We start from the raw sequence: 130299 nt of genomic DNA on the forward strand, positions 1-130299 counted from the left end.
TGCCAGTTCAGCAACATCTTTGATAGACACTCCAGTATCTTTAACTGCTTATGCCCACTCGTTTTTTTTTTTTACGTCTTAGAAGAAACGAACACTAGACCATAACAATTTAAAGAACTACCGCCCAGTTTCTAATCTCCCATTCATATACGGGGCCCCGAGTGGCCGAGTGGTCTAAAGCGCTCTTCGTTACGGATCACTGCCATCTCACCTCTGTCTGCGTGGGTTCGAGTCTCAGATTCGGCTAATGTGGATATGTGAGAAAGCTTGCCAGTAGCTTCTCGTGGGCCGGTGGTTCTTTCCGGGGTTTTCCTGGGTTCTTCCTCCACCATTAATACTGGCCGCCATGTAAAGCCTATCGCGTGCTGAAAAATGGCGTTAAACCCTACAACAACAACAACAACAACCCATTCATATAAAAAGTCTTAGCAAAGGTTCTATCCCAGCTTGTATTTCATCTAAATTCAAACAGTCTTTTCAGCAGTGTATAATCTGCATATCGCCCTTGCCACAATACTGAAACTATTCTTCTAAAAGTAGTTAATGACATTCTCTCTGCGTTGGATAGCGGACAGATTACAGTCCTCGCCCTCCTTGATTTGTCTGCACCATTTGACACAATAGACCATGATATATTATTTCACCATCTGCAGCATGTATTTGGCATTCATGATACAGCCTTACTGTGGTTCAAGTCCTACTTGGTCAACAGGACAAAAAATTGTATCTGCAAATGGAATACACTCCAGCCCAGTTGATCTATGTTGAGGTGTTCCACAGGGGTCTGTTCTTGGACCTATTCTCTTCATTCTGTACACTCAGTCGCTTTCAACTGTCATAGATCATCATGCAGTGTCTCACCAATTGTACGCTGATGACACCCAAATATACAAATCTAGCCACCCAACTGAAGTTGATGCTACCATCCAAGGTGTAGAGAGGTGCATTTCTGATGTGAAATCATGGATTACATATAACAAGCTGCAGATGAATGATGATAAAACTGAGACCATTCTAATCACAACACAAAGACTTTCTCATTCACATCCTTTACCTCAAACAATAAATATCAGCAACACCAACATTAAATTCACACAGTCAGTATGAAACCTAGGTGTTACTCTGGAAAGTATTCTCACATTGCACCAACATGTCATGAACATATGCAAGGCTGCATATCTTGAGCTGAGACGCATCAGCTCCATTCGCAAATATCTTTCAGCTGATGCCACTAAAACACGTGTGTTCATTAGTACTTTCAAGACTGGACTATTCTAACTCAATTCTGTCTGGGTCATCTCAATATCTCCTCCAAAAACTTCAAAAAGTTCAAAACACAGCTGCTCGGATCATACTTAGAGTACCACAATTAGAACACACCTTCCCGCTGCTCTGTACCCTACACTGGCTATCCATTTGATTCAGAATCAAATACAAAATTTGTTTTCTGTGCTACGTTTCACTGATGGACTCCAGTCCAACAAACCTATCCGACTTCACCCATGTGTACACACCTGCAAGATACTTACGCTCCTCTTTAGACGATCGTATACTCATTATTCCAAGTATGAAAACAAAGTTATATGGACAGCGTTCTTTTGCATAGCAGGGCCCAGCAACGTGGAGTGAATTTCCCACTGAACTTAGACAGAAAGACAGTGATCACATTCAAGAGGGCTCTCAAAACTAACTTATTTCGACTGCAAGAACAAACTTAAAGACTGAATAATGTTTCCTACCTTAAATATTCTCAGCATGTTTTTTAATATTTTCTAATTTCATGGTGTTTGTTTTTGTAATCATAGCATTGTTTTGTTTTTTTTTTTATCTTATAGGTGTTGTCTATTGTTGTAAAGCGCTTAGAGCTTCTAAAGATTAGGTGCTATACAAAGTCATTATTATTATTATTATTATTATTAGACCATTTGCACATATCGCGTTTGTGAAATGTTCTGTAATTCGCTCAGCTACATAATTCAGCATAAAAAATGTCATTGGTTTGAGATCATCAACGCTAGGTTTATTATTCAGCAGATATATTGCATAAATAACTGCAGTCACAGGATACGTTTGTGCATAATACAGCTTGTCAATACCACTCAACATTCCTGGTTTGGAATTTTTATTTAATGTAACAATATTTCCAGCAGGGTTTCCAACGCTATAGTGTTATCGAACAGGGTCACGTTTGTCGCGGATAATCCAAGTATCGTCTAGCTCTGCAATGAATTTTACTGTACAAAGATATCTTTATCAAGATAATAATCGTCGCCACTCGTTGGTCATTCATTGTAGCATCAATAACACCTTCGGTGTTGCGTATGATTCTGAATGTTGACCACAAATGAAATGCCATCACTGCAAAATTCTTTATTGGGATAATGAGTACTTTTAATCAGGTTTCATCGGATCAACCACAGTTCGCCTGCACAAGTCAGGTTCTTCTGTCATAATCGAAGGTTCAGTTGTAGATAATTAAGACAAATATATAAATCGAAGTATAATTATAGATCATAATTAAAACAAATAATAACTATAAATGGTTAATGATCGGTTATTCAGTTCCTTGTGATAGGTCTAGCGTAAGTGAATTTTTGTAGACTTCACATTCAAAGCGTGCGAAGATGGAGTTAAAAACCATAACCATATTTGAAGTGTGATGTTGGGGTTAGAGAAAAACGCATTTGTGTGTGCAATGTGGTGGTAAAAAATACAGAGAGCTGGAACGATATTATGGAAAAAATATCGCTGGCAATGACAGTTTTTATTTTTTTTAAAAACGCTGAAGACGATCTCGCCGGATTTTCAAAATAATTATTTAGACAAATAATATTATATAAAAATGGAACAAAATGAATTTGTGAAACATCCCATCATCAAGAATTATGAAGCATATTGAGATGGTATAATCAGGAACTGTCGACAAAATTTTTTTTTTAATAAAAACAACCACAAAAAAAACGGTAATGTCAATAATGCTGGTTATCTTAGTCAATGCCAGGGGGAATAAACATTATCTTTGTCATAAATTTATCTATGAATGCTTCCATGAACAAAAAGGTTTTGTGATCGATCATATTACTTCAGATCAGAAAGATAATGCCTTGGGTAATTTACGAGCTAGTACACAGTATAAATAGGAAATATTGCCTTTAATGATAATTGCGCCAGAGCAGTTATATCTACAAATGTAATAACAGACGAAGAAATCATATTAAAATCAACAAGCAGCTGGCAAATATTTTGATATATACAGGCATTTAATACACTGTCACAAATAATTTAGCCAAATCAGCAAGGAAATATAAACTAAAAATAACATTTAGGTATTACACACAGCAAGAATTTGAATGGAGATAACTCTGTCAAGCAAATCTCTCTCCGGTAGAGGATTAAATAGTTACCCCGCTTGTTACTGTGTAATATTATGAGACACTTACATCATTATTTATGTTTGTGTCATCATAATTGTTATATTCAGTAATTTAACTACCTCTGTGGCAATTAGCTGTCAGTGGAGTAGGGTAATTTCTAACCGTGCAAATTAACAGAAGGATATTTACACCCTTTGACATCATCCCTGATAAATCATAACAGCATTTAAGTAACGCCCGCTTATTTAATACAGCTGTTATTTTTAGATCTCGAGGTAATATTGTTATATACAGACCTACGTGTATTTTAACTCGGCAGAAATATATGTGCAAATATTTTGTACGGTGTTTTTGGAAATGGAAATAAATCCATGCTGCAGTTTACAACATTTATGATTTAGTCAGTACAATTATCATTTGTAGGAATTTTCCGTAGGTAACTTCATAATAATTTCTGAAAGATATATCTGTAAGGATGAGTTCGTGGTAGCATGGCGGATTCTCATTCTCGGGGCTTAGAATTCCAATCCCGTGACTGACGAATGTCGACGGTGGTGGCTTCAGCCCAAAAGGGATTTCATGTACACCCCCTTATCACGTCAAACAACGTTTGCACTTTTGCACTCTCCCCGGGGTTGATATGGGGTGTGTGCATAATTGAAAGACCTAGAAAAGCCTCTGAATCTCTAAAAATTAGTTTCCTTTAGGGATTCGCTGGGTGGGGGTGTCTATTGAGCGTCCAAGAATAAACTGTAGCGTGATGTGAGCTCTCAATCTCAATGAAGGGTACCCACACAAAAACATTCAGAAAGAATGTGAGCCAAAAAGAAAAATCCTCGTGGGGTGCTTATTGGCTATAAGAAAGGTCTCACAAAAGAACCTATGGAAAGTCAGAAGGCAAATGAATGGACCCCGTGGAATGATAACCGCTCATCATGCTACTGTTTATTATTTTGTTTAGAAATATTTATATTCATCATTTACCCCATCATTTCGTTATTTTGAGTACTTAAATCTGGACGAGAATCAGCACTAAAAAAATTCTGCTTTATAATATATTTCCTCTGATCAGGAATCAGGATTGAAAATCAAGCACGAACGTGAAGATCTACGTAAAGATCTTTGTGATCTTACAGATTTATATTTAGAACTTCATGTCGGTTTGGTCAGTTAGTTTGAAATGTATTATTGATAATAGCAGATTATGACGTCGCGGATAAACCGGTTCTAACACAATAAAAAATCCAGGGGGTGCTTGAGGTGTAAATATATATAAAATTTATCTCTGCAGGGCCTGATCGAATTTTTCAAGATCTACTTGATAGCTGCCATCAGTTGCATCACATGCCAGATTGACTGCTATTGTTGATCTTATATTAACAATTCCTAGTGAAATATGACGACCTCCACCATATGGATCGTTATGTTTGAGAATATTTGATGGCGGGACATTTTTTCCATGTGGAAAACAATTTTAGGAAATTTGTATCGCTGATGTCGATTTTTTAAATTTTTTTTATAGCTCGTCGGAGTTAAATTCTGGTGCTATGCATGTTGGTAATTGTTCTTCTGTAATTACATATGTGTCCAGGAATGATTGTTTAACCGTTTAGACATTGATTACTCCATCAGCACTTTTCATTATAGTCCGATAAATCAACCCCACAAATATGTGTTGATCAATATTATTACGGGTGAAGGGCCGATTTATCGTCTTAGGTTAAATTAAATTTTCAATGATAATTTTATTGACAAACTCAAGGTCGGATATAACCTGGTTTAAATGTATTGTTGCGATCCTCTACTGCTTTGTATCGTCGCTGTAATGTGTGACGTTTGAAAATAAATTTTGCAGTTGATCGAGCACACGTTTGTATTCTGACTTGATGTCGGAAAATTCATTAACATCTTCTTTAACGAATTTGTATTTATTATTATAATTATCGTAATAAAAACCAAGTCTAATTTCAGACGCAATGAAAGTAGATTCTATAGGACGACCTTATTTATAACCCCTGACTTTAAACCAGTAAATCTTAATCATTTATGTGAACTCGGTTATCTGATATTATTCCATCGCTAAGGCCTGATGATATTAACGATGCTAATTTGGAGTATGCTAGCGTCGCTGTATGCAACTTTATTGCATACTCATGCAAGTTTGTATTCGTACATGCATATACAATTTTTTTGCGAAAATATTAAAAACACCAGCAATTTTGTTGCAACTGAAACACAAATTGTTACAACTGCTGGTGATGTCATTGTTATTCTTGATAGCAATACGCCGGTTCCAGCGATAACAATGGACCCTGAATACACAATTATGTCAGTGACAACTACACGTCTGCGATATTTGTTTACTTTTACTGCATACTTATCAACCATATTTTTCAGTTTGGTTTGCCACTCAGATACTTGATTGTATCTGCAATGTTGAACGTTGATTGGGGAGCTCACTCTATTTTAAGTTGGTAGTTTAGCGAACAATGCTAGACACCAATAGTTCAACAAACCTTAACATTTTTTTATTCGGCTTCCACAACAAATGTTTCTTTTTTTCGGGGGGTGGATTCTTTATTCCGTGACCTGTTGCTTTCTTTAGTGCCATCGCAGCAGCAGTTCCAACAGCAGCAACTGTAGCTGCTTTTGCAACAGCTGGGGCTTCAGCGGCTATTAACGCTGGTATATGATCTAACATCACTGACATATATCCAAAGGATCCAGTTAGTGGCTAACACCGTGAAATTATGGTAGATATTGTAAATGTCGCAGTACAGAGTTTTGAGAACCTGTACATACCGGTAACTTCAGCACGATGTTTGATGGATTTATTGAGTGGTATCCATAATACTGATCCAGACACTACTATATATATACTACACTGTCAGTGATCTTTTTTATTTCGGACAGTTTAATACCGATAAATGTTGGCTTTCCAAAGAAATCATCAATGATTCTATTTATTTTGTTGCCAAAATTTATAAACTATTGTACATGATCAGAATATTCAGATCTAAATGTGCCATCACTGATTGTTATTAACGAGTTCATCATCGGAATGTTGCTATCATCGACTTATTTCTTCGCTGCAGCGTCATCGCTTGACTCTGGTTCTCCAAGACCAGCAATTTTATTATTAGTCATATTGAGACAACCAGTCATTGTATCACCTGCAGTTAGTAAACGATCATTGATCTCACTTCTGATCGTGTTGTTGTTGCTGTCTACGTATATATTTGTTGCCACATCATCGCTTGATTTTGGTTCTCTCACATTAATAATTTTAGTTTTTACTCATGTTGAGATCACCATATATAATATCTCCATTTCTTCTGATGCATCCAGTAATCTCTACAATGAGTGTTAAGACTGATTCTTCCGAGTTTTTAATTTTACCGCTTTTAGTTAACACCACAGAGTTATCTTCAGTCGCATCTGGAAACCGCAGAATAATATCTGTCAACGTGATATAGCTCGTTTTTAATCGTTCTTGTTTATCCGGAAAAATCAACGACTTTATTTTGGTCCACATTTGCGAGACTCAAAACAATAGTGAGTTCATCCTTGACCTCGTCAAAGATTCCATATTGAGATACGACGCTTTGAGGTTTACCCTGAGTCTTACTCAGAGTAGATATCTACTATTATAACTTAAGATCTGTTTGAAACGACGGTGGACGGCTATACCGTCTACTTGTATATTCGTGCACGATTTTATGAGGTGGTATTGTTGATGATGGCACAGCGTTGAGTACAGCAATTACTTCACGGCCACGTATTGGCGGATCGGTTGCTGCCTGTAATGGCAATAGTGAATACCAGACGGAAGTGTTTTGAATTCCGCGGACATATTAAAAAAATTCGTTTGGTGGCGCCAACCCATACGACTCAAAATAAACAACCCCACTTGGATTAATCGCGTATGCAATCCAATGAGTACCAGTACCAGAACTTCCATCGATATCAATGATACCGGTTTCAACACGGTTTGGTTGTTTTGGTAATTGGTCATGCATAAAACCACCTATGATTTTATATATATATATTTAATCGCTTAGCAGCATCAATTAAATCAAAACTGGACATAGGAAGTAGACGCTTTGCGTCTAACGAGGTGTCCCGGTTAGTTTTAAACCCTTTCTGTACAACGAATGAGGGTTCCTAGCAGTCTTAGACCCGTTTTTTGTTTTCTTCTCTTTTTTTGGAAGTCTTTATTCCGTGACCTGTTGCTTTCTTTAGTGCCATCCCAGCATCAGTTCCAACAGCACCAATTGCAGCTGCATTTGCATCAGCTTGAGTATTTCTTGTGTTTGTGGTTGATAAGTAGCACCAGCTATTTCACCTGGAAGTTCTCTTAAAATCTTTTTTTTTAGAAAAGTTATTTCTGCTATTTTTCCAGTTGCTTTAGCGGTTTCTTTCAACGAGGGAAGAAGACCCACAGTTGCCTTCATAACCGGTTTAAATAATTGTTCTGCGGCTCCTTTAAATCACCTGAGACTCCTGACGTTCTTGTAGTTGTTGCTTGACCTAATCACGAACAGGGGGATATTTCTTAATTGCCTCTAGTCGCTGTCGAGCTAGTTTAATCTTTTAATTACTCACACAATACAGCAGAAGGGATGGTGACGACCAACAATGAGTGTCCGGGTGGGTAAACGAATACACATACAAATTTGAAAACACGAGCGACAAAGATAAAGTAATAAAAATGAACTAACCCTATTTGAGAAAATCTCGGTCGGTTAGAGGCTTCGGTTTGACATTATTGACCTTGTATTTTTATTTTTCGTAGGAAGCTTTATTTTCAAAAATAGACACTCCTAAAAATAGTCTGTTCACCCTCCCTGCTGCTTGCAAAGATTAAAAAAAAAACATGTTTCTGACACGACACGATTACAATTGATGAACAGTTTCATTTAATATAGCAATTTCTCCATATCACTTGTGATTTCCGTTTAGTTCGATTAGAAAATTCATATGGTCAGGCGCTCTGCTTCGAATAGTTACCCACCTGATGATTGGACAGAACAAGGTTCATTACTTGTGATTCACTAAGTAGTTATTTTTTATTGATGTGTCTTTCCTTACATTATTTGACAATGCAAAATATTGTGGTCCTTGAATTTTGTGAAATGGCCTTGGAGAAGTTTTGGAAAAGTGGTAATATCTTTAAGTCTGCAGGAACCCTGCATGCAATATTATGTTAATTCCAGTAACTTGGAGGAACGTTTGGCTAATGATCATGATGTTATGATCACAAAACAAATTAAATAACTCTTTGCACTGACCCTTTGTGACCACTACATTATTCGGACAGCAAAATGTCATTTTATCAAAAAAGACATTAAACAATCAGCGAAGTCCCATATTGACTGGCATTTAAATGTGTAGGTGGATGATATCACTGGAGGAATATTCATTCATTGTTTGACTTGTGATCATAGGATACTGTTCCAACACATGCAAGGAAATGTGGTTGCCCATCCAAGAACATTGGTATCCAGCAGGTCCTCAGTTCTAACAGATACAAGAAAATATATGTTGCCTGTAGGTCCCCATTCTTACAAATGCACGGTACAAAGGTTTCCGTTCGTATACTGGTTTACTGCAGGTGACACATGCAATGCAGGAAAATGGCATGATGGAGGTCCTCAGTTCTGATGTGCAATGAAGAATAGTGTAGGTCCTTCACCTTCAAGACATCACTGAGCTGCTATCTGAGCCACCAAAAGTATGGTACGCATGATTTTAGAACTTGTTAGTAGATGACAGTAAATAAAAGAATGCACATTTATAATTCTAAGAGATCACAAAAGCTAGAAAGTTACATCAGTTGGTACCCTATTGTACCAAATAAACATTCCTGCCTTATACATATAAATGGCATTGTGGTTAGCATAATGGTCTCTAAATAACTTATTGCACGACATCAATGATCATAGTTTATGGAAATAAAAATATAGTGAGGTATATACGACACAACACTTAAGTTTTGGTTTCATAATTTTAACAGCAAATGTGTCTGGTGTTAGATTTACAAAATACAGTGCATACAATATAATACAATACGTAATACAGAATGTAATTTTAAAAATCCAGTTAGGGAGGCTTGTTTGTGCAATCAAGATATCGTTTCAGCAGCAGGCATAACATAATGTGGTCTGTAAATCTAAATTTTAGTGAAAGGTGAAAGATTAAAGTAATGATTTTCTATCTGTCACAACCTGGTATTAATTTAAACAGTGATCCAGTTCCAATAACTTATCCACACATTACTTAGTATCATTTTACAAAGTTATTGTTGGTACTTATTTCAAGATACATGTATACTTATTTTGTCCTATTTATATAAGATTTACTTTGCAGAATTTACAACGATTTTTTACCAATGCAAGCCTTCGTTATGTGAAATGTAATTTTTGGAAAAACCAGTATGCCCTTTGTGTTATGTTTAAAAAAGTACCCCTTTGTCCAAAAATGCGCCACCTTTGTAATAGATGACTCTATCAAATAACCCCCCTGAAATTGGATTTTCACACAATTTTATTTTTATAAGACCTGTCTGCAGTTCTATAGAAGACAGCTTTTAAGACCACTATTTCCATTGCCCATGTCTCATATTTATATCACTTGAAATGCAAATAGTTATATCAGCAACTGATGTAAGTCTAGTTCTCTTTCTTTCTTTTGACAACTTTTTTCGGAAGGGGGGGGGGGGGGCTTATATTTATCCAAAAGTCAAGAGTACACATTTTTTATGATCACCGAAACACGAATATAAAAAAACACTTACTTCCAATAAACTGCAGATTATATTTCCTCTTATATTCTTTGCACCAGTTAGAATAGTATTATTACCTAATTCAGAGTTGATTCTCATTGCCAAAAAGTATTGTATTTTTGCCTAGTTAGTATAATGTATACCCAAAACATACTTTTAATTTCGATATTTGAATTCACACTACTTTAAAATCTGTCAATTTATACACCTCTATGCTCTGCTAATCACTAGATCACTAGTATTGATGACAGATTTTAAAACTTGGTTTGAACTGCTTTCTAATATCTTGAGTACATACTCATTTACACGATTTATACATTAACAAATTTTGTTACTAGATAGCAGGTTCTGGTTATAGACGCTACAGAGGGAATATAACAAGCAAATTTATTCATGGTTTTCACTTAAATATTTTTTTTGTTGTAATATAGCAATTTCGAACTTATAATCAAACAAAAATAGTAACTTTTATGTGATTAGATAGGTCATAGGCGAATAAAGCCTTACTCTCTTTCTCTCTCTCTCTCTCTCTCTCTCTCTCTCTCTCTCTCACCTGTTGAAACACATTTTTAAAGGAGCATAACTTTATTAGAATATACTAACAATGTCAAGGGAAATGGAAAATGTTACTTTGATATTGTTGTTGAACCTATAGGCAATAATCAACCAAATGTTCTAGTTCCAGAACTGCATATGAAAAAAATTAAATTAATGTACCAGACAAAGGTCCAAACAGTTACGGACACTACATAATTCACGAAATGAATAAACTTATTTTGACATGTTTTCCTTAATCTCTTTCATTCTTTTATTAAACAGAAATTGAAAAAGATAAAGAAATCTTGGAAGATTAGTACATTTGTTATTAACTAGAGCCCACTAACAGTCTTGTCAGACTGAAATTATGAACTTTTCATATCAAATTATAATGACATGCTATTATTATAATGCTCAACTTATGAAATTAACTGTTTAATGAATATACGAACAATGAAACAATTCTTAAAACATTTCCTGTGTAATTATAACTTCATTCAGGTTTACAATATGTCCACCAGCTTCATGGTTTCCGGATAGTTTGGATGATCTTAAATCCATATTGGATACTGTTGGGAAAAAACACCCACATGAGTTAGAAATCTGTGACATTATCAAGCTGAAGTTGTACCTTAACGTAGTGCTTCTGCATTACCAGTTATTAATATCGTTAACCTGTGTCGTGTGTAACCAAGAGGTTATTACTTGCACTTTCATTTGAAAATATTTGTGTCTACTTATTAATATAATACCAACCATGTCAAGCTTTTTAATAGACTTCTCAGGATTTGTAAGAAATAAAACATGCCTTGTATCTTCGCCATCCCTTTCACATGCTCATTGCTGGACCTAGCGGTTCAGGCAAAACCGAATTTGTCAAACGTTTGATCGAACATAAACATCATTTGATCTGTCGTCCACCTCAACGAATCGTGTGGTGTTACAAAGAGTGGCAATCGGCGTACAGTCTCTTGCGAGAACGTCTAGGCGATTCCATTGTGTTTGTGGAAGGTATTCCTAACGAAGACGACGGAATCGTGTCTGACCCCAGTCAACCCCATCTGGTCATTTTCGACGACATGTTAGGAGAAGACGAATAAGAAATTAAACTGTGATTTACGCGCGAAGGGCATCATCGTAATGCCAGTGTCATTTACATCACTCAAAATGTGTTTCAACAAAGTAAAGCCCATCGCACCATCACTCTTAATGCTCATTACGTGGTCTTGTCGTGCGTACGACTATGCCACTCAAACTCCACACGCCTATTTGCTTGTCGATATGAAACCCACTACCCCCGATTATTTGCAATATCGTACCCATTTGTTTCACCACAGGTGTCAAGACGAAGGGCCTGTCCTGTACATGTCTCCGTCGTCGACTTAACCCAAATAATAAATAAAAACTTTGGACAATTTTCGTCTGTCTCACACAGTGTCAAGATGACGTCCCTTCAGTCTCATCTTCCCGTCAAATTGATTCGTGCCTTGTAAGGCATCTGTCGCGAAAAAAACCCACAAATACGTGCTCGTGTCTTAGAAGCCAGTCGCAATGAAGTCTAACGATGGTTTACGGTGATATAACGTCAATTACTGAAAGGCATCGTTCAGATTCCTCATCAAACCAAACGCTTTTTTGACAGAAACAAGGTAGCCTTGACACAACTGGCCGATCCCCGCATCGACACTCAAACCAAAAAGCAAATCATTTTGAAACCTGGAGGGAGCGGTACTCTAGGAGGTGTCATCATTCGCGACCTCTTAAAATGGGATCCTAATGCTCCCAAAGTTCTCCCCAAGAAAAAAGCCACTCCCCAAAATGCCAAACGAAACCGAAAGAAGAAAAAGAGCAACGGTGTCAAGACCAGGTCACAACCCCAGAAAAAGAAAAGTCCCCAGAAAAATAAAAGCCCTCAGAAAACAGCTACTACTCGCAAGAGAGGCACTTCGGCCAGGACGCAACCTTACATTCGCAGACCACAACCTGCAACGACGGTGACCGCGTCTCCGGTAGCCCCAGGTTCATCCACTTCTCCGTTGCTGACGTTGCCTGCCCAACTCCATTTGTCACCCGTTCGTCCTCAGTTGATGACACCATGGAAGCCCGTGTCTCAAAGAAAGTCTCCTCCAGTGGCGACACTCTCATCCTCTTTAGCTGCAGTGGCAGCTGCTCACAAAGTACCTGCTCCCAAAATTAAAGTTCAAGAGAGATCGGGCATGTTACAGAGTATATTGGATTTGTCCAAGCAAGAACTGACTCGATTTAGTCCGTAGCGAACCCCTCCACGACGCGTGATGCCTGTCATCAGGTTGACACGACGTAAAGACAATCAGTGGCGACGCGTTCCAGTACAAAAAAAGGTCTGATACAAAGCATGGGTATCAGTATTTTTGTGCTCCTGAAGACCCAAAGATTTCATCCCCCAGAAAATACCCCTCTTCTAAATCCAAAGGAAAGAAAAGGAAAGGACTGCTTCCTCGTTTAGTCAAACATGGGGAGATGTTGTCTGTCCTGTCCAAAGCTTCTCCAACCATGCGAAAAAAACTCATTCAAACGGTCTCCAAAGATGGCATCGATACCGTGTGTGAATGTTGTTTGAACGTCTAAAAAGGCACGATACCTTTGTCAAAGCACCAGAAACAATGCTTAGGCAAACATCGTCACGTTCTTCGCCAAATGGTTCAAAAGAAAATCCCCATTCGTCAAAAGAAGATGCTGGTCCAACGTGGAGGAATTTAGCCTCTATTGTTTGGACCTTTGCTGAAAGGAGTATTGGGAACCATGTTGGGAGGACTCGTGGGAGCAAGATAAAAAGGACATCTGGAGTCCCAAGATCTCAGACGTGACCCTTGACATCAAATGGAAGGACGAAAACTAGCTTTAGTGGCTAATAAACGATGGATGGAATACCATCATTGGCAAGAACAACTAACTTCGCATTTACCTCCCAATCCCAATTTGACCGAGATGTCCAAGTTACAACACGAATTGCATTCGTTGGTGGATCACCACGATGTGTCCGAAACAGAAAAATCATAAAAGTACGGTCAACTCTTGCAACAACTGCAACTCTTTCACCAGAAAGCTTTAGACGAAACAGCTCTACCCACTCTGAAGGATTTTAGGACCTTGATGAAAAGTCCATTCCCCACACCACCACCACCACCACCATCCCCAGTGGTCATAAAAGACGCCACCCCAAGAAAGCCTGAGGAAGAAGAGATATGAGAAGTTTTTCAAACACCGTCAGCTGCTCCCATTTCTAGTAAGATTCCAGCGTCCTTGTTGACCCCTTCCCCCACATCCCAACTAGAAGAAATGAAAGCTTGGGTTAAAAAGATGATGTCCACTCCTCCTTCGACAGAAGTGAAAAAGAAAGAAGGGAAACCTTAAGTGAAAAAAGAAAAGACGAAAGCCATTTCATTACTACCTCCACCTCTAGCTTCGACTTCTACTCCCGTGGCCCATCGGACAAGTAAATCTGTTTCCAAACCACCCTTTCGCCCCGTCCAAAGTAGCATCAACGAAGAGTGGGTGACTTATTAACAAAAAAATGGAGATAGTGTTAGGCAGCATTTACTACCGCCCATCCCATCGTGCAGGCTATGGAGGAGTTCAGAAATTGTATATCGTGCTCCCAAAACTCGACTGAAAAGTATCCATTTACCTCAAGTACAACGATGGTTACAAGAACAAGCTATCCACACTTTACACAGACCCATTCGACGAAAGTTTTCCAGAAGTGGCACCCAAGTGGAAGGCATTGATCATCAATGGCAAGCCGATTTAGCCGATGTCTCTCATTTGGCCACCTACAATCGCGGTTACAAATATTTGTTTTGTGTCATCGACGTCTTTTCCAAATTTGTCTGGGTCGTGCCATTGCCTTCCAAATCGAGCAGTGAGTTAGCGGTCGTCACCCTCTTCGATGGCAAGCTGACAAAGGCACTCAATTTCCGAATCAAACTTTCCAAAAAGAGTTAAAGAAACGTGACATTCATTTTTTCACCACCGAGAATCCCGAAACCAAAGCCAGCATCGTGGAACGTTTTCAACCCACATTCAAAGAACGTATGTGGAAATATTTTACGCATTACCACACTCTCAAGTACATCGACATTTTTCCGCACCTGGTTCAAGAGTACAACCAATCGTACCATCGAAGCATTGGACGTATGCCCCAAGATGTGACTCCCAACAACGAAGTGCTGGTTTCTGATCGCCTGTTTGGTACATCCCCGACGGTGGCGGTCCCCAAGAAAGGTGATGTGTTGGCTGTAGGAGATTGCGTACGCATTGGCAAAACCAAACGCACTTTCGACAAAGGTTACTTACCCAACTGGACCACCAATTGTTTCGTGTCACTGGACGAGTGCATGGTCGTCATCCTGTTGTCTATAAATTGGAAGACATGAACGGAGAAGTGTTAAAAGGAACGCTTTACTTACCCGAGTTAAAACGTGTCACCAAAAAAGAAGACGACGTGTATGACATCGAAAGCATTCTCGAACGAAGAACCCGTAAAGTGGGAAAAAGACGAGTCATCGAAGTCAAAGTGCGTTGGAAAGGATATCCTCCAAGTTTTTTATTCTTGGATCGACGCTCGCAAGTCATCGACTATAAAAGGAAGTGACCATCATGTCCTTTCACACAGACTCAGCTACTGCTACCACTGCAGTGACCACTCCTTCACCCAGTTCTTCTCTGCAAGATCTACAGAAACAGCCCTTGTGGGTGTGGTGTGGAGAAAGTGTGCCTAAAACGCAAATCGTCTTTTTCTGCCAAATCTTTGTAGTGTATTGTGTCATTGGGGCAGCCATTGCCAATTTGAGTTTGCAACAAGGAGACAAACAATAGTGGACCATTTTATTGAGCAATTTCATCGGTTACCTTCTTCCCAATCCATCCCTGAAATTCTCCTCGAACGGGAACAACGGGAATCTTGTTTCCAGTGTCAGCCACCATTCCAACAACAACAACAACAACAACAACCCCATTTTGGCGGAGACACTCCTCTGACTTCCAGTAACCCCTCGGACAGCGTCATAACTCTGGAACTATGAACCGCTATAATCAATTTTACTTAACCTTACCCAGTGACAATTCCATGGAGGTGTTTCCCAACAACACTTTGTGCTGTTACACGGCCAAATTACCTCAGGCCATCCAATTAAATCAAGAAGCCTATTGGGAAGTGGCTTTGGTGGAAATGATTTACCCGACACAAATCAAAAACATCGCTGAAACTCGAAACACTTTTGAGGTCGAAGTTCTGGACCAAACACTGCAACAAACCTTGACTAACACTAAACATCATAAATTCACTGCAAAGCGTACAGTACCCAACAGTGACCATCCTTTGAACATCTATGAGTTTAAAATTAACTCAGGACATTATTTTAGTGGTCAACATCTGGTGAACGCAATTGCGGACAGATTCAAAGCAGCATTTGACAAAGTCCTGGCCACACTAAAAAAGAAAACGTGTCACCATTGACTACCATACAATTTCGCATCGCCTGATAATACACTTTGAAAGTGAAGAAAAAAGTATAGGTATTAGATTTTGCCCAGAATTGTGTGACATTTTGGGTGGAGATCTCAATATGGCCACATATAAGAACAAAAAGATCACCATACCAAACACTGTCAACAACCTTGATTTTGCGAGACTGAATCGCAGCAGTACTGCTTTCCATTTTGATGGCTAATGCTAACGAGTACAAAACCATCATCCAAGAAGCCAGACTTTACATGCGGAGTGTGGAAGTGTAACCTAAAGTGGGAAACGACATCAGTCACACTTTGAGCAGAATGACCGCCAAGTATCTGATACGCCGTGTGGAAGTGAAAACGTTCACCATTCCCAGAGGACAGAAATCCATGATCGAAGATCTTCTGTTCCAAGGACAGTTACCAAAACGTTTAATCGTTGGTATGGTCAAGAATTCGGCCTTCAACGGAACTTTGGAAAAAAAATCCTTTTAGGTTTCAACACTTTGACGTGTCCAAGATCGAAGTCAGTCGCGATGGCAAGACCTTGTGTACCAGACCCTTCGAACCTAAGTTTGGTGACGAGAAGAATTACTTGAGATCGTACTTGTCCCTGTACGAAGCCACCGGACAGTTAGGAACTAACACCATTCACGGCATTACGTACGAGGATTACGCAGGAGGTTACCCTTTGTGGGCTTTTGATTTCACTCCAGACCAAGCAGCGCCGACGGACATTTCCACCCTATAAAATCCGGCCAAATTCGTGTGGAACTTCAGTTTGCAAATAATCTACCTGAGACAGTGAACGTCATCCTGTATGCAGAATTTGATAATACCATAGAAATCAACAGTTTGAGAGAAGTCATTCTAGACTATTAGAAGCCATATAAGTCTGTGGAAGGAGAATCCCAAGACAAAGACGAAAAGGATAGCGATAAAGTCCAGATGGCCAGAACAAGAACAGCATTTAGTCTCCTGTTTTGCCAAACACTTGGCAGAAAAAATTACGGAATTGATCAAGGACGATTGCTATGGATGTTAAAACGATCATCCCAGTCAAATTCAACACGATAAATGTCTGATGCTGTGTAGAGAAGAAAAATTGGACGAGTATCTGGACAAAGCTTGGGGTCTCATCTCGAAAGAAGCCGTGAACATTCCTGGCCTCCATTAACGCCTCTGGAGATCCGTCGCATCTAAACTCTCTTGGACCAGGGTACGAAGTCGAAGCTAATAACCGTTTACTTGTCAGACATTTTTCAAGAGAAAGTCAGGATCGAATTGATCACTTATCATTACCTGTGAAGAAAAATGAAAAAAAAACAACACAAAAATGGATACCTGGGAAATTTATTACCCTTTGAACCACAGTTCGTACACTGCTTCTTGGAATCATGTCGTGTGCGCTAAAGATGAACTGCCTCATCGCAAACCTCAAGACCATCAAGCTTATGTGATCAACACGGACGACAGCCATCTCCAAGGAACCCACTGGGTAGCCGTCTACTTTCCTCAAGAAGGATGTGTGGAATATTTCGATTCGTATGGATTGCCCCCTTTGGAAGATGATATCATTGACGTTATAAGAAGAAATGCTCAGACAACACGATTCAATAATGTGAAATTACAAGGCACAGATTCATTGGTGTGTGGACAATATTGTGTGTATTTTCTGCATCAACGCAGTCTGGGATATTCTTTAGAACATTTAGTGACTTATTTTGATCGTCATTCTTCTATAAACGATGAGAAAGTAGATCGATGGTTTTGTGACCATTATGGTTATCTTTTGTCTTTAGCTAGAAAACTTAGTGTACATCAATGGCCCAATGACTTCCAACAATGGAAATCTCAATTTAATTCACAACGTTGTCAACCTTGTCCAAAATAGATGGTTATTGAAAAAATGTCTGTTAGTTTATTGAATTGTTAATTTTAAAAATTTGTTTATTGTTAGTTGTGAGTTATTTAAATAAAAATGTTGTGCTTTGAAGAAGAAAAAAAAACGCGACTGTCGTTTGTTTGCCATTGATATCATGAACCATGATCTTTGACTTCTCTCTATCCCTCAAATCAAACTATTTGAGCGTTCCGACTTGAAACCGTCTATAGATGTTTTCGATCGCGTCAGCGCTTTAACCATAAAAGCGGGATAGTCTCCAGTCTGACCATCCATTGTCGACTCATCCTTCTACGAAGATGTGCTCAAGATTAGCCAAACTGAACGAAGCTTACGTGAATTTGCACCGTGTCAGCCAAAGCCTGAAGAGATAGAGAATGTCAGAATGTTACAAGTCACTGAAGACCTGACAGTAGAGTCCTTCAGAGAGGAAATTAACAGGGAGAAAGAAGAATGGACAGAGAAGTACAGACTTTAGAGTGGAAATTAACAGGATAAAGAAGAATGGGCAGAGAAGTACAGACTTCAGAAACAGCAGAGAGAGAGAGAGAGAGAGAGAGAGAGCACAGAGAGAGAGAGAGAGAGAGAGAGAGAGAGAGAGAGAGCATCAACAGCAGGAACCTGACAGAGGTTTTATCGACTGCCGTGTTGACACCAAAGAGTTCTTCTCTTTCCGGAGAAGCAGACCGTATGCTGTGGGAAAGCCTGTCGCCAGACGAGACCGCAATCTTAGATCATAAAATATTGCCAATACTCCTCGTCCACAAAAAACAGCTCTTTTCAAGGCTACCCAATACTCTAGAAAAGAAATATTCATTCAATTGCCGATGGTATGTTTGTTAGTTAGGAAAAAAATTACAAGTGCGTCTATAAGCACATCATTTCTTTATCTTTGTTAGAAAGTGTGACTATAAGCCCTTCGTTTCCGTTTCTTGTCAAAACTTTTAAATGAGTGATTTTCAGTAAAAAGTGAGTGAGTGTTTCTTTTAAGTACGCGTGTCTTTGGTGATAATATGGGAAATGTACGTTTTGGTGTCAGGGGATGTTTTCCTTCACGTCCGTGATTGGGTAATATATACGGAACGTTCGTCAGTCTGGCTACCCATAGTTGATTCGTGAAGAACGAAAAAATGAGCTGTAAACTCGAAAAACTGATCGAACTTCAGATGCACCTGGAATATGCCAGGCGGCTCCTGGACGAGCTGACCCAGAAAGCCTTAGAAGAGAGAGAAAGAATAGAAAGAAAAAAAGAGAAGAAAAAGGAAGTAGAAGAGGAAAAGAAAAGGCCAATCTTGCCTCACCTGATGATGAGGCAGACAGGTCAAATAAAGCCTATGGTGAGGACACCGCCCCAGTGGCAAGCACCACAGTCACTAACAGCACCAAGACTCATGGAATTGGAGAGGCAAAGACAAGAGTGGGAGCCTTAGCGCTTACAACATCCACAGATGAATAATAATGGATAGAAGAACAAATTGTTCACTATCCCTCAAACGGAGAACTGGGATAGTGAAGCCACTCAAGGCCCATCTGCGCTTCCAACCACGATAATAAATTGGGAAAATGACTGGAGTCACCGTTGTGTCTGTGGTGCTCGGCCTGGGAGATGTCATCACTAACAGGTGCAACTGAAGTTTAGAAAAAAATAAAACAGCCCTTCTCAGGGCTAACCAAAGCTCTAGAAAAGAAACTATTCAATTTGCCACTTTGTATGAATGTGGAGTAGTGTGATTATAAACACTGACTCCTTTACTAATGTGATTGTGTGTGTGTGTGTGTGTGTGTGTGCTTGTATGAGCTCACGTACGTTTGTGTGGATAGTAGATATTGGGGTTTGTAAGCGCTCACGTACGTTTGTGTGGATAGTAGATTATTGGGGTTAGTTTTTCTTCTTCGAGTGTGTGGATAGTAAATTTTGGGTTAAATTTTGCTTCTTCGCGTGTGTGGATAGTATATTTTGTGTTTGTTTTGCTTCTTCGCGTGTGTGGTTAATAAATTTATGTTTGTTTTTTGCTTCTTCCCGTGTGTGGATAGTATATTTTGGGTTATGTTATTTGCTTCTTCCCGTGTGTGGATAGTAGATTTTGGGTTAAATTTTGCTTCTTCGCGTGTGTGGATAGTATATTTTGTGTTTGTTGTTTGTTTTTTTTTCCCGTGTGTGGATAGTAGATTTTGGGTTTAATTTTGTTTCTTCGCGTGCGTGGATAGTAGATTTTGTGGGGTTTTTTTCCTCTTTTTTTGCTTCTTCCCGTGTGTGGATAGTATATTTTTGATCGTTTTTGCTTCTCCGCGTGAGTGGATAGTATGTAGTGAGGTTAGTTTATGCTTCTTCGCATGTGTGGATAGTATATTTTTTTTATTGTTTTTGTTTCTCTGCGTGAGTGAATAGTATATTTTGTGTTTGTTTTGCTTCTTCCCGTGTGTGGATAGTAAATTTGTGGTTAGTTTTTTTTTGTCTCCTCACCTTTGTGTGGATAGTAGACAATATGTGAATAGAGAAGTAGGCGATGTTTTCCTTCACGTCTGTGCTTTACAAATAAAACTCAAAGCGTTCGTCATTCGAGCCATTCTACGGAATAAGCAAAGAAGATGAGCATACAGCTGTTCAATGCACTAAAGGACTGTTGGTATTGGATAGTGGATGGGACATACGTGGTGGAAACGCTTGAGAATGAATGGAGGTATCCAGTTACCAAGGATTTTGTGACAAGACAAGTGACCAGTCTCAAAGCAGCCACGGAACTTCTCCATGGTATGATAGAAGAGGATGTAAAAAAATTAAGAAGATTCATTGACCCTCAGTATGTGAGAGTAGGTAGCTTAAAGGAAGCCCTCGATAATGTCACGAGAGTCAGGTGCTTCCTAGAAGATATCTTGGAATGGAGTGAGTGGTCATTTGTGACGTGTAGTTTAGACCAACTCAGGAAAGCAGAGGAACTGATGAGGAAAGTGCTGACAGACGAAGTGAAGAAGATAAAAGAAAGGTGGGCAAAGAAAAGGAAAGAAAAGGAGAACAGAAAGACAAAAGAAAGATTTGAAAGACTGAATAACAACTGGATAAGGATACAGGAGAAATTCAGAGCCATAAGGCCATCCTGACTGGATGCCAGAGACAGAGATAAAGAAGAAGAAAGGAATATTAGGAAAAATTATAAGATGCCTGAAGAACTGGAGAAAATAGAAGAACCCAATGGCCCTTTTGAGGGCCACTCATATGCCTCGAAAAGAAATTGTTTTCTTGCCTCCCAAATTAAAAACAAAAAATGTTGTACAAGTGTTTGTCTCTTGTCTGTGTTATATCTGTACACCCGCTCTTTGCTCAGTACTGTGACGTCACTTCCCCTTGTTGCAACAGTGTTAACAATCTCCCCTTCCGTTACATCAGACGCTATATAGACTCCACTTTCCCTTGTCCCTATACAGGCCCACTATGATTTTGACTGTATTTTTCCTTGTCCCAATACAGGCACAATACTTTTTGTCCCTGTATAGTCCCACCCATGTTAAACATTCTCATGTTCAATTCCCATATGTGCCCTATATCGTCACAAAGGGGTCTGTAATGTATTTTCCCATTGTCCATATAAATCTTGTTTCTATATCGTCCCAGGGGGGTCTGTAATGTATTTTTCCATTGTCCCTATATCGTCCCACTTCACTACTGAGGACACCCACATGAACTCTACTATGTTTATTATTTAGCAGTTGTTTAATGAAGTGGTTGGTTTCCATCAGTTGCTTCTTGTGATAGAGTGGTTTGATTTAATCGAGTTGATGACGCTAAGAGAGTCGCTAATAATAACTGCTTGTCTAGTGTTTGTTAGTTGGATTCATTTTAGAGCTTCAAGAATAGCCCAAAATTCGGTTGTGTAAATGGAGCAAACGTCGGGTAATCTAGCTCCGAATTCTGTGTTGGTTTCAGGGATTAATATTGCCTCATCCAGTGGCGTAGTGGTTAGAGCGTCCGCCTCGGATGGGGAGGTCGTGGATTCGAGCCCCGGCCGAGTCATACCAAAGACTTACAAAAATGGTACTGACAGCTGCCTCGCTTGGCGCTCAGCATTAAAAGGTTAGTGTTAGGACTGGTCGGCCTGGTGTCAGGATAATGTGACTGGGTGGGACATCATGCTTCATGTCTGCGTTATGATGCCCCAGTGCTAGATATCACTATAAACTGATACATTGCAGACATCGTAGCGATATGACTGAAAAAGTGTTAAAGCTACGTTAAAAATACAAATCACATCACATCACACACTATTGCCTCAGTAGTTTTGTACGGATTGTGATTTTTGAGCTATCGGTGTATATTTTGATGTACCCTACGTATTTTTCTTCTAGTTCGGCTAGAAGTTTGGTCCTTATATCATGTACCTGATCTTGTTTCTTGCCATTAAGTAAGGGCTATCGTGTTACAGTTAGAGTTACCTCCCGTCCAAGTTGTTGGGTCGGGGTAACTGCATTGTTCAGCTTGTAGGGGGGTAGGATGAGATCTATTGTTAGTTCATGATTGGTTTTTTTTTGGCACCGGGTGGTTGTGGTTTCCGTTTTCTAATGAAAGGGATATTACTTTGTTGGATAATTTTCCTGGTGGGGTGGCTTGTTTTGTGGATCGAAACTCGTGCGACATATCTTAATATGCTTTCGTTTCTTCTTAGTTGTAGTGGTAGTTATCCCGTTATTATTTTGAGCTCTTCTAGGGAGGTTGAGTTTAGTGCTCCAGTGCAAATAACAGTGCTTTCAAATGCACAGGATCCAGCAAGGGATCATACGTGTCAGGGATTGATTAAAATAAATGGACTAAACTGAGAACAGTGCAAAACTAGTATCTAACTAACCTGAGTGTTTTCTACTCTTAATGAGCCTTTTTCAAAGGCAAATACAAAACATAGACAAGACAAACAAATAGAACTGAAGATCCATTGTGTTCACAAAACTTTACATGACTATTTCTACAGGAATGAAACCTAAAGAAGACTAGAAAAGCAGTCATGTGCAAATAAAATTATCTTTTTGCAGCCGACACATTTTCTTTGAAATAATTATCTAAATTTGATTATTAGTGACCCAATGGCCAATAATTACTACTTTAACAAGGAATTATCCAGGATACAATTTGCATTTACATAAAATAACATGTTATGGCCCATTATTTTATAGGTCATCTGCAACAAGTTGAAATAAACTAGTTGAAATATAATAAATTTAAAGGTTTCATTCCTGTAGAAAGTCATGTAAAGTTTTGCAAACACAATGGTTTTTCTGTTTTATTTGTTTGTCTCTGTTTTATTTGCCTTTGAAAAAGACTCATTAAGAGTCGAAAGAGCTCAGGCCAGTTAGATAATAGTTTTGCACTGTTTTTTGTCAGGTTATTGCATTTATCTTAATCAATCCCTCACATATGTGATCCCTTGCTGGATCCAGTGCACTTGAAAGGACTTATTCGCCATGTGATTTGTATTCTTTATATTATCCACCTCATATGGCATGATCTACAATTGGTGTGATTTAACACCCTTTAAGTTCTGCATTTGATGTTGTGTTAGTGTATACATTCCAATTTTTTCCTTCTTGCATTTACACAATTGCTGAATGTAGTAGAATGGAGACAATGTCTCAACCAATACAGAAAACACTCCAAATTTTATGCAACAAAACCAATTCCTTGCTTCGTATAAAGCATTGTTGCACTCTCTTGCATCATTTCCTTGAAACAAACAGTCACTAAAGGTCTTCAAATTTGTGTCAAGCCTCAAATTATTGGCAAGAGTTCAAACAGATTCAACAAAAGATGCAATAAAATAACCCATAATGCATCCATGAAACTCACAGCCCTACTTAGGGAAATCTTAAATCGCCAATATCTAGTCATATCAGCAACCATCGGAGAATTAAAACAGAAGTTGAATTCAGTTTTCACAGAGGAACAGTTGCAACTGTTTTATTTTAAATTAAATAAGTATCAACAAAGACTCTTTGCAAAACTAAACAAAGTCAGAGAAAGAAAACTTAGAAGCCATGATCTGCAACCAGATCACTGTTATGAAGAAACTTAAATTGACAAAATTTGAAATTAAAGAAAAAAAAATTGCGATAAAAGGAGGACTCATAAGCACTCGACATCAAAACTGTTACTAACACAGTGGTCAGTATCTCAAAGGTAAAACTTGTGGAGGCTGAAATAAAACTTTTATCGAAAGGTTTCAGTTTCTGTCCCCGCTCAAAGACATATGACACATATGACAGGTAAATTGAAAATGGACACAGAAGAGTTCAGCCGAAGACTAAGACTCGAGGCCTATTTTGCTCTGCAGCAAATAAATGAATTGGTGGAAATTATAAGCTGCAACCAACCCATATATATATATATACACACACACACACATACATACAGTAAAACCTGTCCTAATGGTCACCTTTACTCGTCAGCTTGCACTTATTAACGACTGTCATTCTAATTTCTCCTTTTCAGATGTCCTGTCATGGTCACCTGCCTTCTGTGATCAGTTGTTTCCTAACCAAACTGGTTTCTCCATGCCTTAAGTGGTCACTAGAGTACATCTACATTTACCATTCAGTCTGCACAAACTAAATTATTGCTTCTTGAGGTCACTGTTTAAACAAAGGAATATCACAAGAAATGTATAAACATTTCTTATCTCACTTGCAATTGTTAACTAGTCATGTTGACAGTGCATCTCAAAAGCTGTCCATGTGAAATTTGAAAAGTCATTTTTATCATTGATATACATTTTATTTTTATTGCGAGCTTGACCTTTTTCTATCATTGAGGGTAGGGTAGTTGTGACTTACCAGAGTTTTGTCATGTTTGTAAGTTATAAATAAGTTGTTTAATGATATCTAAATTCAGTGCCTAGCCTCATTAAAAACCCTTGAATGTTCTGTAAACTAACATTTGATCCACATCCTGGTTATTGTGTCTTAAGTTCTTACGTAAGGTTGTAGTAAACAAAATTATTTATTCCTCCTTTAAGTTCAGTCTGTTTATTATCCACTGTTATGTCCAGATGTAATTTTAGAGGAACCATTTATTTAAATTGAATTACAAAGTGCTCATTGGCTTTTTGGACTAAATTGCTTTTTTGGGATCATTGTGAATTGATTCAAAGACATTATTACCTGAATGCGATGCATCAGGACTGTTGGTACAGCAACTGATTCAAGACTATTGGTACATCAGCACATTCAGTATTGGAAGTCATTTGAAATACTCTACTTTGGACTTGTGATGGAACATTTAGGATTGTTTGGGATTTAATTCACAATACTGCAAGTTCTTCTTAAATTTGTACTTTGTAGCTTAGAAAAATAAATTTATTTGTTGAGTTTTTTCAAAACTTGTTTGTTTCACTTCTTATTCTTATTTAAGATGACAGTCATAACATTAGGTCAAAGCAGTCTGTTTACTGGATGGTAGGAAAAAAATAGTTGTTATTGCAGCAAAAATAGAAGTCAGCTTTGGTGTTCTTGTGGCAAGTATAGTTAGATATCTCCATCCATTTACCTGTGAATTAAAGCTATGTCTGAATAAAAGCTTGATTAGGGTCAGAGGTCATTCAGTATTCAAAACGTCTGTAAAGGTACAATTTCAGCTCATGGATCACAAATGAATATAGTCTGATTTTATTATGGAGAATTATGAACCATTCATGTTAAAGGGTTCTGTATCACTCTTGGGTTGTACATATATGGCCTCTTGATTTTCTGCTCATTACAGGTTTCTCAATTAGCAGTCTTTTAATCTTGGCATGAGCAACTAAATCAGATATTGTTTTTATAGCATGAACAAATTAAGATTGATGTACATTTTTAAGTCTGTGATGATTTCATTTATATGATGAGGTGAGCAGGATAGAGTGATCATGTGGAACAGAAATTTGGAAATGAACAGTGTGTACCCATGATTACGATTCTGTTGTACAGTACACAAAAAACAATCTTGCTATTATACTAATAATAATGATTATCATATTTGGTGCATGGTATTTGTTTAAAAAATATTTAAAAAATGAACCTGTGTACAACAGCCACTTTCATATACATACAAACACATACATGATCAAGGTGGCAGCTTCATTGCTTATATATTTCAGCTGGAGTCAGAAACATACCTAGGTGAAATACAGAACATATCAACCCAATAACTGACAAGTAGTTCCTAGTCCAAAAATGCCATTTTCAGTCATATAAAACTGTACTGGTGCAAATTAGGATCATAATATATAATAAAATAGTCATTTGAAAAACTAACAAACTTACCAAAAATTTTCAACATGAATTTGTTCTCAAATACTATTGATCATGAAGTTGTTTTATGTGCATGTCAGTGTTCACATCATAATTAAGTCACAATAATTTCTCTATTTTTGCAGCAAATATATTATACTTCTCTCTTTTCACAACAAATCTGTAAAATAAACACCCAAGTACACCAACTATATACAAATAATCCCATACATTCACCCGTCTTTTTCTCCAATGGACACAACCTGTTGATATGCCAGTCCAGCTCTTTTTGTGGCTTTGGCAAAGATTTCTTTTTCTTCCTTTTTTACTGACATTTTTGGCTCAATGTGCAATCGTTTCTTTTCCTTCTCAATGAGAGCCTTTTTCCTTTCAAGCTGGTGCTTGTATTGGCGACATGCAGTGCATATAATCTGACAGAGCTACATCTGTTCTCTCATGCAAGAAATCTTTCTTCTTAAAGTTATTAATTGCACTTTTTTCAGATGCCTTCTGAGCCTAATTTAAAAAAAAAAATGCCAGTCCTCTAGTATTCAGTTTTCTTATAAACTGACCAACTAAAATTTTGTTGACTTTTTGCTCCAGCCATTCAGATTTCCATACATTTTTTAAACCTTCTTGTGTCATGATCTCTTTCAACAACTCGGTTAGTCCTACATTTAAGACCTTGACGCTGATATTTATATTTTGGGCTTCATGGTCTTCCTGCTAACAGCTCTGTTTAGTGTGATCTGATGTCAACTAACATCATAACGAAAGTTACATAAATCTCACAACTGTAAAATAACTTCACTTTTCTATAAAGTAAAGTCATAATGTTTTAGTCAGACTTTACTTACTCTGATGTCTTTTCTCTAATAAATTCAAATTTTCACAAAAGAAATGGACCTGTTATCAAGTTTCATTGGCCTACATTTCAATTAACTGGAAAGCGATGAAAGCCGCGAATGCCGAAATCTGGTTACGTTGAAATGTTATTCTTTAACGAATGAATACAAATATATTATGCCTACTAGAACTGTAAAGCAACATTTTGTTTTGATCAAGAAATATATCTGCCACATTAACTTACTTAAGCATACCTCAACTACTGTCACATTGCAACAAATTCAAATGTATGTCAACAGAACATGAAAATGCATCCATTTGCTAGTGTCACATTTTCATTCTGCCAGGATAAAGACAGCTCAGTAAGTATATTAAATTACACAAAAATTAGTGGAAGATTGTTGATATATGCTGCTAGATGTGTGTGATATTCTTGAAACTTTGACTACTTATTCCGATGTCAACGACATTGGAACATGCTACACAAGACCATTATTTGGATAGTAAGACACAGCAATAAAACAAAACCAACATGTGTTATGTCTTACATTGTACGACTACAACTCGGGATGCCATTTTTTGCAAGCACGCCTCTTCTTTCCATTGCCATCAAATTTCATTACATGAAGATTCATTGGATAAATTTAAACTTTTGACCTATCAGAATACTCTTTACGAGAATCGTGGGCTATTTAATATATGGAACGAATACGTTATAAGGATCATTGCAGAATGGGAGAGAACAGACCGTTTAAAAAAAAAAACTGAATCGGAGATGATAAAAGAAAACTGGACTATATGAAGAAAAATTGGTTTCAAGTTAAGGAGAAAAGCGGAATTCCACTTTAAAACGGAGACAAATCATGTCTGAAATACCTCCCAGGTGTTACATGTACATTGTTGTATAATTGCTACTTGTTTCATCTTTTAGTTTTTGCTTTATGAGAACAGTTATATTGTGTTTTCATATATTCAGAAATGTCTAAATTCCTCTAATACAGGGTGACCTGGTGTTTTAACACGAGTAATTTTTGTGGCTCACATGAACAGTGTCACAAGGTGGGAGCAACCTGCTTTTGGTTCTGTTACCACAAGTTTTCAACATCAAAACAAGCAGTATAACCAACAAGGTAAATTTTTCTTAAAAAAGAATGATAAATTACCCTTAATATAAAAAATGCTGCCATTACCAGACAGTTGTGTGACCTTGTAAAAGGTGTTAATATATTGATTATGCACAACTAAAGTCAAAACTTCTTTTTGGTGTTTTCGATTCCTTTATTAAAACATGTATAAAGACGAGAACTTCTGTTAAATATACAGAGAAAATGAAAATCACTAATCAAACACTCCTGTAATAACATCATGACAAAATGTGTGGAGATCTTGCAAACTAGATTTGCACAGATCTGAATACAAACCATACTCCTCCATCATAAAACATTTCTCCAAATCTTACTCAGAAACTGTCTTGATTGGTCAAATATATATCAAGGTACTTGAGAAATTACCATATATATATATATATGTGTATGTATATGTGTGTGTGTGTGTGTGTGTGTGTGTGTGTGTGTGTGTGTGTAAAAGTCGGAATCAACTGCAAACAGCATGGATAAGGACCGGTCATTGTATGATACATAGATCTGGGTCTATGCAGTTTATTAAAGCTAATCATTAGAACAAACCGCACAAACCTTGATCTGCCAGCACATTATGTGACAGCAGATCAGGGTTTTTGTTATTTGCAGTTGAACCCAATTTACAGGCATATATATATATATCTTATATGAAACAGGATGGACAATATGCTGTCATTTTGCTGACCATACTGACTTTTCACATGCCTGGAGAAGTTTCATTAAATTTACGACTATGTCTACTATATGATCCATGTATGACAACGTACTTACAATTAACAATACATACATTTACTGAATATGTGATGGTGTTGTTGCAGCACATAAACCTCTGACCTTTTAACCAATCCATTTCTCTTTTAAACAAATATGTGCTAAATCTGATAATCAATGCATGGAAACAGAAGATATAGACCCTTCATACAGATGTCAAAATTGATATCACAAAAAGCCTAACCATGATCATCACACACGAGCCCCAAGGATGGTGGATTTGGTTCAATGTGTAATGTCTATCCATATTTTGCCCACCCACCCCCATGACCACTACCACCATGACCTGTTAACCATCAGCAGCTACATGTTATATTCCATGTCATCCAAATATAAAACTGCACCCAAGTTTTGACCTTTGACCTTGGTTTTCAGTCTCCTGGTTTCCCATACAATGCAGTTTTACCTAGTCTGAAATAATACAATGAAACAAAAATGGTGGATATTGACCTTAAATTCTGTTTTCTTGAACAAATTGAACCAACAAATTTTATGCTGGATGGATACAATATTAGGGGCAGACAGATAATATGTCCACCATGTCAGACCTTTGCAGCATTTATAGCAGCTCAATCAAAAATACAACATGAATTCATGAAATGAAGAACTAATGTAAATGAAGTCAAGATAAAATGCTATCTGTTTTAATGCAAAGCTGTACCCATCCAATGTGCAAAGTGCTTTCACTGGGTTATTTACACTATACCAACTGATCAAATAGTTTAAATCTTGGGGCTTCATTCACCACGAGTTTCAGTTCACTTACACTTTGCAAAAAAGATTTAAAAATATTACTGTAAGTGTGCAGCAATTATGCAACAAATCTAGGTTGTAAATCAAAAAAAATTTCCATGAAGCATAAATCTGATGAGAATAAACACCAACTATTGTGATAAATAACATTCATTGTTCATGAACCAGAGATAACCCTGTGTACAAGAAAAAAGTAGTCTAATTTTCTTGTACTGTATCTACTTGCTTAAAAATTGGATCCAACTGACCCAGATCTTCCATTTCATAATGCATCAGCAAATTTGGGTCTGTGCAGTCTGTTGGAAGTAATCAATACAACAAACTAAACAGACTCTGATCTGTTGGTGTATTGTGTGACAGCAGATCAGGGTCTATGTCATTTGTGGCTGGAATCCAACTGACAATCTGAATTATAGCCATTTCAGACCCATATGATGTATATAATGTTAACAATTATACCATGGCATAGACACAACTGTAAAATGACCTTGTGTCTATTTACATACAGTACAAGATAGCTATGTTAATAAATACATGTGACTTGTTAACATCAAGCCAATCCCTCATATGCACCATAAATAAAAACACTGTGACATAAATGTCCATAAAACATGCTCCTGATATCACTCAACCAGTAAACACAACAGTTGACCCTATCACTAAGCAACCCTATGTAGTTTTAAAGAGCACAACCTATGTAAACTATCATCCAAATTAATTTTACTAGATTATTTCCTCTAGGTACTTAAAATTTGAAAGCATTTCAAGAAAAATATGTTGGGGTAAACTGTATCATTGTTTATTGGAAGCTAAATAATTTGTCAGTAAATGTACTTAATTTGTCAGTAAATGTACTTAACATAAAAAAATATTGTAATTTTAATGCACAATATATGTGACGGCATACAAGTGACAAATGTATTAGGTTCTGTACCATGCAGTACTAACAACTGTCAAACAATATTTAACCAAACCACATCTGCTTTCAAATGTGCTCATTTTTTTTAAAATAAAGAATTCTTTGCAGAAAAGTTTATAACCTAAATATTTTTTTTTAAAACAAGAAATAAGCTCTTTTTGGAGTCAAGAAAAATTATGAACAAAACAATTGTTTACAAACTAATGTTTATAATTGTGTAAAGAAATTCTGATCCATAATTACAATACTATATAGAATTTATGTTATTCTGCAATAGTACATCATCTCTAGTGGAGCTAATCAAATGTTCCCACAGTTGCTATCTCTTTGTCCACTCACAATGGTTGAAAATAATAGCGTCTCATCATAGTAATTGGTTTCACAAACTCATTTTTAAGTCAATTACTACTTCGATTGCTACCTGAGTACAGTTATAAATTACAAATTATTTATTTTAATCCATAAAGTGTAGTATTTTGCTAAATTGTATTAATTGTTCTACTGAAATGTATCCAACATTATGGAATATTTTTTTAAACTCTGGTTTGCACTTCTTGAATGAGGGAGAACTCTGTGAAACCCAAAACTCGTGACTCTCAATAGTCAAAATCAGGATTAAATCCCTTCCTTTCTTTTAGTGAAATTTATGCAAGATCAGCTCATTAATATGCATGGATTTTGCTCATTAATTAACTTTTCAGAGAGCTCATGATCTAAACATATACTGCAAGTTTTCCTAAAAATAAAGAAATAAAGCCTTTAATGTGGTAGCAAGTTCAGTCATTGCGATTCATGACCACCATATTTATGTACAAAGATATTGCTAATAGCCATACTCTTCTGAGATCTTGATGATATCAAAATGTATTCAAAGTTTAATTAATGTTGGGAATTTTTTTTTTATTTAAAAAAAAGGCCTCTAAAGCAGTAACAAGAATGTTGACAAACAGATGACCATACAATAAGATCACCTTACAGAGTGAGCAAAAAATGATAATTTGACTTTATTCTGGTAAAGAGGAAGATTAATATCATACAAGGTTGAACAATGAAAACCACTGAAAAAATTGTGCATTTTCACAGGCACAGATTTTAAAACTATCTAGAAAAGCCAACTTTGGACATCAACTGTGTGCATATGTGGAATGAACAAACTCATGGCATAATGTAATTTAGTTATCATTAACTTACCTTTGATTCCCTCCCCCAAATTTCTTTCAAAGACCATCTAAATTACCCCACCCCCTTGTTAACAAGCAATTTATGTTTACTGGATTGTTCTAAATCAATATCACAAGAGGCTTGAATTAAAATTCCTAAGGTTTGACTTTCATATCGATTTGGTCAGTTTTGCATTCTCTTTTTCAACAATCTTGGTCAAGTACTCTTTGTAACTGAAGATGTCGCCCTTCCATTTCTTGATGGTCTGATGTTCACACACCCATATCTCCTTTGCAACCTAGAACATAAAAGGGCAAATTTAAGTAAACTATACCTATTAGAGATGTATGCTGCAATGGGTCTGCTCACGTTACCTTACTTTGTAGGGTCTTAAACATAATAATATATGCTAAACAAGGGTACTGTGCTGTGAATGGCACATTCTATCCTATCCATGTTTTACTCATTAACCCCTGGTGGTTTTTGTCATTTTTGCCTGAAATGTGAGTAGGAAATACATTTTGGGGCCTATTTATGAATACATCATAATACATCAAGTTTATTTATGTTTTGTTAGCTTAACGGACCCATAATTTTCATATCGAAAACACTCTTTATTCCAAATGCCCACCTTATCCTACTTTTTGCAAAGGTTCATCTGTCTGTGTGCAGTTCAGACCGGTCTGCCTTACATCTGAGGCCAAAAAGTCTAAAATCTGGACACAAAATAGGATTCTGACCATAGCCGAATTTTAGGTGGGGGAAAAAAATAGGGTTTTTCCCTCTTTTGTAGAGCAACTAGAACATCCAGATTATTTGGTTTCATTGTAGGCTACCTCTGTCTACCTTTATATAATACCACCCACTTCAGTGTGTCATAGTGTGTGCAATCAATTCATTCAAGGTCTCATCAGTCCAAAACCACATGCCAGATTTGTTTGGATTCAAACATTTCCAGTAAAGTTACTTTGCAGAAACCGAAGCCAGGAGGACAAATAATCAGGGGCTACATCTCTTCTAAACAAGACTAAAATCCATAAAAAGCATGTGTAAGTTTATAAGATAATGTTCAAACCAAACTGTATCAGTATACTTTGAATCATTCCAGTGTTGTGTCAATTACAAGCATCATCCCATGTCAAGAGCTATATCTTGATCCACAATGGAGGCGACAAGACAAAACCAAAATAAATCTAGGTATATCAGATAATATGCACACCAAATTTCATTAGAATATGCTAAATGGTTCCTGAGCTATGCTGATAAAAAGGATCTACTGAAAGTGACTTTTATAGCTGAAAAAGGATAATTCCTGCCAGAAAAGGACCTGAAAAGATCAAATCTGCATGAAATAGTACACCTACCAAATAGTATCCATTTATGTACAAGGGTTGCAGAGCTATGGTGGTTACAAGTGTTAATGGATTGAGGACATTTTGATCACAACACAAAGGCTTTTTCATTCACATCCTTTACCTCATACAATAAATATCAGCAACACCAACATTAAATTCACACAGTCAGTACGAAACCTAGGTGTTACTCTGGACAGTACTCTCACATTGCACCAACATGTTATCAACATATGCAAGTCTGCATATCTTGAGCTGAGACGCATCAGCTCCATTTGCAAATATCATTCAGTTGATGCCACTAAAACACATGTGTGATCATTAGTACATTCAATACTGGAATACCGTAACTCAATTCTGTCTGGTTCATCTCAATATCTACTCCAGAAACTTAAAACACAGCTGTTCAGATCATCCTTAGATTACCACAATCAGAGTAAACCACCCCGCTGCTCTGTAGCCTACACTGGCTATCCATTTTGATCCAGAATCAAAGACAAAATTTGTTCTCTATGCTACGTTTCACTGACATTTCCAGTCCAACATATCCGACCTCACCCATGTGTACACACCAGCAAGATACTTACACTCCTCTTCTGACAATTGTATACTCATTATTCCCACTATGAAAACAGTCATATGGACAGCGTTCTTCTGCATACCAGGGCCCAGCAAAGTGGAACGAATTGATCACTGAACTTAGACACAAAGACACAGTGATCTCATTCAAGAGTGCTCTTAAAACTAACTTATTTCGACTGCAAGAACAAATTTAAAGACTTAATAATGTTTCCTACCTTAAAAATTTTCAGCATGTTTTATATTTTTTAATTTCATGGTGTTTGACTTTTTGTAATCATATCATTGTTTTTTTTTTTGTTATAGGTGTTGTCTAATGTTGTAAAGCACGTAGAGCTTCTAAAGATTAGGTGCTATACTAAGTCTTCATTATTATTATTATTGATTGATGGCCAGACATAAAAAAGAAAGTGATGTGTCACCCTAATAATATCTACTCTTTATGCACATCTCAAACAGGTCAGATCCCCTCCCCCATGAACTCTCATTGGTGTGGGTCTAACTCACAAGTATCAATATATTGTTATAAAGAGAATCAAGTGTTTAATAGTTCCGTGTTGGCACTGGTGGGGCATGGATAACTCTGGTAATTATTAATGAATGGGTCTCAGTGACATAGAGCTTTAGTGAAGGTATGCGGTCTTGAACCAGACTTCTGTGCAGAAATCTTTATAGTCTTAACTGACAACTTACTTTAAAACAAAAGTTATGCTGCAAACCCAATTTTCATTCAGTGACACTGACCCTGCCCTTCAATATTTTGAAAACAAAGTCAGAAGAATGCTGATAAATAAAATAGTCCTGATCAATAGCTGGCTTCATAACAACTTTAGTAGAAGTACAAAAAACAGTAATGGAGTTATTGTGTGAAAAGCTGAAGTGGGTCGTGACACAGTCTGAGGTTACATTACAAGAAATGATGTAGAACAATGACACCTAAACTCTGCAAAAGTCTCATCAATATCAAGGTGCATACCAAATTTGGATGAAATATAATAATAATTGAAGTTACATTTGGGAAATGAAAGTAAAATAGATTTACAGAAGGAAGAATGGAGAAAGAAATTTTACATCTTGTGTTTACTAAATCTGGGGACAACAATTAGAGATATCCAAAAATCAGATATTGTGACCTGAACAAATTTTCCACATTTACACTTTTATCCTTCTCATTCTTTTTTCGGGATGTGCATTCTGTATGTGCATCACTGAAAAACTTGGAAAGGTTTGGTATCAAGCATATATCTACTCCACTGCTTATCTTCCTTTAAATGAATCATGAAGGTAGATACAGTCTTCCACATTCAGCTGATCACACTTTCCTCTGATAGACTGAGAACTGAGAAACATGCATTAACACTGGTGTACGGTGTCCTGGGGCTGTTCCATTAAGACATATATGGGACCCAGGGACAGCACTTTTAAAAACGTGTATGCCAGGGTAGTTTGGTTTCAAAACTGCTTTTGTCTCAGGATGTTTATTCAATAAAATAGCTTCTATAGGTGGTTGCAATAAGTGGTTCAGGAGGTCTTGTCTAAAAGTGCAAGCTAAACGTAATCAAAAACTTCCACTTTAGATATCCAGCCATCAAATTTGCTGGTATTTGGTTAAGAAATCCTGGAGAAATAACTGACAGTCTTAGAGGCAAGTTCTGTTATTTTTTCAGATAGCTAATCAAAAAGTGTCAAAAGACTATTGATATTTTGTTCATTCAATCATTATGAATGTTGTTGTCATAGACAATCATTTTTGTCGGTCAAAAGCCATTATAACAACACAAACTTATCTTTATCCAATTAACTCAAGATGACCGACACGCACAGAACTGGCAAGAGGCAGATTTCACGTTAGTTACCTTATGTTAATTGGTTAAAGGGACAGAAACAAATGCTTGTGTGTAATGGAGTCTCTGTTGGAGATTTTAACTCCAACATGTAATCATCCTAAGTCCAGTTTAATAGATAATCCGAAGTTTGGAATACATTTTCAAAAAATTTGAATATTTAACAGTTATCAGAGGAAAAAATCTGAGAGCACATTAAAGTTGGAATGGAAGAAGTACAGAGCATAATAATATTGGCATTTATTGTTGTATGTTTGTATGCAATATCTTATGTGATGTGAAGTGATTTTGATTTTTAACATAGCTTAAACAATTTTTCAGTCATATCGCTACGATGTCTGCAATGTGCCAGTTTATAGTGATGTCTAGCACTGGGGCATCAAGCCGCAGACATGTAGCACGATGTCCCACCCAATCACATTATCCTGACACTAGGCCGACCAGACCTATCACTAAGCTCTTAATGCTGAATGCCAATATCTTATGTAACACTTTAATTGAACTAGTATCATGGATCCAGTTGCATTAATTAAAATGCAAACAAACAAAGTGTTTGATGTTGTTGTTGTTGTGAGGTTTAATGCCATTTTTCAGCACACGATAAGCTATGCATGGCGGCCAGTATTAATAGTGGAGGAAGAACCCTGAAAAAACCCTGGGAAGAACCACCGACCCACGAGAAGCTACTGGCAAGCTTTCTCACGTACCCACATTGGCTGAATCCTAGACTCGAACTTACGCAGACAGGTGAGATGGCAGTGATCCATAATGGAGAATGCTGTAGACCACTCGGCCACTCAGGGCCCCAAACAAGGTGTTTGAAAGGGGGTACTAAGCAAATGCATACGTACACACTGGGGAGGGGTTAGAAAAAAGTACACTCTGCAATGGGGGTTGGGTTAAAAGAAATGACTGTTTTCACAAGTACTAAATGTAAAGCCCCTTATCCTCACCTGGAATAATAACTCTTATTAGGCCAGCAATGATGATGAGACAATTTTCTTCTTTTGAGTTGTTTATTTTTTAATGTTAAGACTGGAATGGCTGCAGGAAATTTTAATTATTTTTTTTAACTGAGAAAATAATACTGATGTCTCATCTTTTCGTAAAACAAGCTAGACAATACTGTTCTTGATGCACACTTACCTGAGATATCAATCTGAAGTCATGGCTGACAAGAATTAGGCCACCATCAAAGTCATTGATAGCATCAGCGAGTGCATCGATGGTCTCTATATCCAGGTGATTTGTGGGTTCATCAAGTAGAAGCAAGTGTGGGCTTTGCCAGGCCAGCCAAGCAAATATCACTCGACACCTCTGGCCATCAGACAAGTTCCTGATTGGGCAAATCTGTATAAAGAGTAGTAATACGTTTCAGGTTTCACTTTCTTATTATAATTTATTCATCTGGATTCCACACAAGTTTACAATTACGATGTACAGAATAATATATTTTAATGGCAAATATCTGTGAATTTTTATTGAGTAATGGCAGTCAAATGATAGTGCTCATATTAAATTTAACAAGTTTACAATTATGTAATTGGAGGGAAAGTCTGTCTTTTAATGTGCATGCAAGGAAAGAAGATCCACTAAAAAATCCAAAAACATCCATCATGTTTTTCTTCAAGAGTATATTGGTATCTACTAGTTGAGAACATGATCCTTTGACTCCCTGAACTGGATGATAGACACTAGAACCAAGGTTGAGAACATGCTTCTTTGACTCCCTGAACTGGATGATAGACACTAGAACCAAGGTTGAGAACATGCTCCTTTGACTCCCTGAACTGGATGATAGACACTAGAACCAAGGTTGAGAACATGCTTCTTTGATAGGGCTGTCAAAAATCACGAAAAACCAACCCGGGTACCCGCTGCGAAATTTAACGGGTACCCGTTAGCACATGAATGACATGTACAACCGTAGACCAACTAATTGTTATCCCCATTTCTTTAATATTTTGTATGGCGATAGAGACTAACCGTGTAATGCACTACTCGGTCTGATGCGTCCGCACCGATGTAGCTGCGAATGATCTGACCGCACGCTATTAATTAATAAATTTATTTAGAATGACCTTTGTACACAGATGGTAGGTATAATCCAACTTTTAATGACCACTGTGATCAGCCGCGTTAAATCCTTTAGAACACTCACCTTTTTTTAAAGTACAAGTCCTTGTTAGAACAGACCACATTTATTCATTGGCTTTTGACCGCAGATTTGAATTACCCACGCATGCGTGTAAAGCAGCTTTACCACATGTCAAGAGTAATTATGCCCCAGTTATACCACGTGACCACGCAGTCGCAGAAGTGATATTATTTTGGAATTATAATTCTTAAGATAGTTATGACAAAAACGTAGTAGTATCGAAAGTAGAAATATCGGTACATGTATGATGGCTAACTTTCAAAATTAGCAGAGCTAGTCGACTAGAAAAACAACGAGCTGCTCAAAGATTACTTTGAGGCATTACGAAGATTTCAAGGTGTCTAGGTGATAATTGTTCATAATATAAATTGTGGGATTTCTTCGACATGTGTGTTCGGAAATCAAAGGTATCCATCTGGATTTCATTAAAAGAGCACGCAATGTGCCGATCATTTAGCACCCACAATCAATAGTTATCGTCTACAAAGAGGTTTATTACCTGTAGAACAATGCTATGTTTTAACCTTGGTATATAATGCCTCGGGGATAACGGTTTGTCCTGTTGCACAATGCCAATGAATTTTATTAATCCAAACAGACTCTCTGATGTATTGTTTATTTATATTAAGCAGGGATCTGGTTTCTAATTAAAGCCATAGCTGTCACACCTGTTTGAAGTGGTTGGCGAGTGTGGCGATTATTTTTTACGGGTACCCGCGTTTACATTTCAATACCTGGGTTTTTCAATACGGTCGGGTACCCGTTGACAGCCCTATTCTTTGACTCCCTGAGCTGGATGATAGACACTAGAACCAAGGCTGAGAACATGCTCCTTTGACTCCCTGAACTAGATGATAGACACTAGAACCAAGGTTGAGAACATGCTCCTTTGACTCCCTGAACTGGATGATAGACACTAGAACCAAGGTTGAGAACATGCTTCTTTGACTCCCTGAACTGGATGATAGACACTAGAACCAAGGCTGAGAACATGCTTCTTTGACTCCCTGAACTGGATGACAGACACTAGAACCAAGGTTGAGAACATGCTCCTTTGACTCCCTGAACTGGACGATAGACACTAGAACCAAGGTTGAGAACATGCTCCTTTGACTCCCTGAACTGGATGATAGACACTAGAACCAAGGTTGAGAACATGCGCTTTGACTCCCTGAACTGGATGATAGACACTAGAACCAAGGCTGAGAACATGCTCCTTTGACTCCCTGAACTGGACGATAGACACTAGAACCAAGGTTGAGAACTTAAAATCCTAAGAGGATTCTAGTACCGCTCAAATATTAAAGTTTTTAATGCAAAAGAATCACCATTGAAATAGCATGTACCTCCAAGAAGCTTCTTTGCCTTGTTCTCCCAACAAATTTTGAGCACAATCCCATTAAGATGGTATCACAATCCCTTAAATTATTCTACCAGCTGAGCTGTTTATCTGATTATCCCACACAAATGTGCAAGTTTGATAAGGGCAAGATTATACTGCTGCCATCTCATATTGCATGCAAACAGTATACAGTAATGTGTTAAGAAGAAATTGTTTTGGCAGTGAACTTAAAGATTATATAAATGTCATAAACTATGCCCAAAAATATGTATCATAGATAATATCAATAAAACGACCTCTTATTTAGTTTGCAAGACACCCCCCCCACCAAAATTTTAAGAACTGCAATATTATAGCACATCAAGAAGGCACTTGAGTTGCATTCCTTACACAAGACTTGATGCAACTTCTTTTTTTCATACATATCAAGTTTTGTGATTTTGCAAATTACATACCTGCCCACCCTGACGAGTCCATCTAAGTAAGGCAATTTATTTTTTTCTGTAAGTTTAACCAGTTTTCAGTAAGATGTAAAAAACATCAAACTTCTATTGTAAAGCTCAAAAACGTAATTAAAAGTTAGGTATTTGAAATATGCAGTAAAAAGAAGCATTATGTTCAATTGAAAAGTTTGTAAAGTACATGTATACTTTATTTACCACTAGTACAGTTGCACAAACTCAAGTTCCAAACCATATGCAGCTCAATAGTTTGTTGCTATCTCTCAACTTCACATAATTTTTATCCTTATCCATTTCACATGACAACATCAATCATCTCACACCACCAGTCTTACTCAAATTGGCATGTGATGTCCAATAAACGTAATTGTGTCCCTTCCAGTTTTTATTCACAAGAATATGAATATTCCTTTTTATTTTTGCTGCTGATTATTAATACTTTTCAAGAGCTTTAGTTTTCCTTTTGTCTTAAGCTGCATCTCTTGCTGGATGCCATTTAAAAAAAAATCTATAATCAATAGTTTGTTCATGCAGATGCTTTGCATGAACAAATAGGTGAAGTTTAAAGCGTCTGAGGTGCTGCTGTAAAGTTAGTCTGGTTCCCTAATTCTAATATGAAACCTGGATCCAAATCAAACACAGATGAACAAAATTTCCGTATTTCTTGGCAATGATCATTTTCCCGTAGTTTTTGCCTTTATACTGCAAGTCCATATTTTAAAGGTTATTTTCATAAGATGGCAAAATCGTAAGGGTTGGCAGGTCTGAAATTATGACCTTTTTGTCTATACCAAGCCTTGCCTTGTTATCCCTTCAATATCATTCACTTTTTTAATCTCTACTACTATACATGCAGTTATTAGGTGGTTCTGAATCACTAATTATGTAACCTGTCATCAAAGTACATACTTCTGTGGTTGATAGGTTTCACTGCACTGTATACTGGCTTATAAGAAGAGTCCAACTGCAAACTGTGCTGGTCATGATTTGCTGTCAACATTAGATCTGATTCTTTGCAATTTCTTAGGAGAAACCAGTAGAACAACAATAGAGACAGAACTCCTGGCACATTAATGCAACGTCAGATCAGGGACTATGCTGTCTGCACCTGGACTCAACATGTAAGAGTGTACATACAGTATACAATATTACTGTGACTGACCTGTTGTTGGCCAGTCAGACCATAGCGGCCTATAATTTTTCTCATCTCCTCAATCTCCTTGACTTCTGGGAAGCACTTCATCATCCATTCTAATGCTGACATGTCTAGGTCTAGGATCTCTTGGAGATGCTGTGTGAGATAAACGATAAATACAATTAGAAATAATTCTACCAGGGCTTTCAAAGTATTTATGACCAATCAACATTTTTCAAAACAATCTTTTTAACATGAAAAAGTTTTGAGTATAAGCAGAAGCAAACTTGACATTGTTAAAGAGGGTTAGCTCTTAAGTTAGTGTTGTATGTCCCGTCTTCCAGTCCATTAGCACTTAAGTTAGTGTTGTATCTCCCGTCTTCCAGTCCATTAGCTCTTAAGTTAGTGTTGTATGTCCCGTCTTCCAGTCCATTAGCACTTAAGTTAAGTGTTGTATGTCCCATCTTCCAGTCCATTAGCACTTAAGTTAGTGTTGTATCTCCTGTCTTCCAGTCCATTAGCACTTAAGTTAGTGTTGTATGTCCCGTCTTCCAGTCCATTAGCACTTAAGTTAGTGTTGTATGTCCCGTCTTCCAGTCCATTAGCACAAACAGGAAGAATGTGCAACTTTTCATAATAATCAGTTTTATCAATGATTCCATAGTTTACCTCAAATATTAGTCTGGAATCCACTGAAACAAATTATCATGCTGAAAGTAAGTTCAGACTAAGCTGACACTGAAAATGAAATGTTGACCTCTTTTCTGATTAAGTTTATTTGAAACTACCTACCTACCTACATAATAAGACAGGGCAAAAAAGACACAAAATAATAAAATAAGAATTCATTTCTATGAAAACAAAATGAAAGGTACTCTGAGTTCAGTAAACAAGAAAGTGATGTTGTTTTAGTATTGTTTAAAAATAAACTTTCTTACAATTTGCTTCAGCAACTATTATCACTGTTCATTCTTAAATGCTTGATTTTATTGGATCAAAGTCACAGGCTTTGAATAACCTTGAAGTGACATGCATTAATGATTACCTTGAGTAGCTCCTATAACTGAAATGCAGGCAGCATGCAGTCCACTCATCAAATTCCTCTATTCATTCAAATATAATATACACAGTTAACCTGCAGAATGTAACCCTACACAATATCCAAAATATAAAGTTTACCACTAAATAAAAAATCTTGACTTCAACTTCCAACTCCACTGGTTACAAAGGACCATTTGCACAGTCCAGCTTGGAAAAATCTATGTGGTAAATGAATTAATACTTATCCAATGTAAGTAAAGCATTTAATGTTGATCACAACTACCTTTGGTTGTAAGGGTATATTACTAACAGATGCACCCAGTTCTCAGTTTAAACAACAATTTCAACAAAGCCAATGCTGCAAGAAATGTAGGTCTCATCGACCTCTTTTTGCAATAAGGATATTATAATTTATCAAGATGCATCCACTCACAAAGCTTCATGATTCTAGTTAGCATGAACAATGCCTTTAAAGTTAACATCAAACATAAGCCAAGTCGGTGAAGAATTAAAACATGGACTATCTTGACCTACTACTTAAGCTGGAGACAGTAATCAGCAAGATACATCCCCTCACTAAATTTCATAATTCCAGACAGGTTGGTGTGCATACAGCATGTGAAAAACTTCTGTGGTCATTAGGCAACTGCTAAAACTTAACCTATATGAGTGAAATGTCATAGGTACTTCACACCGAACTTTATTGTTAAAAGGTGTAGTACTGAATAAGATGCATACAATTATCTAGTTTAATGATTCAATCACTAAGAGTACAAACACAGGATTTCAACATAGTGAAGCATTCAGTCTGGATCACAATGACTTACTTCTAAAATAAGGTGTAGAACTTGACAAGTGGCATCCTTTCACCAATTTTCATGAAATATACATCAAAGTAAACTTACTTTTTTGTAAGGATGTGTATAATAATAGAAATGCATACAATCATCTGGTTGATAATTCTGGCATGCACACTGCTATGAAATTTAACCCATGCCAGCAAATTGTGAAATATGGGCCACAGTGATGTACTCTGCAATGAGGTCATTATACTCATTAAGATGCATCCCCTCAAAAACATAGCAAATTTTTTAAGTAAATTATGTTTCTCTGAGAATACTTTCCCAATCATATTACATTAGGAACATTAGCCTGTTACCTTGTGAATCCAGCCCTACTAAAGGACAAAAATCATCGTTGGTGTCTATTTTTAGATAGACAAAGGGCAGTAACTCTAGCCCATTACCACCCCTTTACATTATCAGGTCTTGCCAGTTTTTAGCTGAGTGAGACATTAAAGCAGATGCTTGCATGGCGGGGTAGTTGGAAGGGTTTATAAGTAATGTGATTGGGGAAGTATTCTCGGAGAAATATAATTTATCTTTAAAATTTGCTTTTCACCGCTGAATGTTTCCAATCACATTACATTAGGAACAAGTAGTAGTAGGAGGGGATGCTGAGCAACAAGCCTCTACCTCGGGTATCAGACATGATTTTGGTATTCCACGATAAAAACAATGAAATTTGAAAGGGGGGTGGGGGATTGAAGGTCTGGGGGCAGAAGGTCCCCAGCCAAAAATGCATTTTACAATCATAAAAAACTGCTCCTGGTGCAACTTTATGATAATATATAACAAAGTAATCATTTGAAAAACTAACAAACTTACCAAAAAATTACAACTTGACTTGAATAATTTCACAATATTTACTGTCACTGTAGATATGCCAGCTAAGCTCTTTTTGCGGTTTTGGCAAAGATTTCTTTACCCTTACTTTTTTACTGACATTTTTGGCTCAATGTGCAATCGCTTCTTTTCTTTCTCAATGAGAGCTTTTTTCCTTTCAAGTTGGTGCTTGTATTGGCGACATGCATTGTGTATAGTCTGACAGAGCTACATCCATTCTCTCATGCAAGAAATCTTTCATCTTATGGTAATTCATTGCACTTTTTCCAGATGCCTTCTGAGCTGCAATTTTTCTGTATGCAGGTTTATTTGTAGGTGCTGTTCCAAACTCTTCCAAATGCAATTACTGTAATTCAGATCTTTCTTGCAGAGATCATTAAATTCCAGTCCTCAGGTGTTCTGTTTTCGTATAAAATAACCTACAGTATTTTCATCAACTTTTTGCTCGAGCCATTCCCATTTCCATGTTTTTTAAAACCTTTATCTAAAATGTTTGTGTCATGGTCTCTCTCAACAACTCTGGATGCCAAGTTTTGCATGCTTCTTCTTTCCATTGCCATCAGTTTCCATCACATGAAGATTCAATGGATGAATTTAAACCTTTGACCAATCTGAATACTCTTTACGAGAGTCGTGTGTTAACTAATATATGGAACGAATGACTTGCAAGGGTCGTTGCAGAATGGGACTGGACAGTCAGTTTGAAAACAAACCGGATTGAAGATGATATAAAAAAACAGACTATATAAAAAAAAATCTGATTCAAATCAGGAGAAAATCATGTTTGCGTGTAGGGGTAATCCCAGCGTTCCCATCAAGGCTAGCCATGGAGGCTAATTTGGGGAGTAGACAAGGATGTCACAGGTATCCTGCTGTGACCTCGACAGTTTCTCTGTCTCCTTTGCCACTTTCTTGAGTACTGCAGTCCATGTTTTTTCCAACCAAACACAGCATAATTTGCTTGCTGTTTGAGACGTTCATTTTGTACATATAATGAAAGGTCATGGGTGTCCTCCCTGGCTTTCAGTCGCTTACATTTCAAGAACTTAAAAAATATGGCCATGAAATGACACAGGAGAAAAGAAAAAGTCAACTTAATGAAGAAATAGTAATGTGTTGAAATTACTAAAATGCTAGAAGCACCGTCTTAATGGACAAATAATAAAAGTGTCTAAAAATGGACTTTAAATTAATTAACCACTAGACTATCAAATCCAGTGTGGAGAATAAATAATATGATCATACATATCCAGAGAATAGTATTGTGTGAAAGTACTACAATGCTGAAGACACTATAAACGGACCAATAATTGAAAGTATCATGATGTTATTCTAAGGCCCTAATGGTCATAATGTTAGTTAACCATGAGACTATCAAAACAGTGTGAAAATTAATAATATGATCTTAAGTGTCAGGCATTATAAATTATAGATATCAAAGCAACTCTGCAATAAACAGCTTGAACGAAAAACTCCAACTGGAGGTCAACGACAGCATGGAGTGACGGGGTCTTACAGACTAAGTCAGTCCGATTTGGGGCCAAAATTGTACAGTAATATATACAAACTGCAGGAGATAAGTAAATCCACTGAATAAATCCAAAATGCTTGATGGATGGGCCTCTAGGTAAGAAGGTAAAGGCTGGATTGTCGAAGGCTATAGCACTGCATGTGCACTGCACAACGGGAAACCTAAAAACTTGCGACACCTGGTGATATCATGGGGAGGTAATGAGCTAGAGTTACTGTCCTCTGTCTAAGAATAGACAGGATATGACGATTTTTGTCTTTTATTAGGGCTGGATTTGTGAGGAAGCAGGCTAATATTCCTAATGTAATGTGATTGGGGAACGTTTTCGACGGAGAATCATGAATCTAGGTATAACTACAGATACTGGGTTAAGAAATCTATTTCGTCACAAGCTAAATGATAAATGTGGACTCAAACATGAACAAAGTGAAATATGGGTCACAGAGATTTTTTTTGTGAAAGGGCAAGATAAATAACAATCAGGCAAAAAATGTTGGTCTATTCTTCTGGCTTATTTCTGGAAAACAGTAGCTATTAAAATTTGACGAGTGTTAAGCTAATTACTACTGAACCATCAACAAAAAACTAAAGCCATTAAGTCTTCTTTGTGTCCAATTTATTATGTGTATAACCACTGCACAAACCGGGGCAAAAAATAGCCAACTGATATTTCCTCGATTATATGGCATACACACCAAGCACCAAACAATACAGAAATTTAAACAAAGTTTCTCATACAGATTAATAAATCAGTTTACCCGTTTAAGGGAAAACAACAAACCAATGATGCAGGCTCTTTGAACTGCCATACACATCAATACCAAAATATAAATATTAAATATGTAATCATTGTTTAAAGTATTTCTCATTTTAATATACATCCATTTAAGTGGTAAAAGCAAGCCTGTAGTTTTGCACACACTCTTCAGTATAGATAAGAATATATATATGCAACATTCTTCAGTTAGCTAACTTGTCTGGATACTTCACAATACGTTACACAACATGATGGTCTTTTGTTGATCTAAACAAGTATGTTATTGATGGATTTCACTGTAACTAATAAAAATACATAGTTATCATTGTCTAATGGTTCTTGCATCAAAGACTGAAATGCTAACTTAAACTGGAAACTTTAATCCAAGTTTGTAAAGCATGAAATATGGGTCACATTTAACTACTTTTCCATGTTTCATCCTTCTAGGTATAACATAAGATTTATACAGTGTGCACAAAACCTGAGCTAAATGCATCACTTGTACCAGAAAGTACAAAGTTTCCTTCCCTGAAACCCACTTCCAAACCGGTGAATAGGTCAAGGAAGAAATGATGCTCAAGACTGAATATGGCTGAATATGATTTTCATATGTGAGGATATGAATGCAGAAGGTGACAGTGACAATGGGGGTACTATAATAGCTCTCCTCCTCCAATATGAGAGCTAACAAGGAAACTGAGGAAGGAGTTAATAATAAAACTGAGATCAGATTGAAAACTACATGTGTGCATTCAAATGTCACAGTGCAAAGCTTCTATCCTGATTGGGAGAGCCTCAAGCACTAAAATGCATATTTGTCTTCATGTCCCAGTTCCCTCTAACTCATTTTTACTCTGAATACTGGACTGGAAAAAGCAATTCTCTCCAAAGATGCAAATAGTGTTATTCTTTTACCTGGTGGTATCTGCCTATCTTCAAGTGGGAGTGCCGTCTAATCAATCCATCTGTTGGCACAATCTTTAAAAAGAAAGAAAAAATCAGATGCTGTAGGGTTTTCTTATTTAATTAGGCTACACAATGCACTTGCTATTGTGTCTTCGAAAATTAAGCAAGCTGGTTACTTGTAAATGGAATGCAGGGCAGCATGGCCTAATTCCTTAAAAGGTTATATCACCTGCCAACCTTGACGAGTCCGTCCCAGTAAGGCAGTTGATTTTTTTTCCATAAGATCGACTAGTTTTCAGCAAGGTGTAACAAAATATCAATAACTACCATTGTAAAGCTAGAAAACGTGATTAAAAGTTCGAAGCAGCGATGATAAACATTATGTTCAACTGAAAAGGTTGTAAAGTACGAGCATACCTGATTTACCACTAGTACAGTTGCACAATCTTTAGTTCCAAACCCTATGCAACTCAATGGCTTGTTGCTATATCTCAGCTTGACGTAATTCTTGGAAATTCTTTTTTCCATTTCACATGACAAATGTCTCCTGCCTCGAGACATGCTCGAATCGGCACAAGATGTTCAATAAACTAATTGTATCCTTTCCAGCTATTATTCACAAAAATCCAAATACTCCTTTATATTCTTCTGTGTTATTAACACTTTTCTAGAAGCTTATTTTCACTTTCGTCTTTAACATGCATCTTTTGATGGATGCCATTTAAATTTTTTATATAATCAATAGTTTGATCATGCAGATACTTGGCATGAACAAACAGGTGTAGTTAAAAGCATTTGGGTGCTGCTGTAAAGTTAGTCTGGTTCCCTGACTAATTTCACTAATTCTAATATGAAACTCAGATCCAATTCAAACAGAGACAAAACAATCATCTGGATTTTTCGGCATCAATCATTTTCCCATAGTTTTTGCTTGTATTCCATAAGTCTGTATTTTAAGGGTAATTTTCATAAGAGTTATGGCAAAATCATAAGGGTTGGCAGGTCTGGGTTAAGCAGGATAACTGGATGAACCCTGAACATTTACCTCAACACTGTGAAAGAACAAAATTATCCTGAGAAAACTATGTGCAGAAAGATAGTCTTTCCATCAAAAGTCTTGAAGAGATATATTGATATGCAATTAAAAAAGAGACATATGAGGTAGATCTTTCATCATTCAGCTGACAACATAACACAACTGATTAAATACAGATTTCAGCCCCATCTCTAATACATGATAAAGACTAAGTGTATGGAACATTCTCTACTCATACCTGTATAATTACTAATAATTCACATCTTAAATTGTATGATATTAAGGTATTGTTGGTTTTGGTTGGCCCATACTATTTTGCACTGAGGTTTGTTGGACTATGCATGATAAAAGGCAGGTTGAGCTGCCTTCTGCTTCTAGTCCACTTCACGCCCTTGAAAGACAAAATGCTATAAAAAAAGGTACTTTACAAAGTGGCCATACAGATTTTAATAGGTACCTGTGATGCCAAGTGTAATTTTGCCACAATTATGTTGTGTAGTAAAACAAAAATTTTAGCAGCACAACACTAAACTACACCCAGCTGCATACTTCAAAAGCATACCTAAAAACTTTGGCAATTACACTTTGAGGATATTATAATTATCAACGATGCAGATACTAAGACTTGCCTCTGCCACAATCAGTTTGAGTAGTGTGGACTTGCCAGCACCATTTGGACCCACCAGGGCCACTCGTGTATCAAGGTCAATTCCGAAGTCTAGGTCCTTGTAGATGTACGGCTGCAATACAAAGGAAACAGGGTCTCGAGACTATTTATTGTGAATTATAAAAATAAAAAATGCAATTATTTTTAATGAATAACATGTATCTTGATACAAACAATTTAACAATGGAAATTAATAGAAAGTCCTCTCCTCTCCACAACTTTTTGGGGTTACTATTCCCCTGTAAATAATAGCCCTGTTCATGGTTGGATCAAAATTCTTTGACCCTAACAAGACCCTAATAATTTTTACATAATGAAATTGTAAAATGGGGGATGGGGTAGAAGACTTAACCTCGCCAAAATACTACTTACGAATATACCCCGTAAGTGATAAATAACTTGAAATAAAGATAAAACATACAGCTGTGCATTTTTATTATCATCACAATAGCAAACATGTTGAGATCATATGGTGTGACATCACATGCATTAGAATAGCATTACCACCAAATACCAAATTAAACCATTTACAGCCTCATTAAAGACAGTTGGTAAAATGCTTTTAATAACTATCGTCACTAAAATCATCTTGCTGTTCGGCTGCCAAAACTTGTTTACTAAGCATTTGATTACACTGGCTGATCTAGAAGTCAAGTACTGACATGATCAGACTTGGTTTGTTAATATTAACGAATATTTCATATTTTGTTACACTCACAGTAAATCATCTATATGCATGTATGCTCACTTGTTTTCAAGAGGAAGACTTATTAAATTTAGGGGGATTCACAACCAAATTGCAAATCCTGGAGAAAACAATTTTCGTGTTTTCAACTTACAGCAAAATCATAAGGGTTGGCAGTCTGTTTGTACACATGAACACTTTCAAAAGAGTTTATCAGCAGATTACATTCTACAACTAAAACTACAAAGAACGCCAGCCAATGTGTGTACAGGACAGTCAGAACTCCTATCCAATCTTACAGACACTAATTGCTGATACTGTTGTGTATATGACAGCCACACACTGAAGGTCATTTGGCCCTGTTAATGGTCTCATATTTTCTGATCAAGCTAAAGAACAGCACTAATTCTGACAAGAGTGGATCCCACTTCATGACCTCTTAAATAATAATGATGAATTTTAAACTGAAATTGAGGATACTAATTGTGCATATCAAGAAATCCTTTGCAGCTTGTGTTAAAATTAGTTCAACATTAAAAGTTGGATATAACCTCTTTTAAGTATTTGAGGAATTTATTACAGAACATTATTTAAATCATGATTGTGCAATTATTTTCATTACAGCTGCCAGTATACAATACAACATCTCCATAGCTAGCCATTTGAATTAACTTTGTATACTGCTAAAAAAAAACAAGGATAGGCATTTTATATTTCCATGTTCTACCCAATGCCATTTACCATCCCAGTTGCAATACCCTCCCATTTCAGTCCACAATCCTTCTGAAACCCTATTATGCTAGACACTAGTGCCGATGTGCTTGTTATCATTTAATAAGTAATTTAAAAAACGTCACCCAAATCCAAGCCCAATTGTTGAAGTGTCATATTTTCTTATTGCTTCTTGGATATGTAATTAGTATAATTACTTATCCACTAAACCATTATCTTCTGCATCTGGCTTGATCAGATTGGCATAAATTACACTGCAATATATGTAATTCCTACTTAAAATTCACCCATAGTCCTTGAAAATGGGGTGAACAAATCAATGTGTACCTCAACCAAACATGAAGAATGAATGATTGGATGTATACAAGTCCAGTAATAATAAGATTAATTATTTAATCCAATATTTCATTGACTAAAAGTATGGAAAAAGAACTTATCCTATGGAAAATGTTGCCAATTACTGACTGTTTCAATATTATAAAATTCTTGTACTACTGCATCAGTATTTTAAATATCTCAAATGATAGCAAATTTTTATGTAAATTCTTGCAAATCCAGTCCTATTAAAAAGACAAAACTCATCATTTCCTTTCTATTGCAACAAAAAGCAATAACTCATGCCCATTACCTCCTCTAGGCATCAACAGTTGTTGCAATTTTTAGCTGAGAAAGATACTAATGAGGATGCTTGCATGGCGGGGTGGTTGGGAGGGGTTTTAAGTAACGTGATTGGGTTAAGTATTCTCGGAGAAACATATCTACTTAAAAAGTTGCTTTCTCCTTTAAATACATTTGAAGAATTTGTAATAGGAGTAATGCTGAGCATCTTACCTCTACCTTGGGTATCCTTCAAGGGAATTATAGCTGGATTCCCCAGGTGAACAATAATCCATTCTCCTAATTACATAAGCAACACAGACTGGGTCACTTGACCTGTGACCCTAACATACAGTAAAGAAAGTGAATACTGAAATCTTCTGACCTACAAAATTTCAACGGCAAATCCAGCAAAGCAAACAGGCTGTGTTGATTGATCTAGTTGGGTATGGTGGCTGTCTGTACTGCTGCCACCATACCAACAAGATGTAAGGTTTTGCTGTGATGCTAATTCTTTGAGATAAAAACTCAAAAAGGTTTACTTGGCATGCCAGCCAACAGCTTCTATTATATCCTGGATCGAAACGTTATGCTTGAACACAAGGATCATAGAGATGACTCAAAGCTTATAAGCCGTAATCTTTGTATGGTTACTCTGATCTGGTGACACATCAGAGTACACCAAGCGAACAACCCACTTTAGCCATTAAGTAAAGGCTTGAGTGGTGATATCCCATGTCCGGGCTCTCACCGGAAGCAAGAGGCATTTGCTCAGGCCACCATTTGTCTCCGTGAATTTCAAGCAGTGTTTGCGAGTGCAAATATAATCTTGCATGGTTGCTGTTCTTGACCTGACTACAGAAGAAAGCGAGCCAGCGATGACTCTTCTGTGACCTATGGAAGGTAATAGATTTTGGCAACAAGGTCTGGTTGTGTCCGAAGAACTACCAAACTCTCCCATTTGAAAAGAAGAGAGATTGGGTCAACAGAAGGTTATGCAATTCGCTTACATTGCATGCAGGAGCCAAAGCTATCAGGAAACAAGTCTTGTATATGAACTTTAATAAAGTGTGGGTTAGAGGCTAGAACTGAAACAAACTGATCCATGTTAAAACCCAGTATTGGTTCCATCTGGAAACAAAGTGAGGGATTTTGGTCAATGAAACCAACACAAAAAAATGGACAAAAAGATCTGAAAGGTCTTTATATGGCCTGAAACATGTCTGCCATGATGCCAGAATGTGTCTATTTTTTTCTTTTACCATTATCGAAGGGTTTACTGAAAATTGTGTTTTCCTGAAACATGACTGTTTAATGGGGTTTGGTAGTCCTACAAGGCAAGATGTATCACATTATTTAAGTTTTGGTGCTACGTCTTACAGCCCAAATAATGGCCTTGTGTAGTGTTTTCTGATAATGACTGACATCAGAAAGAGCATCCAAATTTTAAAGAATATCTCATATGCCTGGCAGCACATACTGAAGCTTTTCTACAAATTAACGTCATGTTGATTTAGGCAGACTTTACTTATTATGTCTTTTCTTGAATAAATTCAAATTCTCCCACAAACAAATGGACATGTTTTCAATTTATGCTGACCTACATTTCAGTTGGCTGGAATGCGATGGAAGCCTAAAATGCCAAAATTGGTTAAAAGGATGATGAGTATCTTGAATGAAATTAGCTCTAAACACTTTCTTCGATTTAGTATATTTTTTCCGTTAAGAAATAAATCTTCAACCTAATCCAATTTCGGCATTCCCAGCTTCCAACGCATTCCAACCAGTTGAACAGAACATGAAAATGTGTCCATTTACTGCTGTTAGATTTTGATTCCATGAGGATAAGACAGCAAAGTTAAGTATAATCAATTAGATTTAAATTTGTGGAAGAGTGTTGATATGGACCGACATGCGAGATATTTCCGAAAATGTTACCTCTCATTCTCTTGTCAGTCAACTTGGGAACACACTATAAAAAGCAATTGCTGAGGCAGTAAGACGTAGCACCAAAACAAATATATCATGTGACATGTCCTACCTTGTAGAACTAGTTATTTTGGAGCATGAAATCGTGTCTCTAGCACAAGATGCTGTGTTACAATTTAATTAAAAAACTTATGTCTCCACTTCATGTAGGACAGTGGTGATCTGATTTGGCGCCATGTTATGACAGGTATGTGAACATCCTGAAAATACATTTTCACATATCATCAGTGCGATCAAAATTTTCTCTGCCAAATTTTATAAAAAAATTTTAAAGTCTGTGCTTTCAATAAGAGGAACTCGGGATATAGGGCTTTTGGATTTTTTTAAGCACTGGATGTGGTCTTAAAATGACAAAGTCCTAAAGATGACAAAATCACTCAAATTGGCAGAAACTGTGAATAAAACAACGAATGTATACAACCTGCAGCAGAATGATTAATCCACACAATAAATCCAAAAGGAATGCTGGATGAGTCAATTGGAATACAAAAATGGCTTGGATTGTCAGCTAACAACTAGTCACACATGGCTGTGCAAAGGGGAGATAATGGGCAAAAGTTATTGCCCGCTGGATCAAAGTCCCTAATACCACCTCATAAACTCATGCACATGTATATCACATTGTCCAACATTTTAAACAGGTCTTAGTTATTATATAATGGTAAATATTTACAGAAGATCTTCTCGCCTCAGTAAAACTCAGCAAGGCAACTTATCCAAATATGCAACTCCTCAAGAGGTCAAAAAAGAACTCGCTGATCTTTTGAAGTCTCGCAAATGTAGACCAAAATGAAATCGTTGTTTATCAGGATAAATAATGATGACTAAAGATGAGAAATATCCCGATGAAAGATATTTTGCGGGTTTTAGTGCGACCGAAGAAAACTTAGCTGTATTTATTAAAAATGGTAAAATTAAAAACTCGGAGGAATCAGTCTTAACACTCACGGGAGAGATTACTGGATGTATCAGAAGAATTAGAAATATCATGTATGGCGATTTTAACACGAGTAAAAATACAATTATTAATGTGAGAGATCCAAAATCAGATGATGATGTGGCAACAAAAATATACGTAGACGGCAACAACAACACGATCAAAACCAAAACCAATGATCGCTTACTAACCGCAGCTGATACAATGACAGGTTCTCTCAACATGACTAATAGTAAGATTACTGGTCTTACAGAACCAGAATCAAACGATAATGCTGCAACAAAGAAATATGTTGAAAATAGCAACAAACAGTGTTATCCACTAACTGGATATTCACTATCGTTAATAGTACTAGATCAAAACGATGAGGTAACATTTGTAGTGGAACCCTTCTAGTGTTCTGCTATTGTTGTCATGAATTATTCGCTGAACTACCACCTGCTTAAAATATAATGAATCAAAACCCAATTGACTTTCAACATTTCAGATATGAGTAAGTGTGTTCGTGGCATACCCAACTAAAAAATATCGATGAGTATACAGTAAAACAAAAAAATACAGCAGATTTGTCATTTTTATTGATATAATTGTATACTCTGCATATGCAGTCATCGCTGGAACAGTAACAGTCATCAGCGCATTATTGGCATCATACGTAATATCACCAGCATTGCTAGCAGCAATGGGAATTGGAATTGCCATTATAACCGATGTTGCTATAGCCCAAAAAATATCCATATGAGCGGCTGATAAATTACACAAGGATACAATAAAGTTGCAGACAGCGATGCTAGCATACTCCAAAAGTTATCTTCATTGATATCATCAGGTCTCAGCAATGGATTAATATCAGATTAGGAATTCACATAAATGATTAAGATTTACCATGAGGTAATGACTGTGTCAGAATCTATGAAAAACGATATTAGACCCCCGGTTTATAAAACTGGATTTAGAATCAGGATATAACAAATGTCAACACTGAACAAATTACTAAAACAGATTATCGCTAATACAACTTTGTTGAAAACCACAATTCCAGCTTAAGAAATTGCACCAGCACAACTGCGAGGATATCACAGCTGACCAAATATAAGATCAACTTCATCTGGTGGATTACAAGCAAACAATTCACTGGTATTTGCATTAAAAAAAAAAACAACAAGATGAACCCTAGACTGGCAAGTTATAAGTATACCCATGAGTATTTATCAAATCGAACAGATCAACGATGAGTTCCAGCGCAGAATCAAATCTATTACAGGAAAAGAATCCAAAATAGTTATCACTGTTCACAAACCAACATTATCAGCCACATTAGAAATAAACTTTATAGATTATGCCGTAGACAGATATCAGTTGTTGATCTGAACCGTTCTTGTATGGCATGAAGTACATCCACCAGCACCTACATCAATACTTCAACCGAAACGATCTGTGTTTCGGATAAACCCTCGTATTGGGGAAATACTCCAAATTATAAAAATAATCCTGTGGAGAGCATTAGAAGCTAAACCCGACAGTGGTGAATTAGTTTTTATCTCCCATGATATATGGTGGATGTATGGAGGTCAGCTGTAACCTGGTTCAAAAGTTCTATTTGTTTGATGATTTCCTCCTTTGTTTCTGTGAACGTCGCATCAAAAAGATACTTGGTGAATAACTGCCACAATTTGTTGTGATATTGTTTGTAATTACAATTAATGTCATCAAAGGTAAATTTCATATCATTGACGATATATGGTCTTTTGGGTGTTCCACGGTTAACACAGAAGGAGAAGCTATATTTTTAAACTTTTAAAATCCAGCCAGGCCCAGCAAGGATACATTTTATATACATTCACACCTCAAGCACACCCTGGATTTTTTTTATATTGTTAGAACCTGTAAATCCAGTTTATCTCCAATGTCAATTCAGATGACGAAAATCCTGATATAACTGATCTTGAGAATAAAATCCCAAAAGATCCTGGTAGAAAAATAATTGATCAATTTGCGCAAGGTGGATCATGTGATCATAAATGACACTGTACAATTATAGATGATGCAGAGTTAGATTTTAGAATTGCTGATACAATGAAGAGAAACATATATTTAAGTCAAAGTAATGTTTACTTATCAGACGGAACTAAATTAGGTACAATCATGAGTTACACTGATGCATACCTAGATCGTAGCAACAGGCTTGGCTCATGACAGCAAATATGATTTTAAAAACTGAATGCTCAGGATAATTGACATGTTGGGACTTCAACTACATGTATGATATTAACATGGACAACAATGACAAATGCTCAGTCTGAAATTCCATAAACATCAATAAATGGCATTTATAAAGGGCTAACTTTCAACTCTGAAAATGTACTCTCCAAATTTTTAACTTCTTAATAAAGTTAACAGAAATAATAATTGAAACCGTACAATTTTTTCTTTCAACATTTTACATCTTGACAATTTGAAGGGATTCATCATTTCTAAATTCAAAATAAGATCTTTTTAAAACTGGTCGATTTTTCAGTAAATCCATTTCATAAATCTTAATGCCTTGGGCTCACAGAAGTGGATACCTGTAAAAATAAGAAAAGAACCGATAAGCACTATTAAAAATTTGAACTATATGAGATAATTCCTAAGACACACATACTTAAATTATGAACATAATCAGTCAGTGCTCTATAATGGTTACCAGTGTTGTAACTATATTTCATGTTGTGATATCAAAATGTGACCCCACACTTCAGCAAAAGTAAATGAAATACTAAAATACATGTCAAATAACATACTCTTCATTGTAATTTATCTGCATGTGACATAACATGTAAATGTACAAGCTGTATGGCTTTAAAACTACCTGCTGTTGAAGGAAACTCTGTCAACATCTTTTTATTACATTAGGCATGAATACAGTGAGTTGTTCTCTGAAAAAAGTAAAATACTTTAAAACCCCGCATTAATGTGACCCTGATATTAATGCGATCCAATTTTGTGGACCCCAATTATCGAGTTATAGCGGGGTTCCACTGTACTTGTATACAAGCCGCAACTGATCAGTTTTAATAAATACTTGCATGGTTATGATCACCACCAGTGAAAATAAGAACTGTTACCTATTAAGAATCTGAAGTATCAATGAAAAAAAACCAACACATTTTGACTTAATTGCCAAAAGTTTCATTTTAATTAGGTATGGACAGTGTCATTTCTATGCAGAAATAACTGGAAAATAGGGTGAATAATGACTTATTACTCACTGACTCCTTGGTTTCAAGATAATTTCTTGATTTTGTTCTATAACATTCCATATATTGCCATTAATTATAACAGCTCCACAATTTCATTTAAACTGCTGCAGTAATTAAACAAAATTAATGCAACTGAATCCTTGAAACCAGTTCCTTTAAAGTGTCACATGAGATACTTCATACATACATACAATTGTAATGCCAATGTTATTATGTTCAAGTCTCACATAAGATACTTTATACACACATACAATTGTAATGCCAATGTTATGTTAAAGTGTCACATGAGATATTTCATACATACATACAATTGTAATGCCAATGTTATTATCTTAAAGCGTCACATAAGATACTTCATACACACATACAATTGTAATGCCAATGTTATTATGTTAAAGTGTCACATGAGATATTTCATACAAACATACAATTGTAATGCTAATGTTATTATGTTCAAGTGTCACATAAGATACTTTATACACACATACAATTGTAATGCCAATGTTATGTTAAAGTGTCACATGAGATATTTCATACATACATACAATTGTAATGCCAATGTTATTATCTTAAAGTGTCACATAAGATACTTCATACACACATACAATTGTAATGCTGATGTTATGTTAAAGTGTCACATGAGATATTTCATACATACATACAATTGTAATGCCAATGTTATTATGTTAAAGTGTCACAAAAGATACTTTATACACACATACAATTGTAATGCCAATGTTATTATGTTAAAGTGTCACATGAGATATTTCATACACACATACAATTGTAATGCCAATGTTATTATGTTAAAGTATCACATAAGATACTTCATACACACATACAATTGTAATGCCAATGTTATTATGTTAAAGTGTCACATAAGATACTTCATACACACATACAATTGTAATGCCAATGTTATTATGTTAAAGTGTCACATAAGATACTTCATACACACATACAATTGTAATGCCAGTATTATTATGCTCTGCACTGTTTCCATTCCAACTCAAGAACCTCAATCTAACATTTTCCTCTGATAACCATTAAACAGTCAAATTTTGTGAAGCCATATTCCAAAACATTGGAATTATCTAACGGAACTGGACTTGGAATGATTGCATGTTGCATTTAAAATCTGCAAATGATATTCCACTGCACACAAGCGTTCATTTATGTTGGAAAAAGAAGAAAAGAAAAAGAAAACTGCTAAACACAACTTCAATTAACACAAGGAAACTAATGCGAAATCTGCCCCCCCCCCCCCCGATTCTCAGCATGTCGGTCATCTTGAACTAACTGGATGAAGACTATGTGTTGTTATAATGCTTTTTGACTGACAGAAGCGAGTGGCTAGGACAATGTTCGTAATAACTGAATGAACAGAATTTCATTAGTCTTTTACCACTTTCTGATTAGCTTGCTGAAGAAAAAGAAAATAGAACTTACCTCTATTGCTGGTAAGTTGGTCAATTATTTCTCTAGGCTGTGCTTTCTCAACCAAATACCGATTTCTTCCACTGTCAAAAACATCTCACTGCTATCATTATCACAATCTGGTTACATTTGGTTCTTTTTGCAGCGTGCACTTTATCGGATCCGAATGATGAAAACAAAGTCTCACGAGTCAAAAATTAATGTGGCTGCAGAATTTATCCTTTTATTTTGTAACAAGATTTATCTGCTAGGTTTCCATATGGTTAAGAAAATAAGGGCATAGATTTTCACGCGGTTTACGATTAGTAAACTACAAATGCAGCATCACATGGTAGGCTTTCCCCCAATTATTATAGCTGATCAAGGAGAAAGTTTTATAGCACATGTCCAATCCACGAAATTTAAAAGGAAATAACAGCGTGCATAACCAAATAGAATTAAAGTTTTTGATTATGTTCAGCTTGCACTGTTAGACAGACCTCCAGAGCCAGTTCTTTCAAACACCTACTGAAGCAATTTTATTGAATAAACAACCAGGGACAGAAGCAATTTTGAAACCAAACTACCCCGGCATATATATTTTTAAAATTGCCATCCCCGGGTCCCATGTATCTTTTAATGGAACAGCTTTAAGATTGTGACACAAATTAAAATCATTACAAAAAGGAAAAGCAAACGTTTATGAAGATGAAAACAGAGGATTTGTTTGCAAGATAAAACATTAAAATCAAAAATGCACAGGATTTTGCTGAAGTTTAATGGACTCCAACATAGTTTTTGTTGTTGTTGTTGTTGGGTTTAATGCCATTTTTCAGCACTAGATAGGCTATGCATGGCAGCTAGTATCAATGGTGGAGGAAAAACACAGGAAAACCTCGGAAAGAACCACCGACCGAGGAGAAGCTACTGGTAAGCTTTATCACATACCCACACAGGCTGAACCTGAGACTCAAACCCATGCAGACTGAGGTCAGATGGCAGTGATCCGTAGCAGTGAGCACTTTAGACACTCGGCCACTCGGGGTCCCACCATGGTTTTTCTTCTATTAATAACATCAATTATAATTGATGGTGAATACATATAATTTTCACAAATCTAAAAAAGTTTACTTGCCTGGATGTTTTCTGTCAAATTTTGTCAGTCTGTAAAGCTGTTTTTTAAGTCTTGAGAAGGTTTTTCAACTTTTAGTTATGGCAGGCAAATTTTATGGCACATTAGCATAATTTGCCCTTCATTAAAGGATGCTGTCAAATTAGGTTTATATCTGTCCAGTGCTGAGAAGGTGCTGTTGTTATGGCTTCAAAGCTATTTTTCAGCACATGATTGGCTCTACCTGGCAGCCATGAGCCCACAGGAAACTACTGTCAAACTTTCTCACATACCCGAATTGGAAGAACCCAAGACTAGAACTCATCCAAACAGGTAAGATATAATTGATCTGAACAGGCGAGTGCTTTAGATGACTCCGCCTACCAGGGGCCCCTTTGATAAGTTGAAAACAGCAACTGTTGATGGATTTACAACAGGACAACATATGATGGACAGAGGCATACCATAAACTCACTTGACATAACTGCCAGGTATCTAAATATCAAAATGAGCAGTCACCTTATCATTACTGTATCTGAAACTGACGTGCTGAACCATAATGACTGGAGGAGGCAGCTTCCCACAGCTTGGGAAACTAAACGACAGTGTCTGAAAAAGAACAATTGCAAATATTATGTTTAATATATAACATATACCATGTATCTATATTTTATAAAATACAACTACTTCCTGATAAAAATACTGATGACTACTCATGCAAATGAAACAAAAGGTACCAGATATTTGACCAACATGAAAAAAGTTATGACTTTCATAGCATTTAACAATTAATTGGGTAGGTGGGACAGTTTTCATAAAACAGCTTATTTTTCAACAAACATTTGTAATTACCAATTTTAATTTTTAAAGTAAAATTTACAATTTATTTTTGAAAATAAAATGTACCACTGTTCAATTTTGCACAGCAGCTAGAATTCAAGTATTAAAACAATGCAACTTTGCTACACAAGTTTGAACTGCATATAATAGCAGAAACATGGCCAGAGATTCAACCATTTACAATTTCTTCCAGTGCACTTTCCAAAACAAGATAATGAAAGTGTATCATGGCTCAAATGCAGGATGACAGTTAAGCAAGCAAATGGTCTATCAATCAAGGCTTAATGAATCAATGTGTGATGTGATGTGATTTTGATTTTTAACGTAGCTTTAACAATTTTTCAGACATCACTATGATGTCTGCAATGTGGCAGTTTATAGTGATGTCCAGCACTGGGGCATCATGCTGCAAACATGTAGCATGATGTCCCACCCAGTCACATTATCCTGACACCAGTCCGACCACTAACTTCTTGATGCTGAATGCCAAGCGAGGCAGCTGTTAGTACCATTTTTGTAAGTCTTTTGTATGACTCGGCCAGGGATCGAACCCCTGACCTTCCGCATCCAAGGCGGACACTCTAACCACTAGGCCACCGTAGCGGTCAATTAATCAATGAGTATTTTATCTAGTAGTAAAGGTCTACAAAATAAATAAGCACTTGATCTATTAATCAAGGTCTACAAATCAATAATCACTTACTTGATATAGCAATCAAGGCCTATATAATCAATAAACACATGATCGAGCAGTCAAGTGTGTGTGTGTGTGTCATTTGGATTTTTAATGTAGCTTTAACAATTTTTCAGTCATATCGCTAAGATGTCTGCAGTGTGACAGCTTATGGTGATGTCTAGCACTGGGGCATCATGCCGCAGACATGTACCATGATGTCTCCCCCCGTCACATTACCCTGACACCAGGCCAACCAGTCCTAACACTAACTCTTAATGCTGAGCGCCAAGCGAGGCAGCTGTTAGTACCATTTTTGTAAGTCTTTGGTATGACTCAGCCAGGGATTGAACCCATGACAGACTGCATCCTAGGTGGATGCTCTAACCACTAGTCCACCGGAGTGGTGATAGTTTGCATTTGAAATCCTACTTATATACAATATATCTAGTAGACTTCTCTGTGATACTTTTGTAAATCATGTTTCTTCACTGAATTACTGGAAACTGGAGTATGAATTAGTTTCAAATGGCTTGATAACAATAATTTTTAAGTGGAGATCAGAAAAAATATATCGCTTCAAGGTTTTGACCATAGTACTGAGCTACTATCCTTAGAGAGCTGCAGCACTCAACCTCGGCCTTTTTGTCATCATGTCTCCTGTGGATATATTATGAACTGAAGTAGAAAAATAATACAATATACTTTGAGTACAAAAACATGTTTTACTTTGTCTAGTGTAACTCTTTCTGTCAATCCTCCATCCACCATCTTCTTCAATGTTTTCTCTTTGCTCTGGGCCTGACGAGCAAGCTTGGCACTACCATGACCAAATCGTGCAATGTAGTTCTGAAGAAGGAATTGGTAAGATAGTAATGATAAAGTATTCTAATGCATTACATCATAATTGTCAAGCTAGCTCAGCATGCATTAATTCAATACTAGCGCATATACCAATGTACAAGTCAGATCCAACTGCAAACTTCAAAGACCCAGGTCTACCAATGAATATTGCACCAGCAGATCTGAGTCTATGCAATCAGTAGAACAAACAACATAAATCTGATCCACAGCACATTATATGAAGGCAGAAAAACATGTTTACAGTTGGACTTGTAAGCGAAGATATACAGTACTACAATTCTAAACTTCAATATGATAGATCATTTTACATTGCACATTTACTGCATTGTAGAATCATCTATTGTATTGATAGATATGTATTACATACAAAATGTCATTCCAATATCAGTCACAAATTCCAAGAAACGCTATACATAAAGCTAATATGAACTTGGTAAAAAAGAAACAACTTTTAGAAAATTATGTGGGACCTAACAAGATACCCCATGTTTGAGTACTTCCTAATCAATACTCATTATAAAACTAACTTAAACGCCAAATTACTCATTAACTCACACAAAATGAAAAACCTGTATTCACTCTGTAGACAATATATAAACAATGCCCTTTAACACTATCATGGACAAGCAATAAAGATAAAGGTTGACACATCTCTGCATATTTTAATATCTGGTATTTTATTACGATTGCTAACCTGGAGGGATGGATGAAGTGGGGGAGATGATACATAACTTTGCAGGATGGACGGAGTGGGGGTGATGATACAAATTGCAGCATGCAGTGTGGAGATCAGAAAAGTGATACCAGTTGTCAACACAGATGTGAGTGGGCTACCATCCCACACACACTCTATGCCTCGCTATTAAATCATCATTTCTCCTCTGCAATGCATGATGGGACAATGGATATGTATGAGGTAATAACGTCAGGGTTTCACTTAGAATTTTTGAATTTAGAGTCCCACCAGGAACCTAAATATTACATATATAGCAAAGCTGAAAGAACAAAAGCAAGTTTTCATGCATTTCTCAGAGTGGGGAGGGACTCTCCCTATGGGGGTCAAAGAGAAACCATGAAATGTGCTCATGTCATCTGCAGAAGGGAGGGACATCCCGCTCGTAATAAACCTGTTCATTCTAAATGACCTTGTCTGCAAAAAAAGAACATTTTCACAATGATTATGATGAAACTTTATTAAACATATTTATCTTGTTGTTGTTGTTGTAGAGTTTAATGCCATTTTTCAGCACAAGATAGGCTATACGTGGCAGCCAGTATAAATGATGGAGGAAGAACCCAGGAAAATCCCAGAAAGAACCACTGACCCACAAGAAGCTACTGGCAAGCTTTCTCTCATAACAACATTAGCCAAATACGAGACTTGAACCCATGTAGACAGAGGTGAGATGGCAGTGATCTGTAATGGTGAGCGATTTAGACCACTCAGCCACTTTAGGCCCCGATATATATTTATCTTGTAGATTCATTCATGGACTAGAACTATACTTAAATTGGGTATTTAAATAAACACAGGAGATATCTCGTGTGTTCAGTTTAAAACAATTCTGGTTAGGTATCATCAGGCAGGGCTGCCATTAGGATTTTTTTTCCAGATGGTCAGTGTGACACCTTGAATTTTTTCATAATGTCAGAGAAGGTAAACAAAGGGGAAATAGGTCAGACGTGACAGATAAAAAGTAACAAAGAGTGTGTGATGAATTTTTAATTCATCTTTTACAATTTTTCATTCATATCACTACAATGTCTGCAGCATGGCAGTTTATAGTGATGTCTAGTACCAAGGCATCATGCTGCAGACAGGTGGCATCATGTCCAACCCTGTCACATTATCCCGACACCAGGCCGACCAGACCAAACACTAAACATTTATTGCTGAGCACCAAGTGAGGCAGCTGTTAGTACCATTTTCTTTAGAAGTCTTTGGTATGACTCAAGCTCCCACATTGGAACACTAACCATTTAGGCCACCAGAGCAGTAAATAAATAATAACAAAGAAGCAATTGGATACTAAATATAACCTAATATAACCAAAAGGTGAATTCTGTTATATTCTCTCACTGGGCTGAAATTAAAATCATATTCTCATTAAGTTTCTTTTTCACACACATCATCTACTGTTTTCTCTAATAATTCACACACATCATCTACTGTTTTCTCTAATAATTCACACACATCATCTACTGTTTTCTCTAATAATTCACACACATCATCTACTGTTTTCTCAAATAATTCACATACATCATCTACTGTTTTCTCTAATAATTCTCAACACCATCCTTTCAAAATATTTGCTTTCAAGCTGCACCGATTCTGTAGTTCATTTAATGATAAACTATGAATTTGTGCAAGCTATTTTTCTTTATAAATTAATCTCAATTCATTTACTTCGTCATTACAATCTTACAAATATGTTGCACAAGTAATCACCTCTGACTTTCTGATGTGAAAATATTTTTAGTCAGATTAGAACAAGAGAATAATGAAAACAGTATATCAATACTGTGTATAATTACTAAGAAGTCATGTCCAACAACAAACAAGAGACCTGGGCATGCCATCATATAATGTGCCAGATCAGGGTCAATTTTGATAGTTCTACTGATTTAGTTCTAAAAAAAGCATATACCAAGATCTGCCAGAACACTATGCAATGGCAGTGTTGGATCTGTGCAGTTTGCAATTGATACAACTTATAAGTGTGTATATATGGTAAACAAATACAAAAGCCCCTTTTCCGGTTCTTCCATAGTTAAATTTTGATTAAAGTTTTCATAAAATGCATTTTGAATATTCACAGCACAGCACTTTATAGCTCATTTTCATGCCTATAGTCGTTATCAGAGTAGTGTCTTGCGGTGAAAGCAGTGTCTATTTTTGGTAGAATCAATCAGTGCAGAATTTACCTGTGCTTCAGCCAATGAATCAAGGCTTTCAAAACATGTCCAAGGTCAATATGTGGGTTTATCAGCACATGTGATCTACCTGAAATCCTACAATCTGCTAATTATACTTTAGTACAACATTTGTTGAGGGATATGGCACCTAGGCAAATATAAATCTTGGTCAACCCCCAGATAAATGAAAAAATACATAAGGATATGCATTTATTTTAATGTTTTTAAATGATATATCCATAAAATTAACCCTTTCTTCACTATGGACCAGTTTTCCAGTCATGGTAAAGTTAGTCCGTAAACACTATGGACAACTTTACCGGTCTGGGGCAGTGCTCTTCTCTAACGTTATAGTACCAAACTATATAAATTTTGGGATACCTCTAATAACTTCTACTTGTAATGTAGATATTATATTTGGATTATTTCATGAGTTTAGCTTGTATACAACTAGAAATATCAAACAAAGTAGGCACTTGTAATGAGTTTTCCGGATGGTGAAATTTGTATACAAAATGGCGGAGTTCGAAGAAAGTGAGTGAAGTGTTAGATTTTGAAATTATCAGAGGATTTTACCAATTTCAACCTAGTAAAGTTGGATGAAAATGAGAAAAGGCGTCTGGAGAGGCAATGGAATGCGCTTGTGGGTGACAGTGATGAAGATGAAGAGGACTTTGAAGGTTTTGAACCGGAGGAAGTGTACGCTCCATGTAATTTTGTTTGGAGGAAGTTGAAAAACCAAAGAGATTTGTTTCAGTTTTCTGAGAGAGTTGGACCCACCCGAGTGTTAGATGGCTCCAGGAGAGCTTTGGAATATTTTCAAATATTCTATTCAGAAGAAGTTTTTGGAAACATTGTCCGTCTAACGAATTTGAATGCGATGATCAAACATGCCAGAGGTGATACAGGTGTGTGGACCGATCTCACCTTGGATGAAATCAAGGCATTTTATGGAATTTTAATTTCTACTAGTCATATACCTGAAAGAAAGACTTGTGTTGCTACTGGAATTATTCATGAGTACATCTAGGGTCAACTGAACAAGTTTTGGGAACTTTCTAAGTTTTCTAAGAAGTAAATAGATAATTACTTGTATTTTACCTGTTGTGTTACCTGTTTGCACTTGTATTTTAACAGTTGTAATAGATATGCACATTTTAGTCAATTAGTCATAAAATTTGATTTTAAACCTTGATTATGACAGCCAGATATCTTTAAAATTAGCAAAGTTATGTTATTTCAAATTCCACAAGTCATTTTGCTTTACAACTCCAAAGTTACTTAGTGATGAAAGAGTTAAGTGCATATGAATTAGCATTTTCTAATAAAACCACACAATTTTATATGCACTAAATTAAAATGATTCAAAAGTAAAACTTCTTATAGGGTACAAGTAACAAGGCATCAATAATGCCCCCAAGCACCGATTTCATTACTGATGATAACAAAAGGTCTCAGGATAATATTGGCCAAATGGAAAAGACTGCATTTATCAACTTAACTAATAAACCAGAATGATAAAAACAATGTCTTTAAATATTTATATCGCTGTTTAGAAACATTTAATGCAATGCACAGTGACAACTGTAAACATATGGAAGTATTTACAAGGTGTGCAGCCACCATCAAAATGGCAGAAATTAGATGACAAGAGATCTTGATAAACCTGTATTGAAGCAAAAGTTCAATATACATAATTTTATCTCACTGGATAAATGAAAAATTACAGAAGTGATCACAATGGCATAATCTGGTGTTCAAAACAGGAATGATTCCCCAGAAATGTAATGGCTGGCATCTCTGCATAGGCTAGGTCTTGAAATTAGCCGTAGTCCAGATACCCAAGGCTAATAAATTTCTGTCAAACTTGCAGTTTTCAAAATTGTAGAATTCCAATAGCTAGTCAAGTTTCAGTGGACATTAAGCAGGACTAGTAAATTTCTCCATCTACTGGTCCATCCAGATACAAGGAAATTTATGCTAAATTCAAGATGTATAAGCTAGGTAAAGAATATCATGTAACAAAGAAGTCAGCCGTGTATGTGTAATATAAGAAGAGACCTATGTGGGTCTTAACCTTCATGTGTGCAATCTGATCCTGCTCCCAGCGGTACCTCTTCATCTGATTCTCTTCCAGTTCCATCCTAGTCTGCATATATGCATCATAGTTACCCTGCAGAGACACAAAGTAACAACTAGTCTTTATAACGTCTAGGCACAAGGAATTAAAGTGTAAGAATCACAATCGCCATCCAGTTTTTAGTTGACTGTTACATACTAGAGATTTCAGACAAACAAACCTGCTACAGATTGAATCATCATGTAACTACAACTGGAGAGACAGAGAGCATTTACTATACAGTAAAAACAAATTAAAATTTTCATTTGTAAACATCATCCATCCAGTCTACAAGAACTTTTCACTGCAAGACAAAAATTATATAGTTTAAAAAATTTTAACAAAAAAGTAAAAGTCAACAGAAATTGTGCTTATAGGCAAAGTTTTGTCCTGCCAAAAACACGTTACACTCATAAAAAGCTGCTCATGGTGCAACTTAGGATCATAAAATAAACCAAATAATCATTTGAAAAACTAATAAACTTTACTTCAATAATTTCACAATATAATTAGCCACATGAATTGGTTATCCAATACTATCGATGCTGAAGTTATTTCATGTGTATGTCAGTGTTTACATCGTAATTAAGTCACAATAATTTGTCAATTTTGACAGCAAATATATTATAATTGCAATGCCAGTAGCTGGTAAGGGAAAGTAACATTTCCATTGGTCAGAATGTTACCACGTGATCAAAATGAATTGCGTATATTTCTGAACGAACTGTAAGGAGAACTACTTTTCTAAGAATACCTACTTCTATAAATAGAGTCACGTGTACAGCATAAGATAAACACTGCCAGTTATGGCAGACACGAAGTAAGCATTAAAGGAAAACAATATTCTAACAATTATATTTTAAAAAAAATTGAATAAATTTGGCTTCCAGTGGGTGAAGGACTGGTATTATGATGACCTTATTATGATCAAGCAGGACAAGCCGAAGTGCTATAAATAGCTACATAAAAGAAAAACCCCAAACATGTATTACTATGCTCAATTAAGATTTCTGTTTTTTTTAATGATACAACCAAAATAACATAACGAATAATTGAAATTTCAGTTCTAAGAGTTTAACATCATTTTTTCTAAGTTTATCGTGGTATAAACTGTTAGTTGCCGACTCGCACAGCTTACATAACGCTCTTATATCATACTTCTCTCTTTTCATAACAAATCTGTAAAATAAACGCCCAAATAGATCAACTATATACAAATAATCCCATACAATCACTTGTCCTTTTCTCCAATGACACAACCTGTTGATATGCCAGTTGGGCTCTTTTTGCAGCTTTGGCAAAGATTTCTTTAATGTTTTTTTTGTTTGCTCCCACTGACTTTTTTTTGGCTTAATGTGCAATCATTTCTTTTCCTTCTCAATGAGAGCCTTTTTCCTTTCAAGCTGGTGCTAGTATTGGCGACATGCAGTGCGCATGTTCTGACAGGGATACATCTGTTCTCTCATGCAAGAAATCTTTCTTCTTATTGTAATTAATTGCACTTTTTCCAGATGACTTCTGAGCTTCGATTTTTCTGTATGCAGCTTCTTTTGTAGGTTCAGTTTTCTTATAAACTGACCAACTAAATTCCCATGAACTTTTTGCTCCAGCGATTCCCATACATTTTTTAAACCTTTGTCTTAACTTTTTGTGCCATGCTCTCTCAACAACTAGGGGTGCCATCTTCTGCATGCTTCTTTCCATTGCCATATGTTTCCACTGCACAAAGATTCAATGAATGAATTTAAACCTTTGACCAATAATACTCTTTACAAGAGTTGTGTGCTAATTATTATGTAGAACAAAATTAACTGTCCATGTACACATTCCAAATAACTACATTTGATGGAAAAGAAGAAACTATATTTGATTTATTGTCAAAAAATGCTTTTCCACCCTTTTACTCTATTTGGTTGCTAATGGTGACCATGAACACACATCAATTTCACTGACATTTTTAGTGTTAGCAATCTGTATGCATATATGCATCACTGTATACAATTTCACTGCAGTCTGTTTATAAATAATAGCTCTAAAGCTGTTATATGGATCTGGCCCAAAAAGTCTGTTTTCTGAAACAATCCAGCATACATAGACGGGGCAGTTAGAAACAATTCAGCATACACAGACGGGGCAGTTAGTAACAACTCAGCAGATGGGGCAGTTAGAAACAATTCAGCATACACAGACGGGGCAGTTAGTAACAACTCAGCATGCACAGACGGGGCAGTTAGAAACAATTCAGCATGCACAGACGGGGCAGTTAGAAACAAATCAGCATACAAAGATGGAGCAGTTAGAAACAATTCAGCACTGGTTTCATCAAGGTCAAGTGAAACAACACAGCACTACCATGGTTAAATAAGGATAATAGAGAAATGTAATTAGGTAGCTAATAAATAAGTTTCATGTAAACCTACACCAAAATATTTCAGCTTTTTCTTCTGCATATGTATAATGTTGGTGCAAACTCCATTCAGAAAATCTTGAGAGTGGGAAATTATGACCAAAATTCTCTTGTAGCTGAAAAAAAAGAATAAAATAAAATTACAACTCATGAGAAACAATCTGCTGAGGAAAAATTCCAAAAGATTGTATCCTATCATGTAAAAACAAGGATGTGTCAAGCCATAAAGCATACCCTGAATACAATAATTTTGTTTTAACACTTGTCTTGATTGTTATAATTACTGTATATTTAATTTTCTTACCAAAAATTACAACTCTTTTAAAAACTATTCTTCAGAAAATGACATGCTTCGTTTTAAAACAAGTTAATGATGTATTGACAATTTTGCCATTTCCATACACATATCAATATTTAAGATATACAACTGTTACAAACATTTACCTTCAACAGTCTTTAATAATTATTAGTTATCTGCCCCTTTCTCCTTTATATGTATCCTAAAGTTTGTGCATTGTATGAATATGTGAGACAGGCATACTATATACTTAAAGGTCAGAAGACTACACACTCTGATCACTAAATAATAAAATATTCAAATTCTATCTCAATTATTGAACAATTGCAAGGTAAGACAAAATTCCATTAGGGGTCATTTTTACGGAGCTTTACAGTTAGTGAAACAAACTGAATTAAATTTTGAATGGGAATCAAGACAATCAGGCATGATCCATGAGTGTATTCAGATCTAGCAATGTTAATCAGATTGCATCATTCTAGTACAGTTCACCATCACAATGTATTCTAACTTTTTCAACTCTTGTTCCAGCCACACACAGGCATTAAGATCTAGATGGTTTGTTGGCTCATCTAATAGCATCAGGGACGGTTTAATGTACAAAGCACGAGCCAGTCCCAATCGCATTCGCCAGCCTCCTGAGAAATGTTTCACTGCTCGATGCTGCATTTCTTTTGTAAATCCAAGACCATGGAGAATGTACCCAGCCTTTGCCTCTGCCTTTCCTGCATCCATGTCATCTAGACGTTCATAAATATCCAGCAAGCGATCATGAGATTCTAAAGAGAGAAAAAAATATGTGTACTGATTGTTCTCAGTGCTAAAAAAAATCAGACCACTCGATGCCGGGGGCCACATATATAGCTCTACATGATACCAAATAATCTGGATGTTCCAGTTGCACTACAAAATACAGAGGGAAAAACCTAATTTTTTGGACCCGTTTTTTCGCTACCCAAATTTCTATTGTGATCGGAATCTAATTTTGTGTCTGGATTTTAGACCTTCTGGCCTCAGATCTAAGGCAGACCAGTCTGAACTGCACACAGACATGTGAACCTTTGCAAAAGCTAGAATAAAAGGTGGGCATTTGGAATAAAGAGTGGTCTCTATAAAAAAAATGATGGGTCCATTAAGCAAAAAAAAAATAAATATACATTTTGGCAACTGCCGATATCACAACCAACACTTAACAGAAAATCGGTTATTTTATTAAAGATTTTAAAATTATTGAGAATTGGTGATTTTTATGCATGCGGTGTGAATCCGTGAATCGTTGAAAAAGTCATGAAATTCAAGTCAAAATCGTGAGGGTTGGCAACTATGTATCATGTCAAAAAATGATCAACTACTTGATAGAACTCAATGAGCTGAGTATTGAATTAAACTGAAACTAATTCTGTATATACCACCACAGTGCATGAGATTAACAGCGCATTGATAAGCTTGTCATAATGAAGCAAGACAAATGAACTATAATTTTTTGTCTACGATGAAGACCAAGCAAAAGATGAATTTGGTATTTGCAATGCCTTGTGGAAAAGAATAATGAAAAGGCAAAAGCAAAAGTATCAATTGATGACTGACAAGAGTGCCAAGCTGTCAATCCAAGGGGAGACATCTACAGTCTGACCTCCACCAGGGCAAACAGAAGACATTTTAGCACTATGTTAAAAAACCCAAAAGATGTGGCAACATAAATTTGTTTTTAATTTGATGACTGGACTGCATGTGCTCTGAATGTATCACGATCAGGTAAATTATCTGAAGAAACCAACTTTTGGAGTAACAAGCATTTCTTTTATCAGATAAATGTTAGCAAGTACTCTGCTTGCTGAGGCAAAGTCAGATCAGAGTGGTCTCCAAATGGATAAAGGAATTTCCACCAAATCATGTCATTGTTACATTTTAACCTGAAGCCTAACCGGATTATGTATGGGACATCACTTTTCTAGTAAAATATATTTCTTTGAGGTGGTGGTTGGGCGGTGATCTCCCTTGGATATAAGGATTGGTGCCAAATCCCAAGAATATCTCAGTTACTACTGGGGAGAAGGCATGTTCTTTATATGGGGAGGCTGGGAGGATGTATGTGAATGCAGCTATTTTTTGATGGAGAGGTTTTCATACAAAACAACACACTTTGTCACATCCAACCCATGCAACCTACTAAGGACAGCCAGTTCCAGACTGTGTTGCTACAAAATGACAAACTGTTTCTCAGCCAACGCATGCAACAGACTATTGACATCCAGTTCCAGATTGTGCCTCTTAACATATTTACCACTGAACTCCAAAAGACAAACCCAGGTCTGGTGTTGAACCTTGATTTGATGCATAAAATCATGACCACTTCGGTATGTCATATCAACAAATTTTTAGACCTATTCAATTATTTTTCTCTACAAGAATAGTTTGGGAATTGGGATTGTTTAAATTAAAGATTATGTGAATCATGATGAATTGAACATTTACGCTGATTTTCACAAGCAATTTACCACTGATACCAATGCTGTCATTTCAACATTCTTTCTCTGTAATAAAGCACATCTGCAAATATATTTCACGATTCTGAACGCTGAATTTTGTGATAAAATATATATAAGGCTGGAAGTAATATAATAACTGTGTTGACCATTTATATTTGTTTTGCTCTGTTCTATTATAATCTAAATAAGAACTTTTTGTGGTGAACATACCATTTCTCGACGCGGCAATACACTAGAGACCCATTATAACTGATAAAAAGGTGCAAGCTGTCCATCTGTTCTATTTTATTTGGCCCTGACCCCTGACAAGATAAAATATCTGTGTACTTAATTAGCCTGTGTTGTTGACTGTGTCATCTCTGTTTGATGTTGAGCATAAGTGATTTGTCTTGCAGGTGTTTGATGTGTGCTCATACACATGGTAGTATTTTTTTAATAACTGAAGTGGCCATCATTTGTTGTCATCATAGTTGTATTCTTTCTCTGGGGATATACAGAGCTTAATCTACAAAATTAAATACCTACAAACAGGCAAACGTTGACAGCCAAAGACCATGAATGTAAGTATGCACAAGAATGTCTTTTTAACAAGTCAAAATCACCAAAACAGGCCCACAAAATCAAATGATAATTTAGCAATCAGTCCACTCTACACAATGTAATTATTCTGTATTAGCTTTTATCTGTTTTATTACACAGAAATTCTACTCATTTTATTACAATCTGAGAAGAAATAAATCAATGTAAATTGATTGTAAATGTAAATTTCAGTGGTGAAGTTAAATATCATTATAACATGGTGACTTGTGACAAAGACCCATTTTGGGAAAAAAGTGAAATTATGGTAAAAAGTACCATTACTTCTCTCACCATCTCCCCTTTTGAAAGAATTTTATGGAAAGAACACAAAGGTCAACGACCAAGCCTTACTACACATGACACAGATGAAACAATAAAAATGTTCTACCTTCATCCGCTCTAGAAGCAAGCAGTTCTGCCTCTTTCTCTAATCTTATCCTTTCCTCATCAACCTCAATTACAACTTGCAGTGCTGTCTTGTCACTAGGTGGCATCTCTTTCCGTAGTAGGAATATATCCACATGCTCTGGGATGGGAAGTTCACTGGCAGCTAATGCTGACAAGAGAGAGCTTTTACCTGGAATGTATAAAACAAACCTAATATCTTTTGTTTTTCGATTGTCCATTTTCCTCTTTTATGACTATTTCTAAGGTAATATGCAACTAATAATAAATAAATTTGACAAGGTCAATTCAAGTATTGCATCCAAAATATTTCAACTAACATCTGAGACAAATTATAGCAAGATTATCTTCTTACACAAAACTCGAAGCAAGCTTTATTTTTTCTTCGGTCATCTGTACAGACTCTAGTCTACTTCAAATGCAGTAATTTCACATACCACCTGAGCACAATTATAACTTCTCTAAAACTTTGTGTTCTGGCTAGTCTTGTCCATGTCTTCTAATTGTGTTTTTTTTTAAAATAAAAACTGGTAACATTGTTGGATAACAAGATTGTAATGATTACAATGGCATATTCTCAAATTAGTAATCACATAATAGCCCACAAAATGGAAACTGAATTAACAGCAGCAGACTTTATTTTATAAAGGAAGAATCCAGCAAACAAACTGGTCAGCCTGGTGTCAGGATAATGTGACTGGGTGGGACATCATGCTACATGTCTGTGGCATGATTCCCCAGTGTTAGACATCACTATAAACTGCCACACTGCAGATATCGTAGCAATATGACTTAAAAATTGTTAAAGCTACTTTAAAACTCCAAATCATCCACCCACCTACTAAAAAAACTGAAAAAGAATCGTTTGGTATCAGATTCTTCCATAAACTAGTTGTGCTAATCAGTTTTGGCTGGAAGGCCAGGCAGATGGATATATGAATGAACAAAATGATGGACATGAAGATTATGACAAATGTGGACTGAGCCATTCAAACCTAAGAATACTGAAAAATCTAACCCATTCTATGGTAAGTTTGTGCCTATAACAAAGAGTACAACGAATGGCACATTATACAACTGATGTGTTTAATAGTCCCTTATGCTGATAAGGGAATGTTTTTTCTTCCTCCGGTCACTGTGACCTTGACCTTTGATCTTTAATCCCCACACCAAGAAGCTTACTTTTTATACCAAACATGAGCTATCCATCATACCTAGTCTGTGTCTGTGATTTTATTGTGCAGAAACTCTTCTTTTAGTACAGTAAACTTGACTTTTGAATGTTTGACCTGTTATGTACTTTTGATTTAATTTATATTTGATTTAATTGTTTGTAAGTTTTAAAATATTTTTATTTTTAATTTCATTACATGCCATAGTACTGTAACCTAGTTCCTGGCCTTGACTGAGAATCAAATAAACAACTTTTTCCTATTCATTCATAATGTAGGATTGATAATAGTGAAATCAAATCTGACTGGGACTACATGCCTTTAAATGTAGGATTTGGATTTTTTTTTAAAACACAGCTTTAACAATTTTTCAGTCATATTGCTACGATGTCTGCAGTGTGACTGTTTATAGTGATGTCTAGCACTGGGGCATCATGCCGCAGACATGTACCATGATGTCCCACCCAGTCACATTATCCTGACAACAGGCCGACCAGTCCTAACACTAACCTCGTAAAGCTGAACGCCAAGCGAGGAAGCTGTTAGTACCATTTTTGTATGTCTTTGGTATGACTCTGCCGGGAATCTAACCCACGACCTACTGCATCTGAGGTGCCTTTAGATTTAAATAGCTTCTATGATGTTCTAGAAATTTTGGAGAGTTGATCTTCATCTGGGCTTCTGTTTTGTGCAGTATTCAGGTTTTATATAGATGTCTTTAGAGAATTTAGTCAATTGGGCTTTTACCTTGGACACTGGAAAAGTGTTTGTGACCAGTTTGGAGTTATATTTGAATTTTTAATCAAATTATTTGGATTGTATAAGATAAATCTTTCTCCTGGAAATATCTGAGTGCTCATACAGAATTCTTGGACAAAGACATTTCTTTAAATTTTATTTGAAAATTCAAACACCGGATTATTATTGTCTGTGGAGTAACAAGGAACTGTAGACACTACATCAACACACTGACTACAGTATACATCATTGCCTTCCATTTTTTTATTTTTTTGTCAGGACTCAAACTCAAATTTCATTAGAACCTTTCATTACTAGGACTTTTGAAATTTAATTTGTGGATTATTTTTGGATTCGATTCTTAAAACTAAGTTCTTATTTTTCCATGGAAATAAATTATTTGTTAAATATTTCAAAGTCTGTAGTTTGTTGTTTTCACTCTTTCTTTTGTTACTGTTTATTAGAGCCTAAACAAGTAATGTAAGAGACCCCAAAACCATCGGACTTCTGTCTTATCAAGGTGCAAGCTATCAATGTTTGGTTTAGTATCTGACACAGAACTAATCTTATCACATGAAAGCCATTTTTCTTGTTCCTGTGATCCTGACCCTTGATTTCAAATTCGCACAAGACATCCACATAATCTGGCAGATGATGGAGAATTTTCTTCTTAAAGTCATAGCGACCCTGACCACTAATCAACTCAGCCCAAAATAATGGTGTTTTTCTTTAACCTAAGTGACAGTTATCAACAAGGTTTGCAACGGAGAAGATGGAGATCATGGGCTGCTTTGCAAACATCATTTTTCTTCTTTCTGTCGTAATGATGCAGATCTTCATGGTCTTGAAACTGATTCATAACTATGGATGGCAGACAAGATGGAATATTGTATGGAATCAAAATTGGTAACATGACAGATGAAAAGATGGATAGACAACATAAGACATTTCTCCTCATGGCAGGCATATAAAATCATGAACAAAAGAAATATTACTTTAACAAATAAACTAATAAGTCTATTTTCAGGCACAAGAAAAATTTCCAAAATTCAGCCTGATTGCTTGGAATTGTCCCACTGAACAAAAAGACAGGAAAACTGCTTTGATCTTCGAGCAAGATCAAGGCTATGGCAGACCTGCCAACCCTGACGAGTCCATCTCAGTATGGCAGTTGATTTATTTCAATAAGATTGACAAGTTTTCAGTAAAGGTTTAACAAAATATCAATAATTGCTATTATAAAGCTGGAAAACATAATTAATAGTTTGATTCATTGACGATAAACACTATGTTCAACTGAAAAGTTTGTAAAGTACGAGTTGACTTTATTTACCACTAGTAAAATTGCACAAATTCTAGTTCCAAACCCTATGCAGCTCAATGGCTTGTTGCTATCTCTCAACTTCACATAATTCTTGGAAATTATTTTCCATTTCACAGGATGATGGCAATCATATCTCCTGCCACGAGCCACACACAAATTGGCATGTGATGTCCAATAAATGTAATTGTGTCTTTTTAAGCTTTTATTCACAAAAATCTGAATACTCCTTTTAATTCTTCCGATTTGATTACTAACACTTTTCTAGAAGCTTATTTTCCGTTTTGTCTTTATAGGACACACGGTACTAATGGTATGGAAAAATGGGGAACCAGCCTGGAATGGGTGAACATTAAATAGAGTATATATGGGTTAGGCTGACCAGGATTGGTTAATAATGTAAGTCATGCTGTAGGAAAAAGAATCTTTTGAGAGCTTATCCTAGTTGTAAGTGAAAAAAAAAAGAGACATTGTTTTATTGATGGAATTTCAGTCTTTTAATAGTCCCGAGTTTGGAACACTCATTACTAAAATTAGCACCCAACTCTTTGGTGTAGAATTGAAAGCATATGTTTCAAACACATGCCGCAGCTCATATAGATTTGACCATGAGCAATCAAAAATTTTAAGTTATTTAATTTTTAATATCATGGTGTTTGCATAGGTTTACTATGGGAACTAAGTATCGTGAGTCCTTAAACATGCACTGCTTTATGGACACCATTTAGAATAGTTCTATAATCAACAGTTTGATGATGCAGATGCTTCGCATGAACAAATAGGTGCAGTTTAAAATGCCTGGGGTGCTGCTGTAAAGTTAGTCTGGTCCCCTGACTAATTGCACTAATTCTAAGATGAAACCTGGATCCAAATAAAACATGGATGAACCAATTATCCAGAATTTTTGGCAACGATCATTTTCCCGTAATTTCTGCTAGTATGCCATAACTCTATATTTTAACGGTAATTTTCATAAGACTTACGGCAAAATCATAAGAGTTGGCAGGTCTGCTATAGTATGTAGTATAAAAAACTAGTTACGATATACACACACACACACACACATATATATATATATATATATATATATATATATATATATATATATATATATATCAAAAGTTTCATTAGAATATCTTCAACATCACTAGTTGAAATATTATTCTCCAAACCAAGTATTTAAACTTGGACAAAATCAGTGTATCCCCAAGGGGTGTAAAATTGAGGGTGACAAAACCCCTTGGTGTCAGAACTGGGGGTCAAAAAAAAAATGTACAGACAAATTTTCATCTGACATCGTACTTTTTCAGCTTGAAATAGGATAGTGCCACTTGCATAACATTCTCTCTCTCCAAACATATAAATAAACCAACATGCACAATTATCAAACAAATGCATTATCCATTCAAAGAATAATTTTATTAGTCCATTTTTCTTTTAAAGTCGTACTTTTAACAGTCTCTTTATAATCTTTTTGAAGCAATATTATAGACCAACACATTAAATACAAGCCAATGCAAAAATCCAAATAAATCTTTTTAACCAAATAGCAGTTAATTTACTGGCTGTCATAAAATGTGTACTAACATTGGTTTCATTGTACTTTGTCCGAGAATACATTTATCCAAAAATCAATGAGGCTAATGACTCATCTTTTTTCTAATAAGTTACACTTGAACTTTAAGATCTTTTTTTTTATTGCAGCAAAGTTAAAAACCAACAAACTCTGCAATGACCCCACCCCCCCGGACTGTGTAATCCAAATGACACATTTGTCGTGGCAAGTTTAATGATTTCTTTGTCGTGAAAGAATGTCTTGGGTTATAATGTGTTCTCCAGATATCTTGTGGTGAACGAGGGCATATTTTTTAAAATTCTTAAACCCTGTCACAAAAGGATTATTCATTTTTGCAGTCTTCACAATCACGCGATCAGAAGTCACACCGGTAATCCTAATGGATATATCATATTCCAGTCAAGTGAATTATTTTTTCCATTCTTCATTAAAGTTAGATCCATAGTTACTCTTTTGTGTTCTGCTTCTTTCACTTTCTCTGCTAGTGATTCTTAGTGCACGCCGTTTTAATCTGGAGATTACTTTCTAGTGCAACAAGAATTGAGGTTAAACATCTAGATGACATCTTGCTGAGCTCGATGGAAATCACGTGAGAGCTTAGGGTAAGCTCCTCTGTCATAACACTGCCTATGCTAGTCTGGTTCCTTGTTTTGTATGTTCCCTGCATTGCACCCTGCTATACGAATAGAGGAGCACAACACAGGGAACCAGTTAATGCCCATGCTCGAAGTACACACGATGCCATCCCTCATCCAATGCACTGGATATTAAATAAAACCTGATCCCATTATGTGAATCCTTTTTCTCCACCGTGTGTCCCTGACACACAAATGTGCGCAAAGGTAAACACTAAAAATTTAATAAAATTCTCTCCAAACCATTACATAGTTCTGGAGTGGACAAATAAACGTTAATGAATGGATGGATAAATAGATAGACAACTTAAAAATTAAAGTAAAATTCTAAACTATGAGACACGTACCACAACCATTCAGTCCTATTAGCCCATATCTCCTTCCCACATTCAACTCTAGCTGAGTGTCAGTGAGTAGTTCCACCCCATGGAAGGTGATTGACAGATTGTGTATATGTACATCTCGACTGCCAGGATGGGATGCCAGGACACCAGTTACTGCACGATGCCTTGCTGCAAGCTCCAATGCATCTATCTGCTCTGTAACCTTGTTCATATCTGTTTCTGCAGAAAATAAAAAATTTGAATGTATACCAGGTAGCATGTGAAATTCACCAAAAGACCATCCAAACCCTGAGGACCAGTAATCTCAAAATGTTACTGGTCCTGTCCAAAAGCAACTGGTCCTATCATCATACAAGAAGACAAAACACAGTCAATGACTTCAATGCAAATACAGCTAGACAAAGAAAAAAGGCAGAAAATGAACACATGATTTTAAAGCGATTCTCATGAGAAACTTATTTTATGTGCATCCCTGTCACGCAACGAAGCAACAATTTCCATTCGTTCAATTGTTCCAAGATACTGTTAGCGTTCGACTGAAAGTGGCATCAAAGGCAAACAAATAAGAATAGATCCGAAACAAAGAAATTATCACATGGACCGCGCTTTTACAACAGACCGTCGATAATAGTATTGTTATCGAACCAGTGGAGCCTTCATCATCTAAAGATGAGGCATCAGTTACTCATAAGATAAAACGTCAATTTGTGCAGCACTAGTTGAAAACATACAGCTGGCTACATTTTCAAAAGAAGCCGTGTATATAGTGTGACAGTGAAGATGCCTTAATGTTCTGCCATATATGTACAGAGGCAAAAAAAAGTCAAATGACCAAAATGTGCAAAAAACAATAATTTTCAAAACAGTACACTGGCAAGGCATGCTGGGTTACCATAACACAAACTGCTGATTGAAGGTCCACACCAGGCAAATTTTAATGCAGTTTTACAAACTAGACATAGTAGGGAAAGTGCTACTTAAGTGTGTACATTAGCTGAGTGTAGAAGACATCATATTTTAAAAAAATACAAATCTCTTCCTAATTTAATACACAACAGCTGAAGAAATTGATGCCATTGGCATTTTGAAGAATTTCTGCCATTCGGTATGACTCAGCTACTACCTGTTCAGAGGTACCTGAGAGCCCGTCAAACGTTCTTGAGGATAGTCTTTTACGTGACCTGCAAAATTCGTCATTGTGACGGCAATGACAGACAAAAGCATAGACATATCCAACAATAAATACCCTGTCACATATGCCTATATTATTTATGATGACGTGAAACCATCAAAAAATAATGTTTAGATGCTTCTGGCAAGGGAATTGTTGTTGTTGTTGTTGTTGTAGGGTTCAACACCATTTTTCAGCACACAATAGGCTATGCATGGCAGCCAGTATTAATGGTGGAGGAAGAACCCGGGAAAACCCCAGAAAGAACCACCGACCTATGAGAAACTACTGGCAAGCTTTCTCACATACCCACATTGGCTGAATCCTAGACTCAAACCAACGCAGACAGGTGAGATGGCAGTGATCCATAACGGACAGCACATTAGACCACTCGGCCACGGCAAGGGAATTGCGTTATGGGCTTTAGTCCCATTATATAACTAACATTTTTGTTGTGTATTTAAACAACATAAATAATTTTTTTTAAAACTACACAGCAACGTGCTACTAGGATAATGAATATCAGAGTAAACGGTTTCATGAAATGTGTTTGTTGACAATGGTATCAAGATTAAGTGAGGACTACCATTATATATATATATATATATATATATATATATATATATATATATATATATATATATATATATATATATCTCTCTCTGTGTGTGTGTTGTATTTTCTAATGGGATTTGACTGATACATGAATTTTCTAACATATGATCTAATACTCAAATTCATGGATTTTTCATATACATAGATCATTTAACACATTGTGGAGTGTACTACACAAATGTAAGCAGTCAATATACAGGCCCATTTCAGACTAGTCATCTTAATTTAGTACAAATTTCCATTGTTTTTCTTTTTCTCTGTGTGTAAATCCTATTCACCTCAAAAATTTCACTTGTATACGAAATTTCAATTTATTTTCAGCCTCTCCCCCCCCCAGTTAATTATACATCCACTTAAGTCGACAATATTACCTTGGTCCCGTGGGTGTTGAAAAAAATGGATAATACTGTATGATGAATATGGTGCCACTTTTTAAAAGCATGGCAATTTTTTTGGGGTGACAACTCTTTTAAAGTCAGCACCATCCCTGCTCATCTGTGCACCCTTCAAAGGTTTCCTTGAAACCTGAACTGCACCTAAACCAATTGGGGCAGAGTGATCAGACTTGGAATGATGTATTAGGGAAATGAATAGACAATATGGTGCAAAAGTTCTGAAATCACCCGATCCCCTAAACATTTTCAGTTAAGATTTTTAAGATGGCTGCTATGGTGGCCATACTGGATATGTCAGCAGCACCATTTTTATGTATAATCAAATGTCTATAAAGTTTAATGGCATTCGGCCAAGTAGTATAGGAGGAATTGCAATAACATGTTTGGGTTAATAGATGTTATTAGAAAATGAACAACAGGCCATCTCATAAGTCCCACTGGATTATGGCCAGTAGAGCTATACACTGCAATGATTCATGAACAATCAGTAAATTATGAACGTTTAATTAGGTAACTTTCAACTGAATACGAACAGGAATTCAATTTAATTTGTCTACCTAAAGTAATTTTTTTCTTAAAAAGTCTAGAGGTTCACAAGTGTATAAAACTGTTGATAAATTAATTTAATGACCCAAACCAAAAGTTAGTTCACATGCATATGAACATAATGTCCATCACATCTCATTTGTTTACTTCAAGTGTTTTTTTGTTGATCTACTTACAAACATTTTTATGGCTTTAAAATTCAAACTTTCTTTTGCTATCATGCTCAACTGAATTGTGGATGGCGTGACCGATGGACAGCATAAAAAATATGCATCCTTTTGCTATCAAGAAAAACTCTGAAACTTGCTTATTTACCATCAGCCCCATTTCTGGTTTCAAAAATTTGTGGTGCCCCATCTCCTGAATCTCCAATGTCTTCAGAGGCTTCCTCAGTCTCCAAAGATTCTACATCATCTATTTTCTGTTCGTCTGTCTTGTTCTGGGGAATTTTCTGCAGTCTTTGTTTAGCTGCTTCTTTCTTTTTTTGCTCTCTCTTCTTTTTTGCATCTGATGGCATCCTGACTAGACCTAAAAACAAGTGTGATCAATGAAAATACATAGCTCACCTCTAGTGCTTTTAGCAGTCCCCAGCAGCTATTGTAAAAAATAATCATGCAGAAAATATGTTCAGACTAAAGTGATCATGACAAGCTGGCCTCCCTCCATAACTGGACATAAAACTATGATATCCAAATGGAGTTACTATAATGAGTGAATAAAAACCTGATTAATTTGTTTCTCCTTTTTTTCTTCCAAAATCATTGTTCTTAAATCCATGTATGAAACTATGATCACTGTCTAATCACAAAAGCTAATTTTTACTGGGTGAAAGCCACAGGCTTTGTGTAATCATAGTCATACATGCCAACCCCTGGCTTGAAATTGTAATCTAAGTGGACAAAGTAATCGGAGCAGAAAAAGTGTAATCCACATTTAACATGATAAAAATTCAATAAGCATATGTACAAAATGATTTATTTATCCCTATGGACATTTTACATCAATTACTGCTACAAGTTTTCACATATGACACTGAGCTTTAAAAAGGAACAGACTCATATCGCATTTCTAAACACTTTGTACCAGCTGAGACTATAAATGTTTTGCATACCAGTAGAGCACTAAGTGCTGCGTTATAGAGTCTGGATCTAAATTCAGTTTTACTTTGTTAGCAATACTGAACAATCTCTGGAGTTCTACTAATTTATCAGCAGCCTTTCCTGCACCATGGTGCATCATATGACAGAGACAACCTGATATGAACAATGATTTTACAAATTTTGTAGATTAAATAATGTTTTACTATGATGTCTTTTCTCCAATAAATTCAAATTCTCACAAAAGAAATGGACATATTTTCAAGTTTTGTTGGCCTACATTTCAGTTGGCTGGAAAGTGATGAAAGCTGGGAATGCCAAAATCGGGTTAAGTTGAAATATTATTCTTTAACAAAATGAATACAAATTTATTATGCCTATTGGATCTGTCAGCAACGTTTCGTTTCATTCAAGAAACTTATCCCCAACAAGTACCTACCTGAACTTACCTCGGCATACCTCAACTACTGTCGCATTGCAACAAATTCAAATGTATGTCAACGGAACGTAAAAATGCATCCATTTGCTAGTATATTTTCATTCTCCTGGAGCGGGGCCCTGCGTGGTCTAAAGCGCTCATTGTTCCGGATCACTACCATCTCACCTCTGAGGGTACGTGGGAAAGCCTGCCAGTAGCTTCTCGTGGGTTGGTGGTTCTTCCCTGGGTTTTCCAGGTTTCTTCCTCCACCAGTTATAATGGCCGCCATGTGTAGCCTATCTTGTGCTGGAAAATGGCGTTAAACCCTAGAACAACAACATCATTCCGCCAGGATAAAGACAGCACAATAAGTATATTAACTGTACATAAATTAGTGTAAGAGTGTCGAATTAGTCTGCCAAGTGTGTGAGATGTTCCTGAAACTTTGATTACTCATTCCGATATCGTTGACATCGGAACACGATATACAAGGCCGTTATTTGGATAGTAAGACATAGCACCTAAACAAAATCAACATCATGTTAAACATGTGATATGTCTTACATGTAGGACTAATTTGTAACGAAACTTCTGCGCCAAATAATTATATCACTTATTTCAGATCAGATTATAAAATATAACACCAGAGTTAAGACCATTAAAACTATACTTTGTAGGTCATTGAGTTGAGTCTTTCAGTGTCGGGTTTGACCAGTGTACAAGCAAAAGAACACAGGCTTGATGGTACAAAGGAAATTTCAGTATGGTTATAAGTTGTGACGCAATAATTTTGGCATTCGATGCGACACATCTTCAAATCAATGATAATTATTACCGGACTAAATTAAAAGAAAATGATTACCCGTATTCATCGAAGAATAAAAGAAAACATCAATGTAAAACATTTACCCTGAAATTATTAATTCTTCCCCTTTTTTTTCCACTGTATGGTGACGCGGGAAATCTCACATGTGTTGGAGGATAAAAATTTTACCGGATATAACTGTTATTGGCAATTTATTACGGATGAAGCACCGGTTCACTAAATGATTGGTAGAAAATCTTTTGAAAATTACGATAAGGTTATGATACATGTACAATAGGATGTTTTTTAATATACAAACGAATTATATTCATATTATTGGTCAATATAATCGCTTAAACAAAATTATGAATTTTGTGTGCAGTCCTAGTATTTTGGCGTACTTGATTCGTTCGCTGACACGAATCACTCTTCCAGTGCTGTTCCTGGCTTTGCCAACCGAAACTTTATCAATATCTCACTTTTTAAATATTCAAAATAACCAGTACAAACATATAAAATTCGTGACCTAGTGGAGAAATAATCAGGGATGAACCAGCGACCAACGGAAAGTCACAAACAAGACTTATGACATAGCCACATAAGCGGATTCTGAGACTCGAACCCATGCTGAACGAGGTGAGAAGGCAGTGATCGGTAAAGGCGAGCGCTTTAGACCCCCCAGCGACCTGGGGCCCTTAAATGTTATATAGAATAACGTCATTCCGTGAATCGCATTGAAACGTTCTAGCTACAGTTTTATATAATGTCTTAAATGCATGAAGGTATGGAAAATTACATTTTAAAAGATACATAAAATTGGATTAATAAAATAGATATGCTTATGTTAACGTATAATTGATTAAATATTCAGAATGTGTTAATGAAGATTTTTTTAAAAACTTTTTATTAACACTGCTTAGACATGTCTGAGTAATCCAAATGGTGAATCCAATTATTTTTTTTATTTAAAAAAATGGACGTTACATTTAAAAACTAATGTTGCACAATTCCCCCTTTGTAAAATTATTGAACAATAGTTTTAAAGATTGTAAAAAAAGATTATTATACGAGACCCAAGCAAAATATTGTTATTAATCTAATAAATACAAGTTTCAAAAGAAAGACTATAGCGAGAAATGTACATTTTAAAATTGCACTATAATTTTGTATTCATTTTTTTCAATTCTCTACAAATGATAAAGAAAATTATTAAAGCAAAGTTCCGTTATCATGAATTAGGCAAATTTCACTATATACAGTAGTATGAAAGTGTACGTTTTGCCTTTGTGCCCCTGCCACCCGTCATAGCCTTTAACCCACCCATCCCCGTCAATGACGTAGTTAGCCTATATGTGACCATTGCATGTTTACCGTAGTAATTTTGATTTTGTCCACATGTGTTCCACTCCTGGTTGGTATAGTCTTGGACGAATATCAGTGCCCCAAAGGATCCCCCTCCCCCCAAAAAGAGGGCAAAACCACCATTTGTTACTACTGGTTGCTTACGGTACTGATTGATACTTTCTTGGCAACTCACAATGGCAGCTGCTGTCTCCATTGATAAGCCAGTTCTCTCCGTGAATATTTTTTTGTGTGTTTTGTTTTTTGTTTACATTAGACTTCTACTTTTTTTTGTAAATCCGACCTGTTTCTTATCTGTGCTTGTAACTGGTGGTGATTTTCCATTTCCGCCATCACAATCTCATACTCGACCGCACTGATTACTTTATCCTAGATTGCAACTAATATAGTTTATTGATCGTATTGAGACTGCTTTGTACAGCTGCTAACAACTCGGGGTAGGTGCGTTACTCATGAATGCAGTCGCATCAAAATTAATTTGCTAGCACCACCGGTGACACCGGTTATTATCGATATAACCCTTACAATAATACCATTCGTTCACCTACGATGGTTAATGTTGCCGTGATTCCAGTCACACCAAGACCAACAGGCGTTTCACCAGCAAGACCACAAACAGCATCTACGACCAGACATGCGCGTTTATATTTCTTGATCAGCGCGGTTCTCTTGGCCTCGAGGATTTTTGTTGTTGTTGTGTCAACGGGCGAGCTTTAAATTTAAAACACAGACTCCGTGTTTGGGAGTTTTTCTCAACGGTTCCAGCTATAAAACAGAGGTTCAGTGTTTGTGAGCTTTTGTCAACGAATGGAGCTTTGAAACAGGGATCCTATGTCAGCGTAGAGGCTGGCGACGAATATTGATGCTCATCGGAGCGATCTCGCGCAGACGAATATTAATACCAGTCGCTAAAAGCTCGCAGGAATGAGCATAGGACAGTTCAAGGGAGAAAATATTTGACGATCCTGTTTGACAAGAAATACTGCCACGCATTTTTTCCCCCTGTGGTCCATGGCCAATCGCAACCCTTTTTGAGAGGATATAGTGGGGCAGATTATGTCAATAAAATCGAAGAGGTCCTTAAAAGCCAATTTCAGGAACTCTCAGGTACACACGGTCTTGTCGAAGTCTGAGCTGGCGGCGATCATGGTGCATTATTGCTGTAAGTTATCAAAGAACCTGTGAAAGTTGCCCCAATGTCAGTGAGATGCGCAGCCTCCCCTGAGGCAAGTAGATAGCTGAAACAATCTGTCCTTACTCGCTGATTCGACGCGCCTTCCTGTCCTGCCGATTCAAAATTCCAAGAATTAACAAAAAATGATTACTAAATGAACTGAGCGAAAAGGTGTAAAATATGAACTAAAATGAGTATCGAAAAAATTTTAGTCTAGGAATAAAATACACTTTTAATACTTCAAAATTTCTATGATTTTTTGGGGTAAATGTAATCAAGAATATAAATAATGAAAGTAGTATAGTATGGCTGTATAGGGACGATGGGAGTCCCAGTCAAAAAGGTCGTGGGGTTGTCTAGGGACAAGATTTATAGTGACAAGGGAAACTCCAGTTAAAAAGGTCTTGGGGCTGTATAGGGACAATGGGACTTACCATTAATATAGAACAATAAAGGGAATGGAACAGGTGAGGTGACGTCACAGTACTGAAGATTGGCAAAAATGTTGCAAGTGGCTGACCTCAGTCGGGACTAAATAGTGGGGAAGAAAGCTAGAACGTTTGGCGGGACAAAGGCATGTATAACACATACAACATACAGACATAGATTGATGAACATCAGTCTATCACATGAACAACTGCACAAACGAAAAAACCATTTTAGGCAAGAAAGAAAATATTTTCGAGGCATATGAGTGGCCCTGAAAAGGACCTTCGGATTCTTCTTTTATTTTCTCAACTTCTTCTACCATCTTCTCACTTTCTCAATCATTCCCTTCTTCTTCTTCTTTTCCTTCTCAGGCATCCAGTCAGGATGTCCCATCGATCTAAACTTTTCATGAACCCTGATCCAGTTTTGGTTCAGTCTTTCAAAGTCCTCTTTTGCTTTGTTTTCTTTGTCCTTTCTCTCATTTGCCCAGTTATCTTTTATCTTCTTCACCTCTTCTTTATGTATCTTTTCTTCAGCTTTCTTTAATTGGTCTTATCCCCACTTCACAAAAGACCACTCTGTCAAATTCAAAATGTCTTGTAAAAAGCACCTGACTTTGATCACACCATCAAGTGATTCCTTCACTGTTCCAACTCTCACATACTGAGGTTGAATGAAGCCTCTTAACTTTTCTACTTCCTCCTCTATCATGTCTTTAATCAGATCTCTCGCTATTTTCAGACTGGTCACAAAGTTTAGGCTACCTGGATACTTCCATTCATCTGCAAGCATTTCTACTACATAGGCTCCATCCACCATCCAGTACCAACTGTCTTTCAAGTTGTTAAACAAATCCATTTTTTCCAAAGGTGTTGACTAATCAACACTGGGTGCCAGACTGACGACCGCTATGAGTTATATACTTCAAGCACGGAAGTAAAGGAAAACATCCCTTACACTCACTGCACATATTATCTACTATCCACACAAGCGTATGCGAACTCATACAAATCCCAAAAATATTTTATAAAAAATATTCCCAATAATTTACACCTCACACATGAGAAGGAGAAAAAACCATAATATTTACTATCCACAAAAACGTACGCGCACGCTTACAAAACCAAACATCTACTATCCACACAAATGTACGATCTCTCTCTCTCTCTCTCTCTCTCTCTCTCTCTCTCTCCGTCTCTCTCTGTCTCTCTGTCTCTCTCTCTCTCTCTCTCTCACACATCAGTTAAGGATTGAGTGTTTGTAACCACACTACTCCACACTCACTTAAATTGGCAACTTGAATAGTCTCTTTTCTAGAGTATTGGGATAGCCCTGAGAAGGGCTGTTTCTTTGAAACTCCAGTTGCACCTTTTTAATGGTAACACCTCCCAGGCCAGGCACCACACATAACGCAGGCTCCAGTCATTATCCCAATAGACTGGTGCTGCGGAGATTGCGGAGGCAGTTTGTGTAGCCTCATAATTCCAAGCTTCAGTTTGTGGAACCCTGAAGACTTCCCTCTGTCTTCTCCTCCGCCAGACACGGGAATGATGTTGTTGTTGTTATTCACGTGGTTGCACTCGCAACACCTCCTCTCAGTTCTCCGTCTGGGGGATCACGGTCAGAGGTTGTGGCTATGGTTGACGTGGCTGCGGTACTGGTACTGGCTGTGGAGGCGCCCTCACTTCGGGCTTCACCTCACACATCAGTCTCAGCATGAGGTGAGGTAAGATCCTTTCTTTCTTCTTTTTCCTCTCCTCCTCCTCTTCTTCTATTCTCGCACTTTCTTCTATGGCCTCCATAGCCAGTTCGTCCAGGAGGCGCCTGACATACTCCAGGTACATCTTAATTTCCAGAACCTTGGTGACTGATGCTCAATTTATTTCACCATTGATGAACCAACGATGGATAGCCAGACTGTCAGTCGGTCGTTTGAATTTAAGTCGTTTGCACCCATATGGAGATGTACGACTAGTTAGTGCCCGTTTGGGGCTGTTCGATTTGTTCGAGGGGGAACGAATGGCGCCACTTCTCTCAATGCATTAGTGCACTTAAAAAGTGTTATTTGATTAGTCCGATTTCGAGACATTGATGTCTCACGGGATGCATGGTGAATGGGAATGGCCCACACGCAGTCACTTATAAAGTTCATGTCTGGCAGTGGTAAAGTGTATGTTGGACTGAGTGGAAGGTATGTACCTTACATCCGGGGTCGTTCTTTTGTTCCCCAGTTTCCGAATAGTAAATGGCGTCGTCATGCCGTATTTGTGATTTGGAAAATCTTTATTTGTGCTGTTTGTAGGATAGGACAGAGATGACATGATGAATCTTCCTAGTCTATTTTCGGGAAATTTATTTAGTGTGTTGATATTTGTGGTTCCTACTCTAATCATAAGTTTTTCCGCCTTGTGTGTGTGTGTGTGTGGGGGGGGGCTTGATGGCTGGGTTTTAACCACCTTATAATTCTAATTTTTGGGGACATATTTCCTAGTTATGTCAATTTGGTGCCATATTGTGTAGGTGGTCCTGATGGCTTTGGGTTTTTAGCCACCATAAGGATCTAATTTTTAGGTTCTTACTTTAAGTTGTAACAAGTCTGTTGATCAAATCTTTGCCGAATTGTTCAGCGGGTCCTGACGGCTGGGATTTAAGCCACCTTATAATGTTTAAGGTTATTATCTAGTTTTGATTCTTATATTTAAATGATCCATCATGCATTTAAGTAAGCGGTGAGAGCAGACAGATGTTGTTAGTATAGGTATTGATGGCTAAGTGGTAACCAATCACATTTTGCATTGCTTAGTGGGTCATACAACCCTGGGTACTGAAGTGGGTGATAGGTGCAGGTACAGCATAAGTCCGCGCTTGGCGATATACCCCCCTACTTGGGCGGTAAACTGTATGCTACCTGCGTACCTAATTCACAACACAGACACACCAAGAGGGGCGTCCGTAGATGAAGTGACCAGATGTTGCATAAATGGGGATTTGGAGATGACCTACTTTTCTATCTGTCACTATACTGCACTGCCTATATAACCACCCAGGGTGCCATAGTAGGTGATGATTGTAGGTGCAGCACCAGCCCGAGTTTTGCGGTACACCCCTTTACTTCGGCGGTAAACCGTGTACTACCTCCGCACCCACTTCGCCACCTGTTTCATTGATTGAAACTAGCAGTTGGGTGCCGGGCATGAATGAGAGGGTATTATGTAGGTATATAGGTTATAAACAGTTTATCAAATGTCAAACCGGTTTGAATATAATGGGCAGGGTTTTATCTTGCCAGTTTTATAAAACTACCCGAGGAAGACTAATATGGCCTTATTTGTTTGATTGGGGTTGTGGTTATTTTGATACAGTAGTTCGGGGTAAGTACACGATGATCCAGTTTTCTTTAGTGTGGTAGATAATTTTCTCCTTTGTTCTCCGTATCTCGGGCATATGTTGAATACATGCCGGAGGTTTTCATCATCAACGCAATTGGGGCATTTTGCTCCTTTTCCTCGATTAGCCAGGACATATTTCCCCATACTACCTAAAGTAGAGTTTTCCCTGTTTTAATTCGATTTATGATCCTTTGATGGTGTTTGTTGTTAATTGATGGGGCTTTGATCTTGCGACTCACTGTTTTATGTATCGAGTACAGCGTGCGTTCTTTGGGGCATGTATCCCATTCGGTTTGCCATTTAGAGGCGATTTTTTTAATATCATACTGTATAATTCTGGGATACTGTACTCGATTAAAGCCGGTTCTGGTTCGTTGAGTTGGTTCTTTGCTACTAGGTCATCCCTGTCATTGCCTGGGATTTTGATATGGGACGAGACCCACATGAATTCTACAATTTGGTCTTGTTTTTCATATTGTTAAGTAACAAGTTTGTTTCTTTTAGAAAGTTTTCACGCCCCTTTGAGTTGTTAGTTTCCAAGGTTTTCAGTGCACTAAGTGAATCGCTGATGATTAATGTTTTCCGTAATTTCTGTTGGTATGCTGTCTTCAATGCTTCAAATATGGCCCAAAATTCTGCTGTATATATTGATCAATTATCCGGGAGTCTGCTTCCTATTTCCTTATTCAATCCCGGGATAGTGAGTACTGAAGCAGTTCTGTCTGGGTTGTTTGTTTTAGATCCATCTATGTATATTTTGACGAATTCCTTATAAGAATTGTCTAGTATAGTCAGGATCTTTGATCTTATTTCTAATGGTTGTTCTTCTTTGGATTCGAAAGTTGTTGCTAAGGTGTTGATATTGGGTTTTTTGCTTGTCCATGGTGTGGGGTTTGGGTATCGTGCTGGTTCTGCATGCAGACAGTCGATTTTTAGTTCTTTACGAGTGGTCTTTTTTCCGAATGGTGGGAAAGGGATGAGTCTCTTGCTAAATGGGATGTTGCATATATTAATTATGTCCCTTGTGGGATGGTTGGGGTTGTGTATGGAGATTCTTGATGAATATCTTAGTGTAAGGAATGTTTCGCCTGTAAAGATCTGTAGTTCGTCTCTGGAGGTATTTTTGAGTGTGCGTGTACATTATACGCAGTGCTTTAGCTTGGATTATGTCAAAGCGCTTGAGGAGTGATGATCTGGCAGAGGCGTAGATCTGGCATCCTTAATCCAGCTTGGATCTAATTAGCCCTGGAGAGTGTTTCGAGTGTGTCTTGGTCTGCACCTTATTGTAAACCTTTCATGTTTTTCAGGAGATTTAGGTCTCCATTACATTTGCGTATTAGTTCAGTGATGTGATGTTTCCATGAGAGGTGCTGGTCGTAGTACCTAACTACAAATTGTGCAACTGTTTCAAATTTGATGAGTTCGTCTTGAATGTATAGGGTAATGGGTTCTATAATGTACCATTTACGGGGGAAAAATAGTATTCCAGTTGTTTTTCCTTTTGATAGTTTGAACCCCCATTAGTCAGCCCATTTACCAGTATTAGCTAAATGGGCTTGCAGTTCAGGAAAATAACTGTTGGCTGCGTGGGTTGCCCGCTTTCAATATGCCACTGTCGTCAGCAAACTGCCACAAATCGATTTGACTGAGGTCAACAGAGCGTTCTAGGTCGTTTATCATGATATTAAATAGGGTCGGGCTTAAAACATTTCCTTCGGATGTGCTATTCTCCAACACATATTCATCTGATTATTCAGCACATGTTCTAGTTATAATATGTCTGTCTTTTAAGAAATATTTGATCCATTTATGCATGTGGCCGTTGAATCCATAGTGGTTCAATTTGGCAATGAGACCATCAGTCCAAACTAGATCAAAGGCTTTCTCAACGTCTACAAAGATAGCTATGAGATGTCTATCGCATTTTCGTTTAGCATTGAAAACTATTTTAATGCGTGACTCAAGCCTTATTAGTTGGTCAACTGTGGATCTTTTATTTCTGAACCCACTTTGGTTTTGTGAGAGAAGATTGTTGCTTTCAAAGTGATGTTTAGTCTGTTGTTTATCATTGTATCCAACACATTACATATACTATCGGTGAGGGAGATTGGTCTGTAAGAGGATAGTTCTATGGGGTCTTTACCAGCTTTTGGGAACTGGATAACTACAGCCTGTTTCCATTTTTTGAGAATTTGTCCTTTCTGACATGACTGATTAATCATATCTAATATGATTTCTTCAATATTGGATGGGATGTTCGTATATATTTCATATTCTAGATTGTCTTCTCCTGGAGAGGTGGATTTCTGGTTTCTGAGGGCTGATCTCCATTCGTCTAAGGTGAAAAGGTCGTTTAGAGGAGAATTCCTATAGTCTAGGTCAGTAAAGAGATGGGGGTATTTACACTCTACTGTTGCTCTGTGTGCTTGGACTTATGCTGAATGGTTATCGTTGTTGCTCATTCCGGCGAAATATTTTGCTATATGTTCGGCTTTTTCTTTGTTAGTTGTTGCACCCTTGATATTTGTGATACTGTTACTACTGTTGCCTCGCATTGTTTTTATTTTGTTCCAAACTATTTTTGAATTGCATTGCTTGATTTCAAAAGTAGATCAATATTTGTGCCAAGATGTTTCCTTTGCTCCTTTGATAATAGTTTAAGCTTGTTTTTCTTTTGTTTTGTAGTCAATGTAGTTAACTGATTGTCCTGTATGGCTTAATTTATTGAGGGCTTTGTTTTTCTCCTTGATTACATTTTGCAATCGTCATTCCACCATGGGATGAGTTGGTTTTTTATTTGGAATGATCTCAGTTCCAGTAATGTGGATGATTTGAGTGGCGGCTGCATTTAACGCTTCAAGGAGTTTTTGGTTGTATTGTCGATGTCGTCTTTCCGAAGATTCGCTATTGTTAATACCGGTAAGTAAGGAATTGAATGTATGCCAGATGGCTTTGTCGAGTCTCCAATGGGTTCTTTTGAGGAGGTTTTTGAGGAGGTGGCAACTGGGTTTGTAAGGTTTATCGTAATAAGTATGTGGAAATGGTCGCTACACAAGGTGGATTCTTCATCTACTTCTCAAGTAGTCATAGATGCTAATCTGGGTGTGCAAATTGTTAGATCAATTGCTGATACTGATCCGTCCTCTGGTGAGTTTCTGGTTTTAGAACCGTCATTTAATATGACCAGGTTGTTGTTAAGGACCCATTCTTCAATCAATAAGCCTCTCTTGTTTTGATGATTTCCACCTCATCTTTTGCTATGTGCGTTGAAGTCACCATATATCATATATTCACTCGTTGTGCTGATTAATTTGGCATAGTTAAGAGAGGAGGCGGCATGTGGCTTACCAGGTTCATGTATATTGAAGATTTCAAATGAAAACTGACCACTGTGAATGAGTATTGATTGATATTCAAGAGCTGTGGGATTCTCAGTGTCTATTAGAGTTATGGAGTGTTGTCCGAATGTTGTATTTATGAGTGAGTCGCTGACATAGATGGCTAAACCACCCCCATTTTCCCCATTATCTCTCATGGTGAATATACTGGTGGAAAAAACCTGGGATATTTGGTATATGTTTTGAATTTTGGTAAATTAGAGTTTCTTGGGTAACTACTAAATTTGGTTTGAGTTTGGATTGTTGGAGTTTGATCATTTGTTCTGGTTTCTTAATGTTTAATCCCCGGCTATTCCATTGCCAAATTATTAGGTTGTTTTTCGTGATTTTATCCATTTACATGAATGTAGTTACTTTATTATTTTAATAGATTCTAGTGGTTAAATTAAAGTCTGGTTTTAAGGTGTTTCTCTAATAGGTCTGACAGTAATTTAAAGAATGGGATCTGGTGGTTCTGAGAGATAGTTGTAATTCGATCCAGGAGGTATTTGAGGTAGAGTATAATGGTTGTATGTGAGAAGACCTCGGAGGGGGTGCACTTGTATCATCTGCATTGCTCCTGCCCTTGTTACTTGCATTGCTCGTTATTGATTTGTCTGCATTCTTTTTTTTTTTGTTTGATTACGAACCTCCCGAATGAAGGTCGATATGTCAGGGTTGGTTGGTTTGATGGTGTTGACATTTGCATTGCTTTCTTTTTTAATGGGTATTTTACCTGTTTCTTATAATCGTTTGAGGGAAAGGGGGAATGTCAGTTTGTCAGCTGGTTTGTTTGATTGGGTTGGGCACGGGTAGGGGCGTGCTTAGGATTAGGGATGATAGAGCGTTGTGGCGCTGGCTCCATTTACTGCAATGTATTTTTCAAGTGGTTTTTGCTTTTCTGTATAGCAATTTCTGTTCAGTTATAAGATTAAACATTTCTTCTTCTCTCCTGATGTATGGACAGTCTTTGGAAATGGGGTGATGGGTTCCGTAGAAATTTGCACACTTCTGTCCCGTGAATGTGCATTTGCTGCTGTGGCTGCCTTCGTAGGTACCAAGTTTTTTTTTGTTCTTACACTTGCTGGCGTGATGTCTCCATGCCTTGCAATGACTGCAGAAGCGAGGCTTGATATGTACTCAAGGAGTGGGTAAGAATAGCAATCGAAGTAGACAAGCAATGGTGGGGATGTGTTGAATTCCAGTACATGACTGTCGTCCTTATTGAAGACATGATCTTGATGGTCTTGAGGTTTTCGATGAGGAAGTACATCTTTAGCACACACAACATGATTCCAAGAAGCAGTGTACGAACTGTAGCTCAAAAGATAAGAAAGTTCCCAGGTATCCATTTTTGTGTTGTTTTTCTTTCTTGTTTTGTTTCTTTACAGGTAATAATAAGTTATCAATTCAATCCGAACATTTTGCTTGAAAATGATTGACAAGTAACCGATTCTTCGTCTTGTCTCCGCACTCTGAGCCAAGAGAGTTTTGATGTGATGGATCTCTAAAGTCATCAATGGAGGGGAAAAGTGATCACGCAAGTCTTTATACCACTGATGCAAAACGGCTTCTTCCGAGATGAGACTCCAAGCTTTGTCCGATACTCGTCCATTTTTTTCTTCTTCACATTTATCGTGTTGAATTTGACTGGGATGATCGTTTTGACATCCATACCAATCTTTCTTGATCAATTCCGTAATTGTTTTTGCCAAGTGTTGGGCGAAACAGGAGACTAAATGTTCTTCTTGTTCTGGCCATCTGGACTTCATCACCACATCCTCTGCCTCTGGGTCTTGGGGTTCTACTTCCACGGTATCTTTCCAATTGATTTCCGTAGATTCTCCACTATTCTATGAGGCATTACACTCTTCCATAGCTTCTAATAGTCTAGAATTACTTCTCTCAAACTGTTGATTTCTATCGTATCATTAAACTCAGCATATATGATGACGTTCACCGTTACATCAGGACCTCGGTTTGCAAACTGAATTTCCACACGAATTTGGCCGGATTTTATAGAATGCAAACGCCCCTCGTTGCTGCCTTGGTCTGGAGTGAAATCAAAAGCCCACAAAGTGTAGCCGCCTGGATAATCCTCATACGTAATACCGTGACTAGTGTTGGTTTCTAACTGTCCGGTGGCTTCGTACAGGGACAAGTACGATCTCAAATAATTCTTCTTATTGAGAGAAAAGTCAGGTTCGAAAAATCTGGTAGACAAGGTTTTGCCATCGCGACTGACTTCGATCTTGTACAAGCCAAAGTTGGGAAAGTTGAAAGGATTCTTTACGTGGGTTCCGTTGAAGGCTTCATTCTCGACGATACCAAAGATTAAGCGTTTGGGTAAATGTTCTTGGAACAGATGATCTTCGATCATGGATTTCTGTCCCTTGGGAATGGTAAAAGTTTTCACTTCCACGCGTCATATCGGATACTTGGCGTTCGTTCTGCTCAAAGTGTGACTGATGTCGTTTCCCACTTTAGGTAACACTTCCACACGTCGCACGTAAAGTCTGGCTTTTTGGATGACGGTTTTGTACTCGGCAGCATTAGCCATCAAATGGAAAGCGACACTGTACGATTCAACCTCAGGCGGACATCCACCCCGTTCAGCAAATACTTTTCTTGCAACCACATGTCCAAATGCAAGCGATCCATCAGTTATAAACGCCGGCTTCCAGCAATTTTTTTCGTCGTTCTATAAATCACGATTAATTTTGATTATCTCCATCAATCGCAGTCCTGTCGAACTTTGGGCCTATTGTGTCAGGTTTCCATACCACACAAGCATCCAGATGAATATACTCGGTCTCTTTTCCGTATGTCAAGAGATGTTCCAGGTAGGCCCAGTAAGCGTAAGTATCCATGATACTGCTGACCAAATTGTTATTCAAGTACAAATCCACTCCACTGAACAAGGAATGCATGAAATTGTTGACGGGAATTACTCTGGACGCATCAGTTAGATTGCGACTGTCCGCTTCGGTTACTTTGACCTTCAAGTACAAGTAACTGCTATTCAGATCGATGTAATCTTCGGGTTACCCTTTGATTTCAAACTTGATGGGAGCAGAATCCGTCAAAGAGATGAGATGAAATTCTACCCATTAGGAGTCTTGCATCGTCATCATAGTGGGTGGCATGGCAAACAGATCCAGTTCCGACGCAAGACTCTTTGTGCACCATTTTCTTTATTTCTCTCTCTCTCTCTCTTAATTTTTTTTAATAATCGAAAACATCTAAGTCTCGGACGGTTCTTCCTTTCTTAGTCTTTCTAGCTTAATGAATATGACGGCTTCTGAAGGGGTGTATTCGTCGTCTCTTTCTGCCTTGTCCTTGCTGTGGCATCAGGGAAACACGAATGCCTGACTCGGCAGCGATTAGGGCAATTATAGGAGTTTCTCGTCAGCCCAAAATATCTTTATCGTTTTCAGCAAGATATTTTTGCCAGCTCTCAAGAAAGCTTCTTTAGGATTTTGTTTGTCGGTGATGACATTTTGGAGAAATTCTTTGCCCTGCGTCAATGCGGCATCTTTCGAGGAATGCAATCCTTGTGTCACCATCGGTTTCAACAAAGGGGCTACCGAACGAAAGGCCAAAGTCAACAAAACTCCTAAACCATGTCCTCGCTGTCGAGCGACGCCTCTGTATACGGGATACATGATTTACGATTCGTTAGAGAATCTTTTTCGAAAATGGAGTTTCACCGTGACTTTCCCTTTCGTGAATGGAATATTTTGTCCCAGATCTCCTTTTATAGAAATGTTGACAGTGTCAAAATAGGACTTAATGACGGGTAAATAGTGAGGATGTTAAAATTCGCGGTAAACGTGATAGGTGTTTCCACCTTCCTCGTCAGCGATTGTGGGAGAATTAACTTTGAAAGGAATGACACACAGTAACGGTACGGAGGTGTCTCCCACCACGTATACTCCACCACATTGGAGTACACAAAGATCAAATTGAGTCCTTATTCAGTTCTACCGGGGAACGAAAATATTGTACAAAATCCTGGTTGTTGGCAATGGTTGGTATGTTGATCTTTTTGGTAGTCTTATCCGTGACCATATCAAGGTCTCCACCCAAAATGTCATACAATTCAGAACAAAATATAATACCTATTACTTTTTCCTCACTTTCAAATTTCATCAGTTGGCGACGAACAACTTTATAGTACTCGACAGTGACATATTTTTTCACTTTGGGCAGGACTTTGTCAAATGCTGCATTGAATCCGTCAGCAATCGCGTCAACCAGATCTTGACCGCTAAAATAATAGCCCGGGTTAATTTTAACTCATATATATATATATATATATATATATATATATATATATATATATATATATATATATATATATATATATATATATATATATAGAAGCATTGTTGGGTACTGCTCGATTTGTAGTAAAAACAATTATGTTGTTTAGTGGTAATCATGGCTTGTTGCTTTACTTCGTCCAGAACTTGGACCTCAAAAGTGCTTTTAGTTTCAAGGACATTTAGGACATGTGTAAGGTGAATGGATGGCCTGAGGTAATTTGGCCGTGTAACAACACAACGTATTGTTGGGAAACACCTCCATGGAACTGTCACTTGGTAATGTTAAGAAAATTGGTTATTGTTGTTCATAATTCCAGAGTAATGTTGCTGTCGGACGGGTAACTGGAAGTAAGAGAAGTGTCTGCTAAAACTCGTTGTTGTTCATAATTCAAGAGTTCTATTGCTGTCCTAGGGACCACTCGAAGTCAGAGGCAAAGGAGTGGTCAGGTTGGTAGCGGTAACTGAGGCTGTGTTGAAGGGTATGATGATCACTTCTTTTTATAGTCGATGAATTGCGAATCGTTGATCGTAGAATCAAACCTGGGATCATATCCTTTCCAACGTGCTTTGACTTCTTTGACACGTCGTTTTCCCAATTTACGGGTTCATCTTTCGAGAATGCTTTCGATGACGTACACTTCGTCTTCTTTTTTGGTTACGCCTTGTAATTCGGGCGAGTAAAACGTTCCTTTTAACACTTCTACGATCATGTCTTCCATTTTATAGACGGCAGGATGACTGCCACGCACTCGTCTACTGACATGAAACAATTCGATGGTCCAGTTGGGTATGTAACCTTTGTCGAAAGAGCGTTAGGTTTTGTCAATGCGCACCCAATCCACTGCTACCAATACTCCACTTTGCTAGGGGACGTAGGAAAAACAGGCGTTCAGAAATGGTCACTTCGTCGTCGAGAGTCATTTCCGATGGGGGCAGTCCGATGTTTCGATGGTAAGATTGGTTGTACGCTTGAACCAAGTGCGGTAAGACGTAGATGTACTTGAGAGTGTGATGATGCGTAAAATGTTTACACATGCGTTCTTTCAAGGTGTGTTGTAAACGTTCCACGATGCTCGTTTTGTTTTCGGTGTTCTCGGTGATGAAAAAATGAATATCACGTTTCTTTAATTCTTTTTGGAAAACTTAGTTCAGAAATCCGATCCCTTTGTCGGTTTGCAATCGAAGAGGGTGACGACCGTTTTATTTCAACACCAGTTTGAGGGCTCGCAATAATTCACTGTTCGATGTGGAAGTTAATGGCACGATCCATGGAAATTTAGAAAAGACGTCGATGACACAAAACAAAAATTTGTTACCATGATTGTAGGTAGCCAAATGAGAGACATCGGCTAAATCGGCTTGCCATTGATGATCAATGCCCTCCACTCTGGTGCGACATCTGGAAAATTTTCGTCAGAGGGGTTTATGTAAAGTGTACATGGTTTGTTCTTGCAACCATCGTTGCACTTGAGGTAAATGGAGACTTTTCAGACCGGTTTTGTCAGCACGATAAAATTTCAGAACTCCTCCGTAACTTGCAGGATGGGATGGATTGTAGTAAATGCTGGCTAACACCTTCTCCATTTTTTAATAAGTTACTCACTCTTCGCTGATTCAACTTTGGACGGGGTGAGATGGTGGTTTGAAAACTGTTTTACGTGTCCGATGTGCCATGGGAGTAGAAGTCGAAGGTAGTGGGGGAGATGGAGGTGGCAATGAAATGGTTTTGGTCCTCTTTTATTTTTTCACTTTTGGTTTCCCTTCTTTCTTTTTCACTTCTGTCGAAGGATGAGTAGACATCATCTTTTTAACCCAAGCTTTAAGTTTTTCTCGTTGTGGAGTGGGGTAAAGGGTCAATAAGGACGCTGCAATCTGACTAGAATGGGAACTGCTGACGGTGTTTGAAAGACTTCTCTACCTCTTCTTCCGCAGGCATTCGTGGTGCTGTGTCTGTCTTGACCGCTAGTGGTTCTGGTTGTGGTGGTGATGGTGATTGACTTTTCATCAAAGCCTTAAAATCTTTCAGAGTTTTCAACGCTGATTCGTCTAAAGCTTTTTGGTGAAAGAGTTGTAGTCGTTCCATTAGTTGACCGTACTTTTGCGATTTTTCTGATTCGGACAAATCGTTGGGATCCATCAACAACTGTAATTTGTGTTGTAACTGAGATATCTCGGTCAAATGAGGATTGGGAGGCAAATGCGGGTTCGTTGTTCATTCCAACGATGGTATTCCATCCATCGTCTGTAAGGCACAACAAGCCAGTTTTCGTCCTTCCATTTGAATTTAATAGTCACGTCTGATATTTTTTGACTCCAGAGGCCCCTTGTATCTTAATGGACGAATGGGTACAACTTTTCCGAGGAGCCCCAACGTAGGTCCTGTTATTGCTTTGGTAAGACGTCCTAACAGAGGTAAAAATGCCATGCGTTGCACTAACATCATATTATTTTGACGAATGGGTATTTTATTTTGGACCATTTGGCGAAGAACGTGTCAATGTTTGGCTAAGCATTTGTTCTGGTGTTTAGACAAAGCTATCGTTCCTTTCAAGACGTTCAAACAATATTCGCACACGATATCAATGACATCTTTGGAGGCGGCTTGAATAATTTGTTATCGCATGGGTGAAGAGGCTTTGAACAGGACGGACAACACGTCACAATGTTTGGCTAAACGAAGAGGCAGCCCTTTCCTTTTCTTTCCTTCAGTGGTAGAATAGGAATGTCTTCTGTGGGGTGACATCTTTGTCGGTTCCAGGGCACACACATGCCCTTTTATCTTTTTTTGGACTATCTCTTCGTCAGAATGGTAATGATGTGTTTTCCAAACTCGTCAAAGAATCCCTCCTTTGGTTGCTTATATTTTCCATTGGACGACGGTGTCTTTCTGGGGTTCATGTCTATGCTTGGCTAAGTGTTTTTCCGAATGACGAGACTGTCTTTTTTTATTATTCATTTTGGACCAGAGAACGACGATGGTGACGGTGTGCACTTCTTTGAGTGGACGTCTTTAGGCGTTCAGGAACACAAAAACACTGATCTCATTATTTTGTCACAAGTTTTTTTTTAAATACTGGAATGCGCCGCCACGGACTGTCTTTACGTCGTATCAACTTGATGACAGGCATGACACGTCGTGGAGGGATTCGCAACGGACTAAATCGGGACAGTCTTGATTGGACAAATCCAGTAAACTCTGTAACATGCCCAATCTCTCTTGGACTTTAATTTTGGGGACATGTACTTTGTGAGCAGCTGCCACTTCAGCTAAAGAAGAGGAGGGTGTCATCGCTGCATGAGAAGTTTTTGGAGACGCTGGTTTCTATTGTTTCATCAAATGAGGAAGAACGGGTGTGAAATTGGGTTTGACTGGCATCCCCAGCAACGGAGAAGTGTAAGAACCTGAGACTACTGGAGACGCGGTCACTGTCGCTGCAGCTCGTGGTTTGTGAATGTAAGGTTGAGTCCTGCTCGAAGTGTTTCACTTGCGTGTAGAAGCTGTTTACTGGGGGCTTTTCTTTTTCTGGGGACTTTTTATTTTTTGTGAGCTTTTTCTTTTTCTGGGGGTGCGACCTGTCTTGACACAATTGCTCTTTTTGTTCTTTTGAGTAGGTTTGGCTTTTTGGGGAGTGGCTTTTTTCTTGGGGAGGATTTTGGGATCATTATGATCCCGTTTCAAGAGGGTTCTAATGATGACACCTCCTAGAGAACCGCTACCTTCATGTTTGAAAATTACTTTTTGGTTTGAGTGTCGATGCGGAGATCAGCCAGTTGCGTCAAGACTAATTTGTTTCTCTCAAAAAAGAGTTTGGTCTGATGACCAATGTGAATAATGTGTTGCAATAATTGACGTGCTGTCACTGTAAACAATCGTAAGACTTCTTTGAGACTGACTTCTATGACACGAGCACGTATTTGTGGATTTTTTTTCGTGACTGATGCCGTACAAGGCACGAATCAATTTGACGGGAAGATGAGACTGAAGGAACGTCATGTTGATGATGTGTGAGACAGACCCAAAGTGTCCGAGGTTTTTATAGATGTTTTTGGTAAGTCGATGACGAGGACGTGTACACGACAGGCCCTTCGTCTTGGCACTAGTGGTGAAACTGATGGGTACAAAATCGTAAATAATTGGGGGTAGTGGGTTTTAAATCCACGAGTAAATATGCGTGTGGGGTTTGAGAGGCATCGTCGTACGCATGAGTCAGCCAAGGCGTTCCTAACTGTTTGGCGAAGTCTTGCGATTTATCTCTAGGGCTTTTAAACAAGACCACGTAATGAGCATTGAGATTGATGGTAGGATAGGCTTTACTTTGTTGAAACAAGTTTTGAGTAATGTAAATGACACTTACATTATGATGATGTCCTTTGCGCTTAAACCACAGTTTAAATTCTTCTTCATCTTCTCCTAACATGTCGTCGAAAATGATCAAATGGGTTTGAATGGGGTCAGATACGATCCCGTCGTCTTCGCTAGGAATGCCTTCCACAAATACGATGGAATCGTTTTGACTTTCTTGCAAGAGGAGTACGCCGATTGCCACTCATTGTAACACCACACGATCTGTTGAGGTGGACGATCGATCAAATGATGTTTATGTTCGATCAAACGTTTGACAAATTCGGTTTTGCCTGAACCGCTGGGTCCGGCAATAAACATGTTCAAGGGATGGCTATTATATAAGGCATCCCATCTGGCACGATCAAAGTATTCGTCGATGACTTTGAAGGTGGAAGAAAAAGTAGCAGAGACAGCAGATGTAGTCATAGTGCAGGGAATACCACTTTTAACACGGAACCAGACAAGATAAGATTTTTTTAAAACATTTTTCAGGACAAGTTTATTGTTTTTAAATGGAACAACACGAAAGACAAAAATACATAGAAAGCGAAATGGCTAAATACAGCGATACAATAAAAAATCAAAACGATCACAGTGGAATATAAATAAGTCTCTGTACAACATGTTTTTGGTAACAAATGTGTACTAGGGACAGTGTGTAAAGTTCTTAAAGTCTCTACAATGGATACAGTCACACATGTGTCCTCCCGGAATAACCTTTAGGGAATGTCCACGACAGTCCTATCCTGAAGGGAATGGTTGTCCGCTGTGACGGGTTCTTCTGCTTCTGGCACTGTCACTAAAACAAGTTTAAAAGTTACTTTTGTTACTGTTGGTTTGAATTGAGGATCTCAACTCTTGGGCATAATTGGCCACTTCTTTGGTCCAAGCCTCGAAACCCCAACCTTTCCAGTCATATACAGCTGTCCAGTCACAAGCTACACACAGATCGTCGTACACATCTTCAGTACCTAAAAGTTGACAAATCTTTTTTTCTTCTTGTGGAGGTCGGGAAGTATCTAGATGAAAACGCTAGGCTTTTAACAGAATGAGTCTATCGGGGACGTTTAAACGGACCATTTTCATGTTTTATTTGGTGGTAAGTACTGTTCGTAAAGAGTCCACAAGGAATTGACTGGTAAACGAAATCCCAGAAAGACACACACCAATTCATGGGACACAATTCTCGCAATAAGTGTTGGTAATCCATCACCGTTTGAATATTCTCATTGATTTCCTTTCACGGAATCTGTTGTATCCACACTGATAAAGGTCGTGGCATGGTAGTCCGTTTTTATACCTCTTTTTGTCGGAAAGATCATCTGCACAGAGATGATCGTAGTTTACTTCTAATTGTCCTTATTTTATTTAAAATCCTCTCCTAGTGCGAAAGTAATGGACATAGTGAATAATTTCTGACCACTGCCATTCAGGGCAACGGTCAAGAATGTCAGTAAAATCTTCTAATATAAATCGTCTAAAGCGGAATAATCGGATGAATGCAGACTTGATCCAGAGAAATCTGGCGCGTTTTTTGTTGACTTTTTCACTTTTCTTTTTGTGAATTTCTCGAAACAAAAGTTCTACAGTCACCAATTGAGATTTTGCTCTGACAAGCCCCTGCCAAACATCCTTGTATATCTTCTCTTACAATTCATTTGGTAATCCTTGAATATTATTTTTGAACTGGGGATTAAATACTTGTAGCGGTGTTGTCCAATGTTTGACTCCTAGCCAAGCTGGTTTCTTAAACGACATGGTTTGCCACTTCAACCACTCGATCCCACTAAAGATAGGTAGTGACAATCCGGAGACCATCGTTCATGTTTCAGGTAAGTTGAATTTTTCTGCTCCTACTCGTGAAGAGACACACCGCAACTGAAGCACTTAACTTTATCCCCAGTGCTCAAGTAGAACAATCCGGCTCTGGCTAATTCTTCGGGGGTAGGTCCTCCCAGATATTTTGGTCATTTTCCTTGGAACGTTTGGAATCGACCTTCAGAGTCGCAGTATTCAGGCAAACGCACAGGGAACGAATATTCATCTTCACAGGTTCATTTCGATGAGGGTACGGTAAAATCCGCAGGAGTTTGCTCAGTTCTGGATGACATCCATAGGATGGTAGTTGCATGGTTTCACGTGGAGGATGACATTGACAATGAAAACCAGTAATGCGATATGGTGTTCTGCAATGAGTGGCATCGCTTTCGCATCCGTCAGGTTTGACACACAGATCATCACTTTACACAGTAGGTGTAATGGTGGTAGTAGTAGTCATAGAAAATTTCCCATGATGTGATACTGAATCGCTGAGCTCACAGAGTACGGCATCGCTCTCATCGCAAGGCACAGCATCGAACTCCATTTGAGAATCACCGAACTTGAATGATGTCAGGTTACAAGTATTCATCTTGTTTAAATGTATTCATCTTTCTCGCTTGGTCCTGGTAGTTACAATACACTATAGGTCTTGGACGTTGTCCTTTTTTATATGCTGACCATATGGTTGGAAATCCGCTTCTGGTACACGATTTAATACACTTTTTCCAAAGGTCGACTGACGATCTGGTGTGCGGGTAAACGTACAATCTTGTGCGGTTCTTTGGTGGTCGCTTTAAAATTTCCATCCTGTCCAGACTGCAAAGTTTCTTTCAGCACGCCAAAGTTCACCGCTCGACTTGTGCGGTAATTGAGAGTCAATACTTTCACTTTACACTCGGTGCTCACTTCTCCTTGTTTGTCAAAGTATTCGTAGCCGTAATTTGTAGGTCGACCACTAGCTAAACTTAGAATATTGTCGTCGGTATACTAGTCCGTCAAGGCTCCTAAACGGTCTCCTTCGATATCAGGGTGACGTTGACCGAGGCGATCGATGTAATGCAACTGTCCGTGTCAAAGTACAGGACGCTATCTCCTAACAGTTCTAAAGCTTCGTACAATTTTAAGCGATCGTGGGCTGTCACGTAAACCGCAATGATGACATTTCCAAATCCGTAGGCTTCTACAAAGTTCAGTTCTTCTTCGTAATTGACTAAGATCAAATCCTCACGAACGCCATCCACGTGTTTTATTTCTTTCGTTTTGTTGTGAATCATTTGAAAGTAGAGGGAAGGTTCTGTCAAAAACTACGTCTTGTCTAAACACGGTCAATGTGCCTTTACCCCACAACAAATTTAACATTACTTTGGCAAACGATCGCCTTCCTTCGTTTTTCTCCACGTGGTCTAAAGTGACACCTTGCTGTTCTCAGATTTCTCTCTGAATTTCTTTTGATCTTCGGGAGTGTGGCACCATGAAGGATAGCCGCTGGACGTTTGTGTCAGTTTCAAAAAGGCATCCACGTAGTCGGCGAAAATACCTTTTTGAGTATCGTCGCACTTATGGTACTGTTGTGCCTTGGGAAAGTGGTTAATTTCGTACACTTCAAACAGTTGGTATCCCAGGTCCAAAGCTTTAGACAACCCCAAGCAGACCTATGTTCCCGTCAAGGCGAGTTATTCCTGGGTGTAATGACAAGATCGGTCTTGCTAGCACGTTTCGGCACAAGTACGGCACAAGGGAAACATCAGTTTGCCTTGACAATGGTGAGGTAAGACGGGATGGTATAGGTTCGTGGGAGGCAAAACTTTGCACTTGATCAAGCCTTCGTATTGTCGAATGTTGACCAGGTCGATGTGTTCCGTCAGCAATCGCGGGTGCCCTGTAGGAAAGTGACAATATTTGCACACGTAGGGATACAGCGAACACACATCCAAGTATTTGATTTCTTCTCCTTTCTCTTCGTCGGCTTGGTACAGCAAACAGGTGGCATTGGTCCTTCCTCCGTACAAATTATCCTTTGGGTTCAATGGGTCCACCAGCTTGTAACTTTCCACAATGCGTTTAAACTAGGGATCGTTTTTCAAACGGTGATCGTACTCGTGTTCCCACATTTCCACCACTTGGTATCCTTGCTGTTCTAACTTCAAGGGTCGTTGACAAGTGACTTCGTACAAGTATTCCATGGTCCGTTGTAAAAACTGAATTTTTGTGTCACGTTTAGAATAGCAGATGGAACATACATGAAATTAGCATCCGTTAAACTCGTACTCGATCTGAGGGTTTTCTAAGTCCCAACCATCCACGGATTACCTTCCGATGGTCTCCTCCGTTGTGGGCATGTTGGATCCATTTGTCTTCCTTGTCACACAAGTAATATAGCCAGCGTAGGGCTTGGCCTGAATATTGACGTTTGACAAAGTTCGTTGTTTGAGGACTGATGATAGCCAGAGTGTTTTCGGGCATGAATCGTTAGCGGTACACTAAGAAACACGCTTTGGCAATGGTGCAGGCTTCTTTCCAAGGAGCAATCCGTCCGTGTTCCATGAACAGTTCTCGAAATTGTCCACAGCAACTCCGTAAAATGTCCTCGTCGGAACGACAACACTTTAACATTTCTTCCTGAAAGTCGAAGGGGTCCGATGGGTGAATGTGGTACCAAGCGTAGAAAGCTTCTCGCTTTTCGGTACTCATGCTGTTGGGGTCGTAGTAGTGAGCCTCAGGCCAATGGGGTAGAACGGCATGTCGATTGGCTTCGGTATTGAAAAAGTGCGGAAAATAGCCTTCAGCAATTTCTGTCATTCCAAACGTTTTATGCATTCGGCTCAATATCATGGTCATGTAACTCATTAACTCATTGAATCTTTAAACTGTACTTGTCCCACTTGCATGGAAATAATTTTGGCTCCGTTCAAAGTCAATTTAGGACATTCGGTATCTTGTTCCGTATAGTATCTCAAAAGAAATTGCCCATCGTATCCCGAGAAATTGTGAGCCAACACCGTGGCATGGCTAATACAATCTCCGTAATGCTTGATGTCCTCTTGGCTCCATGTCTCGTCGATGGAATCTAAGATCCATTGGGCGAAATCAGCTAGCGTGTTTGGTCCTCGAAAGATATTTTTCACGTCCTCCAGAAATCTTGGTGCAGTACGGGCAATGATTAAGGATCGGCTCTTGGATGCACTTCTCACACGCTCATTAAGCCACACAGAAATTGTGAATTTTAATGCCGGTCTCTTGCATGCATTCGAAATCGAAAAAGATGAAATTGTCTTTCTTCTGGTCATCTTCTTCCTCTTGATATTTGGAATTGGATTTTTATTTTGTTCCAAGTCTACAATTTGGTGACAAATGTGACATCGTTTTTTTTCTGGACATACGCGTGCCTTGGTATTATTGATACATATGCCTTGTTCACGAATAGGGCACAATCTCAGGAGTTGACAAGCACTTTTCTGCTATGAATTTAGATATTGTTGGTAACAGGTAGGACTGACAAAGGTACGCTGACAAGCAGGGCAATGCACCCGTTCTTGTCCTTCGTCCAGACAGGGTTGAGAGGCCAAACATGCCTCACATTTAGATCCACAATGTTTGTGTTGCTGTCGATTGTTATAGCCGTAGTCACATTTCTCGCAATAATAACTGTATCACAGAAATGGGGCGATACTGGTGATGGCATTAAAATGCTCATCGTGATGATATACGTGAATGTAATTTCCATCCTTAAAATTTATGCCTCGAAACAAGAGAGGTCCACGCACTTCTTGAGGGTATACTTTCAACGTGTAGCGTGGAGCCAAGACATATTGCAATTTTTGCATTTCAGGAATGCTACAGGGTGTGTCTTTGGATAGTCCCGCTTGCTGTAGCAGTAGTTTTGGTTCTCTTCGTTGATTGGCTCGGTTCGATTTTTGAATGTTTGCCCAGGCTCTTTTCCATTCTACCGTGTCGTTTTTGTCGGCATACGTTCGTCCCACCACGATGGTACGGGCTAAACACATCTGGTCCTGAGTGTTGTTAATATGAACGAGGCTACGCTTGATGCTGCGAAGTTCGTCCATCAATAGCAACATTTTTGCGTCCTGTCTCTTGGGGAAGAGAAACGTGGGTCATGAACAGTGTCGTTTTTCCATCGGCGATGTGAAAGTTGTCGTTGGATTGTTGCAGGTTTTGAATCTTGTCGATGACCTAGGAAGGTGTCGATCATGTTGGGCTACTAAACTCGATCCAAACGGGGGACTTCAAACTGTCATGATCAATGAAAAGTCTTAAGCGATCGTCTTCTTTGGCTTCACATTGTCGTTTCAGTGTGGTTAACAAAGAATCCCACACCTCAGTGATGAACCCCTCTGCTTTCTTCAACGGTACTTCGGACTTGAAATCTTTAAACTTCACCGTGTACGTGTAAGCCGTAGTTCTATATTTTCTAGAGGAGCGCTTTTCCGTCTCTCGAATCTGCTAGTACTTTTTAGGGTTTACTGGTGACTGTGGTGGACATTGGTTGTGTGTCGATTCTCTGGGTCTGGATTCTGGCTCACTCATGTCATCTTCAAAATCGCTGGCATGAGTTTGAGCCAAGAGTTCAGCTACTGTTCGAGGCGATAAATCACGTTTCTGCCTCTTACTTTCTTCTCCTTTCTCCACGACATGATGCGATCGTTTCATCTTGCCTTCAGAAAGTCAAATGGCTACCTGTTAAACACCATGGGTCCCTATATCCTTGTCAAACCAGTGTCTTCCCTATATAAAGGGTCAGTGTATTCCTTTCCAGTATTCATTTATCTCTCAAACTGGTCAAAAACGATGGAAGAGCTCACACAGATCGAACTTCTGACACGAGCTTTGCGATGTGTCATACTGAAGTTTTCTTCAGACAAACCGACGGACTACTCCCCCTTCTTTCTAAATAAAAGTCAAGATATTTGCTATATCTGTAAGAAGAAAGGGCATTCGGCCACAGTGTCTAGACCGTCAAAAAAGGAAGACAAGTGTCAGAAGAGACAAAAGTCAAGATACCTATTATCATTGTCAATAGAGAAGACATTGGTCTTCAGAATGCCCTGAAGAAAAAAAAACATCAAGAGCAAGAGGAAGAGAGGGTTTCAGAAGAGGAAGAAGAGGTACCCTCCCCAAAGGAAGAACCCAGACACATCCACAAAGAGCCAAAAAGAGAAAAAAAGACGAGGAGAAAGTGAGGAACAAGAGGAGGAAAAACATATGAAAGTGAAGAAATTCAAAAAACAGAGAGAAAGAGAGAGAGACAGACAGACAGACAGAGACAGAGAGAAAGAGACAGAGAGAGTGAAAAAAGCCACAGAAGAAGTCTATGAACTTTTTTTAAAGCGTTGTGTTGTGAATTGGATTGAAAATTGTGTACCAGAATAGACCAGATAAAAAATGTAGTGTCTCTTTTTTTTTAGAATATGGACCTACACGTATGCATTACACACGTACATCATTGGGGGCATACAAGGGATTTCGAGTTTTAATTGATTCTGGCAAAATGGATACTATCTCTTTTCAAGAGAAGTGGGTGGCCCTGAAAAGGACCGCTGGATATTTGTTTTTTAAAGAAGAAACTCAGGAATGGGACGTAATCAGCTTTAACTGCCTTAAGCATTTGCCATGGCCAAGGCCTACTTTTGGACTTGCTCCTGTCGATGATTTGGTAGAAATCACTAGATCTGGTATCTCACGCGTAGCGTGTATGTGGACGGGGTTGGACTGTTTGGCCCGAGAAGGTCTTTTTCTCTTTGGTCGCATTAAAGAAGTCTGATACATTTCTTTGAGACTACTTAACTCTTCCAAAATGTCTAAGAGTACCGTCATCGTTTGACTTTCACTGTCCTCCTTCTCTCCTATACCTTGTTTCTTCTCTGCTTCTTCTTCTTCCTGTCGTTTCCTTCTTCTTGCTTCGTCTTCTTCTTTCTGTTGCTGTTGAAGGAGAAAAGCTTGTTCTGCTTCTTTCTGCTACTGTAAACATTTCTCCAATTCTTCTTTCTGTCTCTGTTTAAAATCCTCTACGTGTGGTAAGGAAGGAGAAGGTGGTGAAGATGGTGGTACCGGAACAAATTCTTGCGAAGAAGAGAGAAAATCAACTAAATCCCAATTAAAATTGGTCTCTTCTGGAAGTAGGAGTGTGTTGACTTCGTAGCTGCTATACCATCGCTTCTCGTCTCCACTGCCGGTGTACCCAAATTCATCGTCTTCTTAGTTTCCGTCATGTTTGAAAACTCTCTCGCATTGATTCACCGCGCACAGATGCTAGCGCATCTATATAGGGAATGTAACATTACAATCAGCTCTTTTCGGAGTGGAAGACAGACTCCACAATGTGACTAAATTTTGTAACGCGTGTTAGGATTGGTGAAAAAGCTCAATCCGTTTCGATCCGGTCTTCCACTATAAATAACCGCAGTTGACTACATTCCATTCACCTGTTCTAGTCACAAGATGTGGACTAACGTTGAATCATCTACCCTCGTATCGTTAATGCTGTTCCGCACGGACTTACCCATGTATGTAAAATCATCATGGACAATTATTCGGATCACCGATACTAGCGTTTGGAAAAGAAGAATTTATGTGGAGAGACAAGGCTGTCTGAAGCGAGTCCTCATTTACGGTCCAGAAGTCAGAAGAAGTCGCCGATTTCACCAGAATCTACCCTGCAGTAAATAAGCGTTAGCGTCTAATACTCGTACCGATCACGGAGTAGAGTCTTTGTTACTACCGAATCCAGCATCTGTCTCTGCTTTAATATTGGAGGTGTGAACACGTCATCAACAATTTCTACTATCCTATCTTAACTAGATATTTATATTCAGTAAATTTATATAAAATTATCATATGATACAATCTAAAATAAAAGGCAAGTTAAATATTGTATTTTGTGAAATTGCTTTAAAAGTGTCATTCATCCCCTGGCAGAATCGGCTACTACCGCCTGATGGAGTCATGTAGAAAGACTTTGTGACCGTAATGGTGAAAATAAAGGTTATTTCGCCGAATTAGATTCATGCGATGGTCGTCCGAGAGTTATGCGTTAGTACGCTACTGTATTTGAATGGATATGTGTAGCTTTTTAGTCTTTTGGCGATTCTGAAGTGATAAAGGACGCGTAACAAAAGTCGAATCGAGCGGATTATTGGGGCCACGCTTGCACTCCTTGTGTTAATTTATAGTACCGATGAGGTGATTTCGTGTTGTCAGAGATTTCATCGTACTTTTTGATAAAACGCCAGACTCGTGTTCAAAGTGACCTGCTCATTCATAAAAATAAGTCGTTTGGTCCATCTTATCAAGCTGAGCTCCAGAGCGGTGTACACTATTTTGTTTGGAAACAAGACCGAATCTGATTATAGTAGATTATTGTAAGCATGATTGCTTATTTGAAGTTTTTAATTTAGAGACTCACTCAAAATTTTAGAAGCAGACACCAAATGACAGACTCGAATATATCACAATAAACCAAAAACTATCCGAAATAAAGCAGTGACAAAACCTCGACCTAAATCAATGAATTAGGATTTAAATTATTAAACCACTTCGAGGTTTGATTCGTGCATAGTCCTAACATATGTATGGATGGATGGATGGATGGATGCATGCATGCATGTATGTATGTATGTATGTATGCATAGGGTTCAATGACACATGTGTACAATACTGGGTATAAAGTGCAGATTAAAAGGAAAGGTGCATAAATGAAACGATAGCGAATTGTTAAAAGGAAAACTTCAAGAATATAAACTCTTGCAAATAAACGTGACCATTTTGTACAAAAAGATAAAATGTAAAGACGTTCAAACTCTGCGAAAAGTTTATAAAATAAAAGATAAAGATAAACAATAAAACGCTTAAAATATGTGAAGAAAAGGAAGAATTCGAGTTGAATCATAAAATTGTCAGTTCAACATATAGTTTTAGTTAAAAAAATGATCCACTCGATGAATGTTGTAAAAATGTGAGAGTCAGTGAATAGAAGGTCTAATAAAATCAACAACATTGTACATGGTTTTGCTTTAACCTAGCCATTGCCGATCTTTTGCTATATACGTTTATATAGTTTATTGTGAAAAATTACCCACTCGTGGAACAAGTTTAATTTCTTGAAAGGTGTTTTACAACGTGGTAACATTTACTGATTTATTTTCTGGAAACCACACAATCCCCACCACAATCGTAAGTACTCAATGCCCATTCCATTCATTGATTTATAATTTCTAACGCGGTTGTCACCAAGCGGTCCCTTACATTTTCACCTCTTCGGGTTTCAAACCAAAAACGTTTTCAATGTAAACGAAGGTCATGTTCACTGTCATTTTCTGATTGCTGGAAGGCTACATTTTCAGTGAAAATCTACAAATTTGCAGAATGTAAATATGGTGTCGTCTTCATACAGATTATCCAATGTATAATTCTTATAGTCCCTCCTCCCCCCCCCCAAAAAAAAAATATAAAAAAAAAAATAAATGGAAGAAGTGGAGAGAGAATGATGCCATTATCTCAACGTTAAGGAAATTTACGAAGTTATCCGTAGGTTACAGAACAGTATGAACTGCATCCTTTGTGTCAAAGACACAGACTGGCCAACTGAAACATCGACGCCGTGTTAGCATTGAAATTCAGTTAGTTCTGAAACGCGAACAAGGGGATAATGTTAAGGACCGCTTAGTGGCACTCGAGTTAGAAATTAGAAATCAGTCAATAAAATGAGCATGCAGGGATCAAGGCAACAAGCGATGAACGCGGGTCCCCAAGCAAAAAAAATAAATGCATTGCGTGGAGGGGCGGTGCCCAAAGCACTTGTCTCGTTCGCCTTGCCCTAGGGCCGGCCTTGTATCCTTGATGAATTCGTTTTAAAACCCCGGTGGGTTGGGGTGGGGGTGTACAAGCTGTCAGGAGCGTAGGCGGATATTATATTCGACCATTGACTCGGTTAAGATATATGAATGTCTCAAGCCTAATTTGTTTTGCTTTTGTTAAAAAGGAATGAAGGATGAAAAAAGTTAAGAAGAAAATATCGAAGGGAGTATAACTACAGTAAAGACTTTAAACAAATAATAAAGTGTAATTAAAATACGATAAATTACGCACACGACCATTGCGTTAAAGTGTTAAAGTACATGCTTCGCGATCTCAATTGCCGAAAAAAAACTTTATGTTCTGTTTATTGACATCATTAACAAGTTCTGTTTGTGCTTGTTTATAATGCAAGTCACATGGGTCATGTATGCCCAATTATTCAATTTAAACTAAATATAAATTGTTCTTTTAAAATTGAACACTAATTTTCTTTAACCAAAGTCTTTTCCAGTCAAGATTATTGAATGTTATGGACCTTCACTGCCACCAAGAAACTTCCGGACGAAAATTATCTTTCGCTATGGACTTTTACAATGGTGGCCATGTACTAAGCTATATAGGAACAAAATACGAGTGGAATCGTCACAATCGAGGGTAATAAGAACTTGTGTATCAAATTGAATAGCTTTCAGTGTGACATCACAGCACGCGACATTCTATCCGGATTGTATTGGATCACACCTTTAGGTTCATTATGTCCTAAACTGTCTACTTACTTTGACATTGATTTTGCTGTATGCACTTCTCGGGGCGTCTAAGTAATGACTTTCCAAAGGAATATGGATGTATATGAATCCAAATTAAGTGAACACTTACCACTTAAAGGTATGTAGAACCAAATTCTTAAAAAAACATACATCCATTACTGAGATAGTCGGTGTTGAATACATACATGACCAGTGTGACTTGTACAAGTCATATGGGTCATACATGCACATTTACTCATCTTAAATGAAATATAAATTGTTCTTTTAAAATTTAACACTAATTTTCTTAAACCAAAGTCTATTGAATCCTGATTATTGAATGTTGTGAACCTTAACTGTCACCAATAAACTCCCAGACGAAAATTATCTATCCCTATGGACTTTACAATAGTTTCCATGTGCTAAACTTGGGTCAAAATAAGAGCGCGTCGTGTGGAATCGTCACAGTTGAGGGTAGTACGAATTTGTTTAAATATACGTAGCTTTCATTGTGACATAACAGCGCGCGACATTCAATCCGGATTGTACTGGATCACACCTTTAGGTTCATTTTGTCCAAAAATATCCACGTACTTTGCCATTGATTTTGCCTTATGAACCTATCGGGATGTCTAAATAATGACCTTCCAAAGGAATATGGATGTAGATGAATCCAAATGACGTGAATACTTGCCACTTAAAGGTATGTAATATAACATTGTAAAAAATAAATGACACCCATTATTGAAATAATCCTTGTTGATTGCCTACATGACCCGTATGACTTGTATTTATAATAAGTGTAATTGAATACGATGACGTGTTCAGTACTTGTTGAATATGATTATGCCCAGTTAAATTGATTATTCATATTATCTTCGACCGTCTACAGAACAAGTTGCCAAACAGCGAGTAAATTGTTTATTTCATTTACGACGGAAATCACTGCAAAATATGTCTTATATGCAATTTTTACACTGAATTGACCGTTTCATATCAAGGACAATGCTATAAAGGTACATACTCCTCAAAATGGATTAACTCCTTTCGGTACTATAACACGACTGCCACAATGCTGTAAATCTGGCAACAAAGTCATCTGGAGGAAACCGTACCATGGGATGATTTTATGCAACTTACTTGTGTTTATTCGGATCTTTTGTCTCTGTGCTTTTGGTGCAGAATCCGAAAATTTTGTATAAAATACTCGAAAAAAGAAATCAACAGGATTTTTTACTTTCAGTGATGGAATACAAGATCGATGACGTTAGATAGCACTTAATCAGACGTCATAATGTACCAATTGCGTCACAATGTAAACGCTTCCGAGCCGACGAAACCATCGTCCTTTTCCATCGTATGCTGCTAAAATACGTATGTAAATAATGGCCATTTCGAACTGCCCTCAAGTCATTGGTTGGTATTACATCATAATTACGCAATTGACGTCATTACGACTATGTAGCAGGAATTACATAGCTATCGAGTGCCCTGTAACTTGTTTACCCAATATGATATTGACTCGTCTCGAAAGCCAAATAGTGAAACTTGTACTGGTTAGAGACCAATTCTCGCCGCATACCAATTGTCGCCATAGTAATAATAACTCGTGACCGCACGCGAAGTTTTGATTCCTGTTTAGAAAATAAGAAGATTGATTTAAGCCAAAAAGTCCGAGCAAAAATAAGTATTAAGTAAGTCCATTAAATAAAGAAAATAACTAAATTCCCCACTATAGCCCCTTACGCCTCCATTTACTGACGCGAGAAGTCACGTGGTACAATTAGCATACATAGGTCAACAAGAACTACGTCATAAAATAATACCTTGATGTAGGCTCCTTCTTTTATAGCAGACGCTGTAAAGGAGAATTACATTTCCACAATAAAGCATCCTCATTTAAGAAGTAGACATTAATGTAACCTATACATGTCATACAATGTTAAAAAAAATCCCATTTTTTTCAACCGGTGATTAAGTAAAATTACATGCATACCCATCATAATTCGTAACTGGTACATAATATTAATTTGAATTACAAAGCAACACAACTTAAAAATTAATTTGTCAGAAATAACGATATTTTCTTTTAATGAAAGAGAAAATATAATCCAATAACCATGTGTGAGCAGATCATTAAATTTCAACACGTGGTGACAACTGGTACTCACTCTCCCGTAAAGTTCAACACCAACACCATTTTAATTAACGGTCCCCACGTAACCGTTCATGTTGCTGATTTCACATTTAACACGAGGAAAAAAATTGCTAAAGGCCATGCTTTTATGTATTCTACTGCCACGGAGCAAGTTCATGTCGGTAGTGGATGATTTAAAAAAACAACAGGAAAAAGTGGAGAGAATTGGTCTCCAACCAGTAGTCATTTTTTATTACTGATTTCACATATATTCGTCTTTACAAGTTGACCATATAAACGTCTGTTGCAATCGGTCTATCATCACTTTTCTCTTCGCCATATTGACAGTTTACTTCCTTTTGAGTTTGAATTCCTTCGTTTTCTGTAAGCCGTTTTCTGATTGGCTTGTGCAAGAAATGTGTAGATTATACTTCTCCAGACGTTAATAAAATCCGCAGCAACAGTCAGTTTGGTCAGCTTGCTTGCTAAACTTGTGTTTTCTTCCCCCGAGCATCACTTGCCCCAGGCATGGAATTATTTTTTGTTTGTTTTCTCGATAGTTCTAGGCCGTGACTGCTACAAGTAATGAGAAGGGTTAAAATTCATTTTCCTCCTTACGAATTTTAGTTCATCATATTTTTATTCGAATGGTTATTAACCCTTTTTCCTTGCGCCTCAGAGACGTGATACATACCATTTTGAGATAGTTTTGGGTCTGGGCTGTCAATACATTTTCCTTGGGACGAGACAGAGCTCGATTCTCATTTTTCATGATCATATTGATGCGCAGAGTTAGCTTACAGTTACAGTGTTACAATGTAGTACACAAAATAAAGTTAATATGTTTCTTATCTATAGTTTTGCACATTCCAAGCAAATGGTAATAATATTCATGGTAGTTTTCCGCGTTTGACCAATCATTTGGTGCTGCCCATCTCTATCCAGTTTTCTTCCCGAGAGGCGGATATGGAATTTTCAGAAATGACTTCAATTTTCAAGTTAAATCATTAAGACGATATGTAACTTTTCAAGTGTCAGATAGTCAGGATTGGTCAGAAAAAAGGACGACTTTGATATATATATTATCGCAATCGTGCTGTTGCATATATATGTATCTAGCAGAGGTTCGTGTGTTCAAAACATGCAAACGTACAACCTGTTCGAACGGAAAGGTGCTATATGACACTGGTGTGCTCCGCAGTATAATAATACTTCCTTTTCACATTTGTCGGAACGCATTTTGTAGGTAAATCAATGCACAGTGTAAAGGGAGACAGGTTAATTTTGATGCAGAAGATATGAATTTTGATTTTTTAAAATTTATACAGCTTACACCCCTCTGTCCTTATATAGCGTTGATGCGTGGAGTAAGTTACAAGAACGTGCATTTCTTTTAGATAGGGTTAAATAGTTTACAAAATGACAAATATGTAATTTACTGGGACAGATTAGGTTAATGCAATCCTACCGCTTTCTTAAGTCACGTGTATTTATGTGATCAGGCTACGAAAATGAGGTGAATTTTCGAAAAAGGGATAAGGATGAACCTGTTGTTCTGAAACGCGTGTTTAATCTTTTAAACCTCGATTCTGGAGCTTGTTTTGTGTATAATAAGAATACAAGTTTCATTTCTACGTTAATACGATATGTGTCGTCTTGTGGTACTAAAAACAACACTCGATAAAATATGCTTTTAGTCCTACACAAACAAATATACCCGCTGTTAACGGAGACTTTTTTTTTTCTTTATATCTACTGAAAAAGTGGATATCCTCTGTTTCTTTGCCTAATGGGTTAATACAAGAGATTTATTCCACAACTATTTACTGTTATAAGCCCTCTCATTGAACTCACGCGTAAAACCAAAAGATTCGCATAGGATAGCAAATGTTAAGAAACATCTGAAAGATTGTCTGACAACCGCTCCTCTTTCGTCATGTCCCAAGACAGATCGCCCACTTATTATATATACAAACTCGAATCTAGTCGGTGTTGGTGCCGTTCTTTTGCAAGTTCAGAACGGTGAAGAACAAGATAACACGTCCTCAAGCAAAACTCTGAGACCATGTGGTGGCTCCGCCCATGCTATTTTCAACCTTTTGTCCGCAGCTTCTTCCTGTATTGCATTTATAAACTAAATATCCAGGAACTCTGAAGGCCCGTTTTCCGGTTTCAACCTGCATCCTGAATGTGACTCGTATTATTCGTTGAGCTATTTATTGGGACAACAAAGAAAATGTATGGATCATAATGTATATATACAATTTTTGCCAGGACAATGAAGGAAAAACGGTGGGATCTTCGCGATAGTCCCTTTACTTTCCGATGCGACTGGTCAGTGAGTGGCTTCAATAGGCGGGTGATGGGGGTGTGGACCGCAATGGATGGCACCATCAGAGGGGGTGACACCAAAATGACTGTCTATGAACGTTTGGAATTTTTTACGCAGGAAGGAGGTCCATGTATTATTCTTAGAGCATGCAAATAATAAGTAAACAAATATATACCAAACAATTTAGGAGCTAGTATATGATTTTAAGTTTTTCATAAAGAGTAACCTACTGAATTCAACGTACAAAGAAGTGTCATAACTGAAGAGGCGCGCCATGTCAGTGAGGAAAACTCAGAACAGTTTCTCTCAGTAAAGAAAGCAGGTCACTAACCATCTTGGGAAATATTTAAGATTCAGTCTGATATAAAATGATCAGAAGATTGATTAAAACATGTTAGCTGGTGCTGGCAAAAGTAGACACATAAAATAAGAACATTCGCAATAAATCAATAGTCGACGTTTGCAATCTACGTTATAACGGAAGTCAATTATTACGGAAGTCACTTTATTACGGAAGTTACTAAAACATCTATATCATCGAAATTCTCATGGAAGAGCTCGACAGGAAAAGTCTAAAGTCTCAAGGAAGCGCCCAAGACATGAAAAGTTTCAGTTAAATATAAAATGATATACGAAGAATTGATATTTCCTTTTATTTTCAAAAAACTCGTTCAGCTTTATTCTGCGAAATTTTCTTTCGGATGAAAATGTTGAGTAATAATGTGATGGGAAATTATTTATGACTAATACCATAATACATATTTATATAGGTCTACAACAACAACAACTACTACTACGTATTATTATTATTATTATTATTCTTTATATATTCGCCTCATCTATTTAAGCTATAGATACTCTTTAATAAACATAGCAAGCTACTCGATTCTGACAATGATATATCCTATAAATAAATACATAAGAAGCATAATTCGAGTTAATAGTACCAAGTAATTGTGATGATGGGGTCCAATAGTCAAAAAGTGCAAAACATCCACCATAACAGTTATCTCACCACCCCCACCTTGTAACTATCAGAGTCTGCGTCTTACATTGTAGAAATGCGAGTCCAGTTGTTATAACGCTAGTCTTTGAACAACGCCCCAGCTCTCAATCCCTTAATCCATTTACTTATAGTTTTAAACTCATTTTGGTAACGAGCCACAGTGAAAGTGCTGTAACCCCAATGTTCTTGGCAGATTTTGAGTTCCTAGCTTTGTTTTCAAATCTTTTCATAGAAAGAATTATTAATGTTCACAAACACTGCAAAGCTATGATATTTTATTCTATCAAATCAATTTATTCAGTTTCATAAATAAAATATATATTCCACCATTTTTATTTCGTTTTAATGGCATATGTCTCCCAGTTCAGCGTTTACTTTACTTTGCACATAGCTCTATTTATAGAAGTTAATATAAAGTAGTTCTCCGTACAGTAGTTATACAGAAATAAACACAATTGGGTATATCACATGGTTATGTTTTGACCAATGGAAATATTCCCTACATTTATCAACTGAGGCAACTACAACTGACCTATCATCACTTGGTAATCATGCTGATCAATTAACCAATCAGCGAACGTAAATTGCTTTCGTTCGCCGTTTTCCTCCGACAAGCTGCTTGTGGCAATAATGAATTGATTACGATAAGTATGTAACAATTTCGCAATGATTTTATTTTATTTCTTCATCGATAAGGGTAAAAAGAAGTCAATGGGAGCCTTGTAATTCTGAAAACCGATACCCAGATCGTCTAAATGGACGAATTAGATGTATTCCTTTCCCGAAACATAGTAAAAAATTCGATGGAAAAAGACCTTTTTGTGGTTGCTTGTACGATCAGCTGAATATGGAAGCGATTGATGGCAATTACATGTTTGTTTGCAGAAACGTATGAAGAAAACATGTTGCGTCGATGGAAAAAAGAAGAAATTGAAATTGAAAAATAAATGTAAAAATAAACGTTTCTAGAATATTGGTGGAGAAACCCATAACTTTCGGGCTTTTATGTATATTATTTTTCTTAAGGACGGGACTTTGTAGAAGCCAACAAATTTGGAAATGTCATCATTGGCGGCTATGTGACAGCCCATGCTCGCTGAAAATTGTACTAAACTTTGGAACTGTTAGTTGATCGTGTCATGTACTTTGACACGGACAGTTGCATCAACATTGATCGCCTGGGTCAACGTCACCCTGACATCGAAGGAAACTAGGAGCCTGGATAGACGAACACCTAAACATTACGGCTACGAATGCCGGGACAAACAAGGAGAAGTGTACTCGAAGTGTAAAGTGAAAGGATTGACTCTCAATTATCACAGTAGTCGAGTGGTGCACTTTGGGATATTGAAAGAAACATTGCAGTCTGGACAGGATGGACACTTTAATGTGACCACCTACGAACCGCACATGATTGTACGTTTACATACTCACCAAATCTGTGTACCAGAAGCGAGTGCGGCTTCCCAACACCACTTTACCGCACGGTCACGTCGATATTGGTCAGCATATAAAAAGGGACAACGTCGAAGACCGACATTTCATTGTAGCTACTAAGACCAAGTGAGAAATATAAATCCCTTTAAACAGACATCATTCAAATTCGGTGATTCTCAAGTGGAGTACGATGCTGTGCATTGCGATGTGCCTTACGATGTGACCTCAGCGATGCAGTAAAGCATCATGGGAACTTTGCTATGAGTACTATTAACACTATTACCGCTACACCTACCATGAAAGGGATGCTTTGCGTGTCAAACCTGACGGATGTGAAAGCGATGCCTCTCGTTATCGTGGACTCTTTAATGGTTTTCATGGTCACTGTCATCCTCCACCACGTGAAACCATTCAGCTACCACCCTACGGATGTAATCCAAAAACTGGGCAAATTCCTGCGGGTTTCACCGTACCCTCATCGTAAGGGGATAAAGTCAAGTGCTTCAGCTGCGGTGTGTCACTTCACCAGTGGGATCAAAAAGATTCGGCTTACCTGGAACATGCCGATAGTCTCCGGATTGTCACTACCTACCTTTAGTGGGACCTAGTCATTGAAGTGGCATACTATGTCGTTTAAGAAACCAGCTTGGCTAGGAGTTAAAGTTTGGACAACACCTATACAAGTATTTAAAACCCACTTAAAAATAATATTTAAGGATTACCAAACAAACGCAAGAGAAGATTTACAAGGATGTTTGGCACGGATTTGCTAGAGCAAAATCTCAATTGGTGACTGTAGAAACGTTGTGTCGAGAAATTCACAAGAGGAAAGTGAAAAACGTCAACAAATTCGTCAGATTTCTCTGATTCAAGTCTGCGTTCACCTGATTATTCAGCCTTAGGCCGTTTACATGACAATATTTTATTGACATTCTTGACCGTTACCATGAATGGCAGCGGTCAGAATAACTCACTTTGTTCATTACTTTCGCTTTAGGAGAAGATTTCAAATAAAATAATACTGAATGACGTGATCATGGATACTTCATAAGAGAACATTCGTGGTTTTCCTGTGGAGTTGAGAGAACGCATTTAGCGAGAGTTGGTCAAACTACAAGTGAAACGCCAAGAACAGTTGAATCCGTTACGTAACCTGTGTTTAAACCACTGGTACCTGAATCCTATAACAGGACTGATTCAGATGAAAGTGTTCCAGTGGTCAGATATTGTTCAATTAGACAATAACCAGAAGACTGGTGTCTACTCATCCTACTTGCTACATGTTGGCCATACTACAACGAGTACCAGAGGAAGAGATAGTGGATTACCAAAATCTTTTACGCTATCAAATTGTGTCTCTATATGAAATTTCTGTGCGATGTGTAGTGTGTGAACTAGTGACTAAATAATCTGGTTTTGCTACTAGAGTACGATTAGTTTTGTGCATAAAGTACACTTAGTACATCCGACAAAAGAGGGTATAAAAACGGGGTACCATGCCACATTCTTTATCACTCGTGATACTATGAATTCCGTGGAAGGAGATCAATGACACTATTCAGACAGCAGAGGATTACCAACACTTATTACATGAACTGTGTCCATTCAGTTGGGGTCGACGAGTGATGTGTGTCTTCCTTTTGGGGATTTCATTTACCAGTCGATTCCTTGTGGACTTTTTACGAACTTTACTTGCCACCAAATGAAACATGAAAGTGATCCTTTTAAACGTCCAGGAGAAACTCATTTTGTTCAAAGCCTTGCGTTTTCATCTGGATACTTCTCGACAATGTGTGTGTAGCTTGTGCCTTACACCCTCATTGGACAGATGCACGTGTCTGGAAAATGTGGGGTTTTGAGGCTTGGACAAAAGAAGTGGCCACTTATGCCCAAGAGTTGTGATCCTCAATTCAAAGAACCAGAGAGAAAAACACTTTTAAACCTGTGTTAGTGACAGTGCTAGCCGAACCCCATTCCGGGAGGATGCTTGTGTGACTGTACCCAATGTAGAGACTCTAAGAACATTACACGCTATCCTTAGGATGCCTTGGTTACCAAAACATGTTGTAAAGTAACTTGTTTATATACCACTTTGACCATTTTATGTGTATTCTAGCGTTTTACTTATACATTTGGTTTTTATGCATTTTTGTCTTTCGTGTTGTTCCATATTAATTTGCAATAAACGTGACCTGAAAAAAATATAAAAACTTTAGTCTTATCTGTCATCGTGTAAAAACTGACATTTCCTACACTATGGCTAGATCTGCTGTCTCTGCTCCCTCTTCCTCCAATTTCAAAGTCATCGACGAACACTTAGATCGTACTAGTTGGAAGACATTGTATCTTCGCTATCCCTTTAACATGTTAATTGCTGAACCTAGTCGTTCAGGCAAAACCGAATTTGTCAAACGTTTGATCGAACATAAATATCATTTGATCGATTGTCCTTCTCATCGGATCGTGTGGTGTTGCAAAGAGTGGCAATAGGCGTACAGCCTCTTGCGAGAAAGTCAAGGCGATTCCATCGTGTTTGTGGAAGGAATTCCTAGCGAAGAAGACGGACTCGTGCCTGACCCCAGTTAAACCCATCTGGTTATTTTCGACGACATGTTAGGAGAAGACAAAGCAGAAATTAAACTGTGGTTTACGCGCAAAGGGCATCATAGTAATACCAGTGTCATTTACATTACCCAAAATTTGTTTCAACAAAGTAAAGCCCATCGCACCACCAGTCTCAATGCTCATTATGTGGTCTTGTTTAAAAGATCTAGAGATAAATCGCAAACGCAAATCTTAGCCAAACAGCTAGGAACACCGTGGCTGACTCATGCTACGATGATGTCATTCAAACCCCACACGCCTATTTACTCGTGGACTTAATACCAACCACCCCGATTATTTGCGATTTCGTACCCATCTGTTTCACCACTGGTGCCAAGTCCTCGTCGACGACTTAACAAAAAAGATCTATAAAATTCTCGGACACTTTGAATATGTCTCACACACCGTCAACATGACGTCCGTTCAGTCTCATCGAATTGATTCGAGCCTTGTATGGCATCAGTAGCGAAAAATCCACAGATACCTGCTCGTGTCTTAGAAGCCAGTCTCAAAGAAGTCTTCCGATCGTTTACGGCGACAACACGTCAATTACTGCAAGGCATCATTCACATTCCTCATCAAGCGAAACGCATTTTTGAGATAAACAAAGTAGCCTTGACGAAACTAGCTTATCTCCGCATTTACACTCAAACCAAAAAGCAAATCATTTTGAAACCTGAAGATAGCGGGTCTCATGGAAGCGTCATCGTTATATATATATATATATATATATATATATATATATATATATATATATATATATATATATATATATATATATATATATATATATATATATATATAGAGAGAGAGAGAGAGAGAGAGAGAGAGAGAGAGAGAGAGAGAGAGAGAGTAATTTTACATGGCGCAGAATTAAAGCGCGTTGGAAAAAATTAATGGCAGAGTAAATGTATCCACACACAAAAAAACCCTCAAGAACTGCCAAACAAGACTATGACAAGGCTATGATAAGAATGCACGGGAAACGAGAACAAAATTAAACAAATGGGGATAAAATAAAACAAAGAAATAATTTGAAAAATGCTAACAAAAGGATCACGATGCTTTTATTTTTATTTAAAACCTCCTACGGTGGACAAAAATTACAGAATAAACTAATGACACTCCCTAATCAAACATGCAAATATATATCATTAAAACTAATCAAGACTTTCCTTATGTAATGTTTATATACTTGATATAAAGTCTACCACAAGCATGTACACAGACTAGCTGAAGCCTGTTCCAGAAATAACACATGTATGCATTATCTTTTACTGTCTCTATAAGCTAATTATACTCTGCACAGAATGATACATCTTTAGTATTAGGCTTGCGTCTATCGTTGTCTAATATTTCAATAACCTTTTTGTCAAAATAAAGTTCTCGATAATATAAAAACCTCAACTTTGTTACAATGAAATAAAGCTTGTACTTGGAACTCTGATGGTGAACTTTCACAATCAATCATCTGTGAAGGTACTGTTCATTGTGGTGTTCATATCCGCCTTCATACATATCATGCAATTCCTTGGCGTTATGCAGTTTGTGATTCGGCATATTTGACGATTCTTGTCTTTCTGCATTAATACGTCACCGGCTGAATCCTTAAACGCGGCGAGAAATATATTTGTCGGCATGGTAAGTACATGAATGATTTTGATTCCTATGTCTTTTTTAATAGTCAAACATTACAACAACAACATACTAAAATAATTTCAGACCTCAATTTCACCCATGCATATTTTCTTGGTCGTAATTTTTAAATCTTTCGACCGTTATGACATACATAGCAAACATAATTATTACACATAGACAATAAACAAACTCACGTAAGGAGAAGTCCAATAATAATGTTCTCATAACATAAAAGCCTTCATGAAATGGAGAGGGAAGTTTTAATGTTTCATATATGTCGCATTACTGATAATTATATCGCTACAACACAACTGACGTTTAAGTCCAATATAATTTGAAACTTCGAATAATTTGAGATATATTTAAATACAAAAGCGTCATACGGAATGTAATTTATTTCCTTTTAGCTGCGTGTGTCTCGCGATACCAATATAGACTGGCATACAGGGGTATATGCATGATTTTTAAATGGAACGGTTCTTTTGGGGTGTGTGAACTTTGCAAAACGAGTGCGTTAGCCATCAGTCTGTGAACACGTGATTTGCGAAGCACTGTAGTGCAACAATGAGCAACACCAGTCGAAACGTTTTCAATGCCAAAATGAATTGTCATTTGTTTAAAGGCCCCAGTACGGCCATTACGCCCAGAAAGTCGCATATGCCAACTCATATGAATAATACTGAATCTTTAAATATATTGGGCCTTCCTCTCTTCGTTCCCTCTCGAGTAATTTTGTCCTGCTATCTGATAATGTTCTTGTAATTAGATTAATCACTATCCAGATGTTTCGAATGCACGACGGATTTTCTTTATTCATTTGCATTTCTTCGTCACTTCTTGAAATACATCATCGTTATTATTATTATTATTATTATTATTATTATTATTATTATTATTATTATATATTGAAGCCCCTTTGGTGATTCGACCAGTTCTAGGGGATATGACGAAATCTAAATTATATGCCGTCATGACCGGTGAATTTGCAACTATTTTTGGTATCGTGGGGGTGGGGTGTGTGATTTATAGCGGCTTTGGGATAAACGTCTACAAGGAAATAAACTGAATCATGGCCATGTGATTAATTACTATTACTAAAATCATAGTATATTTCTTATCATTGTCTTTTGTCTTGAACTTGCAACACATTAGACTGTATAAATCATTTATTGTTGTGTTTTTTTTTCTGACTACACTATTTTATCATTATTTTCAAATTAAATTGATAGCTTCGTGGTTTACATTTGTTAAGCACGCCATGTATTGACCCACCTATAAGTTTAGCCTTTATGTTAAGGATCCATCTTAATTTCTCTCTCATCTTTCTCGGCTAAACCACAACCATTACTAATATTTACATGTTCTTAATTCCACATGTCTATTGTTAGACCTGAGTTAGGAATAAAGTTATGGAATGTTTGGAATTTTCTGATGACGTTAGTTATCATGTCATAGCCGTCTTTTCATGTCACAGGAGTTGGGATCGGGTGGGTGTAGATATTGTGACGAGTATATGCGCTTTAAATAAGTAACAGAAGAAAGTGAAGACCATAACCTTTGAAAATTTAACAAATAATTTAGTTCCCAAGAACACAAAGTGAAAAATAAGAAAAAATAACTTGCGGTATTGCGAATTAAATCCAAACATAACACAAGAATTAAAGACACAAGTCCTAGTAATACAATGTCCTGAATAAAACGTGTTTCAAGTCCCGAAGAGATCCAAAATTGAAGGCGATAACGTTTCTGTTATGGCCTACGTAGTGTTGATGTGTCAACAGTCTCTTGTTGAATCACGGAAATATTATTCCAGGTTTGAATTCAGTATAAATTCCAATGAATGTCTTTATCCAAGAATTTTGTCAGATCTCTTTTGCATTTCCAGAGAAAATAATCACTTGAATTCAATAATTTGACGAAATTAAACTTCTGCCCAAAATGGTCACAACATAATACAACTTATAGTGCTAGATTTTAAAGCACAACTGGCAAAACCCTCTCGGTCACAATATAATAAAGTTTTCTGTTTGACCTCAGGTCACAATTAGCATTTTCTATAATCAACCATTACCTAATACAAAATAACTTTCAAGAATGATCCAATGAGCCTTGTTTATTTACAACAAAATAGACTGCAAAATTCACTTAGGAATCTCCAAAACCCTAACCCATATCAACATATTTACTCCTTCTTTGTTTATGTGAATAATAATCCTGATAATAAGCGCACACACATAGACAATAATGAACCTATTATTAGTTGTTTACATAAATGAAATTTATATTAAAAAGCCAATCATGTCAGTAGTAAATGGGGGCACTTTACCGTCAATGGGAATTAGCATTACAGAGACCCCTGGGTCAGATTAGCGTCAAGGGAAATTTAACATGGAGAAAAATCGTGGGTCAGATTAGCGTCAAGGGAAATTAACATGGAGAAAAATCGTGGGACGGTTTAGCGTCAAAGGAATTTAAACAGGATGGGACTTTATAGCGTCAAGGGAAATTGAACATGGGATTTTTTTTTTTTTTTTAAATTTTTTTAAAAAAGGGGTAGGCAATGGAAAGGCTATCTCTTTTCGAGAAATATGGCTGGCCCTGAAAAGGGCCTTTGGGTTTATGTTAATATTAATATTAACATAGATGGCATCTGTCACATCTTCTTCTTCTTCTTCTTAAACTCCTTCTAACTGCCGGTCCATACACAAGTACCCTCTTGAGACATCCTTGTCTTTCTATGTAAACTCTCCTCATCCATTGACTAGTATCTGTCCTATCAACAACAGTCCACTTGGACCTGACATACATGAGCATGTCCGTCCTAAACATCATGGAAGACACAAGGGTGGATGACTCAATGAGCGGGTACAAACACAAACACACAAACACAAACACACAAACACAAACACACAAACACATACGCTAAGAAACAATAAACAAAATCCATAATCTACTATCCTCACAATCGTACGTGAGCGCTTACAAAACCCAAACTATACTCTCCACATACGCTAAGAAACAATAAACAAATCCATAATCTACTATCCACACAATCGTACGTGAGCGGGTACAAACACAAACACACAAACACAAACACACAAACACATACGCTAAGAAACAATAAACAAAATCCATAATCTACTATCCTCACAATCGTACGTGAGCGCTTACAAAACCCAAACTATACTCTCCACATACGCTAAGAAACAATAAACAAATCCATAATCTACTATCCACACAATCGTACGTGAGCGGGTACAAACACAAACACACAAACACAAACACACAAACACATACGCTAAGAAACAATAAACAAAACCCATAATCTACTATCCTCACAATCGTACGTGAGCGGTTACAAAACCCAAACTATACTCTTCACATACGCTAAGAAACAATAAACAAATCCATAATCTACTATCCACACAATCGTACGTGAGCGGGTACAAACACAAACACACAAACACAAACACACAAACACATACGCTAAGAAACAATAAACAAATCCATAATCTACTATCCACACAATCGTACGTGAGCGGTTACAAAACCCAAACTATACTCTCCACATACGCTAAGAAACAATAAACAAAATCCATAATCTACTATCCACACAATCGTACGTGAGCGCTTACAGAACCCTAACTATACTCTTCACCTACGCTAAGAAACAATAAAGAAACCCATAATCTACTATTCCCACAAACATACCTTAGCTCTTACAAGCACCAACACACAAACACATACCCTCACACTATCTTAGAAAAGAGTTAGTGTTTATATTCACACTACTCTACCTACACATTGGCAAATTGATGGTTATTTCTTTTCTAGAGTATTGGGTAGCCCTGAAAAGGGCTGTTTTTTTGGAACTTCATGGACACCTGGTTAATGGTGGCACCTTCCAGGCCTGGCGCCACATACACATCTTATCCCCCAGTTACTTTTTACTTTTTTGGGGGAGAGAGCAGAGGCAGGATATGTCGCTTCAGAATCCCAATTTTCGCTCTCTGGGATTCTGAAATTTATTCTTCTTCTCTTCTTTTCCTTCTCCTCCTCCTCTTCTTTGTTTCTTCTCTCCTCCTCTTTGTATCTTCTTTCCTCTTCTTCTTCTTCTTTATATCTTCTCTCCTCCTCTTCTTTTTTTCTTCTTTCCTCCTCCTCTCTTATCCTTCCCTCCTCCACAATGGCTTCCGCGGCCAGTTCATTCAACAGGCGCCTGGCATATTCCAGATGCACATGACGTTCCAACAGTTTAGACAGTCTCGTGTTCATTTTTGGTGTTGATCAATCAACAAGGGTAGCTAGACTGCCCAGCGAGTTTCAATTTATAGTGAAAGCGCGGACGTGAAGGAAAACATCCCCCTAAAAAACATAAAATTGATGTTACCTTCATCATGACCAAAAACAACAACGCGCGGACCTAAAAGAAACACTCACTCACTTTTTTATGCTACCCATCACTATTTTAAATTTTTTTTATAAATCACTTCAATAGACTATCCACATACGCAAAGCAATTCAATCTAACTCCAAATATACACCTCAAACACCAAAAAAAAACATCATTTTAATCTACTATCCATACCAACTTACTTAACCACTTACAAACACAAACACACAAACACATACCCTCACATTTTTTAAAAAAGAGTTAGTGTTTATTTTCACACTACTCTACCTACACACATTGGCAAATCGATCGTTATTTCTTTTCTAGAGTATTGGGGTAGCCCTGAAAAGGACTGTTTTTTTGTTTGCTATGGCATTCTTTTTAGTTTCTAAGAATGCGATGTCCTGTGAGGATAGACTTTCTGGCGATAGGTCTGCTTCTTCGGAAAGAGAAGAAGAACTCTTTGGTGTCGATACGGCAATCGACAAAGCCTCTGTCAGCTTCAGGTTGCTGCTGCTGCTCTTGTTGTTGTTGTTGCTGCTGTCTCTGAAGTCTGTACTTCTCTGTCCATTCTTCTTTTTCCCTGTTCATTTCTTCTCTGAAGAGCTCTTCTATCAGGTCTTCAGTGATTTTTAACATTCTCACATTCTCTATTTCTTCTGGCTTCGGTATCAGACTGTGTCTGACCCTATGCAAATTCACGTAGGCTTCGTTGAGTTTAGCTAGTTTGGAGCACATCTTCTTAGGAGGATGAGTCGACAATGGATGGTTAGACTGGAAACAACCCCGGTTCTTAAAGTCAAAGCGCGGACGTGAAGGAAAACATCCCCCACACGGTTTTTGAGTCGCAACGTTCAGTGAGTGTCATGAGAGGGATAGTAAGAAATGAAAGAGCATCAATCCAACATTCTTAAAGCTAAACAAAAGACAAAGGCATTTTTTTCAAAACACAACATTTTTTATTCAAAAATCACTTAACACTAAACAACAACTCTAACATTTTTAACAATAATCCAACAATATAACATCAAACAATTTTTTCAAAACACAACATTTTTTATTCAAAAATCACTTAACACTAAACAACAACAACTCTAACATTTTTTAACAATAATCCAACACTAAAAGTTTCTCTACTAGGTAAAGAGGGATAACAGTCTTCCATGGTTTCTAGTAATCTAGGATGACTTCTCTCAAACTGTTGATTTCTATGGTATTATCGAATTCTGCATACAGGATGACGTTCACCGTTTCATCAGGGTCTCGGTCTTTAAACTGAATTTCCACACGAATCTGGCCGGATTTTATAGGGTGGAAATGTCCCTCGTCGCTGCCTTGGTCTGGAGTGAAATCGAAAGCCCACAAAGCGTAGCCTCCTGCATAATCCTCGTACGTAATACCGTGACTGGTATTGGTT

The 130299-nt window shown here is 37.4% G+C and overlaps 1 protein-coding gene across 1 annotated transcript; it reads right to left on the reverse strand.

Moving 5' to 3' along the window:
* Positions 1-28438: 28438 nt before the first annotated feature.
* LOC149776270 (ATP-binding cassette sub-family F member 2-like) lies at positions 28439-83756 on the reverse strand. The gene is made up of 14 exons (XM_089942705.1): positions 83658-83756; positions 81549-81761; positions 78510-78725; positions 72704-72892; positions 69759-70026; positions 68963-69065; positions 66501-66596; positions 61373-61492; positions 59650-59739; positions 48384-48494; positions 46728-46790; positions 40826-40954; positions 36849-37052; positions 28439-32225 (listed from the first exon to the last, which is right to left on the reverse strand). The coding sequence occupies exons 2-14, from the start codon at positions 81748-81750 to the stop codon at positions 32097-32099; spliced, it is 1920 nt and encodes a 639-aa protein (XP_089798831.1). The 5' UTR covers positions 81751-81761; positions 83658-83756; the 3' UTR covers positions 28439-32096.
* Between the last annotated feature and the right edge of the window lie 46543 nt (positions 83757-130299).

Source organism: Sinohyriopsis cumingii, chromosome 18, assembly GCF_028554795.1.
Source record: "Sinohyriopsis cumingii isolate HCF-2022 chromosome 18, ASM2855479v2, whole genome shotgun sequence".
Taxonomy (NCBI): Eukaryota; Metazoa; Mollusca; class Bivalvia; order Unionida; family Unionidae; genus Sinohyriopsis; species Sinohyriopsis cumingii.

What these genes read in the sequence shown, in the direction of transcription:
- LOC149776270 (XM_089942705.1), bottom strand. Translation starts at nt 81,750, where the DNA reads ATGCCATCAGATGCAAAAAAGAAGAGAGAGCAAAAAAAGAAAGAAGCA. An exon ending in AAAGAGTTACACTAGACAAA is followed by an intron (nt 59,740 to 61,372) that starts GTAAAACATGTT and finishes GTTCTTTTTCAG; the next exon opens with ACACTGTCGTTTAGTTTCCC. An exon ending in TCAGATACAGTAATGATAAG is followed by an intron (nt 48,495 to 59,649) that starts GTGACTGCTCAT and finishes TTTGTATTGCAG; the next exon opens with CCGTACATCTACAAGGACCT.